This window comes from Pinus tabuliformis, chromosome 6 (genome assembly GCF_031772625.1).
Source record: "Pinus tabuliformis cultivar Carrire ecotype Pingquan chromosome 6, CPIR1, whole genome shotgun sequence".
NCBI classification, from domain to species: Eukaryota; Viridiplantae; Streptophyta; class Pinopsida; order Pinales; family Pinaceae; genus Pinus; species Pinus tabuliformis.
The window spans coordinates 1,357,340,563-1,357,484,741 of NC_142292.1; the positions used below are offsets into that span (position 1 = coordinate 1,357,340,563).

The following is a 144,179-nucleotide window of genomic DNA, read 5'->3' on the forward strand; positions in this document are numbered from 1 at the left end:
CTCAACCTCAACCAAACCCCAATAATAGGAATCCTCAAAATGCTTATGTGATGGAAGGTCAACCACTTATGGAAGGTCAACCATTCCCTACCTATATGGTTGTCCCTCTCAATGAGGTCCAACTCAGATCAGGTAGAATCTTAGACCAACCTTCTACAAGTACTCAACAACCAAGCATTTCTGAGGAAGAATCTCTCAAAGCCAATAAAGGTTCTGAAGTATCCCTTCAAAACCCAAGCATTAAAGAAAAAGAAAAAGAATCAATTCCCTTAGTAGAGCAACCTACATCTTCAACTATTCCTCCTTTTCCTGAAAGATTGCAAATTGATAAAGGAGTGGAGAAGCAGATTTGGTTGCCTGACTATAGCTTTCTAGATGAATTAAAAAATGTCTGTATCAAGATCCCCTTGTTAACAGCCATTAAGGAGATTCCCATTCTAGCAAAGACAATAAAGGAGATGAGTTTGAAAAAAACAATAAAAAGAACCAGAGACACAAAAAGGATACATCTAGTTGGAAAAATTGCAGACATTATGATGGGTAAAATTACCATGCAAAAATATGTAGATCCCGGTAGCCCTATTGTTAAAACTCATATTAATGGGGTTGAAATCCCAAATACTTTGATTGACTTAGGAGCCGCTATCAACATTATGAGTAGACAGACCATGGATCAGTTAAAACTTCCTAATCTTCTCTTTACACCTACTTTGCTGCAACTTGCAGACAGATCAATCATTAAACCTGATGGTGTATTGGAAGACATTCCAGTCTCACTAGACTCTTGGGAGTATCCAGTTGATTTTATGATTTTAACTCCCAAGAACAATCTAGGAGGACATCCTCTTATTTTAGGAAGACCTTGGCTGGCCACAGCTGATGCTTTCATAAGTTGTAGGTCGGGAGACATGTATATATCAGATGGTAATTCTACCAAGAAATTCAACTTGTATCCTCCCGCAAAGGCAATAACAGAAATAGGAGAAGATGAGTGGATTAATGATGAGGAAACTCTTCAACCTGTTCTAACCATCTCTGAAATCAGTGAGGACAGTCAAATTCTAAATACATTAGAAAATTTTGAGGCACCTTTAGAATATGACTCTTCACAATTCCAGTTAGATGCAGATATTGAATATCTCTCCTCTAGACAAATGTCTCTCTTCTCAATGGAAGAGTTTGGTAGTTCTTCAGTTGAAATCTTTCCAGGAAAAACATTAAACATTAACAAAAACTTGGAAAGACTACAACAAGAAGAATTAACTAAACTGTTGCAAAAACATTCCACTGCCTTTGCATGGGAATATACCGACATGAAAGGAATCGACCCTAAGACTTGTATTCATCATATTTACATTGAAGAAAACAGCAGACCTATTAGGCAGCCACAAAGACGGATGAATCCAAATCTTAGGGAAATTGTGAAAGAAGAACTTCAGAAATTGCTCAAGGTAAACTTCATTTACCCCATTTCAGATAGCCAATGGGTTTCTCCCTTGGTTATAGTACCCAAAAAGAATGGTAAATGGAGAGTTTGCATTGACTATCGAGAATTGAACAAGGCAACCTTAAAGGATCATTTTCCTCTACCTTTTATTGATCAGGTATTAGACACTTTAGCAGGTAAAAAGTATTTCTCATTCTTGGATGGTTTTAGTGGTTACAATCAGATTCAGGTAGCACCTGAAGATCAAGACAAAACCACCTTTACTTGTCCTTGGGGGACTTTTGCCTATCGAGTACTCCCTTTTGGTTTATGCAATGCACCAGCCACATTTCAAAGGGCTGTACTAGGAATTTTCTCAGATCTGATTCATGATTGTGTAGAGGTTTACATGGACGATTTCACAGTCTATGGTAATACATTTGAAGAAGCTTTGGCAAATTTGGAAAAAGTACTGGTAAGATGTAAGGAAACAAATCTTTCTTTAAGTCATGAAAAGTGTTTTATGATGTTTACTGAAGGGATTGTTTTAGGACATCATATTTCAGGAGATGGAATCAAAGTTGATAGATCTAAAGTAGAAGTCATCTCTAAGTTACCTGTTCCAAATTGCCAAAGAGATGTTAGAAGTTTTCTTGGGTTTACTGGTTACTACAGAAGATTTATTGAAAACTTCACGAAGATAGCATCCCCTCTTTTCAAATTACTTACCAAAGATTGTGAATTTAAGTGTGATCCTGAATGTCAATCTGCCTTTGAAGCTTTAAAATCTAGAATATCTGAAGCACCCATTTTAAGGGGTCCAAATTGGAAACTCCCTTTCCACATTTCTACTGATGCTTCAGATACAGCTTTAGGAGCTGTTTTGGGACAAAAGGATTTGATCCCTTATGCCATTTATTACACGAGTAAGAATTTGACTCCTACTGAGTTAAATTATACTGTTACTGAAAAGGAGTTTCTAGCCGTTGTTCATGCTATAAACAAGTTTAGACACTATATAACCGGCTATGAAACCTTTGTCCACACTGATCACTCTGCCATTAGATACCTCATGAACAAACCAGTCACTAATGGTAGAGTTACAAGATGGCTTTTGCTTTTACAAGAATTCAACATAACTGTGTTAGATCGACCAGGTAAGCAGAACACAGTAGCTGACTTCTTGTCTAGAATCCAAAACACTAATGAGGACTCTCCGGTAGAGGACAAATTTCCAGATGAGTATTTGTTTGCAGTAACTACCAAAACCCCTTGGTATGCTGATATTGCTAATTATTTAGTTACTGGAAAATTACCTTTACATTTATTTCCTAATGAGAAAAGGAAAATCATTCAGGATAGTTCACTTTATTCTTGGATCTCTAATGAATTGTTCAGAACAGGGCCAGATTTGATGATCAGAAGATGTGTACGAGAGGATGAGATGCCTGACATCCTTAAAGCATGTCATGACGAACCTTGTGGCGGACATTTTTCTGATAAGAGGACTGCCTATAAAATCCTTTCATCAGGATATTATTGGCCTTCTCTCTTTAAGGATGCAAAGCAATATGTTAAAAGGTGTGACAGTTGTCAGAGAACTGGGAGACCAACTCTTTCAAATGAAATGCCACTACAGCCACAGGTATGCATCGAACCTTTCGAGAAATGGGCTCTAGATTTTGTTGGACCAATTAATCCGCCATCCAAGCAAAATAGATATATACTGGTTTGTACTGATTATGTTACCAAGTGGGTAGAAGCTATAGCATTAACTTCTGCTACTGAAAATTCAGTTGTTCAATTTCTTTTCAAGGATATTTTCACTCGTTTTGGTGTCCCAAGAGAGATTGTAACAGATCAGGGAAGCCAGTTTACATCAAGGATGGTGGAAAAGCTGATGGAGGAATATAAGATTAAGCATAGAACATCTACTCCATACCATCCGCAAGCGAATGGTCAAGTAGAATCTACAAATAAAGTTCTTGAAAGCATCATCACAAAGACTGTTCATCTTCATAGAAGAGATTGGGCAGAAAGGCTTCCTGAAGCCTTATGGGCCTATAGAACTACATGGAGGAACACTACAGGACATTCTCCCTATGAACTTGTTTATGGGAAGGAAGTCCTGTTCCCCATTGAGTTCCAAATCAAGACCTTCAAGATAGCAGTTCAATTGGGGATGAGCTTAACAGAAGCCCAGAAGCACAGAATGGACCAGTTAAATGAACTAGATGAAATGAGACAAGATGCAATTCTAAGAACCGATCTAGTTCAGCACCAAAGAAGCAAATGGCATGATCGACATATCAAAGAAAAGAAGTTTCAAAAGGGTGATTGGGCACTATTGTTTGATTCAAAATTTAAAGACTTCAAAGGAAAATTTCAAACTCATTGGCTTGGGCCATATGAGATTGATGAAGTCTTTAGCAATGGAGCAGTTAGAGTGAAGACTATTGATGAACTTCAAACTCCCTTTATTGTGAATGGCCACCGGTTAAAAGTCTACCACAAGCCACTCTCAAGAGAGGAGTTTGTTAAGTTATTCCAAGGCGATTCTGAAATGAGGCTGGTGGAGAAGAATTCTTCTCCTCCATCAGCCTAATCTCTGTTTCAATTTCAATTCCAAAAAAAAAAAAAAAAAAAAAAAAAAAAAAAAAAAAAAAATGAATAAATGTATGAACCTGAAAACCAATCTCTGATTGGCAGTCTCATGCAGAAAACATAAGGTGAAAATCAGGATCACCTGACACCTCATGTTTTCCAAAAAAAAATTCTCTCTCTTTCATTTCCATTCCATTTATTTCATCTCACCATTTTCTTTCATCTTACCATCTTCACTTCACCTCACTGCTTTTCACTCATTCATTCATTCATTCATTCCATTTCACTTCATTAATAAAGTTTTTTTTTAGGCAACTAAAGTATTTTATGCAGCTAGAAGACTTCATTACAGTTTCTGCAGCCATTTGACAATCCTGCAGCCGATTAGCTTTCCTGCAGCCTTCTGTATCTGCACAAGAAACACAGTTTGTCTGAAGAAAATATTTACAGTTCAAAATCATCAAAGACAAGGAGAAAAGATCATGTGCTAGCAATAAAGTTAACAAAAGGTTAGTAAATCATCAGAAGCCAAATCGAATGTGATCCGAGGTATGTTCAAAACTCTAAACCTATGGTTGTTTCATTATGCGAACTTTCTGGGTTATGTTTTGTTGGCCACTAAACGTAATGATTACCCATTGTCTTTTTCCCATGCGACTACAAATCTCCGAATCCTCCACGTCTACCAGCTCATAATAACCACGATTTTTGAAATTACATGTGGCTGTTTCGGTCATTAAGGTCTTATACCCTAATGACGTAACCTACCGCATTACGTCTCTCAGCTCTCGTTCCGCAGCCATGTGTCACTCCACATCCGAAATTGGAGAATGTAGCCGTTCCGTTCGTCATTTCAAAACCCTCTATGTTCATAACACCCTATTCCTCGCCATTATCTCCCTTGTTCCGTTTTCACTCACTACGATTACCTCCATAAACCATCCTCTGTTTTCCCTCTGCCGTATAGCCGTAAACCTGTAATACAGTCGTATTACGACTGTTAGCCACTGTTTTTTACCGTGTCCACGCTAATTCCACCGCTTAACTCTAAATTCAAGCCGTGAATTCCCGGTGTCTGAGACTGTTTATGCACCGTATACCCTCTGTTCCACAGAGTCTGAACAGAGACCGAGAAGTTACTGTGTGAAGTTACGGAGTTACTGTGTAAGGTCACCATCAAATTTGTGTTTAAACAAAGCTGAAGAGTCGATGGGAAAGCTTCTGAGGGCTGAACCGGAAGGTTCGAAATTCTTGGAGGCATATCCACAGGTTGAGGAGGCACTACAAAGAGCCAATTGGTTACAATGTATCAGAAAGTTTAAGGGCTACCATAAGGAAGTAACCAAAGCCTTTGCAAGATCGTTTATGGATAAGGACAGCCAGGCAAAGGTGGGAGATTTAACAGTTACAGTCAGCGAAGGAAGCATAGCAAGGGCTACCTCTCTTCCACAAACCGGTGAACGTTGGTTCAAAAACCGGGCAGTCCAGGATCAACAATGGAAGCGGATTTTTAAAAACCCAGGTATGGACACAAGTGTTTTTACCAAAGGCATTCCAATTTCCCATGTTAAAGAAGAATGGAAAATTCTATTGTTATTAGTACAAAAGTTTTTCACCTGTGAAGGGAGATTTGGAGTGTTGTATGTCTATCATGGTAAAATTATGCTGCAGTTCCAAGGAGAGCATGATATAAACCTTCCTTATTTCCTATTTCAAAGCCTTAGGAAAATGTGTTCCATGGCTCAACGAAATCCACGAAATGTAGAAGCTTACCTCTGTCACCATGGTCTTGTAAAGTTATTGATAGAAGAACAGTTAAAAGAAAAACGAGACACATGGGAAAAATTCCTTGTAAGGAATCATTTTGCAGAGCCTGGAGAGTCTTCTATACCTAGAAAGAGCAGAAAGAAGAGAAGGGAAAGTATCTCTGAGACTGATGTCTTCGAAGGACAAACTGTAGAAGAAATAGAAGTCCATCATCCTGAGCCTGAGATTGAACCCACTGAAGACAGTGCTCAAGAGGTCATCTCGGAAACCCTCGCTGAACTTGCTAAGGAAGCTGCCAAAAAGAAAAGAGAGGACAAAAAGAAACAAAAACAAGATAAGGGGAAATCCATAGTCCGAGAAACTGACCAGACCCCAGAGCATTCTAGTGGTGAAGAAAGAGATAACCAGCCTTTAGCACAGAGGATAACTAAACTCCATGAGAAAATTGCCCTCTCTGAGAAAGTAAAAGCTCAAAAACCAAAGGAAAAGGCACAAAAAGAAACACATAGTGCTACCACTGTAAGAAGGAGTAGTAGATTGCAGAATAAAAGGAAAACCACGAGGACACTCTTCGTTGATCTTAGCACACCTGAGAAGGGTGCTACACAAGCAGACCTTGAGGATAGTCCATCATCACGTGAGGCAGCTACTCCTCCAAGAGAAGACAGTCCGTTTCAGCCGGAGTTTACAACTGAAATTGAGCATGAATATAGTCCAAGGAGGTCACCAATTGTTGACCCAGTTCAACAAGAGGTGTACAACTATTATGAGACATTGGAGCAAAACACTGCTGGCCCAAGTAATGTCATACCTCATGAACAGCAAATAGATTTACTTAGACAAGAAATCTATGAACTGGAAGTGCTGAACCGTCACATTAAACAGAGAAATGAAGAAATGAAGCAGCAAGCTGATATTGCCAAGGCAATCCAAGATAATACCTATCTTCACATGAGCATGTGGCAGAAGAAACATAACAGACTCAAGAAGAGATGCAGAAGGCTGAACAGAGCCTTAATTAATTTGAAATTCAGATGCATGTTCAAGAGGCCAAAGGTTAATGTTTCTACACAAAGGAAGAGAAGGAGGTTGGATGTCCTAGCTGAGGCATCCCAGCAGATGGACTGAATTGTGTTTTCATTGCATGAGGACATGCAATACCCTCGGAGTGGGGGTATGTAGAACCTCTATTTTACACCCATTTGTCTACCATTTTCCTCCACTTTTCCTTATCTTTCCTTCACTTTTGCCTCATTTCCACCATAAAACCTCTCAGATCATTACATTCAGTGTCAATAAGCATGATCAAGCAAGTTTTGCTAATGGATGACTATTTGTTTAGTTTTTGACTTACTTGCAGGAATCCCGCAGCTATCTGATGATCCCGCAGCTATCTGAAGATCCTGCAGCCTTTTTGTTAAATACTATGATCCACGTGTCGGTTTGCTAGATGGGCCACATGGGCACTCAGGTATCAGTATGGTCGAGGTTCCTATCCTATTGTTCCAACCTTCCACGTCACTTTCATCCATGGTCAAAGCTGGTTTAACCACGGTCAACTCAAAGTGGTTTAACGGTGTTTGAAAGCTATTTGGTCACGTCATCTCCAATGGTGATTTGTCCAGGTTCTAAAGACGGCAGGGGACGCAATCCAACAGGGATTTATTATCTATGATGACAGGAACCACCAAACTCGTCCACGCAACCGTGATGTGTCCAAGGACCATTAATACGCATACTGTTTTATTGTTTTTCTGTTAAATAGTTGTACGCGTAGGATAACTTAGAAGCTCCTATAAATTGATGCGTCTGCATACGCTCAAAGAACTTTTTTTTAGTTGTATTTTGCGGCACTCGTGTTGAATTTAGAAGCGTTTGTGAACTCTGTTTTCTAGTGCTATTCCAGCACTCTGTTTGTAAACTTTTTGCAAATGGAGAAATCAATATAGCACTGTTTTGAAGTTTCCAGATCTTTGAGTTCTCTTGTGGCTGAATGAACAGAGGGCCCCTGCTCATCTCAGCCTTTGTAAAGTATTTCATGTGCAGCATTTCATTATTTTCTCATTTGTTTCCTTAAGCATGTATAGTTTTATTTACTTGTTTTCCTTTATTTTCAGCTGATCAGTGTTATTTCTTTGCAGGTTTCTTTTAGCCCGGGATTTATTTTCATATGTGTTGTGTTTGCTTTACAGCTAATGGTATTTGAAGTTGACAATTCAAGTGCTGCCTTTGTCTTTATAGTTAGTTTTTAATCTTATTTCTCAAAGAGCTGTTAACATACATGAATGATCTTCATCATAAACTACTATCTTTTAAGATCAAAATATCACTAACTTGCAGCTTGTTTGGGTGCTTTTTGGACTGTTCTTAAGCTACTTTCTTTCCTTACTTTACACAGTACATGTGCTTTGAAGTATTGAGTTAGAAAGAGTAAATCATTACCACTAGTCTTTAAAGTAAAAGTTTTGATTTTAAAGTGTTTCCTAGACTATTTCCTCACTACTTTCTAATCATGCTTCCCATAGTACATATGGCTGAAGTAGAGTATTAGGAATAGCAAATTATTATCATTAGTCTTTCAAGCATATTTTTCTCACTTTTATAATTCCACTTAAGCTACTTTCTTTCCGTGCTTTACACAGTACATGTGCTTTGAGGCATTGAGTTAGGGAGAGATAATCTTCATTCTTGGGTTTTAAAAGTGACTCTCTTTTTCCTTTTATTAGCAGCAACTTGAACGGTGTCTAGTGCCATTGGTAGTGGTCATTTGCTTTCAAGTTTATTTCAAGTCATTTCAATTTCATTAATTCATTCCAAGCATTTCCTTTCAAGCAAATAGTTAGAAATCACTCAACACACACTTCCACTCATTTAGAATTCACTCTACACACACACCATCACTCACTTGTGTATAAATTCTCATTCCATCTAGGAACATAATTAAACCGCAACAACACCCCCCAACGATAAGAAAAACTCTAAGAGGATACTTAAGTACATATAGTACACCTTCACTTCATCAGCTTACGAGCCCCGGGTTGACAATAAATACTAGCAATTTAGATAACACTAAATTGACTAAACAGGATGATCCTCCTCGACCCCGATTTCCCCGCATCTTCACCATTTTGAAATGTTCAATTATTTTTTCCATATGCAAGACTTATTAACGCTACTTAGGATTTTTGTGAATTCTTACTTGGCTTACGCATGTTTTGCAAAAGGATAGGTGTAAGTTTTTCTTTTGATATGTTCATAAACAAGTGTTACTAATACTGAGCAATTCATCATGGATCTACTAAATGCTCTCCCATCACTGGCTAAGAAATCTTGTGACATACTACTAGCCATCCTCAAATATCTTCAGATATGTGTAACCAATCATCCTAAATCCATCTTATATATTTTGAGCATTCACATATATACTAAATTACCATTTTTTATTTTATTTTATTTTTCACATTATTATAACTAGGCATCTTTTCAAATCCCATCAATAATGCTAGATTGTCATTTATATTATATATATATATATATTATCCTTGTGTTTTCAAAGTAAGTGTTTAATGGCCTCAATCAACTCAGCATTGTCATTATTGTTAGGTATTTACTATCTCATTGATATATATAGAATGGCTAGTGCTACATGTTTTAATATTTCAATATTATATATTGTCTTAAAGGAGGTTCTAATGTGCTAATCAATTGGTGTTCACCTTTGACACTTTAATGTGCAGATGTTGGATTTCTGTTTTGTAAACATATGCAAATTAGTACTATGAAAATATCTAATGTAACTCTATTGTGTCTCTAAGTTTATCTAAAAAGAAGTTAAGAAATATGCATGGCATCAATAATATTTATTTGTATTAATGCTAATCTCAATTTTTAAGAAATAATCTCAATTTTATTAAAGAGACTTAACTCTATAGGAAATTATAACCTTCTTGTATACATAGATAGGTCATCTTTGTTAAGAAAGTCAATAATTTTTGTATCTAAAGGTTCTGTCACAACTTGCATAAATTTTGGTGGGCACTAACCTCAGTAAACTCCTATGTAAATTTATGTAGTGAATTGTGTAATTTATGGTGGGCAGTAACTCTTGGTAAACATATTTCAACTATTTAATTCTCATTGGTGCATCAGTTTATCATTTTGAACATGATTAATTTAAAAGTCAAGGAAAGTCAGTGAAAATGAGATGTTAACATAAAACCTAAATTAAAGTGGTGCTCTAAAAATAGAATGTCACTTTTTTTTTCAAACATGGGTTTTCAAAGATAACCTTAGTATCACATGGGATTTATTAAATTAGTGAAAAGTTGTGTTTAAAACTTGAATTTACATGAGTATGACACAAGGTCTACTCTTCTCTGCTAAAGAGATAGAACTGCAAATGGGATGTGGCAATGAAAGCTTCATCAATGGGGTTGATTCTAGCTATTGTGGATACCATGGGACGCTTCATTTGATAGCTTCAGTGATAATCAATAAGGGATATTGGGTTCTATTTGATAGCTTCCCTATAATCAATTAGGGATATTGCCAATCTGGTGGATACTATTCCAGATTTATAATTGCCCATTTTAATTTTGGAAATTTTGGAGTAAGACATTAAACAACATTTGATTAGCTAAGAACTTGTCTATCTAAGGACTCCAATAAATTAATAAACTTATTTGAGATATAATTTAGTTTTCTTGAGATATTATGATGTGTTTGCTAGCTTTATAATTTAATCTTATTACAAACCTTAGTTGCAAAAAGGTTTTCCACTTTAAAAATAGAAATCGTTTCCTTTTCCACTTTAAAAATAGACACTGTTTCCTTCATGGAGGCACATCGTGGCAAATTTAAGTGCAAAAATTCATCCCCTATTTTTATCCTTCACATTGAATCTCTCCCATCTATTGCTCAACGAATTTCAATTTGATGAACTTCATCATTCTATCCATTTTCCAATATGGTCCTTTTCCACTTTTAAAATAGAAATCATTTCCTTTTCCACTTTAAAAATAGACACGGTTTCCTTCATGGAGGCACATCGTGGCAAATTGAAGTGCAAAAATTCATCCCCTATTTTTATCCTTCACATTGAATCTCTCCCATCTATTGCTCAACGAATTTCAATTTGATGAACTTCACCATTGTATCCATTTTCCAATATGGAGGAAATAGATAATTTCCAATATGGAAGAGATGATAATATGGATGAAATCAAATTTATTCATTAATATATCTTCTTTGAACTATTAAAAGAAATAATTATCATGAAAACTATTGCATGATTGACTAAAAAAATGGCAACGGTCGAAAAAACTAAAAAAAAACCAAAATTAGTTTTATGGGAAAGGAATTAATCAGTTTTTTTGTTTTTGTTTTTGTGCTTATTAGGTGGAATTAGGCATGAGCCATGTTTTTCTTATAGTGCAGTGGAACATCTTCAAATCCTTGAGGCAACAGAAAATATTATTATCTTTAACGATTTGCGAGCAGTCTCTAATATATGAAGTTATAACTGTATTTATACTAGCTGTACACACCTTTTTTTCCCTATCAGCTACACATGATATGGACTCTTTATGAGTCTCTGAAGACTAATAAATATTTTACCAAGATTAAAAACTCCTCATTCATTTTCTACGATTAGTGATGTTAAAAAGTCCAGCCGCCATAAGAAATTAAATATTTTATGAAGGTAAAAAACTCCTCATTCAAAGCCGCCATAAGAAATTAAATATTTTATTAAGGTAAAAATATCCTCATTCATTTTCTATGACCACTGTTGTTAAAAGGTAAACTAACGTTAAGAAACTGATTTTAAAAAGTAAAGTAATTGTTATAAATTTGCAAAATAAGGCGACGAAAAGATAATTTATTTTTTGTTTTCCAGGAAGGTAGATTTCAGTCATATGTTAAAGGCATTTAGTGTAATGATCTGTTTTATGAATTTTATCTATAGATTAATTTTATTAACAACGTGCTAGGGGACAGAGGGTTCTCAATCCAGAGGTACATTTCATAAACGTCGTGCCACGAGATCACCTATTCACAATTCTTTAAATGTGAGTCACTGAGAGACTAATGTCACTGGTGCGAAGCTCAATTCATTGACAATGATTTAGGTGTCGATGAGTTTGTGAAAGCTAACCGAACATGGCAGCATATGTGGGAAGCTACTGTTATATGAAGGAATATTTTTGTGTTAAGTAATATGTATAAAGATTTTTGTGTTAAGTAATATGTGTGAAGACTGACTAACAATTTTATATTCAACCATCAGAGAGTGGACACAAGATAAGATTTGCAGGTCTATTTTTAGTCCTCAACTTTGAACAGGTAATAAGGAGTGTTATTACCAACCAATTTCTCACTTAAGTTACTTTCAAAGTTCTCAACACATTTCCAGACTCTGAATCTAAATTACTGAGTTATGGGATCATCCTAGATCACATATTGGTTGTTGGTACCATCTCACTTTTCTAGATGAGATATTAGAAGTTTTGACAAAAAAATTGTGAGACTTACAAACTGCCACTAGTACAAACGTGGGTTCTATGCAAACATTCAAGTCTCTTAGTTAATGAGAACTTGAATAAAAGGAGTTGTAAAACCTAAAATAAAAGCACAGGACGAATATGCTTGTCAACTTAGGATATATATATATATATATATATATATATATATGGTGTTTTTCTTATAAGTGGTGCTTATAGGTGGGTTTCATGGCCCATATTTTGAACCTAGGCTCTGATACCATATGTGAGGATCCATCCTAGGGTCTTTTAACTAAGACTAAATTTATTTAATTTAAACACGATGAGAAGGGAAATAGCCTATTTATAACTCAACATTTATTTGATGATAATATACAATTAAAATTTATTTACAACATATTAAACAAGTAAGAATTTCATGGCAACAATTTACATGAGTAATCCATAAATGGAAGAACACATGTTTCAATAACTTGGTTGAGATGTTCCTGACTCTGTTGGGATGCTCCTCTCAGCTACTCGATTGAATTTACCTCCCAGCCAACTAGGAATGATTTTCTAGCTCAAGGAACCTCCATAGGTTACCTAGCTCTCCGAACCCAAGTCCAACCAGTTGTAGTGTGTCCATGTTAAACCAACACTCTCCAATAGATCCAAGTTTGTATTCTCTCATTTATCTCTCCATTCTCTCCCTTCTGTTTCTCCACATCCACCCCCCAAAAACAAAATCCTCCAAAACCAAAAACTAAGACCAAGGATCTCCCCCTCTCCTCTCATCCTCCTTCCCCTTTTATGTGTCTTTCTCCCATCCACCTCAACCACCTATCATTAATATGATGAGTACCCTCTCATCTTTTCATTTTAGTATCATTGACTTTTCTTACCATATCTTATTCAAGTAAATTTGAGAAGACATTTTGGGAATGAAATATGAATATTTAAATTTAGAATTAAATTGGAGATTACCATACCTTCTCAAAAGTAGATTTGAGAAGATATCTTGGGATATGGATATTTAATTAAGAATTAAATTGGAGAAGACCATATCTTCTCAAAATTTGAGAAGACACATTGGGATCTGGGTATTTTATTTGGAAATAAATTGGAAAATATCATATCTTCTCAAAAGTAGATTTGAGAAGACACCTTGGGATATGGGTATTTAATTTGGAAATAAATTAGAGGAGACCATATCTATCCAAAATTAAATTTGATAAGACAACTTGGAAATTGAATAATAACAATAATAGAAGTCATATCAGTAAAATAAAATTACAGTTTCACAATGTATGTATATACCAATATTTCTTAATAATTATAAGTAAATATTTTCATGTTAATTAAGCATTAATAAAAAATAACATGATAATATCAATTAGGGCATTACACTTTCTCCACATAATATAACGTTATTGCATTAAAAAAAATAGATTTGATTAAGGAACTAAAGAAACATAAAATCCATACAATCCATTAAAAAAAAGAAGTTTTACAATCCTTTATTAAAAAAAGAGAAATCTCCTACTTTATAATCACTAATATCCTTAATTTGTTTTACAATGTTTTTATTAAAAAGTAGACGTCTCTTACTTTACAACCACTAATATCACTGTGAGAATAGTGAGGTGCTCCACAATATGGTATGGGGAGATGTTTTCTCCTCATAAAAAAATCATTATATTTTCTTCTTAAAAAAATATGCATTGTGAGGATCCTATTATAAATCTTCCCTAAATTATGAGACCCAAATCATTATAATTTCTTCATAAAAAATATGCAACCCAATAAGCAATTGATGAAACTTCATTCAAATTTCTCAGTACATAACATAACATTATAATACATGCTCATTTTTTACTATTTATAAATCTCAATTTAAAATAAATTTAATTTTGAAATTATTCATTAAATTTAAACATAACATAAAATTATAGTATAAAAAAATTACATGCTAATTTTTTTTAAGCATTTATAAACCTCAATTGAAAATAAATTTAATTTTTAAATTATTCATTAAATATAAATTTTAAATTATTTATTAAAAGTCCGGTTGTTATCATGTAGTTTTATAGCATCCGAATATAAATTTAAAGAGAAATTAAATACATAGAATCTGACTAAATTGATCCTAAAGGGGGAGTGAAAAATCATGCAACCTAACCTAAAAGAGGTAGGTGAAATGTATTGCAACCAAAATCGAAATCTGAAAACTAGAACGATTTTATGAATGATAGCATTCCACGGCTGTATTGGATGTCAAACTCACGTGCGGAAAATATACTTTTAACATCTGAGGTTAATTGCACCTGGTCGATTCTAGCTGGTCTATATTGTCCGCCAACTACTGTTACAGCTCTAGAATGACATGAGAGGTAACAGAATGAGAACAATTCACTTCAGAATTTTTATGCTTGACTGGTTCCAGTCTAAGAAGAAAATAATCAAATTTAAAAAAGAAAGGACAAGAGAATTTACATGCAAGACAGTCAGGAGCCATTATAAGGATAGTTTGTGAAGCAGGTGATTAGACAATAAAAATTGGAAGAATGGATTCTGAAAACATGGCGCAGGAAAAGAAGAACATGGATTGTGCAAATGTAGCAGCAGAAGGAATGCATTTTGTATTGGTTCATGGAGCTATGCATGGAGCGTGGTGCTGGTATAAGATTGTGGAACTTCTTGAGAAAGATGGTCACAGGGTGTCAGCACTCGATCTGATGAGCGCTGGTATAAATCCGGTTACAGCTGATTCCATCACGTCGATTGATGAATATGATCAGCCTCTTATGCACTTCCTAGCCAATCTCCCACAGACAGAAAAGGTGCTTGCATTAATTCCGGTTATAAATTCATACTGACTGTTGAATTCATTTTCATGTTTTCTATGGTCATTAATGTAGTTAAGAGGAGATTATGCTTGAACTCAATGTACATGTCCTCTTTGGAGTGCTTCAGCGGGTTGACTGACAAATAAAAGGGTACCCTTCCAGATCAATATCTAGATAAAATGAGATGTCCAGCGTAAAGGCATCAAGGTTTTCTTCTGAATTCCCTTCCTGCACAACATTTTGGTAAAATTTATTTTTAAGATTTTAGCAAAGTTCATAGGCACTGAAACATCCTAGATATTGACCGCCAAAAAGGTGCAGTAGTTGAAAGATGGTCCTGGAGACTGTCTTTGCCGTTATACCACTTGCTCAAGTGCAGCCACACCATACTTTGAAATGATGCTTTGCCCAATGCTGATCATGCCTGGCTCTATACTTCTACTGAGCTTTGGCCAGCTGTCCCTGCACCTTCGGATGGATCTACCCAATTCTCTCAAGAAATTTGTTTTTGTTATCTACCTCTGATTCCTCTGAATCCTTAATTGCTTGCTGCTGGTCAAGCACAAGATAAAATGGAGCCTGCAGAAGATATCCCATACAAGTCCCAAAGGGTGACATGTTGGTAGATGAATGCACTGCCCTGTTTTAACAATGCTGAATATATGCGAAACTTTCGTCCCATGTCTTAGGATTTTTTGATGGTATCCCCAGAACAAATGCACCAAAGTCCTATTCACCACTTCAGTCTCTCCATCGGTTTGTGAGTGAAGGGCTGTTGACCTCTGTAACTCAATGTCCATCTGATTCCACAATATGGTTCATAAGTTACTCAAAAATCGAGTTTTTGTTTGACACAATTGATTTTCGTAAACCAGAGTGAACCTACACAAGAGTAAACTTGTGCCACTTCTTGATCTGATGTTGTCTTGCATGGGAGTTGTTGACCACTACGTGTCAACTTCTCATAGCAGTGCACCCCCTTTTCTTCGCAAAAGGGATAGCACTTGATTGACGTGTCTGTGCCATTCGACAGTCATCGTCGACTTGATCAATTTATGTTGTAAACTCAGTCTGCATGTGTGAATTGTAAATAATCTTAGCGGAGTTGAGTCATGTATGTAAATTGCCTAGATGGACCTAATTTTCTAGTGATAATCTACGTTCCGAAAGGTTTTTTTGTCTCACCGATCCATGATCGGCAAAATTTTCCTTCAACCTAACCCCAAAGCCAGAATGAATTTTGTCATTAGAATCTTAAACGAATCCTAGTGTGTTGATCTGCTAGATTATATTTGGTCGCAGAACTGGGTGGTCTATGAGGGTTTATGTCAAATGGGTTTTCCCCTTTGAGATGTAACATTGTAAAAGTCATGATGTAAAGTATCTTGAGGGTTAGAAAATGTTTTAATCCCCTCATAAGTCCTAAGTCCCAAGTCCTAGGTGATTTTTCCAAAGGCTAAGTTCGAGGATCCAAAAATAAAAATTAAAAAAAAAATTAATTAATTAAAAAGTAGATAAAAATAATAATAAAATAATAATAAAATTTAAAAAATTTAAAAATAATTAAAAAATAAAAAATAAAATTTAAAAAAAATAAAATAATAATAAGTCAAATTTTTGAGTAAATAAATGCAGAATTGTAATTTTTTAATATATTAAAATGTATTTAAAAATTCGACGAATGAGATTAAAAGAAAGCTTGATCCTCATCGACGGTCGAGATTAGTTTGACATGGATCACTCGAACTAGTTGTTGGGAATTTTTTCTTTAAATAGGGTGCTAGGGGTCATTTGAGATCAGATTAGATCTGAGAGTCTGGTGCTAAAGAAAGCTCTCTTGTAGTCATTTTTTGTGCAATAAAGAAAGACTTTGGGGTTAAAAATCTTGCTGGTGTTACTCTTCTAAAAGTGTTGTAAGATGATTTGTGTTTCTGTATAATTTTATTTTCAGCCATTGATTTTAGCTTGATGAAGATTGATCTAGGCACAGGTATCTTGTCTGATCTCTGGGGTTTGAATGATAGTGTAGATCTTAAAATATAGTGGCAGGTATCTCCATTTGATCTGGATTCCACTATTGTTTTCTCCCTCTATGTTAATGGTTGATTTTAAGCTGTGCAGGAAATCTTTTTTTTAGATTACCGGGCGTTAGAGGAAGTTCTCGGCTGAACCAACCAACTCCCGGATTGTGTTTTCTGAAAGAGCCCAGCCAGTTTTTGATCCCGAGCTTATCATTTGATTTTTTTTTTTATGAATGCATGAAGGGTTTTTCTGAAGCATCTCACATTAAATTAAAATTCTGAAAATATTTATGTGGCATAACGAGAAATCTGGCTATTTTAGAGCCTGCAGTTTGTGAATATTGTAATTATTTAGTTAGGGTTTTCAATTTCGTTTCTTGCACATATTATTTTTGGGTTTTCTTTTCTTTTGCAGGTTGCAGGTACAGGTTTTGAGAAATATTTCAGGGTTTCATTCAGACAATCTGGAGCAGCTGATTCAAAATTTTATTAAGATTCCTGGAAAATATTTAGAGGTTCTGGTGGAAGTTCTGCAGATTGACTGCCTGGTTTCTTCTGAGCAAGAAGATTTCGATTTTGTTTCGATTTTTTTTTTTTGTGATCTGGGTTCGAATTTTAAAATCTGGAAAATTCCTAAGTTACTTCCTGCTGCTTCTTCCAAACAGTTATCGAATCCTGCAGTCATCTTCACGCTCTCCATTCTGCTGCTTGCAAATCCATATCCCTTACGCTGTTCACCCAAACACTGCATAAACCAAAAAAAAAAAACCAACTGCGTCCAGCCTCAGTCATCTCTCCTCACGCTGTCAATCCTTTGCCCATCCGCGTGCTACATATTGCCTATCTGCTGCTCTTTCTTTTACATCACCCTCATTGTTGTTACCTGTCCACCGCATGATATTCAACTGCCTTTCTCCTAGCGTATCAGTCCCTGTGTCCCCCATCATTTTCCCAGCAAACCTGCATACAGCGTAAACCTGTAAGAGCCTGCAAACAGAAAGGAAATAACAAGGAGTCTTTCAATCGCCCTCACGCAGTCATCTTCGCTCAGCTTTCCTCAAACCTGCAGATCCGTTTACTGTCGGCTTCCAAGCTTCTGCAGCATTCTTTGCCTGGCTGCTCTCTTCGAATCCTGCCGTCACCAATCGTTCTTCAAACCTGCGCAGCAAACGACAAGCAAAAAAGGGAAAAATCGAAATTTGTTTTGCGTGGTTTAGGGTAGATCTTTTGTATCAATGCGTTAGGATAAGAGATCTGAAATTCCGTTTCATTCTTTTTTTTTTTGATAGTTTTGATTTCAAGTTTATAAAAACAGAAAAGAAAGAAGAAAAACGTAAAAGAAAATTTTCGATTTTCATTCTACGTTGTCTAAGTTTTAGGCATTACGATTTCGTTTTATTTTAGGTTCTATATGTATATATATCTCCAGGCTTAAGCTTCACGTAAAAAAGGAAATCATTAAAAGTCTTTTCTTTTTTTAGATCATATTTTGCTTTCATTAGTTTACTTTAGTTTTAATAATTTTCAAGTTTTATTTTTGCTTAGTTCTTTTTTTTTTGTTTTATTTTAAATCATAAAAAATAATAAAATAAAAAAGTTCTTATAATTTAGATTCTGGTTTAGGTTTTTAGGATTTAGACTTTTCTAAATTTAATTTTAATTTTGTTTAAAGTTAGAATTATAAAAAATAAAAATCATTAAAAAAAATAATAAAAATAATAAAAAAGAAATTTGAATTTTTTTTGTTTTGTTCAATGCTATTAGGCGTTAGCTCTTTTCAGTCTTAGACTTCTTTAAGTTTAGATTTAATTTTGGTTTAAAGTTAGATTTTAATAATAAAAAAATTCATAAAAAAAAATAATAATAAAAGGTTCTGTTAATTTAGTTTAGATTTTAATATTATTTAGATTTTTTGATTTAAAAGTTTCATTTAGTTTTAAATTTTGTTTTATTTGAAAAATATAAAAATATTTTGAAAAAGCTTCACAAAAAATTGAAAATTTCATTTGTGGTATTTATGTTCTATTTCTCTATAGCTAAATGCATTTAAATGTTTATTTACAAGTTGGCTCTATGAAAGTGGTCGCTGGTCAACATTTAAATTTTATGATCATTTAAAGCATTTATTTTTTCTTGAAGTTTAATTGCGGGATCACCGTTAAGGCGTTGTGCATTTGTTGAAAATCTTACATCGCTTGGGTTATTTGATGATAAATGATTGTTCTACATGGTTTATATTTCTGCAATATTCAATAAATAATCATTTAATCATCAGCTTCTTAAGGCACTGGTCTATTAACTTAATAAAATCAAATAAGTGCTTGTTTTCCCTCGTGTCTCCTAATCCAACTGGTCCTCAGTTGGTCATCCATTGTCCCATAGGGTCTACCCCCTTAGCCGCGGGAGACAGGCTTAAACGGAGAGATCGAGAATCAGGGTGACAGCCCCCGGTCTGAGCGTTGTCGTGACAATCTGTGCGACAACAGGAGTACAACCGACATTTTGTTAAATTTGTCCGCTACCAAAAACAAATAATCATGTTCTTGACATGTTTTGAACAAACTACCTATGAAATCCATAGATACACTTTCCCAAGGCCGACTAGGCACTAGCAAGGGCATATACAGTCATAGCTTACAGTTACTTGGTTTGCTGGTGCAACACAGTTTACAATCTCTGATGCACTTTGCAACATCGTTTTGCAATTTGGGTCAACATACATACCCTTCAAAATTAGAGACCGTTTGGCTTACACCAAAAGGACCAGCTATTTTTAAGATGCTGGCTTTACATATCAGACACATTCTAGTATCTCCTTGTGGGATGCACAATATTCCCATTCGATATAACAATCCATTCTGAAGATGGAAATCAGAATTAATTCGGAAGTCCCTCCCTGTTCACACTCCTGGTAAACTTCCTTGAATTCAGCATTCTCAAAATATAGTTCTTCGTAATCTTCAGGAGTAAATGGTTACAATCGCAAGATTGTGCTTTCTGCTGTCAACTTGGGGGCTGGTGGTCTGGACAACATGCCAGCAATTTGATTTGTTATCCCCTTCTTGTATTTGATTAGAAGGTCAAATCGTTGCAGAAAGCCCATCCTCTTGAAATGGAAAGACCACTTTCTTTTTCTTTGAGTCTGCAAGTGCTGCAATGGTTGATGATCCATATAGGTCATGACCTCTTTTCCCAATAGTTAGTGCTTATATTTCTTCACAGTTTTGACCAATGTGCTTCCATTTCATCCTTGTCATAAGTTGGAGAGTTCAATAGTGCCCCAGAAAATAACTGAAAATGTTAAGTATGCTGGTTTCTCCTTGCATATATACTGCCCCCAAAGCATACCCTGAGACATCCGTTTGAATTTGAAAAAGTGATTGCAGGTTGGGCAATGCTAGCACTGGAACTCTGCTAATTTTCCTCTTCAACTCCTCGAAGGCATTGTTCTTGTTCCTTGCCCTGTGAGAAGGGCTTATTGCCAGATGTCACAGCTTTAAGAAGTGCAGAACTTTTGGAGAAGTATGCTATAAATTTTCATGAATATTGATTAGCTCCAACAAAACTTTGAACCTCTGTGACTTATTGGGTCTAGGCTACTCTAGTATTACCTTAATCTTAGCAGAATAAATTCTCAATTCGCTATCACTCACAACAAATCCAATATAGTTCAAATGATGCTGAGAAAATTCACACTTCTTCAAGTTTAGAAGCAATACATTCTTTGCAGCATTTCAAACACTTGCTTTAGGTGCTGAATATGCTCTTCCCATCTCTCACTGAAAAGAAGGATATCATCGAAATATATAATCATGAAAGAATCTATAAATGGATGGAGGGTTTCATTCATGAGTCTCATAAAGATCGTTAGAACATGGCAGTGTCCAAATAGTAAAACCAGCCCCTCATACATTCCTTGCTTGGTTTTGAATGTGGTTTTCGATATATCTTATTCTTTCATCCACGCCTTATGGTATCTAGAACTAAGATCCAGCTTAGCAAAATATTTTGGATTTTGTGGTTGATCAAGCAGGTTATCAATCCTCGAAAGTAGACAGTGATTCATGATCATTACATGGTTAAGTGCTCAATAGTCATTGCACATAAGCCAAGTCACATCTTTCTTGGAATCCAACACATGGTGCTTCACAACGGGAAGCATAGTCTTATGACTCCTTGGTAAGAATTTCTCGGATTTGTCTCTTGAATTTCTCTTATTCCAACAAGGATTGTCTGTACAACCAATTTGTGGCAGTGGTGACTTCAACAATCATTGAATCTCATGTTCCACCCCACATTTTGGCAGTAACCCCTTGGGCTATTGGAACACTTGAACTAATTTATTAAATTGTCCCACTGCTTCCTCTGCCTCTTAGTACAGCTTGCACCTAATGTATTTGCTTCTAGACCCATCCCATCAACTTTGGGTTTGAAGTTTAAACACCAACATCACATACTTTCTACCAACATTAGTCGGCCTCTTTGCTTGGTTGGTTGTTACAATAGAGATCTTTTTCTTTCTTCTGTAGGCATTGATGAGAATGGTCTTCCATTCCAGACCAATCTATATTTATGACCACTTATGAGAAAAATAGCATCCATGTCCACAACTACAACTAGGGGCTACCAAAACACAACTTCGCACATGTCTAATCAAACATCACTTCCACGTCATCCATAAAGCACTCATTGATGTAAATATGATCTTACATTTTGCAATTTAGTGTCTTTATGTAGTCAACCAGATGGATAAGGCTTTGGATGGCTAGAGGTCTTCAATCCTAGCCTCTGAACTGAGGTTTCTAAGCTTAAATTCTTCGAATCTTTTGAGTTCTAGAAGCAAACAAAGCACTGACTTTTATATTTTAGATTTCAATTTAATGTGGAAGGACTTTTTAGATTCTTCTCCGCCATGTTTTGTTCCACCATTGTTGTTGTTGTCCTGCACTATGGATCGTGTTACTGATTCGATTAGCAAGGTTGCAAAGGTTCATGCAAGCTGCTAGGACTGAAACACACAGGGTAAGGGCCTACTGCATCTTGGCCAAAACTCTCGCTCTTTAGGCCCAAATTCCTCCTAAAAGGGCTAAGGGGGGGTTCTCAATTGATAACTCAACCAACTCTAAGTAAGACTAGTGCATAGGGTTGAGAGGAGATGGAGGAGTTAACTTTTGGGGTTGTTTTGCTGTTTTTGTGTGTGAATATGTAGTAGAAAACTAGAACAACAAGAAAAGATACACCAATTGATGTTAAATATAGTGTATATGTTACTCAAAAACGACGTGGAGAAAATATTCTAGCCAGTTATGATGTTGTTTTCCGGTTTAGATTGTTGGTTAGGGGGTTTACAGAGAAAATTAGCTTGCTGTTTTGTTAAATCAGACTGTATTAACTGTAGTGAACAAGAGGGACAACAACCTACTTCACTTAATTTGACCACCCAAAAAGTGCCAAAGCACGCCTAGATTATAGATCTAGGGGTGGGAAGGTTAGAGGATGAGAGATAAGCTTTATGATACCAATTTCCAATCTATAACAGCAGAAAATAGCGGTTTCCATCAAGTTGGAAATTGTATTTCTGTAGATATGGGATCAAACCCTGTGGGAAAAGTGCCTAGAAATTCGTCAGATCTAAGATAGACTTTAAAGTTTAAATATAGATGAAAAATAGATATTTTGGACTCAAACAAATAAATCAACAATTTAAAACTAATATAGAGATAATAAACAAGGTTTCTAATAGTTACTTTCTTTGTTGGGAGTTGGAAACCTTGATATTTGATGCATATTTTGTATGTTACAGACAACAAATAGCCCAGATCTACCCTCAAAACACTAGATACAAAGTGCAAAATATGTACAATAATAGAAAAAACCCAATGCATTTAACATTGAATTAGATTCTACATTATTTTTAATTTTCCCAAGGTACAAATTTGTTGTCTATGATAGAACAATGTAAAAATCAGCATGTAAAAATTCATAATCTAAAGCAGAAATAAAAGTTTTGAGATTTTTAAAAATATAATGGTTGTTGCAAATTATAATATGTACCAAAGTAAAAGTACCTCACTTGTTGAGATTGGAAACATGTGCCTCCTTAAGTCAATATTGCACTATGTTAGGAAAGTAGACTTGGTTTACAGGAAAAATTGCTTCCACTCATGGCTTAACAAATCTTTTACCTTTGAGACCCAACTAGGAGAGGCTCCTTGATGTAGAATTCTCTGGCCTTCAGTCTGAGTGAGAAATGGAGTACAAACCCCCTCATAGTTGAAGCTTTTTCATGGAATGGCCCAACAACCTATCTTACAGCAATCCACCTGCAAATAAGAAAGCAAAGTGGGGTACCCCCTTGTTCGCCTTCTACATGTGACTAGTTAGTCCTTCAATGGATCAACTTGTTAGTCTCTGTGTGATCTTACTTATTAGAGAATTTGTTAGATTTAAGAATGGATACAACAATTAATCAAGAAAGAAAGAGCTACTAAAAGCCATCTGACACAATGAACAAAAAAATTTTAAGACATGTTCGCAAAATGAGAGTTCTTTAGTGATGACGCTTATATCACAAGGAAACAACAACATTTGCTAGAGGGGAGGCTAGCATTTTATAAAATCTTTTTAGTGGCTATATAGCAGCTAGCTAATGGCTAGTTGGACTCCTCTTCTAGAAATTTATTTTCTTGTTGTTTTCCACTATCCTAGGTTTAAAAAGCATCACTTACTTCCCTAAACGACTATGTAGACCCCCCAAATACTTGAGGGATATACTTTGGTTATTGGGAGATATACCCATCATATTTTTCATTTTTCTAAACTTAATGGTGTACTCTTACACACTTTGCCTTTGTTTGTGCTTAAAGTGATATCAATGGATCCACTAGTCCTCTATATACCAAATAGGGTAGAACATGGACTTGATGAGGGTTTTAAACACCTCCTACTTAAGCCTGCCACCATGTAGCTTTGCCACTAGGGTAGGGCATGGCTTTCCAATTGTAGTCAGGCAACTGAAATATTTTTCTCTTCTCCTATGTTATGGAATCATAAACACTAAAATAAAATTCAAACTATTGCAACCAATGATTCAACTTAACAATGTTACTCTCACCTTGGTAGAGCTTGAGGTCCATTTTCACTTCAAATTTCAATTAAGGATTTGAAGAAGTGATGACAATGGCTTTGTCTATTTTTTGGTTCCTTTTCTAGGTATTCATTATCTTTTGATTTCTTGTCTGATCCACTTTTAAGTTAGAGCCACCAGCCTCCCCAAAAGATCCAACTCTGCTATCTAGAGTAGTAGAGCCAACATAAGGAGGGACATGTTGAGAGAGATATAAATGAATTGTTTTTCCAACTTCGAAAATCTCTCCTTTGCCTCATCTCAAGGGTTGTTACTACTAGACTTGTTTATGGGTAACAACCATGGGAGACATCGAGTAGGTATCAAGATTTAGGAATCCTCATTGTAGCTATGACTTACTATCTCCCAAACTTTCACTTCAAATGCTACTAAGTCCTTTAACAAAGTGCAACCTAGGGAAACTTGGGAAGATTGCCCATTGTCACCTCAACAATTCTTCCTCTCTCTTTAGGTCATTTCCTTTTCGATACAAGGGGGAACCCTAGAAAATATTTTTCTATGAAGCTTTCTTTAGAATAAAATGGATCGTGGAATTTACCAAGACTAGTGCCTATTAAATTGGGTTATGGAGTCGAGAGTGACGAACAAGAGGGTTTGAATATGATGAAAATTCTTTGTTAGGCTCTTCATAGTACACTATAGTCAACCACATGGATCTTCTTCAATATACAAAAGACTAATGGAGGATCCTTTCAAAGGCACATCTCATAACAAGTGCGAAACAAGCAAGTAATAAAGTGCAACCATGAACAAGAAAGGGACAACAATGGCTTATCAATATGTAGACATGACAATAGAAATAACAATATAATGAACAAAAATTACAGCAAGCGATATGGAGGATGAAACCTCAACCATGAAATCCTATTATTGGAGCAAAATTGCCCTTCTTCAAAGATTACAAAATAAGCATGTAAGAGTAGTTTCTAGCTATCAAATAGACACATGAAAGTACAAAAAAGATGAAAATCTAAACTTGAACCTGTCTTTCTTCCAATCCAACCAAAGATATCCAACTAAGTTCTTGGTGGGGAATTCCCAATCTCCCAACCATTGCTTTAGCAAATGGAAATTCTCCTCTATTTATATCTTTCACGCCAAACCCTAATCAAAAAAATAATTAAAAAAAGAGTGGTAGAAATCCTAGAGTTAGGGTGCTCCTCATAGAGTAGCTTTTAGAGTTTGATTTAGGTACAAATTGACATGTGTCAACTTCTCCTTGTGATTACTCCTCAAAATATGTCAATAACATGTCTTGCATAATGTGTGACACCTTATAAATGTTAGTTTTTGTAGCATCAGATGTGTTCTAGCCTTGAAATTTTGTGGAGACGCTAGAATACATGAGACCTCCAAAACCCAAAAATTGTTTTTGGAAATTCTGCTTAGAAGTGTCTCAATTAGATTATTAGTCAATTTTTAAATATTTCCTAAGTCTAAACTTAGGGAATATGATTAATTAATCAATATTAATTGAGATAAGGTGAAAATCATCCAGAAACTCACTTGGATCAATCCAGAAATGATCCTAGCCATTGATTAAGTTTTAATCTTGGTCGTTGGTGCTCCAACAATGGATTATAAAAGGAAGTTGATGTGGTGATGGAGAGATCATCCATTACAGATACTCAGTGGCCCAGGTAGTTCAATTTTCTCAGTAACAGCAGCTCAGCAAAAAAGATAGTACTAGAGGGTGAGTAGCAGGTGGAAGAGGAGAGCAACAACATTCCGGGAGGAAGATTTCCAGTTCCTGGAGGAGTCGAAGGAAGGAAGGCTGAAATCTTTAGAGGGCTAGTGTAGGCTCTGCACGGAGGTTGATGCAGGGAGCTCAACGCAGAGGTTTGGGAAGCTATTTTGGAGGCAGAAAATAGTTGTGGGGTGAGAAGAAATACTCACAATATTTTTCCCAGTATTTTCTTGAGATTAGATTGCTAGTTGGGCATCTAAATCATTGTACTCAGAATTGTTGTTGAATACTAATAATAAAACCCTCATTTTCCGCACTGGTTTTCCCAAGTTGGGTTTTTTCTGGGGACAATTGTCCAAAAATAATTGTGTCGAAATTATTGTGTGTGCTAGAATATCTCAGTTTCTAGTGTTTTATTTTCCGCAATATTTTTTATGGTGAAAATTGCAGTTGTGATTTTATTCATTATTTGTCGTAGCAAATAAACTGCATAATTAATTTTTGAGTTAGAAGAATAATTTCCAGTAGCTACAATAGATAAAATTTCACATGGTATCAGAACAAAAGTGATCAGCCTGGAAGCTCAATAGCGAATAGGAAAATTTCGCTGCTCAGAGGGAGCAGCAGGCTAGAATTTTTAGAGGCAGCGCAGTCCATTGATAGGCAGGCCGAGTTACTAAGGTAACAATTCAATTTTCAGTTGAAGGGTGGCAGGAAAATTGAATTTCCCAAATTAGCGATTCCAACAGTCAGAGGGAGCAGTTGTAGCTCAGATTTTCGCTGAGCAGAAACCGGTTGGACGCAGAGGGTTTTGCTGCAGACTACAGAAGAAGAATCCACGTCAGGTGGAAAAGAGGAATAGCACACTAAATTTTTCAAGTATAGCCATGGACAGAAATAACATTCAGGAGACTTCAGATTTGTCTTCCAGATTGGAAGACGAATTTTCTTGCTTAGCAGGATCAACTTCATAGAAAGTCTGGTATATAGACAGTGGAGCATCAACTCACATGACAGGGGTTAGAGAATATTTCTCTAGCTACAAAGAGGAGTATATGGACTTCCAAATTACTATGGGAAACAAAATGAAATGTACTCCAGTAGGGAGAGGTACCATAGGTTTTTAGGGGGAATCAGGAGTAAGAACTAGCGCTACAGATGTATTGCATTGTTAGTTTTTAGCATCGGATGTATTCTAGCCACGAGATTTTGTGGAGAGGTTAGGATACATGTGTTCTCCAATACCCATAAATTGTTTCTAGAAATTCCACCTAGAGACGACTTAATTAGATTTATTAGTCAGGTTTTAATATTTCCTAACTCTAAACTTAGGAAATATGATTAATTAATTGATTCATGGTGAGAATGTTCTAGAAAAGTACATGGATCGATTTCTAGTTAATCCTATTCATCGATTAAGATTTAATCGTGGTCATTGAAGTCTCAACAGAGGATTATAAGAAGAAGTCGACGGGGCTTGGAGAAGACACACCAAATCAGTTGAGAATTCGATTTTGCTGGGAAATTGATCCCCAGAGTAGCAACATTCCGTTGCTGAAGGTGATTCAGTGAGATCGAAGTAGTGATTGAGGGGCAGAGATAGTGAGGCCAGAGGAAGATTTTCTAGTTCTGGCGAGTACATTGCAGAGAGGTAGTGATTGCCACATAGAGGTAGCGCAGAGCCCTCTTGGGGAGATTTCTATTTTGCTGGGGAGAAGGAGAAATTCTGAGCCAGAAGCTGGACAGAGGATACAGAGGCAAAGGGTATTAGTTTCCCAGACAACAACTGACGAGACAGCGAGACGAGACGCAATGCGATCTTGTGGGACGCAGTAACTGCGTAGGCTGACACAGTGACTACACAGAGGGAGCAAGGAGAAACTCAATTTGAGCTGAGGTCAGTGTTGGATCACCTGTGGAGTGAGAAATTTTTCTCACTAGTGATTATTGCTAGTTATTTCTCTGTTTTGATTGCTAGTTTAAGCATCCATAGATTGTACTCATATTTTCACTACTGCATAATATCAAAACCCTCAACTGTTGCATCAGTTTTCCCAAGTTGGGTTTTTCCGGGGACTTAGTCCAAAAATAACGTTGTCATATTGTGTGTGTGCATCTATTTCTTCCAGCATTTTTATTCCTTCCACAGTATTTCTTTTGTGAAGGTTGCAGTGTATTTGTTTCGATATTTTCCGTAGCACACAACAAATAATTTTTTGCGCTGAGAAGCGCTCTACAACCCAGTATATGAGGGAGATGTTGTCATGTTATGTAATGTTACATTAAAAAATATTAAAAAAATATGAGGGAGATGTTGTCACGTAACGTTACATTACAAAAAAAATATTAAAAAAGATATGAGGGAGACGTTGTCACGTAACGTAACGTTACATTAAAACAAAAATATGAGTGAGATGTTGTCACCTAACATAACGTTACATTAAAACAAAAATGTAAGGGAGATGTTGTCACATAACATAACATTACATTAAAAAAACAAAATATATATCTATATATATATGTGTGTGTATATGTCGGCTAACATATATTGTATATAGATATGTGTAACGTTATTATATATGTGTTGGCTAATATATATTGTATATGCTGAAGATATGTGTAACGTTATTTTAAAATAAAAAGAAAACGATATATATACAATTAAAAAGAGATCGATTAGCTTATTCATGGAATAACAAAGAAAATCAGTTAAAGGAAGTGGAGGATTCAATTGGGCATATCCTGTAATAATAACGAGGTAAATTTCGTTCCCATATCCTGAAACAATAACGAGGTAAATTTCGTTCCCATATCCTGAAATAATAACGAGGTAAATTTCGTGGCGCATATCCTATGTAAATTTCATGGCATTGTTTTAGGTTGTGATTTCTGTAATAATAATAATCAGGGAAATTTATATTTCGTTGCGTTCAGGTTTTCGGTAGTGTGATTTTTGTTTAATTTTAAAATTATTTACTTAGGTTGTGACTTCTCTAATAATAATAATCAGATAAATTTATATTTCGTTGCATTCGGTTGTGTCATTTTTGTTTAATTTTAAAATTATTTACTTTTTACTATGCCAGTTATGCAATTATAAATATTATTTAAAATGCGTAGTTTTTTGTGCTTTCTTTAGTTTTCTTTTGTTAGAAGTGAACAAATTATAAACTATTCCAGCCCAAGTATATTTCATATAGAGTTTATTGTATTATACGCAAGTTTTTTAATCATGAATATTTACCATGAATATTATTAAGTTGTAAGTAGGTTTTTTTACAATACCATGGGCCAATACCCACAAGAGAAAGATAGAGAGGGAGAGTAGGGAAGAAAATTATAATACAATGGGCTACTACCATGGGCCATCTAGATTTTGGATTATTATGTTATGGATCTAGGCTTTTAATTGTTACAATACCATGGCTTATCAATGCCACATGCCCAAAAAAGTAACTTATTACTTTTGAGGTATATCTAAACCCTCCATCCTCACGACGACTAACAATATTTTCATAAAGATTAAAAAAGAGTTAAGTATATTTCATAAAGGTTTTATTATATTATATATTATAATAATAATATATAATATAATAAATAATTATGTTTTTAATTTTAAAATTTAAAATAGTTTTTAGTTAATTTTTTTTAAATAAATTTAAAAGTGAAGGAATTATAAATTCTTTTCATAAAGAGTTTATTATATTATATATTATAATAATATATAATATAGCAAATAATTGTATTTTAAATTTTAAAATTTGAATTAGTTTTAGTTAATTTCTTTTCAAATAAATTTAAATTTTACATTTTAAAATTCAAACTTATAATGTAAGTGGCCCTTCTTTTTTCATTATATAGAAATAAGTATATTCATATTATATTTGTATATATATATATATTTTGTCCAAAGGAAAAATCGTAATCTTTCATTATTTTTGAAAAATTACATATAGTAGATGCTTTGTATACAAGTCAAAAATATATACATTCATGTCCATTTCAAAAATGGTGTTAAGTAATAAACATATCCACCACGCAGGACGATAGCATGATAGTGTCTGAAATAGAAAACCATAACTGAGATATCTACAATATAGATTCACCACACAGGGCGATAGCATAATAGATAGTTTGAAAATAAAAACATACTATGATATATACAATGAATAATATTATGTCTGGATATGTCCCAAAAATATTTAGGGCCTATCTGCCCTATGATATGCCTGATCAATATAAGGCCTATGGTAGTATTGGTACTGGTTTGTACCCCTTTGCTCCTGAATCATCCACTGGCCTCTGGGTAGTAGCGTGGCCTCCTTGGAAAGCCTATCAGCGCTTTTGTTATGTTCCCTGTAAATGTGATGACATGAGATGGAGTTAAACTGAGATTTGAATATGACCACTTCATCCAAAATATTTCTAAGAGTGTGTGCATGGCAGGAAGTGATGTTATTGAACCAATTTATAATGATTTTTGAGTCTCCATAAATCTGTAGATTGATGCAGTCATGGCCTAGTGAGAAATGCAGTAAATGTCGGAGGGTGATTAATTCAGCATAATTGTTTGTCCCTCCTCCAAGTCCCAGCTTGACCTTGAAATGATGATGATCAGATAGATACAATAGGAAACCTCCCCCACACCCATGTTCCTGTGCAGCACCATCAAAGTATGCCCAGGGGATAGATTTATCAATGGGATCAGGTGCAAGTGGTCGTCGAGGAAGAGGCACTGTGAAATCAGGCAGTTCATGGTAGGCGGAGATGATCTTAGCAGAAATAATCTGCCATCTAGCAACACCATCCTCAAAGATAATTCTGTTCTGGGTCAGCCAGATAGACCAACATATAAGCAAAGGGAGGCAAAGCAGTTTTGATCCGTGATGCGCAGTATACCAGTTTCTCCAGGCATGATTTAAGTTTTCCCCATCCCATCTGCCAGCAAATTGGATTGATGTAGAGATGGATTGCCAAAGGCTTACAGTAGAACCACATTTTAGAAAAAGGTGTTCAATCGTTTCTGAGGCTTGCTTACAAAGGACACACTAGTGCGGTCCATATATGGCACGATGGGTTAAATATTCCCCAGTGGCAACTTTTTTACTAAGCACACACCAGAAAAAGAGCCTGGTTCTCGGTGGAGTTTTATATATATATATGTGTGTGTGTATTTGTATTTTTTTCTATGATAATTATAGAAAGAATTTTTCCCATAACAATATGTATTTGTTGTTGTTGAGATATTTTTTTTAGTTTTTGGAAAATTAATTTATTACATTGATTTCAGTGAATACTATTGGATTGTATTAGTTTAAGTGAGATTGAATCAATTGATTGCATTGATTTCAGTGAATACTCTTATAGTCATTAGTTAAATCATTTTTTAATTAACTATTTGCATTAATTAACTTAGAAGTTAATAATATCTATTGGAAATATTCATGATTAAAAATCTTATCATATTGTAAATATTAAGTTTTTATTGGCTTATTAATTAAATTTATAGATGGAACACATCTATATTAATTGTTACAAATATATCGATTACATAAAATATAATATTACAATATTATAAGTTACCGAATATTTTATTACAACCAATTATGTTTTTTATTAATTTATATACTTTTTTAAATACAATACAATGGGATCATATTTAAGAAAGAGAGTGAGATGGAAGGGGGAATAGAGTGTAAGAGAGAGACATATAGGCGAGAGACACGTGAGAGAGAGAGAAATGAAGAGAGAGAGGAGGGAGGGAGAGAGATGGATTTGGAGGGGGAAAGAGAGGGAGTGACAAGGGAGAGATGAAGATGGAATGAGGGAGAGAGGAGACTAGGGAAGAGAGAGAAAAGGAGCGGACAAAGATAGGGAAAGAAGGGGAAGAGAGAGACAGGGAGACACAGATATGGAGGGGGGAGAGAGGTGGAGAGAGAGAAGTGACAGAGTTGGAGGGTGGAGAGAGAGTGTGTGTATGATGGGGGCAGAGGGGGAGAGAGAGAGGGGGAGAGAGAGATGGAGTTGGAAGGGGAAGAAAGACATATATATATATATATATATAGAGAGAGAGAGAGAGAGAGAGAGAGAGATTGTGTATGTTTAAGGGGTGAGAAGGAGAGCCAAGGGGAGATAGAGATATAGATGGGGTAGGGGAGAGGGTAGAAGAGAGAGAGAGGGAGGGAGGAAGAGGGAGAGAGAGAGAGAGATGGAAAGGAAGAGGGGGAGATAGATGTGGGGAAAGAAAGAGAGCGTGACATATGTTTAGGGGGTTGAGATAGAGAGACAAATAAGGAGAGATGGAGGGAGGTATAAATATAGATAACAGTGCGAGAGAGGAAAGAAGAGAAAGATAGAGAAACTTAGGGAGAGGCAAATAGAATGAGACGGGGGAGAGGGAGGGGAAGAGAGAGAAGGAGAGGGGGAGGGAAGTAGACACAGAATGGAAGGTGGAGAGAGAGGGAAGAAGAAAGAGTCTCACAAAGACAAATACATACATAGAAGTTAGATCTAGAAAGTCATAAATATTTTAGATTTTCACTAAAACAGATTTATTGATTTCAATGTAATTGTTGATTTTTAATCCTATTTGATCACATGCACTATATGCATTGATTTTAGTGTAGATTTCGACTTATAATTCTATTTAATACCTTACATTAGATGCATTGATTTCAGTGTCAATGTTGATTTCTACTCCTATTTGATTGCTTACACAGGATGCATTGGTTTCAGTGTAGATATTGATTTCTAATCCTATTTGATCGTTTGCACTAGATGCATTGATTTCAGTGTAGATGTCGATTTCTAATCATATTTAATACCTTACACTAGAAGAATTGATTTCAGCGTAGATGTTGATTTGTACTCATTTGGTTTCTTGCATTAGCTGCATTGGTTTCAATGTAGATATTGTTTTCTAATCCTATTTGATTGCTTGCACTAGATGCATTGATTCCAGTGTAGATGTTGATTTCTAATCTTATTTGATTGTTTCTACTAGATGCATTGATTTTAGTGTAGATGTTGATTTCTGATTTGATGCAACAAGATGTATGATGTACATTAATTTAAAAGTAATTAGATTAATAGTGTGCATTGATTTTAGTGTAAGCACATCTCTACCTCCTCCATATATATCTCTATCTCCCATCATCTCTCCTTCTTTATCTCTCTATCTCAACCCCTAAACATACACACTCTCTCTCCATAGCTATCTATCTCTCTCTCCCTCTCTCCCTTTCCCCTACCTCTCTCTCTCTTTTCCCCTTATCTCTCTCTCTAACATTTCTCTCTCCATATATATATATATCTCTCTTCCTCCCTCCCTGTCTTTTCCTCTCTCTTCTTCCCTCTCCCCCCCATCTATATCTCTATCTCCCCTTGTCTCTCCTTCTCACCCCCAAAACATACACACTCTCTCTCAGTGTAAGGACATAAAAATTATTCAACCATAAGTACAATACTTGAATTTTCATCCTAAATAAAATGTTTGCTTACCCCAAATGTTTGCTTCTTGAAACTATAAACTATTTATAATTGGGTACATTCTTATTATTCCCATTTTCCATCATTCAACATTGTTAATTACTTTGCATTCAAACGCGGTAATAGAAAATAACTACCATTGAAAATTATTTGTGGTTTAACACTCCATAAGCCACAATGATTGAATTTCAAGAAAACTACTATTAATATTGGAGAGCAACAGAGACAAGGTATGTTTTTTTTACTACAGTATCTCGAGTTAAATATTTGAATGGTCTATGGTTCCAACTACTCTTTTCATATGATCGATATGAGGAAAAGGAGAAACTAATAGGTGAGGAAATGGAAAAACTAATAGGTGTGACAATAGGAACAATAGAAGAAAATAGTTTCAGATTAGTATTCACATTTTATATCTATCAAAATTGTTACATTGACACTTTGCACTCAAAATTTGTATTTCATCATTTTTCATCATTCAAGTTACCAACAGTCTATCTCATCTCAACAAACTGAGGTAACTAAGCAAATTTTAAATTAAATTGACCAAATTAATCTTAGACATATTTAGCATATTTAAAATGATCAAAATAATTATATGTTTAGCAACAAACTCAAGTAACTAAGAAAATTTTAAATTAAATTGACCAAATTAATCTTGGACATATCTAGCATATTTAAAATGATCAAAATAATTAGATGTTCAACAAATTTTGTATGACCGCACATGACTGAATCCAGCCTAGATCCATCTTAACACCGGATCTATCAAGCGCCGATAGGGATCAAATCTCTCGAGGTGCAAATCTTTCCTCAAATTTTGCACTCAAAAAATAGGTTTGCACCTCGAGAGATTTGATCCCTCTCGGCGCTTGATAGATCTGGTGTTAAGATGGATCTAGGCTGGTTTAATTAAATTAACAAATAGAAGAAATAACATCAGTTGTTGTAATAAGATTTGCGGTTAGCTGAGTTTTCACATGGTATCGGAGCACAGATGATTAGTTGGAGAGCTCAATAGCGAAAGAAGAGGGAGTTTCCCTATTCATTGAGGAGTAGCAGTTCGAAACCCCAGAGGCAGCGCAGTCACCTTGGCCAAGAGGTCGAATTCTTCAGGAGAAATTGATTTTTCTGAGAGAGGGACAGAAAAATTTGATCTCTCTAGATCGAGGGTTTGCAGACGCAGAGGGAGCAACCAATATTATTCACAGAGCAGATCTCCAGCTGGACGCAGTAGTTTTGCAACAGTTTGCTAGAGCAGATCTAGCGTCAAGTGGAAGAAGAGCACACACAATAGAGGGAAAATTTCTCTCAGGGGATCTCAAGTTTTAGAGATCTAATTTTTCTAGTTGCAGATTGGCAGTAGTTGTGAGCAGATCTTCTCACTCCAAAAGGAAGTACGAGTAGCAAATCCAACAACCGAGCAACGGGAAAGAGGGAGATTTTCGAGTTTATTTTCTCCAGTTTTGAGTCTCACAGATTTTGCAGCCTTGCAGGGATGACCGTACGAGATTTTCAGATGAGGTCGTATGAGTTAGCTAGAATGTAGATATGGGCCGCAGATCGACTTCCAGTTGCCGGAGGTAGATACCGGAGGAAGTGCAAGTTGTCTAGTGCGCATTGCAAAGAAAGGAAGGGTTCCAACCAGGGACTAGGCTCGATAGGAGATAGTGGGGCACCAAATCCATGTGGAGGAGGAGTATGAGACTCTAGTGTGCCATATGGGAAGGGTCCAATGCAGTTGCAACAAGAAGATCAGTTCCAGATTGTTGCAGCATGACCATCACCTTTGTTACAGGAGCCCATAGTATCATAATAGCAGATATAGTGTCAACAGGAGCTGTCAATCGTTTAGATGGAAGTTGTAGATCTAGTTGCAGTCAGTAACCGGGAGACAGTTGCAGAGCTAGATGCAATGACACAGGCAGTGCGAATTGCCTAGTTGCAGGATGCAGGTGCAGTTCCAGCCAGAAGATTCCCAGTGCAGAGCTACGCAATCCAGTTTCCAGTATAGAAGGACAGTGCGAGTTTCCAAGAGGGAGCAGAGAGATTTCCCATAGGGAGATCGAGACTTAGGGGGAGTCTAGTTTCAGAGGGAGCAGCCCTATGGAAGCTAGTACTTCAGGATCTGAGGATATCAAACTCATTATTGCAGTAGTTGTAGCAGCAGTGCAGAAGCATCAGCCGAGCAGTATCAACAACAATATGAGTAGATCAGATTTCACCATGTTTGCTGACTTACCCCCAGGAGTCAAATGGGGTGACTTGGTATTGTAGCCTTAGAGTGCTACAGATGGGCAGGATTCTTGAGGAGGTCCACCTCTTGAATCAGAACCTTGCTACGGGAGCCCACAATATTTCAATAGCAGGATGGATCAGTGGCAGTCGATGCAATTAGATGCCAGAGTGATATATGCAGAGTCTAGTTGCATGTCAGATGCTGGGGAGTGCAGTGCAGAGTTGGCAGCAGTGCAGAGTCAGTAGCAGCGCAGATGCCTCAGTGACAACGCAGATACTAACAACACTTAGAGACTTGGGTGACAGATGCATCATACTGATCACAATTGATTCAGTATTTAGGATGCTTTTCAGTTACAGATGTTGTAGTTGCAGCAACAGTAGATGGCGAGGGAGTTGTAGTGTAGATGCAGTGTTGGCAGCAATTTTGCAGAGTCAACAACAGTACAGATGCAACGTATATCAGAGTGGCGCAGTGGTTGATGGGCAGTAGCAGCTAGACATCAGTAACATGACAGGAGATTATGCAGAGATAGGGTGTTGTTTTAGTGGGTTGCACCACTAGAACACACTTCTCACTAAGAGGGAGTGTTAGTTTTTGTAGCATCGAATGTGTTCTAGCCACGAGATTTGGTGCAGAGGCTAGAATACATATATTCTCCAATACCAAAAAATCGTTTATGGAAATTCCACCTAGAGACTACTTAATTAGATTTATTAGTTAGTTTTTAATATTTCCTAAGTCTAAACTTAGGAAATATGATTAATTATTCAGAATTAATTAAGTCATGGTGAGAATGTTCTAGAAAAGTACATGATCGATTTCTAGTTAATCCTAGAAATCGATTAAGATTTAATTGTGGTCGTTGAAGTCTCAACGAAGGATTATAAGAAGAAGTCGATGGGGCTTGGAGAAGACACACTAAATCAGTTGAGCATTAGGTTTTGCTGGGAAATCGATCTCCTGAGTAACAACATTTAGTTTTCGGAGGTGATTCAGTGACATCGAAGTAGTGAGAGAGGGGCAGAGAAGGTGAGGCCGAAGGAAGCTTTTCTAGTTCCGACGAGTACATTGCATAGAGGCAGTAATTTCCACAGAGAAGCAGTGCAGAGCCCTCTTGGGGAGATTTCCGTTTTGCTGGGGAGAAGGAGAAATTCTGAGCCAGAAGTTGGGCAAAGGGTCCAGAGGCAAAGGGTATCAGTTTCCCAAACAACAACTGATGAGACAGCGAGACGAGACACAGTGCGATCTTGTGGGACGCAGTAACTGTGTAGGCTGACGCAGTGACTACACAGAGGGAGCAAGGAGAAACTCAATTCGAGCTAAGGTCAGTGTTGGATTGCCTATGGAGTGAGAAATTTTTCTCACTAGTTATTATTGCTAGTTATTTCTCTGTTTGGATTGCTAGTTTAAGCATCCATAGATTGTACTCAGATTTTCATTACTGCATAATATCAAAACCCTCAGCTGCTGCACCGGTTATCTCGAGTTGGGTTTTTTAGGGGACTTAGTCCAAAAATAATAGTGTCATATTGTGTGTGCATCTATTTCTTCCAACATTTTTATTCCTTCAGCAATATTTGTTTTGTGAAGGTTGCAGTGCATTTGTTTCGATATTTATCGTAGCACACAGGAAATAATTTTTTTAATTAAATTAAAAAATAGAAGAAATAACATCAGTTGTTGCAATAGGATTCGAGGTTAGCCAATTTTTCACATGCATGTGCCAGGATTAGGTATGAACTTGATTTCAATATCCCAGTTACAGGATAAGTGGTATGATATTCACTTCGTGGGGAAGAAAGTGTATGTCAAACACCTGAGCTGGAAAAAGGTAAGATAGATTGGATTTCGAAGTAACAGGTTGTACTGGTTACAAATCAATTCTCCAATGGAACTGATAGGTAGTGACAGTAGTAGTGGGAAGGAGCTGAATGAGTTATGGCACAAGGGAATGGGACATCTACACCATGGAGCACTCATGATGCTCAAAGAAATGGTAACAGGGGTTCCTAAACTTGGCACTGAACACGATGATGTGTGCAGTGGATGCGTACTTGGAAAGTAGGCTAAGGCAACATTTCCAAGAAGTGACAACATAGTTGATGGCGTGTTAGGACTTATACACTCACATATTTGCAGCCTAATGTCCACTAGAGATCTCAGTGGTGCCGAATATTTCGTCACCTTTATTGATGATCATTCCAAGAAAACTTGGATCTACTTCTTGAAGACCAAGGATGAGGTCTTCGATCGTTTCAGAGAGTTTAAAGCTCTCGTGGAGAATGCGACAGGGAAGAAGATCAAGGTGCTTCGCTCAGATAATGGTGGAGAATATATTGATAAAGACTTCACAGATTTCTGTGCAAAGGAAGGCATCAAGAGAGAATGGAAAACTCCATATAATCCACAACAGAATGGTGTAGCAGAGTGGAAAAACAGAACCATTGTTGGAGTTGCAAAGACTATGTTATATGACTAGGATCTACCCAGATTTCTGTGGGCCGAATAATGTAACACAACAGTGTATATTCAGAACAAGATTCCTCATAGAGAATTGGGGAAGAAAATGCCAAAAGGAGTCTTCACAGGGAGGAAGCCAGAAGTTAGCCACCTCATAATTTTTGGCAGGGTTTCTTGTTGTCACGTTCCAGATGATAAAAGGACCAAACTAGATCAGATTGCAGAGAAGGGGCTTTTCAGTGGGTACAGTGAAACCTCAAAGGCATTCAAAATCTACATTCCTAGCAATAGGAAGATAGTAGTAAGGCGAGACGTGAAGTTCATGGAGGACCGAGCCTTTAGGAGGTCTCGTGAGATGCCTATAGGTGATCAGACTCAGTTAGCAGACGTTCCTTTAGTCGAACAACAGGGGCAACCATAGGGGCAACTAGTGGGACAAGTAGGAGGACAGTCACAAGGGTCAAGTGCTGTGACCAACACTAGTTTTTCCTCAGGTGCAGGAAATCTGGGGACCTTTCAGTAGATGGAGCAGCAGAGATAGGATGAGGAGGAGCTCTCAGAGCCTCCCACGATTAGTGGTCGAGCCAACAAAGAAGTTTGTCAGACATTAAGAGATGCAAAAGATTTTATTGGAACTCCTATGACGAGCAAGAGACATCGCAGACAACCTGACAGGTACCAAGCATCGGTAGCTCAGGTTGCAGAAACTTCTAGCTTTCAGGAGGCCGCACAACACCAGGTGTGGGTTGGTGCCATGGTAGAAGAGTATAGCTCTATCATGACGAATGATGTTTTGGAGGTAGTGCCAAGGCCAGAAGATAGATCAGTTGTAGGTTCGAGATGGATCTATAAGATCAAATATGCGGCAGACGACAGTGTGGAAAAGTACAAGGCTAGGTTCGTGGCAAAGGGGTATGCACAAAAGGAATGGATAGACTATGAAGAGACCTTCGCCCCAGTTTCTAGATACACTTCTATCCGGTCATTTATATCTCTAGTAGCTTAGATGGGATGGCAGATTCACTAGATGGACGTCAAGATGGCCTTCTTGAACGGAGTGATAAAGGAAGAAGTGTACATAGAACAACCAGAGGGCTTTGAGACTCAAAAGAGGCACACACATGTGTGAAAATTGAAGAAAGCTTTATACAGAGTCAAGCAGGCTCCCACGACATAGTATGGTAGAATTGACACCTACTTGCAGCAGATGGGGTTTGTCAAGAGTGACGCAGATCCCAACCCTTACTATTTGATGGTAGAGGATAAGCCTCTCATTTTAGTTTTGTATGTGGATGATCTCTTTTTGACAAGATCATCAGGGCTCATAGAGGATTGCAAGAGGAACCTGGCAAGAGAATTTGACATGAAGGATTTGGGGTTGATGCACTATTTCCTAGGAAGTGTGGCAGAAGGATGGGGAGATCTTCCTTGCGCAAGGAAGATACACTACAGATATTCTAAAGAGGTTCAAAATGAAGGATTGTAGACCCATGTCTACGCCCATGATTACCAACTAGAAGAATATAGACACATTAGATGACAAGGATGTCGACCCCACCTTGTATAGACAACTCATTGGGTCTCTCATGTATCTGGTCAACACTAGGCTAGATATCTGCTTCGCAGTCAATACCTTTAGTCAGTTCATCCTAGAATCGAAAAGGGTACATTGGGCAGTAGCGAGGCATATTCTGAGGTATATTTGCGGCACAATTGAGTATGGGTTGAAACATACTCGAGGAGATGGCGTTATACTTTGTGGGAACACAGATGCAGATTGGGCAGGCAGTTCAGTGGACAGGAAAAGTACCTTCGAGTACTACTTTTTTTGGATCAGGGATGGTTTCTTGGTGTAGCAGGAAGCAGAAGTTAGTAGCACTGAGCTCTACATAAGCAGAGTATATGGCAGCTATCACAGCTACGTGTGAAGCTATATGGCTTCGGAAGCTGCTAGTAAGCCTGTTCAGGAAAAGGATGGAGGCGACCAGTCTCAATTGTGATAATTAGAGTTGCATAAAGCTATCTAGAATCCAGTTTTTCATGACAGGTCGAAGCACATCGATATTCGATGTCACTTTATGAGAGATTGTGTACAACGTGGAGCAGTGCAGTTACAGTATGTTCCTACAGAAGAGCAGGTTGCAGATATACTCACGAAAGCTCTAGGGAGAGCTAAGTTCATCTATTTTAGAGAACAGATAGGTATGGTGGAGAAACCATTTTAGTAGCAAGGACAGGCTCTTTTGGATGCTCTTCAATTGTAGGTGTTGCAGTTGCAGCAGTAACAGATGGAGAGGGAGTTACAGTGTAGATGCAGTGTTGGCAGCAGTTCAGTAGGATTATCATCAACATAGATGCAACATATATCAGAGTTGCACAGTGGTTGGTGGGAAATATGACTAGACATCAACAACATGGAAGGAGGTGATGCAGAAATAGGGTGTGCAACAACACTAGAGCACATTCCTCGCTAAGAGGGAGTGTTAATTTTTGTAGCATTGGATGTGTTCTAGCCTTGAAATTTTGTGGAGAGGCTAGAATACATGAGATCTCCAAAACCCAGAAATCGTTTCTGGAAATTCTGCCTAGAAGTGTCTCAATTAGATTATTAGCCGATTTTTAAATATTTCCTAAGTCTAAACTTAGGGAATATGGTTAATTAATCAATATTAATTGAGATAAGGTGAGAATCATCTAGAAACTTACTCGGATCGATCCAGAAATGATCCTAACCATTGATTAAGTTTTAATCTTGGTTGTTGGTGCTCCAACAATGGATTATAAAAGGAAGCCGATGTGGTGATGGAGAGATCATCCAATGCAGATACTCAATTGCCTACGCAGTTCGATTTTCTCAGTAGCGGAAACTTAGCAGAGAAGATAGGGCCAAAGGATGAGTGGCAAGTGGAAGACGAGAGAAACAACATTCCGGGAGGAAGATTTCCAGTTCCCAGAGGAGTCGAAGGAAGGAAGGCCAAAATCTTCAGAGGGCTAGTGTAGGCTCTGCGTGGAGGTATTTATAAATAATAATTTATTAATATATAAAATTGTATAAGATGATATGAATGTTACATTGAGGCCCTACTTTTATACCTAAGCAGGTGACCTTTCATGATTAGGCACGTCTTTTAGACATGCCTTTTCACTTAACTTAATGACTATTTAACATAATCAATTTTTGATTATTTAATATTTACATTTATTTATTTGTTATGAATTATATTCATAACATAGCCTCTTCCTTCGGAAGCTTTGTCCTCAAAGCTATATTGCTCACAATTGTCTTTGTTGTTGTCGTCTCGGCATATGGAAGGTGGAAGGTCTTCGTCACTGGTGGCTCGCTAGTAATTCTATTTTGAGTCCAAGGTTTTTTTTTTTTTTTTAAATATTGATTTTTTTTAATTACTGATTGATTTTTTTTTTAACCCTATTTTTTTAATATAATTTAATTAATTAAAATATATTAATTAATTAATTAAATTATAATTAAATAATATATCCGTTATATAATTATATACATAACTATAATCTATATATTATATAAATTAAATTGAATTAAATTAACTAAATGCCGGTTCGAAAAAACATGTTGACCGACACGCAGAAGCGGAGAGGTCGTTGGATGGTTTGATAGCTGGTTGACCTTCGAGCAGGGGCCACATCGTTTGACAGTGGAGACGACACATTTTTTAATAGTGCGGAACAGTGTGGTGTCCGCACAGTAAGTTGCCAACCAAAAGTCATGTCCACCCTTTCTGATACCAATTGCCGAGGCAAACATGGACAATGGTGGACAGAGGGATGGGGGTAGACAAGGAAACGATGATTCGTGGATAGCGACGTCAAGGACAACGCAGTGGACAATAGGCCGAAAGGGGTGTCGAGGAGTGTAGGAGGTGCAGTGGCAGGTTTGGCAGATATATTTTAATGACTTTCGGGGCAGTGGGACGACATTCTCTGCCGAGAACGTGGTGCCTGGCATCGTGGCTTGATCGATCCACCAAACAGCCACCACTTTGACGAGACCACGGAATGGATCACCACTTTGGAAGTCGCTCACACAATACGAGAGACTTTGCAAAGGCAAATCCTCTGGTATCTCTATATCTACCTCTACAAGGCATAAAACACCAAAAGGGTATGCCTGGACTGTATCTACACGCTGAATTAAAGGATCGTGCTTTATAACCAAGTCAGTCATTTTTTGTAGCATTCCAGGAGGTGTTGTTTGTCCAACCAAAGATGCGGCATTTTCAAGAACAGTTGTAGACCAATTAATTATAGTATAATGAGCAAGAGCAATTGCTCCAGCCAAGTCAATCCACCAGAAGAATTTATCGCCAAGAACAGCTACAACTAAACCAACTACATTGGTGACAAGATCAAAATAGTGATCCTTTGCATAAGCTCGGACTATCTCACTTTTAGAGGTTTTACAGTACAACCAAAGAGCTAATTTTACTCCATTGGCGAACAACATAATGATATATATCCATTCTAGCTGTGAGTGTGACATCTTAATAGAACCTTTATCTTGAATCAACTTCCTAACAACTTCAATCCGCACCTGGAATCCTAGAGTTTCCATTATGGCAGCAAATACAATAATCCGAATAGGTTGTACCGTAGTTTCCCAATTGGATACCTGTAGATGTTTATATTCTTCACTAACAGATGTGTGAACCATAGAATCCCTCCTGCCATCAGATCTAACAAGGATTCCAGTGTTGATGCTGCAATAGCTATGGATCCACTTCTAACCATTGCATAAATCTTAAAAGCCAACAAAACTACATTGGAAAAATTGGATAAATTCAATATGATATTCACTACAGATTCATGTTGTAATTCCTGATTGTGTTCAATACGTTTTATTGCCATGCTTATGCATAATTTAGTAGGCAAGTCAAGCACAACTGCATGAACCTCTGTTTGGGATCCTGCAAGCTCTATGAACTCAAGCCACTGCTCTTTAGTAAAATTGCAGCGATCAATGGTAACACTTTCACTGTCACAAGAGAATAAGTGCAGTTGATCTGGTAGTAGGTGAGGGAATAGTTGTTCCTTTATCTCATCTACTGGCTGAAGTGTTCCACTTGCCAAAACAACAGTGTGGGCTTGATCTACCATCTCTGCAGAAAGCTTCTTTGCATCAAGCATAAAAAACTTAAGGAATCCTTCTTTATGTTCCTCTAGACTAGCTGTGGTTGTCTTTGAAACAATAATTCTTCCATCATTGTCAGCATTTGTTAATGCAAGAAGAAAATCTGCCAACGTGTGAAAACTAGATAGTGCGTTGCTTTCCACTCCAACATTCCAACCTACAGTATGCTGAGATTGCAAAAGTTCACCCTCTGGAAGAAGATGTTTCTCCACATAGCTGCTTAGCTTATGAATGATATTGCTTTCTTTCATGTAACGCTGCAACTTAACCAAGTTGATATTGTCAATATCAAGTGAAAATAGGAACTCATTAATAGTCATAACTACATCATTTCTTGTCTTATTTTGTGCCTCGATGGCACAGTTATGTGCTTCTCTGACCATTCTATACCGCTCTTCTTTAGCATTTTGCAAAGCCTAAGCATTCCTTGCATTCTCAGATATGGTAGTGGTTGTGGAATCATGCAGTGGAATAGATACCACATCATTGCTGTCAGTAACTGGCACCACCTTAATTCGACCAGATTCAGGCTCTTTCAGTTCCACTTTTTGAATGTAGACAACCATAGCAGAAACACTCACATCACCCTCACCGCCTTCAAATCTCAGACCGTTGGTTTCTTCATGAAGAAGAAAGGATTGGTTTGTATCTGCAGTCTCATGCAGTTAGCTTGAAACTTCTACATCTTCCTCATTGTTATAATATTGTTCATCTTCTTGTTTCTCAAGGTAATCCTCATCTGCATCATCTTCATTTGGATTATTATCTTGATCTACAGAATCTTCATCGACATCATTTTCCTTTCGACATGCTTTAACTTCTGCATATGATTTTTCTAAACGCTGAAATGCTTCTTGAATTTTACTAAACTGCTCAACGCAATCAGGACGTGAACATAATGGCACATTGTGTTGCGAACAACATTCAAAGACCCGCATGATTATATCATGTGCCATGGCTCTGATACCACTGAAGCATAAAATCTATGGCTGAAGCACAAAAACTGATAGCTTGAAAACTTAATATGTTAAAATACACACAGATATTTATAAATAATAATTTATTAATATATAAAATTGTATAAGATGATATGAATGTTACAATGAGGCCCTGCTTTTATACCTAAGCAGGTGATCTTTCATGATTAGGCATGTCTTTTAGACATGCCTTTTCACTTAACTTAATGACTATTTAAGATAATCAATATTTAATTATTTAATATTTACATTTATTTATTTTATTTATTTGTTATGAATTATATTCATAACGGAAGATTTCCAGTTCCCAGAGGAGTCGAAGGAAGGAAAGCTGAAATCTTCATAGGGCCAGTATAGGCTTTGCACAGAGGGTGACGTAGGGAGCTCAACATGGAGGATGGGGAAGCTATTTCAGAGGCAAAAAATAGTTGTGGGGTGAGAGAAAATACTCACAATATTTTTGCCAGTATTTTCGTTAGATTAGATTGCCAATTGGGCATCTAAATCATTGTACCCAGAATTGTTGCTGAATATTAATAATAAAACCCTCATCTGTTGCACTGGTTTTCCCAAGGTGGGTTTTTCTGGGGACAATTGTCCAAGAATAACTGTGTCGAAATTATTGTGTGTGCTAGAATTTCTTAGTTTCCAATATTTTATTTTCCGCAGTATTTTTTATGGTGAAAATTGCAGAAACCCTCATTTGTTGCACTGGTTTTCCCAAGGTGGGTTTTTCCGGGGACAATTGTCCAAAAATAATTGTTTCGAAATTATTGTGTGTGCTAGAATTTCTCAGTTTCCAGTATTTTATTTTCCGCAGTATTTTTTATGGTGAAAATTGCGGCTCTAATTTTATTCGTTATTTTCCATAGCAAATAAACTGCATAATTAATTTTAGAGTTAGAAGAATAATTTCCAATAGCTGCAATAGATAAAATTTCACAATAAATACCCTTTAACATGTTTTAAAGGACTTCTTGAAGAGGGCATCCCTTATTTAGAGGGTAACTTCATGATCTAGCAAAAAAAGGTCTTTCTCACCCTTAGAGTGGTGCACTTCCCATCAAATGATTTCTTTGTTTCTAGACAAATGCTTCTAGTGCCACGTGAAACCTTTCTAAAGAGCGTTCTCCTCCTTTGGCCTCTTTCCTTGCCACATGTCATGATTTGGATCTCCTCTATTGTCGAGTGTTTATCTTTTATTCTCTTTACTTCCCGCATGTCATGCTACAAGCCTTGTTTATCCCATATGGTTCCATTAGTAATGCATTGGACATCTCCTATGGTAGGGAATTCATCTTCTCAGGTTCCCTTCTTGCTCACACCATCCATCCATGTGGTCTCGGGCCTTGGGTTCAAGCTATGAATAGGTTGTTCCATTGATGATGCATCAAATGACAATGTAGGCCATGTAGGCCATGTAGCCATAACTCCAACTATGGATCGAATGTGCCTAAATGGAACCTTTCGGTGAAATATGCCTCTGGAAAAGCTCCATCAAACCAAAAATACCCTCTACACCTTTGTTCTTACCCCGAATGAAGAGTGGTGATTAGGCAAGATAGAATAAGGTGCATGGCCTCCAAATATCTTCTCATAACTTGTAACTACCACTAAATTCCAAGGATCTTCAATTGTGCTTGGTGAGAGAAGAAGTCACATGAAAATGCAAAATAAGACATGCATTTTCAAGCAAGAACAATCTAGCATATGGGCCTTTCACTCCTTTGTGATATGTAAGAGAAATCTAGAATCTCTGCATGATGTACCTACAAGGTGAATCAAAGAGAAGGATGTCCATGACGAGATGGATCAAAAAACTTCAAATCTCTGTTACATGCTACATAATGTTTTCAATCCCAAATTTATTACAAAAGACTTGAGAATGTTCATCTAACTACTCATTTTCAAGGCGCTCTATAGATTAGGCATGAGCTCAAAATGATGAAGAACAAATAGCATAAATGAAACCTATTGCTTGTGAACATTGATCTTATTCTTCCTAGCCTACTCTATGATAGAAAGCTGCAATGACAAGTGAAATAAAAGAACCAACGCAACCATTATATCACCTCAACAAAAACGGGAGATCTTCCCTTGTGTTTGTTAATAAACCGAAACAGGGGTACCTTAAACATCTTGTAAGGATATGCTGGATCCTCTCTCACTGTGTGGTTGAAAACTGAAATTAACTCTTTATGATGGAGGAAGGCATCAAGATCACACCATTGTTGATGTGCGCTGCTACATGCCTGCTCTATCCAATGTTGGAAAGAGCTGAAAATGTCACCTCTGGTACATGACCTGGACAGCCCATCATCCATGAATCATTCTCATGCACTAGAAGATGCCTCTTCAAATGCTTGAATAACTGGCTACCTTTGCTGCCATGTATATCATCCACCCAAGGCTTAAAAAATAAGGATTTAGAAGGTGTCTTTAAGGTAAACCTGAAAATATTTTGCTGCCATCTTTCACTTCCATCTACCAAATCTCTATATGATGCATGCCATAAATGGTCAAATATGGAAAAACAAATCAGCTCATGATATAGGGCTTGAATCTCTCTTTTGGAAGGCTGAAAAATGTTGCCATACATCAAATATTGTGCATGCTGCTCTCCCAAATGTATTGCAGGCCCCAAAACACAACCCTTGCTGATTTTTGTACATATAAAGGGTATGAGCTGGAGATTTCAATGGATGGAAATTTTTTTCATGTGCCATAATCTCCTGATGACCCTTCACCCCATGAAGCAACAAATTCTGCTTCCCTATTGAAATTGTATGAATGTTGACAAAATAGAAGCAAATGCACCACATACACTGACATCGTTTAACTGTCCAAAACCAAGGAAAACAAAATCTGAATTGTTCTCTTCAAGCATTATCTAATTTCTCTCAAGGTTGATCAGGAAAGGGAATTGCAAATTTTTGTTTTCCACCACCAAGCTTTCACTATCCATGTCATAGATGGCATCTTCATGATCAAACCAACAATCAACATTCCGTATACATGTTTAAATCAAGCCAAGATTGCTTATGTTATCATAATCTTGGCTGTCATTCTCTTTATCACGAGATAATGGAAGTTCTTGAAATTTCTACATCCTACAAGGGATTGACTACATGATCCATCCCTTTCAACTCTTCAAAAAATTCCTCATCATGTTCAGAACTTTGAAAAGGAAATTCGCCATAACTTACGAAATGTTTGTCCTCCTTGGAAACAATGATTGTTGTTGGAGTGTCCTCCTCATGCTTCTTCTAAAACAAGACAGGATGCTTAGTCTTCCATAGAATCTTCGCTATCAATATCTTCCTGAGATGCTGCAACAAGGTCTTCGGGAACTGAATTAAACTTCTTTTCATTTGTATCTAAAATCTCGTGTACAAGTGGTCAATGCAGTGAAAGAGAAAATTGGTCATCTAAACGATCCTCATGAACTCATTTCCAAGCTCCTTACGACCTGACTAGCCATATTTTCCTTTGATAAAATAGACAAAGGACATTGATGCCTCATACTTGTTGTCGTTCAGATTGTACAGGCACGGTGCGACGACTCAGGGCAGGGGTTATCGCTCTGATCCCCACCCACTCTGTTCTAGTTGTCTCCCAACAGCAGGCTATGGGGGGTATTCCCTATGGAAGATGGAAATGAAAGACAAGTTGGCACTGACGAGTCCGGGAGACATGATTGAATGGCCTAGCCACTTGGTTGTTTTAGCAAGCTTTTAGAGATTATATTAAATTACTTATGAGACTGGTGCCTTATGGAGTCAACTTACTTGTTTTATATCAATTAAGGACCAAGTAACTGGATGAAAAAACATTGCTCGAATGATTAACTATCCTATATGCTATGCAAATCCTAAGACTTAGATGTGATGCAAGGATCTTGGTTACTTTTAATTAGATGCGTATTCTAATTGTATCCTTTCTCTTAACTATTTTGAAGCTAGTCTCTAGAGTAGGTTGTGAAAAAGAGGCCAAGGGGAAGCAAGCAAAGGCTTGATTAACGATACCTCCCCTTAGGTACTAACCACCAGGTGCCTCCGGCGCTGCAAACACTGTGGCTCTGACGTCTACAAGGTCGCCATGTTAACCACTAAAGAGGTGCTAAGCTCCTGAAGCTAGGTGAGAAAGGTGTTCCTATCTTTCTATCAACCAAGCTTATGCTTGGAGGTAAGTTATTAATGCAAGAGTAGTCTTAAGATGAGATGCAAGATGAATGAGTGATTCCTAAGTACTTCGTTATGATTTACTTCAAATTAAGATACCAAGTACTTGACAATGTTTAGAAAAAGTAATCTCAACCACAAGTCAAGTGTTTAAGTTCAACAGTGCCAACAAGAGATACCAAGAAATGATGATAATGGTACACTCAGATTAGTTAGCCAATGAGACAATACAAAGTGCCAATGATAATTATCCAAAAAAGACAATAAGAATGTAAATGTTTTTAGCCAATAACTCTCAACAATTAGTCTCTTCAAGATATGCAATTAGATTCACCAATCTTCAAGTTTAAGAAGACTTAGACCACGATTCTTAGATTCTCAATTAGCCAAGATTGCAAATTGCTCAAGTGACATTCAATGATATTATTTAAATACAATTGGGACAAAACACTTTAATGCCAATTAGATCTCAAGAGACAATTGATATAACAGATCTCCAGAGACAATTGATATAACACAAGATGCCGAAGTAACTTAAATAATTCAATGAGATTTAATTGGATTATGAGGTTAAGTGCTTTAGGGAGTGAGCCTACTATGTGCACAAGTTGAAAAATTTTGAACTCAAAATAACCCACAAGTGTTAGTACTCTTCTTAGCAATAATTATCAAATCATTTAGCAACTTAAATGCCTTCAATTATGAGCAATAGGGCATGAGCAAGTGAAAGCACTTATGTCATGTACGTTCCAATTAGATTCAAATGAGCAGTAAGTAAACTCTATGACAGCAGTAGACAAATTATGAGAGCAGTGAGCTAACAGTGAGTAAACTTATGCCAAATGTGTCATTTAATGAGCAATAAACCTTTAGGACAGCAGTGAGTAACCTTTAGTTTAGAGCACTTTTAGATACAAAATGAGATGCCAAATGCAAGTGATAGGAACCAAATACCAAACCACTTTTAAACTCACCAAATTCTCAAAGTATTTAGGCCTTCTAAAGATGCAACTGCACTGTTTTACTTCAGATTTTAAAATGCAGTCCCAGAAAACATGACAGTCATCAATTCTTCATGAAATCAAACCCAAAATAGATGTCCAACTGATGCATTGAATTCCTTAATGTGTTAATCAATTTGACGAATTATTTTTAGGGCATTTTTATCGCTGTTATGAAAAGATAAGACTGCTGAAATAAACAGTGAGGGTTTGAGGGTTGGAAGAGACAAACAAATGGGGCTCAAGGCCTTGGAGATGAATGGAATCCTTGCCCACAATTTCTACAATGTCTGGGACATCTGAAACCACAACATTTAGTCCAAATTTGTTGCAAACACCAAGGTATTAACCCAGAATTCGAATGATTACCAAACAGAGATGAATGAGGGCAAGAAGAGGTCAAGATGGGGCAACGCTAGGCCTAATGGGCTAGCATTAGGGCAGCAGAGGGAAAAAGGAGGCAACAACTCAGGAGAAGAGGCAATGCAGAGCCTAATAGGCCTGCAGTTTGGGTCAAAAGGCCAACAAGGGCTTGAGGGAGGCTCCAAGAGCCACGGCAAGGGTGAGAGAAACAGGCCAAGAGGGAGGGAGGCTGAGCGGAGGACAATAAAGGCCTTGTCAGGCTTGTGGCAAAGGGATAAAAGCCCTAAGGGCTTGACGGCAGGGGTAAGGAGAGATGCGAAGGGGAAGCGAACGAAAAGGAGGCCTTAAGGTCCACGTCCAAGCCTAAAAGGCCTTAAAGAGCCCACGACTAGGCAAGGAAAGGCAGTCCGAGGCCTTTAGAGGCCTGAGGCTATCCTTGGATGGTCAAGAAAGTTTGATGTCAAAGGGAAAAGGGGCTCACGACCAAGCCTAGGAGGGAAAATGAGGAAGACGATGGGCCTAGAGGCCCTAAAAAAATTGAAACCCTCGCCAAAAATGTGAATTTGCTTCAGATATTTAGTTTCACTGCAAAATTCCTTGTTGCTAACCCTGCAAAAAATTCTAGAGACTAGATTTTACCCTCAAGGGCCTAGATATAGCTCTAACCGCAGCAAATCTTTTTCAAATGGCTTGGATCTTACCTGCACAAATGAAAAATAAAATACCCAAACCCGAATATATACAAAATTTGAAAATAAAACCCCAAACCCCAATTGGCTGCAAAACAAGGGTTAGAAAAATTATTCTACAAGAATTCATTTACAAAATTAATTTACAAGATATATACAAATATACAATGCTTGAAAGATTTTTTGAAAAAATATTTTTTATAACAATGATAATGGCTTGATGTATTTCGAAAGATAGATATTTATTATTAACCACAGTCTTAGCGAAGTAAGAAAGTCACATAAATTTCCCAAAGTCCAAACAAGGTCAGCCTTGCCCACAGTTTGTGCTTGGAGCGCAAGGGCCGAGGAACTTGCAAACTCTATATATTTCCTTCAAAAAAAACTCGTTAGACATTTGGTGAATCAGATCACCTAAGATAGACCCAAAATCTACCAATAGAATGTTCTTATCCCCATCTAATGAATAACAAGCTTATTAAAACTTCAAGCACAATATAGGAATGGCACATACCCAACACATACCACAAATCAATGAGACAAAGATACCATGAGCTGTACCCCAAAGTCTTTTATTATGAATTTCAAACGTTCCCAGCAGAACAGTGGCTTCACACCAGCTTTACATAATTTTACATCAGCCAAAGATGACAATAGAAGCTCAAGAACCTTCTATTCATAGATAAATCCCTTCAAGTGGAAATAGTGGCTAATTGGCTTGATCCCCATCAAAGTAATATTGACTGTCGATAAATATTTGATCATCTTTTAATCTCTGCCGTCGAAAATATTTATTTTTTAGGATTTTTCGAGTTTCTCATTAAAACCATTTTTTATTAGTCCAAAAATAATTATTTTGAGCTAATTTCCTCAAAAAATTGACTTTGACATAACCACCAAGGTCCAAGGGCGTAATTTTTCATAAAAACCTATTTTTGCCTTCGTGGGGGACCTCCAAAAATTAACTTATTTTTGACAAATGAATTTTTTGGTCATTTTCCACTTGGAGAAATTAATTTCTCTAGATTTTATTTTTTGACTCTAAATTAATTAATTTTCTGGCCTAGGATTTAATTTTATTTTGCCAGAAAAAGTAATTAATTGACACTTGAGAGGATCAATTATTTTTCTACCCTCAAATTCTTCAACCATGGTATCTGATTGCGAGGGACCATGCACTAAAATATTTTTACGTCAGATATTACAATAATTCAACCCTCAAAGGGGGAATACCCATTCATTATAGATCCTCAAATAATTTCCCAATTTTGTGACACAATATGATCTAGTAGACCAAGTGATTTGCTAAGTAACCTGACATATGGATTCGGGATTCATCAGATACGGGGATTTGAGTGTTGGATTCAGACACGTTGACCCCCTGGAACAAGACACGTTCGGATACGTTATATATTATTTTATTAAATATATATATATATATATATATATATACTAAAAATTAGACGTTTCTTACACAAATTCTCATTAATGATACAAATTCATTGATTTCAAACATAGATCTTCATCTAGATGTAAGTTTTACTATTTAAAAAGTAAGTTAGTAACGTTATAGCATGCATGGTACATACAAAATTCAAATACATGTCACATAAATGATAAATCAATGAATCATAAATTCTAAATTCATAAATGATAAATCATAATACATATTCAATTCATCAATGATCCAATAGGAGAAAGACAAGATAGTAAGATAAAGACACTGACAGCTATAGTTTTCTCATTAAGTCATCAAAATCAAAATGTGTTACATAGGTAGTGCAATGCCAATGGAAAATAGAAATAGAAAATACAAAACAACTACAAGTATACAAGCCTCAAGGCAGTAGGTAGCCCATGACTCATGAGTCATCAATCCTCATAGTCATCATCAAAATCAGCATCACTGTCCTCATCATCATGGTCACCACTGCTCTCCTCTGCATCCTCCTCCTCCCCTATATCCAAAGTCGTCTCTGCATTTGCTGGTGTGGAGGATGACCCCTCTATAGTATCACCATCATCAAATCTAACAGGCTCTAGCACTAGATCATTGAGATCCATGTTGACCAATGCTAACTCAACACTGCTGTCCAAACCCATATCATCAAGAAAGACATCCCACATCTTTGTCTTTCCTTTCAACCACTCTTCCCTCTGCCTGTAAATAAGATGAAGGTTGGTGTGCACATACACCATTGTCTCTGCCCTAAACTGCTCAAGCCTGCTCTTCTTAACACTATACAAATTCCCATATGTGCTCCAATTCCTCTTGCAACAAGAGGATAAAGTCACCTGAGAGAGGAGCCTCATGGCTAATTGCTGTAGAGGAGGGCTTGTTGCCCCATGATTTTCCCACCAAGAATAGGGCCTCTTAGCCCCCCTATCTCTAATCACATCATATCCTGCAAATCGACCAATGCCAGTGGAAAACTCTGCAAAGGCATCCTCCACCTCCCTCAATCTCTTCAACATGATGAATGAAGAGGCAAACTGTGTATCCGCAATATTCAACAATGATAGATTGTTGTACTCCTTGTAGATAGTGAGGGAATTTGTATGATTTTGTACAAAGTTACGGATATGCTATGCATCCTCAATAATGTTACGAATCTAAAGCACATCAGAAGCAACGGATTTCAGTGCTGAGTTCAATGAATGGACAATGCAAAGTGTCCAAAACACTTGTGGATATTTAGCTTCCACAATCATGCCAGCAACCTTGCAAACAGGTGCATTATCTGTAATGATTTGCACACAAGAATCAACACCTACATCCTCAATAAATTTAATAAACAACTCACCCATATATTGTGCATCCTTGTATTCTCCAAGTGTATCCACTGCTTTCAAGAAAACTGGACCATTCAAGGAAGACACCATGAAGTTGATGAGTGGGTGTCATGCTGGATTTGTCCATCCATCAGAAACAATGTTAACCTCAGATGTTGGCCATGATGCTTTAATAGCCTCAAGCATTTTTGCACCTCTTTTTTTTCCTTCATCAACAATGTAGTTCGAAGCTTCTTTGAACCAGGAGGCACATGCCATGATGGAGCCCTGTGAGTTAGAGCTCGGCACATCTCAATAAATAGAGGTGAGCGTGCAACATTAAAGGATATGAAGTTTTGATAGAAAAAAGGCAATGGTGAGATCAAGCTCTTCCCGTTTCTCTTTTTGAAAAATCTTGTCCATTGGACCAAGTGAAATTGCCTTTCTTTTTGCTGCTTGTCCCCCACTATAACTCTCAAATGGAAATTTTTTGCTGCCTTTCCTCAAAAATGGAAGGGGACCATCTTTCTTGGTTTTTTTTTTAAATTTTGCAGCCACATTTGCCATACCAACAGTGAACTATTTTTCCATTTCTTCCTCTTTTGTAAAGGAACTTGTGTACAAGCTCCAACTCCATAACCTGGTAAAGCCAACAAATGGCCTTTCACATGAAAATATGTGCTTGTGAAAATACTGTGGCAAAAGTTGCATCTCCAATTCACATTGCCTCCTTCCTTCACCTTGTTGCTTGGCCCATCCTCTCTTGTGACATATTTCGACAAGGGATATTTCTCAATGTTACCTTTAGGAGGAAGTCTTCCCTCAACATTACTTGCAACAGACTTTGATGAAATTGGGGGAGGAGGGGCATCTCCAATGGGGACATTCTTCCCCTTCCTTTGCCCCCTACCTGCTGCCTTTGATTGAGCCATGAATATTGTAAAAAAATAAACATAACATGCATAAATTTGTAAAAGAAATGCATATACAAACTGCTGTAATACAAATGCAAAAATATAGAGAGGAAATGCACTTACCTGATGCTTGAATCTCCTTGAAAACGCTCCAAACCCTTGGCTCCTTGCTCCAAACTCCTCACAAAAAACCCACAACTCAACTATTGCAAAAGAAATGACAACAAATGATGAAAAAAGAGTCATTTCCACCCTTTATTGGTCGCGTGTGTCCCGGATTTCCAGATTTGTGTCCAAATTTCAGGACACGATCCAGATTTGATCGTGTCCCAATCGGAAACGACGTGTCACGAAGTCCAGACATGATTTAGGTCGAATCGTATCGGGTTCGACAGATTCGGACATTTGGCCCTCTAAGAGCGAATCCGGTTTTAGAGGTGATTTGTAATAAAATAATTTAGCCAAATAGTTTAAATTATTCCCAAATCACTGTTACAATAGACTCGACTAAGAATAGTAGGACTCACCTAAGACTTTGACAACAAATTCCACCCTAGCTTTGGGATTTAAGCTGGACGGAAAAAACTCTTTCGATTAACCGTGTTTAGAAACATAGATAATCGGCGAGGTTAAAATAATAAAAACCTCCTAGGATGAATATTCATCACCAAAATCATAGGCTCACCTAGATTGTTACATAATTAGACGGTTGTACTAGCATCATTTACATTAAAATTTGCAGAATTTGGGTTTACAATGACATGACAGATAGTTGGCTGATGATTCTGACTTTGAAATTTTTTGTCTAACCGCTTCCTTGGACTTGTAACAAAATGTGTGCAACAATACTTATCATTGATTTTAGCCAAGAATGCATGAGAGGTTACTCTGATACGAAAGCATTAGTTCTTCTATTGTCTTTCTCCTTTTATGGCCCTCATCACACATGGCATCAACCTCATGTGGCTGATCAACTAGATCTTCAACCTATCATTTTTCTTCATAACTATGTTTCCAACACTCATGAAATGCGTTGATTCAACCTACAAATGAAGATATTCCTTGTGGACCACACTAGTTAAACCATTCATTTGCATCATCTTCCAAGGTAAGTACAAACCTTTTCATCATAGTATCCTCATTGACAATATTGAGATCTGAATTTAAGTTCAATAGAAGATATCACATGTAGTTTAACTAAATTAAAGTTTCCATGGAACTTTGAATCTTCCAATATTGGATATGGGAGCTCATTTGGTCATCCTAGGAAAATCAAGAATTCTAAAGGAGAAAATCATTCAATTTCCAATTTTTCTTGGAATGATGCCATATTTCTTCATTTCCAAATATTCAACATGAAAAATAGATAAGAAATTTTAAGACATATCACTGTCATACCTCTTCCATATTAGTGGAGTTGTTAGGTGAATCTTCAAATGCCTTCAAACTGCACTAGATGTCCTCACTTCTACAAACATCATGCCACTTCAAAATCTTCTGAAATAGGGATTCTTTCTTTCATGGGGTCACCAAATGAGAAAAATATTCACATGAACATCCTCATGAAATTTGTAGCCAATCTAATCTCAAGAACTAGAATTTGTCCCTGGCCACAACACAAATTTATTAACACCCAAGCCTACACTTCAAATTTAACAGTCCTTTAATTTAATACAACCCTGGGGTCACTTAAGAAGATTGTCCAATGTCACCACAACAATACTTCCTCACACTTTAGGTTGGGTTGTTTCCAATACATGGGGAGGAATTCTACAAAAGATCGTTTTACAATGTTTTCTTCAAAATAAAATGGTTGGTGGAATTTACTAAGACCAATGCCTATCAAATTGGGTTATGGAGTCATGACCAACAAACAAGAAGGTTTCAAAAATGGTGAAAATGTGTAGGGAAAATATTAACAATATGCTCTAACTAACCACATGGATCTTTTTCAATATGCAAAAGATTAAAGGAAGTCCCTTTCAAAGATGCATCTCACAACAAGTACAAAACAACTAAGTAATTACGTGTAACCATGAATAAGACAGGGAAAACATTGGTCTATCAATATGGATAAATGGCGACAAAAATGTCAATGAAATGAAAATTGATTATAGCAAAGATATAGGGAGGGTGAAACCTTCACCCTAACGTCTTCTTATTGGAGAAAAATTGTGCTTCTTTAAAGATTACAATATTAGCTTGTAAAAGTAATATCCAACCATCGAATAAACCATGAAAATATGAGAATTATGTAAACCATAACTTGAACTTGTCTTTCTGCCAATCCTCCCTAATATATTCAACTAAAAAAGAGTTAGAAACCCTACAGTTAGGAAGCTCCCTTTAGAGTAGCTTTTAGGGTTTAAATTAATAATAAATTAACATGTCTCAAATTCTCCTTGAAGTTGTAATTCCTTGTAAAGACCCTTTAATATGCTTTACATGCTTTTTTGACCATACAAATGCTTGTAGTGGCACATAGCACCTTTTGATAAAGGGAATTTCTTTTTTGGCCTCTTTCCTTGCAGCATGTCACGCTCCAAGCCTCCTCCAATACAGGGTGTTTCTCCTTTAATCTATTTCCTTGCCACATAGCATGCTCTAGGCCTTGTTTGATCCCTACCTCACCATAAGTCATGCCTTGAACATATCTAGTGGTAGGGTGTTCATCTTCAAAGGTTCTCTTCTTGCTCACACCATGCATCCATGTGGTCCTAGGCCTTAGGTTCAAGCGATGAATAGGGCACTCCATCAATGATGCAATAAATGTTAATGCGTGTGGTGTAGCCATAACTCCAAATACAGTTCCAATATGCCTAAATGGAACCTCCCGGTGACATACGCCTCTAAAAAAACCTGTGGATGATGAGTGGTGCCAAGGAAAGATAAAAAAAGGTGCATGACCACCAAATCTCTCGTGATTTATAACTGCTACTAAACTTTGAGGATCTTCTATTGTGCTTGTCAATAGAAGAAATCACACGAAAATGCAAAACAAATATGTGCATTTCAAGTGGAAATAGTGCCCCAAGAAATGGAGAAAGCAATGGGATGGTGGTTAGAAAGAGTGACTCCTCTCAAGACTTTCACTAGTCTACCTTTTTCTACCATTGAAGAAAAAAGTTTTTTTCTCTAGAAGCTTGGCTTTGATAGAGTGCTTCATTTCTCACACAAAGCCAACTCTAAAATTATACCAAGTGAATCATAACTCTAATGAATCAATTCTTTGATACTTGTTGGGGTTATAGAGGCCCACTTTGGTATTAAGTCCATTTCAAGATGTACACTCCCTATGAGGCATGCTAACAGGATTAACCCCAATTTTATCTTCTTAGGAGTTGGACCTCCATGTTATTAAAATATCCACATATAAGCCAATCTTCATGTAGGATGAATTTTTCTAGATAACCCCATAACATATCTATTTCTTCAACTACATTAGGCGCATATAGGTTAGAAGGGCCAAGAACCCTACATCATGATTGAGAATCACCTACACCACTTGACTAGATAGGTCTACACTGAAAATTTGATCAATTATGCATGTAGTAAGTTTAGACAAGATAAGAGTATCCATCCTCCCACACCCCTCTTCATGCATGGTATGAACACAACAATACCACACCAAGTGTAATGTAAGGCCATGCTCAACATAAAACCAATCAGCTTTATTTCTTGAAAACAAAAGCCATCCAAGGACTAATTTTGAAACCAACAAAGGAATTCTACAAACCATGGACTTCCTAAATGAGTTGTAAGACCCCGTACATGATCATGATATAACTTTCATTGAGAACCATCTACAAATGCATCGATATCCTTACCATCTCTACTAATTAATGTTAATTTTCCTTGAAAACTCTGCAACTACTTAGATGAATAATTGAAAAAAAGGCAACCAATTCTAAAACCAAATTTACTTTCACCAAGATATAGAGTTTCTTAATTGATAAGCAGCAGAATATAAACACAGAGATAAAAGCACATGCACACACTTATCTTCTCAAGAAGCCCAATAGGTAAAACCTGCTTGCTTGATGTGCCTATTTTTATCTTGGAGCAATTGAATCTATTACAAAGCAATCTGTCTCTCATGAGAAATCGTTATGCTTTACTCACAAATCTCAACTGATAGAATTGATCTTGGTTGGCCTTGCTCCTACTTGATCTTGACCCTCTAGCACACAATTCTTCCTTTGTTGCCTCCTTGACTTACTTTGCAAACCTTGCTCTCTTCTCCTTGATCTTGCACATTTGCGACTTCCTATTTAGGACACAATTCCCGTGGTCCACAATCAAGTCTCTCTCACACTATCTCGTGAGCTCTGTCTTGTCAAATCCTTCGTGCACAAAACAATGTATAATCCTTGTGCCTTCATTATTCTTTTATAGATTCAATCCATGCTAAATTATGCTAGTCCAAATATAAAACCCGAGCTTTGATAGTGAGTTAACTGAGAGTGTTACTCACTCTCCTTCTAATCATCACTGGAGTTGTTAACTTGTTCTCTCTCCAATCAACACTGGAGATCTAACTCGCTTTTCCTTCAATCAAGACTGAAGACCCAACTTGTTATAACTAAACTCGATCTACCAACCAATCCTGTAGTCAAACTGATGAAGACTTCCATTTAACTGAAGTCCAACTCTATGCATGAACTCATGATGATTATTCCCATAAATTGGAAATTAACTCACTACAACCGAAGTCTATCTCCTGAGGACAACTCAAGGTCTTCACTAGCTAAGGCACAAGCCAAAATACCTTTCTTGCTACATTTTCAACACTCCCTCTTAGCGGGAAAGGTACTTCTGGAAGAACCTCGTCCACCTGGATTTGTCTTCAAAACCACCAAATTATCCACTGTTGCAGTTGTTCCCTCTGAACTAGAAGACTTCCATGCTTTTTTTTGCAGAATCTGATCTAAAGACGTATTCTTTTCAACCATGCTCCTGACTCTAGTTGGAATTTAACACATCCAACCCACTTCATTGCATGCATGGTACTAGCTCCTCTAAACACACTACAGTGTGAGCCTGTCTCTGAAACACTATTGAACACTGACCTCATCCCCGTCATTTGACTGGACACTCTACTGTCCACTAGCCACTATCCTATGCTAAGTCCTTTTAGCATGGTTGTGAGTTTGTCTCGGTCCTTTGAGATGCCCACAAATTTTGTTGCCAATCCCCTAATTAGTATAGTCTCCCTCTCTCCCTCTAAGGGCTAACCTTTGCCAATCTTGTCGACTGTTGGTACTGTCCTTTGTACCTGTTGTTGGCTACAACCAGTGCAGCCAACAACTGTTGGCCCATGCTTGTCATCTCAGATCCCCTATCTAGCGACTCCTACACAATAACATTGGCTGCAACTCATTGCTGGCTACTACACCCACAAACGTGGGCACCAAATCCTCGCTCAACTTGGATTGTGCCCATTTATTGACTATGCTACCATATGACCTATATGGCATCACATCTACATTCGTGATATCTTGGCGATTGGTCGACACTCTACCTGACAGACTTTGATAGCTCTATTGTTGCCAACCTTGTATGTCTCATTGTTTTTACTCTACAAGCCAGTGCAGTGATTTCTACTAGTTGTTGGTCCTTGTTGGCCTTGTTGACTGAGAGTCTTGTCTTCTCCACATTCAACCCCTATTGGATGCCTTAATCTGTAGCCCTTTGTAGACGTTGCACTTTCTCCAGCTCCCGACTACCTCTGGGCTGCTTACTCTGGCCGACCAAAAAATATCAGCCCCTTATCTCCCCATGATTGATTGGGCAACTGGTCTGCTCCGTCCACGTCCTGTGAGCTCACCAACAACCTTTGCACCAAGTCTAGCAACTGACGGTTCTCCGTTCGACTTCAATTACCTGCACTAGTCAAAACTCGGCCCTGTTGTGCATCCTTATCGGCCAATATCCTGCAACAATGTTCCTCATCCCAAGCGTCCTATCCTGCACTGGTTATGTTGTTTTCCTATTGGCCGATTCTCTCTGTCGCAACATTCCTTGTTGCCTATCAATTTTCGGTATGTCTATGCCTCAATCGATCCCTGTGCATTGATCAGTCATGTTGACTGGCGGTTGGCCTATCAACCCCAACCTTTTTTGCCTGTTGTTGTGGTTGAGTGCTCTTTTGTGGCTTGTTGACCATCATAACCTCTACGCGGTCTCTCAGACAATGTTTTTCGAATGACTCAGTGTTCTCGGCAGCTGGTCGAACTGCTGTCTCGGCATTCTCAGCACTCTTGCCCCGCTCTATGATTTTTTGGTCAATTGTTTCTCTGCGTCGTTGAACTGTGTTGTCTGTTGTTGGGTATTGCAACTGTGATGGCAGGTTGGTTGGCTGCCAATTACCTAATGGCAGTTGCTCCAGTGGCTAGTGGTTGGATGCCCGACCGTCGACCACCAAGCCCTTTATCTTTCTCTTTTTTCTTTAAAAAAGGGGCACTTTTTTTGCTTTTTTTTTTAATTGATTGTTTTTTCGACCCAAAAAAGACGCTCGTAAAAAAAACTTCTCTCCAAACTCTAGTGCAAGTCTTCTTCTTGATTTATACTCTTCATTGACTGGTGAATCTATTGCTGGTCTTTATGTTGATCTTTGCTTTGATACCATGTTAAATTTCCATGAAAACTCTACAACAACCTAGATGAATAACTGAAAATAAGGCAACCAATCCTGAAACCAAATCTACTTTCACCAAGATACAAAGTTTCTTAACTTATAAGCGACGAAATATAAACATAGAGATAAAATCACACGCACACACTTATTTTCTCAGGAAAACCAAGAGGGAAAACTTGTTTGCTTGATGTGGCTATTTTATTGATTGCCTTGGAGCAATTGAACCTATTACAAAGCAATCCGTCTCTCTTGAGAAAGCATTATGCTTCACTCATAAATATTAGTTGATATAATTGATCTTGGTTGGCCTTGATCCTACTTGATCTCAGCCTCTAGCACACAATTCTTCCTTTGTTGCCTTCTTGACTTGCTCTACAAAGCCTGCTCTCTTCTCCTTGGTCTTGCACACTTGTGACTTCCTACTCCTTAGGACACAAGCTCTATGCACAGTCAATCTCATATTTCCTAGCGCACTTGGGCTCCTATTTTTTAGGACACAATTCATGAGTTCCACAATCAAGGATCTCTTACACTAACTCATGAGCTCAGTCTTGTCACAATCCTTCATGCACAAAACAATTAATAATCCTTGTGCCTTTGTCGTTCTTTTATAAATTCGATCCATGTTAAATTAGGCTAGTTCAAATATAGAATTCGAGCTTTGATAGTGAGTTAACTGAGAGTGTTACTCACTCTCCTTCCAATCATCACTAGAGTTGTTAACTTGTGCTCTCTCCAATCAACACTGGAGATCTAACTTGCTCTTCCTTCAATCAAGACTGAAGACCCAACTCGTTCTAACTGAACTTGATCTACCAACCAATCCTGTAGTCAAACTGATGAAGACTTCCACTTAACTGAAGCTCCAACTCTACGCATGAACTCATGATGATTATTCCCATAAACTGGAAATTAACTCACCACAACTAAAGTCTATCTCCCGAGCAAAGTTACTTGGGAGGGGGGAGTGCGGAGCAACATTTTCAAAAGCTCCCGGGTCGGGAGCAAATTTTTATATAACATATATTTTTATATATTTTGATGCATATATGTCAAGTTTCAACAAAAGCATGCAGAATGATGAACTAGAAATAAAAAGCATAAAAACATGGATTAAACCATATAACATCAATGATCTAGAAGTTATAATCTTCATCAACCACATCCACAAGTTAGTAACATACAACATATTAAGTCTCATGATTCATCAATCTTAAAGTTTCAAGCTTTCAAAATTCAATATATAACATTTATCATCATTGATCACTAAAGTTGTACTTGTAACCATTACCATTACCAAGTAACCAAACTATAACAAAGAATATCTAACATGAAATGAAATGTTTCAACTTTCACAAAGCATCATATTCATAATTCATTACCAATGAGTTATAATTGCCAACTTCAAACTTAAATTGTCATATATTATTTACAAAAAATATTATAATAAATATGAAAGAGTCAACAGTTATAAAAACTACTAGAAACTAGAAAAGACAAGTAAATCTATTATCTACTACTTCCTTTGGCTCTTGCCACGAGAAATGTCTAATTTCTGAGAAGCTCGTGGTGGTCTACTAGGAGTCTCCTCCCGCATAGTCAGACGACCATGTCCAAAACCAGAACTAGAAGGCACATGACCTCCATGTGAGGACGTAGATGGAGGTGGCGACTGAAAAGGAAAAGCTTGTGGAACTCGAGCACTACTACTGGATGATGGGGGTGGCATGGTTGTTGTTGTTGCTTCATCATCATCTTTCAAAAGTTTTGTTTCCAATTCTTCTAGATGTATAGGTCCATCCTCTAAATTATCTTCCAATGGGTTGTTGCCCTGACTCCCATGTCATATATGATGCATCAGCACGAGCCCACTCACAATAATGTGTCAACAAACTCAAGTTGTAGTGCATAAAAACCAAGTACTTTGCCCAGTTTTCATTGAGGTAGTTTCTTCTCACATTATGGATGAAGCTATAGGTGCTCACACACCTCTCCGCAGAAGAAGTATTTACAACCAGTGAAAGCACATTTTTTCTAATTTTGCGAAAAGTCCATGTCCCACCATGTGACAACATCCAATCTGTTCCCATCTTCCATTGCATGCAAAGAACTAAACACTACAGTCACTAGTGAAGTATTTTCCTAATTCTTCACGCAATCTAGCACACTCCTCCTTGTCAGGGACCAACTTGTTTAATGTTGTTATATACCCATTTTGTACCTCTAGATCTATATGGGGTTTTCCCCTAACCACACCCCTAGGTGCAGGTTTTCCCAACCAAGATGGAAAGTAGTATTTTGGCATAAGGATAAATGCCAAGGCATGTAGTGGAACATTAAGTTTATCCCACCATGCACACAGAAAATTGTAAATAATATCATACAAGTTGTGATCTTTTGGCTAAATAATATCTTTTATTTGCCCCAACATGTTATCCATTTTCTCATAAACTTCCCCAATTGTTGGTGAATCTGTATCTGCAAAATGAATCATGTTATAAATGAGCTTGGTGTATTGCAAAACTTTCTTCACACGTCCTCAAAATAGACCGTCAAGAGCGGTCTCCTCCACCTCCGCAAAACCTTCCCTGTCAAGTGCAGTTGGATCCCTATCCTTTAATACCTGCCAGTGTTGACTTGATACCATTGTAGCCAAAGACTCTCTTACCTTCAAAAGGTGCCTGAAGGTGAGGTAATAGCTAGCAAATCTAGTCTTTCCAAGCTTCAACAACTCCAACCTTGAGTGACTGCGGAAAATCCCATGGGTATTGCTATGATTGGTAATAAATTTTATCATTCTCTTGCCTCTCTTGTACAAATCACCAATCCATCTGTATTGAGGTTCTTTGTTCTTAATAATATCATGCATCAAAAGGTTCATTGTGTGAACCAAACACCCAGACCAAAATATGTTGGGGTATTTATCCTCAATGATTGCTCCCACTACCTTACAATTAGAAGCATTATCAGTGATGACTTGGATGACATTGTATGGCCCAATACATTCAATTGTTTGAAGTAGTGGTTCTACAATGTTGATGGTGGTCTTGAACTTTTCTGATTAATCATGTACTGAAAGGACGACTGCACCACTAGCAAACACACCAAGAACACTTATCAATGGCTCTCCTTTTACATTTGTCCAACCATCAGATACAATGCATACTCGATAGTCATTCCAAGAATTTGTCAATTTACACAAAGCATGTGTTATTTTGGCTTTTTCATTATTAAGTCCCATGGTTCTAGCCCTATCATACCCAGGGCTCTTGTATCCTTTAGGGGCATCATTGATGGCGCCAACCATTTCATGCCAATAAGGTGAGCGAAGAGCATTGAATGGTATCCCACATGCATAGATAAATCGGACAATTTTTGCATCCACATCATCCCTACACCCTTGATCAAGGAAATATGATAAGGTTCTACGCTTTAAAACGATGTTTGTGCCTGTGCCTCCATATCCATTGCCATGGATGGATGCTGGTGGAGTTCTTAGTCTATGTGATTGTTGGCTAGTGGTGTCATGTTCAAAGTCACTCTTTGATCTTTTAGATTTGTATTGGCCTTCCACCTTTTCCCTTATGTATTTGGCTCTTTGTTGTTGTGACACACTTCCACAAGTTTTGATTCCTATTTGTTTATTTACATCCCATGCCATTTTCCCACAGAGATGCTTTTTGGCACGGGTGTATGACCCTATGAAAGTGATTTTGAATGGAGGCATGTAAATTTAGTGGTTCCACCCCATTTCTTTCCTGAAAGCCTAGTAACATATTTCCATAAGGGGGTTTGGCCTACTTTGGTTTTTTCCTCTCTGTTATGAATATAATTCATATAGAAATAATAATACATATAAATATAAATATAATAATAAATAATAAGTAATTAACTAATGGTTAGTTAGTTAGTAATGAAAAGGCATGTCTTAGAGACATGACCATTCGTGGAAGAGCATTGGCCTAGGGTATATAAGCAAGCCCTCATTTTCAATTGTAATCATCCTACATTCATTCTTTTATACAATACACAATTTACAATTACTGTCCTATGATGGATGTCTTTGTCTTCGAAGTATTTTAAATATTTCCGTTGCATATACGACTTTTGGTCATTACATTGGTATCAGAGCCATGTTTGATCCCGACTTTTGGCCATCAAACTTCGTCAACATTGTTGTCGTCAAAATTCAAGCATTTCACTACAAACTCGAAGGTTCTCCATTCCGCCAATTTCGTTGCTAGGCCTTTGGCCATATATATATATATAATTGAAAACATAAAAAAAATTATATAAAAGGGCAGCGACTCACCCCGACTCCACTACCACCATCGTCGAAGTTCCACACAGCCACCACAACAGTGATGGATGCCAACTATCTTTGCCACGACATTGGATGGGCCCACTGCCTCCCCCGCCGTCTACAGCAACCGCCACCCCACTTGAGCAGCCGCTTTCCAAGTTGTCTGCAACCTATCCACGTCTTCTACTAGAGTGTTGCACACCATTGGTTGCCATCACAGGGAACGTGCCCATCACAAGCAATGCCTTCGCCACCTCCACGACACCGTGTCCCTGCCGTTGTAGTCTTGACACCCTTCGTTGCATGATATTAACCTTCCATCCCCCAACCGACCACATCCATCCTTCGTCTTTTCACCTAGCCACCGAATCCACCTGTAGTCCACTGTGCATAAAAAACAAACCTCCATTGATGCCCCCACATACAGTTTATCTGCCATCAACGTAGCTTCCCCAGTCGCCTCCGTTGAACAAACAGAGTGGTCGTTGTTCTGGCAACCATCGAGCCTTATCGCCATTTCTGTCAACCACCTATCCTTTGCAACATTGCCAATGTTAGGTCCCTATAATACTAGTGATTCCTTCATTACTATTGTCATTGTAGCCCTTATTGTTATTGTTGTGCCCGTATTGTCCCCATATTTTTATTATTGTGCCCCATAGAAGCCCACTATTGTTATTGTTGTGCTCTTATATTATTATTGTTATGTCGACTTTGATTATATTGTGACCCCTTGGACTCCTATATAGAAAGTAGGTTTTGTCATTTGTATCATCCAAGAATTGTTCATTTGTGTAATGTAAAGGAGGTTGCCTTCTCGAAGAGGCTGATTTTGAAGGTGTTGATCTATATTTTCTTCTATTTTGTGCGCTGGTTGCATAACGTTTGGTATCAGAGCTTTGGATTCTAGGTTTCGCTGCTCCAAACAGGTCATCGCGGAATTTTCGCTATAACTTTGTTTTTGCGACGTTTCAGAAGCAAAAAAAAAAACCCATTTGAGCCGAAATCTAGCTGAACCACGGGTCCGAATTTCAGATCTTGGCTTGCTATATTTTTGGAGATATGATCCAAGGAAGTTAGGGATTTTGTAGGATCCCGAATTATATATCAAACAGGGGACCTGGGGAAAATAGTCATAACTTTCTTTCTGAGTATCAGATTGAAATTTCATAAGAAGTTACAAAAATAGGAAGGCTTGTAGTTTTCTGTTTATTGGTTTCAGGTCCTAAGATCGAAACAGTGACGTGGGATTTCGTACAAGTTCGCTCTACTGAACCAGTCTATAATCAGGTCATCGTGGGAGATTTGGCATAACTCTTCGTTGGAGAATCCAATCTTGATTAGACTTGTGGGGTTAGAAAGAGGACACAGAGGGCTACCGCAGGATGCAATTTCAGACCTTGGAGATCAGAAATTACAGAGGTACAATAGATTCAATATCGAGCTCCTACAAAGTGAAAAAAAGTGTGTAGGTTTTTTTAAATTTTGCATAAGTTTAGTTTGAAAAATTAGTTTGAAGGAATTCAAAGAACATAGTGAAGCATTATTGTCATTAAGTGATGCCCCGAAGAAAGAAAATTTGAACACCTAGTAAGCAACCTGAAATCTCTAGCATGACTCATGAAGAAGAGGAAGAAATGCAACATGATATATCAAAATTACGAGACCATGTGCAACAAATTTCACTCTCACAGAAAGTAACAGAAGTTAAGATGGATGGTTTAAAGAAAGGTGTGGAAGGTAAGATAGATGGTATGAAAGATTACTTTGAATATTTGAAGAAAGACATGGAAGGTTTGAAGGAAGGTTTGACAAAGTTGCTACAAGAAAGGCTTCCTAATGGTGAAAAGGTAGTAGAGGAAACTCATGATGAAAACAAAAGAAATGTTAATCATGATTTCATAGACTCTAACATTGGAACAAAGACCCACCACGTTCCAAAGATCGATATGAGGAAGTTCGATAGCAAGGATCCCGTAACATGGATACTACAGATGGAACAATATTTCGATCTCCATAATGTGCAAAAACACAGAAAAGGGATGCATTGCAACTTTATATTTGGAACCAAATCAGTTTGTATGGTATCGATGGCTTTGCTCTCGTAAAAAAATTGTCACTTGGGCAATTTTTACGGAATAAATGATAGCACATTATGAGGATACAAAAAACAACACATTTTTTAGCCAATTGATAAATCTCAAACAAAAGGGTTTAATGCTCGAGCACATTGAGGACTTCCAAAAATTGAATATAAAGGTAAAAGATATTCTAGAGGAGCATAGGATTGATGTGTTCATAGGGAATTTAAAGGATAACATCCAACATGAGGTTCGCCTTTGGGAACTTGATTCATTGGAGAAGGCATTCAAGTTGGCAAGAAAAATGGAAAGCAAAATTATGGAAACAAGGAAGCCTACCACTCACAACTATAAAGATGGAAGTGTTGTTGCTCCTAGCCTTCCACAACCTACAAGGTTGACACCACAACAATTGGAAGAAAAAAGAAAAAAAGGGCTTTGTTACAGTTGTGATAGCAAATACACTAAAGGTCATAAGTGTGCTGAGATAGATTATGAAGAGGAGGAAGAAAATGAACAGGAAACGTCAAAAGAAGAGGATATACACTAGGCCTAAACCCTAGAGAAAGAATAAATGAATCCGACCATATCTTGTAATGCATTGGCCAGAATTACCACTCTTCAAACTATCAAGATAGAAGGACATATCAAGAAGAAAAAGGTAATAGTGTTGATTGATTTGGGTAGTACCCATAATTTTATTCATTGTAAGATAGCCAAGGAATTGAATTGCTTCCTATATCCAGCACCAGAGTGTCAAGTGATGGTTGCAAGTGGAGGAACCATAAATTGCTTTGGTAAGTGCCATAATATCAAGCTATCCATGGGAGAATATGTATTGAATAGCCCAATGTTTTCCATTCCAATGGGTGGTGCTAATGTTGTACCAGGAGCCCAATGGCTACAATCCTCAGGTACAATAGCTTTTAATTTTCAAGAACTTTTCATGAAATTTTATTTGGAAGGAAAGGAAGCTGAATTCAGGGGTATTGCAGGGAAACCAGGAAACATAATCAGCTCTAACAGAATGACAAAGCTTCTAAAGAAAGAACAATGAGGCGTAATTGCACAATTATGTTCGTTAGAGGTTCCCACATCGAAATTATCTATTTCTTCAGATCTCCAAAAAGTCTTGGACAATCATTCCAAGGTATTTGAGACTCCCAAAGGCCTCCCACCTATTCGTGATCATGATCATGCTATTAATTTGATTCCAGGAAGTGTTCCTCCAAACATCAAGGCTTACAGATATCCCTATGCCCAAAAGAGTGAAATTGAATGTATGGTTGCAGAAATGCTAGAGGCTGGTATAATTCAAACTAGTCAAAGTTCTTTCTTAGCTCCAGTAGTATTGGTGCACAAGAAGGATGAGTCATGGAGCATGTGTCCGGATTATAGGGAGCTCAACAAGCTCACTATGAAAGATAAATTTCCCATTCCTGTCAATGATGAATTATTAGATGAATTACATGGATCAATTTACTTCACCAAGTTGGATTTCCGTTTAGGATATCATCAAATCAGAATGAACACTAAAGACATTCCGAAAACAGCATTTAGAACTCATGATGGTCATTATGAATTTTTGGTCATGCCTTTTGGCCTTACCAATGCACCTTCTACATTTCAAGGTTTGATGAATTCCATTTTCAAACCCTTGTTTAGAAAATTTGTGTTAGTATTTTTTGATGATATACTAATCTACAACAAGTCTTGGAAGGATCATGTTCAACATGCTGACAGGGTGTTCAAACTATTGGAGGAGAAACAATTATATGCAAAAAGCTCCAAATGTTTCTTTGGAGTACAAGAGGTGGAATATCTGGGTCATATTGTATCTCATGAAGGTGTTAAGGTAGACCCTAGCAAAATTAAAGCCATTAAGGAATGGAAAATCCCCACATCCATAAAGCATCTACGAGGATTTCTCGGGTTGACAGGGTATTATCGCAAGTTTGTTAAGAATTATTGGAGAATAGCAGTGCCTCTAATGACATTATTGAAGAAAGATGCATTTTCATGGACTTCAAAAGCAACAAAAACCTTTGAACATCTTAAAGAGGCAATGTGCCAAGCACCAGTCTTAGCTACGCCGGACTTCACAAAAACCTTTATTGTGGAATTTGATGCCTCAGGAAATGGAATTGGTGCTGTTTTAATGCAAGAAGGTGTTGTTTTAATGCAAGAAGAAAGACCCATTTCTTTCGAAGGTCGTCCAATCAAAGGAAAGTATTTACAAAGCTATTTATGAGAAGGAAATGTTGGCAATACTACATGCACTTAAGAAATGGCGACCCTGCCTAATGGGAAGATACTTCAAGGTAAAAACGGATCATGATAGTCTTAAATATTTTTTAGAACAAAGATTATCTTAAGAAGAGCAACGAAAATGGGTCATAAAGATGTTGGGTTATGACTTTGAAATCATCTACAAAAAAGGGAAGCAAAATGTTGTGGCAGATGCACTCTCAAGAAAGGATGAGGATGTCGAAGAATTGCTTTGTGCCATTTCTATTATTCAACTAGATTGGATAAACGAAGCAAGAGATGAATGGAAGAATGACGAAGAAGTGTGGGCACTTATTCAAACGTTACAACAAGATCCCAATACATCTGATACATTTAGAGGGAAAAATGATTCGTTATGGTACAAAGATTGCTTATATCTATGTAAGAATTCCCAACTCAAACAAAACATTCTTATGGAATTGCACACTTTTCCCTTAGGAGGGCACTCACGATTTTTAAAAACTTACTATAGGGTTAAGAAGGAGTTTTTTTGGGTTGGTCTTAAATCATATATTCAAAAGTTTGTGGCGGAATGTTTGGTTTGCCAACAAAATAAACTTGAAACAATTAAGACCCCAGGTCTATTACAACCTTTATCCATTCCAAGCCAACATTGGGAGGAGGTTTCAATGGATTTTATCACAGGTTTACCCAAGTTCAAAGGAAAGAGTGTTATCATGGTGGTAGTTGAGAGACTTACCAAGTATGCACACTTTTGTGCATTATCACATCCATTTAAAGAAAGTACAGTTTCTACTGCATTTATGGAAACAATTCAAAAGCTACATGGAAACCCAAAGATTATTGTAAGCGACAGAGATCCCATTTTCACTGGAAATTTTTAGACATAATTGTTTTTTTGTCTTGGTACTCAGTTAGCTCAAAGCTCATCCTATCATCCTCAATCTGATGGGCAAACTAAGGTAGTAAATAAATGTTTGGAAGGATATCTTCATTGCTTTGTATATGATAAACAAACACAATGGGTCAAATGGTTCCCTCTGGTTGAATGGTAGTATAACACTTCCTTCCATACTACAGCGAAAATGACCCCATTTATGGCACTTTATGGATATCATCCGTCGTCCATCACATCATATTTAAGAGAAAATTCTAAGGTTCAAGCAGTGGAAGATCACATCGAGCATCAACAACAGGTTCTCTGTTGATTTTAGGTATGTTCTATGCTTAGAGCAATTTATTTCAATTTTCACGGTTAGCTCCATATCTTTTCCAGATTAGCAATCACATCAGCATTAAAGTAAACTGCAGATAGAACATGAACATAAATCGTAGAAGACTAGCCAAGACAAGAGGACACAAGATGTGGCGCTAGCCAAGGACAAAACCCAATGTGGAGAAACCCTTGATCGATTCTTCTTATATGTTCTTCAATAGTTCAGCAGAGAGAGAGAGAGATAGTACGTTTACAACAGAAGTCAACACTTTGACTTATCTAGATAAGAGCATAGATCATCTCTAAGAAGATGATACATGAGATTAGTTGAAGACATGCTGCTTCAACTAATTCTCCAAGGTGATTCCTTCACCTATTGTTGTGCTGCATTTCGTCATCATGTTGCACCTCACCACACTGCACCATGCTGCACCCATCATCACTATGCTGCATCTCATCACGCTTCATTAATCATGACTGTACCCATCACTGTACTGCATTATGTGCCATTGCTGCACCATGTTGCCATCCTGACCTATGTGTTGGCTGCACCTTGCTTGCTTGTTGTCCCTTGCTTGCTTGTTGTCCCTAGCATGCTTGTTGTCCTTAGCATGCTTGTTGTTGCATGCTAGTTGTCCCTTGCATGCTAGCTATAACATTGCATGCTTGGTATATTTGCTGCTAAGTACCATACAACTGTCCCAATGTTTGTTATCTATCTCTTGCATGCTACTCTCCTTCGGAGACAGATGCTCCGACTGTTTCGCAGTTCCGATTTTTTCGGCAGTTCTGGCTTTTCCCACAGTTCTGGCTTTTTCGGCATTTCCGGCTTTTCCCGCTGTTCTGGAAGTTCCGGCTTTTCCGGCATTTCCGGCATTTCTGGCTTTTCCGGCTGTTCTGGCAGTTCTGACTTTTCTAGCATTTCTGGCTTTTCCGGCATTTTCGGCTTTTTCGACATTTCCGGCAGTTCCGGCTTTTCCGGCTTTTCTGACAGTTCCGTCTTTTCCGGCAGTTCCGGCTTTTTCAGTTTTCTGGTAGTTTCGACTTTTCCGGCATTTCCGGTAGTTTCGGATTTTCCGGCTTTTTCAGCAGTTCCGGCTTTTCCAACAGTTCCAGATTTTCCAGCTTTTTTGGCAGTTCCAGCTTTTCCGACTTTTCCAGCAGTTTCGGCTTTTCTGGTAGTTTCGGCTTTTCCGACAGTTCCGGCTCTTTCTACAGTTCCGGCTTTTCTGGCTTTTTCGGCAGTTCCGGCTTTTCCTGCAGTTCTGGAAGTTCCGGCTTTTCCGGCAGTTCCGGATTTTCCGGCTTTTCCGGCAGTTTCGGTTTTTCCGGCTTTTCCAGTAGTTCCGGCTTTTTCGGCAGTTTCGGCTTTTCCGGCTTTCTGCCCTCTGGATCAGGGCAGCGTTATTCCTTAGGATCTCTCTTCCTACTAAAACCCAAAGACAAGTAGAGAGAGGAAAAGATCCCAAGTGTGTTGAAATGACTTGAAGGCCACCTCTATTTATACTAAAATGTTGAGCACATGTGGGGTTTATTTGGTTGCTGGCCGACCTTGATGAATTGTCTTATAACGCAAATAAATTCATAACTCCATGAATACTTATTAGAATCGAATGATCTTTAGATCAATCCTACACCTCTCGATGAGAGGGATCCAAGAAAAATATCAGCTGCCATAAATAGGATGACTCACATGGAGTTTGGCCATAGTTGCCAATTTTAACATTCTCCAACTCTTAAAGGATAACCTAACTTTGGTGTGGAATAGATTGAAACAACAGGTAGATCAACATCGCAGTGAAAGAAGTTTTGATGTAGGTGATTGGGTATTCCTACGGCTACAACCATATAACAAATGTCCCTCAAGCAAGCTAAGAAGGATAATAAATTATCACCAAAGTATTATGGTCCGTACAAGGTGTTGCAAAATATTGGTACTATGGCATACAAATTGGAGCTTCCTGCAGCTCCCGAGTGCACCTAGTTTTCCATGTTTCATGCTTAAAGAAGGTTATAGGTGACAAACTCCCAGTTCAAACAATATTGCTGGAACTTGACGAGGAAGGAAAAATCATATTGGAACCAGAAACAGTCACAGAAACAAGAACTCGACAGCTACGAAAAAGATGAATTTCGGAGCATCTCATCAAGTGGAAGAACTTACCTGTTGAAGGTTCCACATGGGAGGATGAGAATTTTATACAAAAGCATCCAGAACTACTCAAGCGTTGAGGACAACACTTTTTTGAAGGAGAGGGGCATGTTAGGTCCCTATAATACTAGTGATTCCCCCATTAATATTGTCATTGTAGCCATTATTGTTATTGTTGTGCCCCTATTGTCCCCATATTGTTATTATTGTGCCCCATAGAAGCTCACTATTGTTATTGTTGTGCCCTTATATTATTATTGTTATGTCGACTTTGATTATATTGTGACCCCTTAGACTTCTATATATAGAAAGGAGGTTTTGTCATTTGTATCATCCATGAATTGTTCATTTGTATAATGTAAAGGAGGTTGTCCCCTCAAAGAGGTTGATTTTGAAGGGATTGATCTATCTTTTCTTCTATTTTGTGAGCTGGTTGCATAACAACCAATATTGACCACAACCAGCAACCGCCTTGCAATTGTTTGATAGCTGGTCGAAACCTTGCCGTCCGCTGACTTCCATTGCCCTGTCGTCTTGTTGCCGTTTTCCATTGGTCCGACCACCAACAGACGTCCCTCTAATCCGCGGGTCCATCAAACCCATTCGTTGGGTCAACACTTCATTACAGCCATGTACATTCCCTCAATCCGTTTCATTACTAATAACTATATTATCATTATTATATAGTTATCATTGTTATATAGTTATATATTAACTATATAATTAATTAATTAATAATAAAAAGAAGATAATGATTATTTTAAAAAATAAAATTACTTAATTAAAAAAATAAAAAGAAGAAGAAATAAAAATTAGAAAAAGGAAGGTAAATAAAGAAAAAATATTTAGAGGTACAAATTCATAAAAAAAAGGTTCATAATTAAATAAAAAGAGAAGGAAGGAAGAACATATCAGTGTCGCTAACGAAAAATTATCGACAAACAAAAATGGAGCCTAATTCGAAAATGATGAAGGAAGGACGATTTTCCTATAAAGGTCTATCAGTTATGGATCACGGATTAATTACATTAAAAGGAAGTATCCAAGGAAAATAAATTAATATCACTATCAGCACAAGCAACGATAAAAATTACATCAACATTAATTTGGCAAATCAACTATTAATTCTAGAGCCAAGCATTGGTGAAAGGAAAAATATTTTTGGCCAAAAAGAGTATAAAATTAGTGATTTACAAGTGACAGTAGATCATTATGAGTACATATCTCAATTTCATGTTGTAACTATGAATAATAGAAAGATTGACATCATTCTCGGTCAACCTTGGTTTAAGGATTTGGGTACATTCATGTTAAACATAGAGAAACAAATTTTGACGTTTCCTTATAAGGGGAAGATGGTCACATTTCGAGACATAAAAAGTAAATCAAAATCAATAACATTTTTAGTAGAAGACTTTAAGGATATTTCAGGATTGATGTTTCAAAATAATAATAAAAACTATATCAAAGAAGTAAAAAGAGCTTGATGAAGTCATCTGTAGTAAAGACAAAGAAATTTCGCACCTCAGAGATTACAATGAAAAGCTACTTGAACAAGTTAAGAAAGCTAAAGCCACAAAGAAGGAACTCAAGAAACGTTTATTGGAACAAGAAGAAAAAGAATTACGTTTAAAGAGTCTTAACCAAACATTATTAGAACAAATCAAAAGTTTAAAAGATGATGAGGCTACTAAAAATAAAGTCAACAATTTAAAAAAGGATGAACTTGTATGTCTAAGAAATTATAATCAAACCCTACATACGCAAATAAAAAAACTTAAAAATGACAAGAAATCACTAAAAGACAAGTTAGAACAACTTCAAAGTGAAGTATTGAAGTCGTCAGTCGTTTTAGTCCAAGTTGAAGATAAAGGAATAAATACTCATCTAGTCAATATCACAAGTAAGGAAGAAGAGGAATCTAGAGAAGTTAAAACATATGCAGAAGTTGCAGTTCAAACGATGGACATTCCAACTGATGATTCAGTCGCCAACTCAATAAACATAGCTCCTGAAGAAAATAAGGAATCAACCACTAATATGATAAGGGAAAGCCAAACCAAAAGAGCTATGTATCGGCATCTGAATCACAAGAGAAGACTTTCCAATCAAGCCACGTAACAGTATCACTCAGAAAATAAACAACAAATTTATGTTCCTAGGAATAATGAAGTTTGTAGAATCCAATCATACGATAACTATTCACCACACATCTCCAAAGATCAGAAGATTCCCCAAAAGATTAATCTAGGATGGTCTGATCCGTTCTCAGTACGACAATTTTGTCTATCGCTCAGAGTATCATATCGTCTTGTATCAACGAAGATGAAAGTTCAGAGACGAGAAGATGTTCTCAGTAAGCTTTGAGGACAAAGCTTCTTGAAGGGAGAGGCAATGTTATGAATATAATTCATATAGAAATAAATATAAATATAATAATAAGTAATTAACTAATGGTTAGTTAGTTAGTAATGAAAAGGCATGTATTAGAGACATGACCGTTTGTGGAAGGGCAGCTGCCTAGGGTATATAAGCATGCCCTCATTCTCAATTATAATCATCCTACATTCATTCTTTTACACAATACACAATTTACAATTACTGTCCTACGATGGATGTCTTTGTCTTCGAAGTATTTTAAATATTTTCGCTGCATATATGACTTTTGGTCATTACATTCTCATCATCTCCACTCCCATTATGCTCCTCCTCCTCTTCCTCTTGGTACTCCTCCTCTCCAGGGTTTTCAAATCCACCACTACCCACTTCTTCATTCTCTTCATGACTCCTTCTACTCCTCAACATCATCTTAACAAAAAAGGGAACCAACATCAAGAGAATGCCAAGCCATATAGCCATGATGTTTGGTTGAGTTATAGTTTCTTGCCTACAATAAAATGAGGGAGAAAAAGGAATGGGAAAGAGAGAAGAGAACGTATTTCATTCAACAATGAACATATAAAAAACACAAATGCTATTGCTTCATGGAAAAATAAAAAAGAATGGAATTAGAGTCTACACCTTACCTTTTTGGCTCTCCAATGGTGCCTTCAATCCCAAGCTCCAATCTCCCTTGCAAACTCCTCAAGCAACCCTCTCAATCTTCCTCTCACTCACCTCCTCAACTCAAGCTCCAAAAGCCCTCTCTTTCTGTCTCAATATGCAAATGATACATTGTGGGAGGGGAGAAGCCCTTTTATTTCTTTTGGCCCCTCCCTTCCCTCCAAAAAAAATAAAAAAATTGGGTGCATGATATTCCACGGGGAGTGAACAGGAGTCGTCAGGGAGCGATTGCTCCCTACCACTCCCGCTTTCGCTCCCAGAAAGGCAGGGAGTGCAAATTTTTTTAGAGAGAGCGTTGTAATGTTCCAAACTAGGAAACATAGTGTTATGCACAACAAACAATTTAAACAACACCATAAAATTGAAACAATTAAAACAACGCCATAAAATTGAAACATTCAGTGTACACCCATAAAAAGTCCAAGAATAACCAACAGCTGAGCCATTTTATTATAATCTGGGAGGAAAGTACAATAATGCAAAAGTGGTGCACCTGGGCTTACCTCAATGGCAAGCTACAAGCACCAGGTGATGAATACTAGAAAGCCCAATGACTGCCATAACCAGCTCCTCCAGAAAACTGCAATATTGCTCCAAAATTACACTGTTGCTTGACTTCACCCTGTGATTTTCCCACTCTAGAGTGCCTATAAAATTCTATAAAATTAGGAGCGTACTCCCTTCCAAAAACCCAAAAAGTTTCCCTTGGTTCCAACCTTCAAAAATTGACCCTTCAGAGCTTGGCCCTCCTCCACATACGAATTCGTTGTTGTGACTGCTCCTATCAATCTATGCACTCCCAACTCTAGCAACCCTCCTCAAATGGCCCTCCAAATGATCTCCTAGATCCCCAGCTCCAAAATCCCCAGGATAATGTTGCCCCAACGAATTTCACTCCAATGACTACGCATCCCCTGCGTTGTTGTTACTCCCCCTATTTTGCGCTGTTGTTACTCTCCCTGTTCCGCATTGCTGCTACTATCCCTGCTGCTGTTACTCAGCCTCCTTGTTGTTCCTTAGCCTCCTGCGGCTCCTTTCACTGCGGCTGTAACTCGGTTTTGCACCTCTATTACTCTCCCCGCTCTGCGCTAATGCTACTCTCCCTGTTGTTGGAACTCAACCCCTTGTTGTTACTTAGCCTCCTGCTGCAGTACTTGACCCTCTTGCTTATACTTTCCTGTTGCTGTAACTCGGCCCTTCCACTGCTCCTTTTCCTACGGTTGTAACTCAACTTCGTAGTTGTTACTTCCCCTTGCTGTTGTAACTCAAACTTGCTGCTGTTGCAACTTGACTCACTGCGGCTGGTCTCCAAAATAATTTAGGAAGGGACATGACAATCCTCCCCTTCCAAATGTTGCTTGTCCCCAAGCAACTTCAGTGTTGGACGCTCAAGTATGTGCTTGCCCTCCCAAGTAGCATTCTCTACCGACAAGCTCCTCCAATGCACCAAAAATTGTTGGTCCTGAAGCAATGCCTAAACGAGCATCCTCTCTAACTACTGCCCCCACTATCACTGCAACATGTTCCAGGGTCCCAGATGTGCCACTGAATCGTCCCTGACCTCAGCATTGTCTTGATATGAAAGAATCCTTCAATACTAGGATTCGAGGCCATCCTGTCCTACACAAAGCTCCCCTCGCTCCACTCACTATCCTACCCGGTGCAAGTACCAGAAGTCCCCTGCTCCATCAGTGCCTTGCTAAAGCCTAATGGTAGATCTGTGTGATCCCCCCTGTCGTCACAGATGCATCCCTAAAGGTTATTGAGCTGTGAAGAGTTGTGATGCCCCAGTTCCCTGCTAGTCCCAGAGTGGTGCCGCCATGTTGATGTTGCGATACTTTGACTATGTCATGTTCCCCGTCGTGCGCAGACAGTATCCTCCTCTCCTAGAACTTGATGGTGGAATACTGAAAGAGGCGAGACACATCCTGCCTGGGCATCTTCATTGTGCCAGGGCCTACCCATCCAAATCTAACTCCAAACCTGTGCAACAACAGAGAATGTTGGCCTCCCCATATGATGAAACCCTGAGCGAACTATATCACTCTATTCCACGACTCTGCTCATCACGAGTGATCTATTGATCAACTGAATCCCTGCATCCCATAGTCAGACCTGCTGTGGCATAGTCCTGACAACTAATGGAATCCCTATGGCCCGCATCTCTAGTCCCCGCATGCCCCACATATATAGTCTCCATACATCATGAACTAATATGAGGCATGCTAAATTGTCCTATGCCTGCCACTATGTAGCACTGATGACCACTGGAAACCACGTGTACCAAATAGCCACCCCCTGAATGCAACCAATAGATGGGTATCTGATACGTGCAATCGACTCAGTGTATGCGGTCCATCTTGCTCCTGCCAATCATTGCCACTGGTTCGGCTACTCGCCCCCTGGAGAATGTGTCGATACAATGTCGGGAACCCGGATACATACTGGACAACTGTCTCAGACGAACATGGTATCCTCTGCTCATGCATGGTCCAGACATGCCCTGTGGAAAGAGTGAAACATGTCTCCCCTGTGACCAGCTCCACAGGCATAGGATCAATGATGAATGATATGCCATCCCTGTTGGTGATCACCTCATCCCTCGACCTGTGGTTGTCAACTCGCGCATCAACTCGATTCCCTCGCCGAGAAGTCTCCCTTCTATCGCACCCAGTGTCATCCAAATATCTTGGGTGAGCTCCCCGTCCCATGTTACTTGTGCCTAGAGTGTCAAAGGACAACAACCAGATCGCTCGTTCCTGTCAGTGATGTAGAAGAGCATCAGGGGTGTGAGTCCTCGCGGATACCATCAAGTATACTCATCTGTGTCCCCATTGATCCTGGGTGAACTACACCCAAAGGTATGCCTGATATCTCTGTCCATGGATGTTCATGGAGGAAACACTCCAAGACCTCGCTGTGCAGCACCATACGCCCCTGCATACCACTGATCATCCCAGTACTCATGGACATGCCACTGTACACCGCGGCCTACCCCTGTACATTGCTGGATACCCTCAGCTACAACTATGCCATCCTGTACTGTCCTGCTTCCCGCTTGTGTCACTGCACCTGTCACTCCCCGCATGTACTCAATGCGATGTGAGGCACTCCCACTCCACAACGCAGTCCAACATACTACAACACACCACCATGCATCTCCATGCCCACCTGTAGACCACTGCTCAACGCTAGATGCTCCCACACATCCTTGGATGTGATGGCCTAGAGCTATGTCTCTATGTGTCAGGCCACACCTGATCAGTATCATCACCTCCACCATCGCATCACTATCCCCGCCGATGAATGGATCTTCTCTCCAAATCCCCCTTGAGGGATCCGAGAAGTGACTCTCCCTATGTGTCAGCAGTGATGCCACCACTGCTCTGCTCCTCTGCATCCTCTGTGCCCCACACAAAAGTGAAGAGTCCCCAACTCCATACAAGGCACCGTTTGGTGGCCTGCCAATGCCACCTCCTCCGACAAACTCCTGCCAGAGTATGTTGATCACCCAATGATCCCGTGTACAAATGCCATACCAAGAAAACCAAAAGAGTCTGTCCATAAATTGGTTGGCCATTGGTGTTGACCGAGACTCCCCTAGCGAATGTGCACGCTCAACTGCTAGGTCAACTGCACCATCCCGGTTGTAGTCAACCGACATACCTGGGAAATGATAGGTAGTCCCACCCGGAACCCAATGCCAATCTACGCTGTCGGTATCCCCAGTGCCTGGAAGCTCCTGCTGAGCTCCACCTGGGTCCACTACCATCTCGATAGTCCACTCCATTGGGTACCAACTCAGAATCTCTCGCCATCCAACCCCAAGAGAGGGACTGAATGCATGAAATCTAGCATATAGAACAACCCCCACATGCGAATGCCGCGCCCTGTGCGACTCAAGTCGTGCCATTTCGCTATCCTAGTCAACACATGAAATCGGACTAGGTATCTCTCTCCCTCTTTGTCCAATGGGCAAAGGTAACCTAACAGTGTTGTCAGCCCCGTCTATGTATGCACGAGGAGAGCTACTCTCACGCTCCAACGTGCACTCTAGCCGCACTAGTAGGGAATCCAGTTTCTCCCCAACGTGAGTCAATTTGGCTGTGGACTCGGCACACACTGCTCTCATGCCCTCCAACTCCTTGTTCTGTTGCAGAATGGCCTCTCGTACTGTCGTGGCCTTCTTTCTCAACACTAGAAGGCTAGCCCGGTACTGATGAAACTGTGGAGGGCGACTATCCCCTGTAAACTAGGTCACCGCTCTGGACCCCTCTGTCTCTTCTGGTACCTCCTCAATGACAAGCAACTCATCAACCTGTTGTGGGCGACCATCGTCTAGAAACTAGGTCATAGCACCGGGTACCTCATCAACTGTTAGCATCTCGTCGATAGGTGGCACCCCCTCAGCAGATGGCTCTATGTGTGTAGGCTCTATCCTCCCCACCAAGGTGCCAGCTGGGGTTATCAAAGAGGTCTCTAATAAAGGTGACTCTTGCCCCACACTGGGTATATCAATGTGCTCCTCACCATCTTGTGGGCTCTCAACATCCTGCTCAACCTTCTCCTCAGGCTCCTGATAACTAAAGCCAGGTCTCCACCGGCAAAAGCGCCCCCTGGTCTCACCCTCTAATCGTCTTTGTCCTGCCTGCTCCTTCTCAGGAGATCGGGTGCCCTGATCTAGTCGAATTCCCCCAAATGATGTAGATGGTTGCACCCCCACAACCTGCCCACCTCTAACGTCTTCGTTGTGAGGGTGAGGATGGGTTTGGTCGGTCACCCTCCTCAATTGGGCCAACCTCTCATCATCCCAATGAATTCTACCCTAGAGTTTCTGCATACTGTGTTTCCCTTGAGCCATGGGTTTGTCTCTGGTTTCCCCCGTCACCGTGCACTCATACCCAAAGCTTCCATGATCTTATAGCTAGTTTCCCACAGCTGGGCCAGGATCATGTTGTGATACCACTGTTATGTTCTAAACTAGGAAACATAGTGCTATGCAAATCAAACAATTAAAACAACACCATAAAATTGAAACTTCAGTGTACACCCATAAGAAGTCCAGGAATAACCAACAACTCAGGAATTTTATTATAATTTGGGAGGAAAGTACAATAATGTGGAAGTGGTGCACCTGGGCTTGCCTCAATGGAAAGCTACAAGCACTAGGTGATGAATACCAGAAAGCCCAACGACTTCCATAACCAGCTCCTCCAGAAAACTGCGCTGCTGCTCCAAAATTGCACTGCTACTTGACTTCGCCCCGTGATTTTCCCACTCCAGAGTGTCCAGAAAATTCTATAAAATTAGGAGCGTACTCCCTGCCAAAAACTAAGTAATACTCAGAAAGGGTTTCCCTTGGTTCCAACCTTCAAAAATTGACCCTTCACAGCTTGGCTCTCCTCCACATACGAATTTTGTTGTTGTGACTGATCCTGTCAATCTCTGCACTCCCAACTCCAGCAACCCTCCTCAAATGGCCCTCCAAATGATCTCCCAGCTCCCCAGCTCCAAAATCCCCGGGATAATGTTGCCCCAATGAATTTCACTCCAATGACTGTGCAACCCTTACGCTTTTGTTACTCTCCCTATTCTACATCGTTGCTACTCTCCCTGTTTTGCGTCGCTGCTACTCTCCCTGCTGTTGTAACTCAACCTCCTTGTTGTTCCTTAGCCTCCTGCTGCTCCTTTCACTACGGTTGTAACTCGGTTTTGCGCTGTTGTTACTCTCCCTGCTCCGCATTACTACTACTCTCCCTGTAGTTGGAACTCAACCCCTTGATGTTACTCAGCCTCCTGCTGCAGTACTTGACCCTCCTGCTTATACTTTCCTGTTGTTGTAACTTGGCCTCGTAGTTGTTACTTCCCCTTGCTACTGTAACTCGACTCGCTGTTGTTGCAACTCGACTCACTGCGGCTGGTACGATTTGGAATGAAGTAGAACTCCCTCCTAGGGCTAGCACTCGAAGTCCACCAAAGCAAGGTTTGAGATCTCTGCTCGAAGGCACTTGTGTGCTAAACAATACAGTAACCCGGCTAAACAACTCGAGCAACTAAGATCGGGTTCAATATCTCAAAAGCTAAGATATCCAAATGAGGAGAGCTACCTTCCTTATATAGATTTCGTGGAGCACTTTTCCCTCTATCGTGGGTCCTTCACCTAACCATCGATTTCCCCTCTATGCAAATCGAACTAGGGAATGCATATTCCCCTAGTATGGGTGGCCCCCGCATATACTTAACCACATCGAAAGAACTTCTAATAAGTCTAGCCTCTTAATAAAATCGAATGGGCTCCCATAACCTCCAAAATTGGCCCCAAAATGTAGAAATTAATACTGCTCCAAAATAATTTAGGAAGGGACATGACACGTGCTTTGGGAGTGGATTTGGGGGGGTGGGGGTTCGCTCCCCTGCAGCCCTACTCCTAAGGACAACTCAAGGTCTTCATTGGCTAAGGCACAAGGCAAAAGACCTTGCTTGCTACATTTTCAACACATAATGCTTGTAACTAAGAGTTACATAATTGTTTTTTCCAATGCTAGTGTGACACACCCATTAAGAGTACTTTTCTTAAGTCTTCTTTGATCATCTTCATCTTCAATAATGGCCTACCTTTCCAACCTTGTAGGAGGAGACTAGGCCTTATGGCTACTCCCTTTTGGAAAGAAGCAACCAAGGAGAAGCTAGTGGGTTCCTTACTATGGCTAGGTAAACTAAATTGGAGGGCATTGATGTAGAATTGGCCATGTGGTTACTAAAAGGCTTGGGAGCCACATTGCCCTTATTTCTTTTGTTAACCACTTAATCTACTCTCCACATTCTACGAAGGGCGAACCGTTTGGGGTCTAAGATATATGGGTAGAAGATAAGGGGATATCATATGAGTCAACATTAGACAACATGAGGCAATATATAATCCCACGGTCTAGGCGCTAGTGGCAAAAACATGTACTTAACAGATTTTTAGACCTAACAATTTTATGAATGACCGTAACGTCAACCTAGAGGAAATTTTTTTCTTTCAGGTCTCAAGATAGTTTGAACCTAATGCAGACACACTTTTGAGAGCGAGGGTTAAAATACTATTAGGTCTCGTGGAAAATGAGTTGCTCAAAGGAAGCCAATATGTGCTCGATAAAATGCCAATATTACAAAGAGAGGCTTGGGAGTTCAACATTGATAGGGCAATGTAATCAAATAGACTTGTCAACCTAAAAGTTCTTTTACCACTCAGAAAATACCACTAGGGTATTGCGATACATCCAGGGACCACACATGACCACCTGAATGACATGTTTTTCCTGTTTGAAAGAGAATTGGAAAAATCCCTTTCTTAGGGTCTGAGTGCTCATGCATATCAAGATGTATGGCTCCCAATCATCTTTAACCTAGGCCTTAATAATGGATTTGGGGGTCTCTACCTACAAATAATGCAACTAAGTTCAAGACTTCAAAGTTTATACCATCACAATCCACAACATATTCATTAACAAGAATGTCAACCAAAATTTTATGAATCTCGTTAACTCATGGCAAACTTTTGAAACAAACTTGTGATGGACCTTTCATGGCACCATTTCCAACAGGAAATCCTTGCAATGAATGTAAAGTGATGTTAGGAAATAGGGCAACCATTTTGCACCCGCAATCCTTATCACAACTGAACTAGGACCTACAGGCCAAATCACAGCTGTAAAAGGCTAAAGCTATCAAATCTAGCCATAACACTAATTTGATGGCTAGTAACTATGCTGGGACATTCAGTCTTGCAAAATAGAAAATGCAAACTCACTTAGGGTAAAACCTCCAATGCATCATATTTTGTCTACCATCAGTGAGCTTCAACTTTAAATCAAAGATATCTTGTGCAGATATGGAGCTTCAGTAAGAAAATATTCAGGTCTGCAATCATCATGTGAAAAGCTGTTGTGTATTGTTTTCCTCCCTTCTATGCTAGAAGTTTTTATGCCATTACAGAGTTTATTTTGCAGCATAAGAGGTATGAAAGTGACTCTTTTCTCCTCCAAAAGACCCTTAATTTCATATCTGGATTATATTATGTACTTGGACTGTTTATTTAAATAGAAAGCTATATCTTACTTCACAAAATCTGATGTTATGTGATGAATCAAGAAAAGAACAAGAGTACTATTGCATCTTTATGAGCTTATTAAGCTGGCTGGAATTTGAATTTGCAGCACTATTATAACAAAGGAGGACTGCTACTTTGTGCATCTTTATTGGTTGAATATTGTATATTATCAATCTTCCAAGTCTCGGAGTGTTTTGACTCCATTGCCCAAGGATTAGGCACTAATCTACTTGAATCCACCACCATATATCCATTGCATATAAAAAACTCTTAGATTGCTATATCTGATTTTCTTTTAAGGGTTAGTAAGTAATGATTTAGCATTCTCAATTCTCATTTAGGGAAATCCCCCTTATGCTAGAGGAGAGCTGGCCTAAAATGAAGGAAAGTCCTACTGAGGTCACAGTGGGTAGGACTTCTAAGAAGTCGTCAAGTTTGCATCTTTGTCACAGATTTCAATATTTTACAGGCGCAGATTTACCACTTTTTAAATTCAGCATCCTTCTCTTCTCAGATCTGAAAATCAGACAAGAAATAATTACGGAAATAATCAGCAGGATCTTTCTTATGTCTGGCTTCCTTCCTTTTAATCTTAGGCTAGGATTGCTTGCTTCTATGTAATACAGGTAGTTGCCATTGCACTCACTATGCCATCTATTATATCGTACTCTTTTCAGTTCCCTGGATCAATTCTGGCCTTTAATAAATAAATACATAAAAATTGCAATGTGCTTCAGGGTTGTATGGAGCAAATTCTCCTTGATTTCTTTCAACTTCCTTCATGATCAGAGTCAATATCTCTTGGAATTTTTCCCTTCCAGATTTTCTTTCTTTTGAGGCTTTTGGTCTTCTTCCTATTGCGACATTTCCCGTTGCTTGTCCAATATGGCTAACATGAAAATGGAGAACATGTCAGCCAATTGATCCATTCTGTTTTCCAGAGTAAATATTGCTTCTTTCTAACAAACTGAGCTTTAAATTCAGTGTCCTCTTCTTCTCTGGTATAAAATCAGATATGGATACAGTTTTTCTGAGCCTTCTTTTCCTACTGGATGCTGGATCATACAGGGCACTTTCTCCTTGACCTCTTTTAACTCCCTTTTTGCTTAGAGTCATGTAATTTTGCATGAAGACCTCTCATAGTAACAGGATTGACTACCAAATTGATCTGTAATTTCAGGGCATGAGAAGCAATGCTTTCTCACTACAGCTGGCTGAGTCAGTTCACAGCAACCCAATTAGAAGGATAGACTTTGCAATGCTACTTTGCTTGGAATGTAACAAGCATTAAACGGATTAGAGCATGAAAGACACAGTTCTGTTACAGATCAGGGCTACTCTACATAGAGTACATCTTCCAGCCTACATTTCCAGACTAACAATGACTAACAATGGGGTGAGACCCACAAGAAACACTAAAGGCCATGCACTCTTTCAATGATTAGTATATATTCCATGTTATATATCAATCATTGGTTGTGTGCATGATGCATAGTCTTGCTGAGACCCACTACTGTTTCTCTGTGTACAGGGAAAGATGACAGAGTACCTCCTTTATGCAGTTTCAGTCTTGCTTTTGCTCACAGCTATCTTTTGGTTTGTGCCCATGCACTATATATAAACGTTTCTCCCACCCAAATTAATAAAACACCCCACTTTCATTGGTGAAACATTGCAAGTAAAAAAAATGATGATTTAAAAGAAATATGAGTGTTTTTAATTAATAATTTTAGTATATTAGCATAGATATCTTCCCAACCAAATTATGCAGATCTTACCAGTGTGATCTAAACTAATGCATACCTCACGAATCTGTTTTCTTGTCAAGCTGATTTAAGGGAAACTGAGATAGAGCTCAACACTCAGCATCAAATCCGTTGTCTGCACCTCTTTAATCTTCTGTTTCAGATTTCCCTCCTTGTTCTGTTTCATTTCCTGCCCTGTGTTGAGTTGTTTAGGGTCTGTTTTGTAGAGTTGGGTTTTATTTGCAGGTCTCTGCTTTCTTTAACAAGATTGACAGCAGATTGGAAGCTCAGAGAGTCCAGATCTGCCTCAAGTACTCTTAAACCAGCTTGACACTAGAACAGATTGGTGAAGTATGCATCAGTTTAGAGCAAATTGGTTAAATTTGTGTCATTTGCTACCTCACTTTTCTACTTCTCAGATGCAATTATCAGAATATTTAAAGCTCAATGTGATAAAATACTAAATAGCAAAGATGTTAACTATGATAAACTGGATGATCGAACCCATTCATATCTTTATATCAATATATCAGATGGCAAACTACTATTAAAGCATATTATAATTTTATTTAAAAAGTTAACGTGAAAACTCCACCTGTCATCATATTATTTGGTTTTTGGGTTTAACGATTAAGAACAGTAGTCTGATCAGGTAGCAATCTTCCTTTTGCTATCAAATCCTGCAGCCCAAGAAAGTCGTATTTGATTGATCCAGAACTCCGATCGACTTTTTTGAGCATCAGGATTGATTTAGGATTCCGACATACATAGAACTTTATTCATGGTTGAACTTGATCATGTCCGTAAATATAGTTAGATTATCTTTAAAAATGGCCTGAAAATGAGGTATGTTTGCAACCAAATTAGTTTGTTCTCTCTTTAAAATGAGAGATAGGGTATGTCAACCTTGATAAACTAAAAAGTCAAATCCATATATAAACAATGGAGTCTTTTTTTTTTTCTTAAAGGCGGAAAAATCTATCAAACTCAGTTGTCAAACCAACAGTGAGGACAGCCATCTCTGGCTGCTATTCGCGAATGTCCGTAGACGCATCACTGTTATAAAAGAAAACCACGCCACCTGAAATAACCCGCTGGTGGTCCGTAAAGGAGCAGGCTTTCACTCCTGCCAGATGCCTCTGGGTCTTGGGCCGTTAACCTGTTTCCTTACGTCCGAGGAAGACGAGCTCTTAGCCAAGCAGAAGCAGTTTTAAGACATACTCCAGGCCCAATAAACAATGGAGTCTTATAACTCAATTAAAGACTAATTAAATTGAAACCTTGAATTAAATTATTATTATATTTAAAAAATTAATAATTACTATTATTAGTCGATCAAAAGATTAATGTAGAATTCTCTCAGAATAACATCTATTCCGATTAAAATGGTCATTAATGTTTAAAAATAACCAGAAACAAATCTCAATTTAAGTTGATCTGATGAACAGCCTTCAACCGCTGAAATATTCTTCAGCTATAACGCGCTTCTAGATGTATGGAGTTTTTCACCTCTCTTGTAATTCATGGCATCATTTGGTAAATAGGCATTGGTTGGATCCCTGGAATGTTCTGGAATGTTCTAGTACTGCGTTTCTGTGATGCGTCTAAGAGGGATTGTTTAGGTAATCGAAATCAATAATTGTGTACCATGTTTAACACAAATGGCCTTGTATACATACAACTTCAACCTCTAATTACCTATTAAACCTCTGTTTAGATGGGTTTGAGTTACTTCCATTTTAATGCCTTGGTGTTATCACTCTAAAAAACCCAAGGTTAGGATATTACAACGAAATCGAAACTATAGAGAGCACACTCTGAAATTGAAATGATGAAGAGAAAATCACACTGAAATTGAAACGACGGTGAGCAAAATTGTATTTTGTTGCATTAATAATTTTGATTTTGTAAACTAACCTGAGACTTCCATCCTCTTTATTCATGATTTTTTTTTCCTGATTGCGACGGAGAGCTCAGGTAGTATTAGTGGGTCACAGCATGGGAGGCATTAGCATAGCCCGTGCATCTGAAGAATTCCCGCATCTCATTGCGGTAGCAGTGTATGTCACCGCTTATATGTTTCGGGGTGGAGAATCCAAGCAGCGAGAACAGGAAATGGTAAGGATTTATGAAAATTCAAGGATGGAAACTTATTTTAGAGTTTAGAAATCTCGTTGAATTTTACTACTCTTTTATTTGCCAACCAGGTATATTTTAAATTTCTAACCATTTTATATTATATAGTTTCTATAAAAGTCTAGCCATTTTTAAAACCCTGAATTTTTCCCTACTTACACAGATATAATTAATAAAACAGTACGATTGATTGGCTCTGTAGCTGGAGGTGAACAGCGACACTGCTAAGCTGACGGAATTTAACTTTAGTAATGGCATTCTAGAACCTCCGACATCTGAACTGGTGCTTAAAAAGTTTCAGAAGGATCGCTTCTACGGTACAACCTCGACAGTGGTAAGTGCATTAGTTATCATAATATTATTTATCGATTAATTCCTTGAGAGGAATAGTACTAAATATAATTTAATGTTGACAGGATGCCACTCTGGCTTCTCTGTTACTCCGACCATTTCCATCGATGGCAAGGATGAACGTGAGTGTGGAGACCACAGAAGAGCGCTATGGAGTTGTTCCAAGAATTTTTATCAAAACTACAAAAGATAACGCGATCTCTCTTGCCGAGCAAGAAGAGCTCATAGCCAATTCGCCACCGCAGAAGGTTTACAGTCTTCCCACAGACCACAGTCCATTCCTCTCTGCACCGGAGAAGCTGCATAGCCTGCTATTGGAGATCGCCCATATTGCATAGATATTTAATTTGGCTACCAAGTTTTAATTATTACTTTATCTTTACTTTGTCCTCAAGACTTGACATGGAATATTAAATTTTACTTTTTCATCAAATCTTTCATATGGAATATTAAAAAACTGGAAAGCCTGAACATATTTTATTATTTGATTAATGAATAATTAAGAGTTAAAGTATTTTTTTTTGTTAAGTTTGGTAGGACTCTCTTATTTTCGATTTTACATGTCCATTATTCACCCCGCAATGGGGAGAGTAGTACAAGATTCGAACCCAAGATCTCCGGTGCGGTGAGACTTCATTCCACAGCGATTGTCACTTAAGCTACCTGAGGCGGACAAAAGTTAAAGTATTTTGACAAGAACTGAAATAAACAATTGTTAACCTCTTGAGAAAGTTAAAAGTGATTACTCATTCGTCTCCTCAAAAGAGCAAGTCAAGAAAGACCTAGGGGCTGGAGAAAAAAAAAGATCAGATAGATGAAGGGAGCAGGGCAATGCTACCCAGAATTCCCTGAGCTGGGTAGAATAAACCAGTGGGAAAACCTTGAGTACAGTTTGAGAGGTATGTGACTTGGGGCTGCACTGTGAGTCCTGATGCCTAAGATACCTCACTGCAGTAGACTCATTTTACTGTTTGGAGGAGGATGAGCTTGGGGAAGACTCTGGACGTAATTGCCAAACTCACGGCTGGGCGGTAAGACCTTCCTGAAAAAGAAAAATAACTACATAATTACAAGGCATTAAACAGAGAAATAATCAAACCTTTGACTTAGTGATCATTAAAGAAAATGATTCTATAGTGATTGATGGATAAAAACCAGGGTTGTGCTTTGCTAGTTAAACTGAAACTGTCTGTTCTATATTTTAAGCTAGTAAGAAGTAGCCTACATATCTAACCAGAGATTTATTAGTGGTCTGAATGTAGAACAACTTATGTATTTAAGCAGAGAATTAAGCTATATCTAAAATAGAGAATTGTTCTTGTTACACAGAGAAATAGAACGCAATTATCTATAAATATCTAGACAGAGAATTGTTAACAATATGTTCAACCGAGAATAGCCTAAATGCTAAGACATAGTATTGTTAATATTATGAAAATGCATTGGCCTTCTGTACGTTGTACACTTTTATAAAACAAATGATAACTTTAAGTGACATCCCGAGATGACTCTTTCCTAATAGTTATAAACTGGAGAATTAAAATTATATATAAGGAAACTGTCAAATACTAAGAACACAACTAATTCTTCAAAATTTATTAACTGTAGAGAGAACACTCATTATCAAATGCAAGGGCTCGAAGTAATACTCGGTCGATTCTAGAAAGGAAAATGAGTTAACACAGTCCATAAATATATTCATAACTTAATCAAACGGAAACAGTAAATCCATGTACAAGCTCTGTAGAGTCCATTGAAAACGAAACGACAAGCTTTGATATCGGAAGCCAAACAAAAATTAAAGGAGCTCTAAACCATGGAAAGTTAAGTGCATTTATCGACATTGTATTCAAACCCTCGAAATACTTTCAAACCAAAATTACAGACCTTTCGAAAATAAACTAAAGTCAAACCCTCGGCAAGGCCAAAACTACATATGTTTATGTCGTGGAGAATTTGGAACAACTCGGTTTGTCGAGTACCCAAAACCCTTTTTAAACAAAGTATTAAATACAAACTATGGCCGACTTGTAGCCTCTGCCTAAATACACGCTTTCACCCAGAAAATCCAAGATAACATCCAGTGGAGAGATTACAAGCATAGCCACCATATGCACGAAAACATTTGAGAAAGACAAACCATCGTAGGGTTCGGCAATGAGACCAACCTGGAAACAAGAAGGCGGTAACCATGAGTAATGAGGAAGCATTTGAGCTCAGCACGACGACAAGTGAATGGTTTCAGAAAAGTTTGATACATGTAAATGCACAGCGAGTGAGATTAAAAAAAAACCCTTAACACTGAACTTAAATTAGTACTCAGAGGAATTGCAAGATACTTGAGACAAGGCAATACTGGAATGTCGAAGGCCGCCTACGCTAGAAACCCATGTATCAAGTTAAAAATTGCTTGAATCAGGGAAGATGGAAAAACCTAAAGCAAACCTTGTCATAACTATTATTACCTCCTTGAGGCTGATAACCTCCAAATTCATCTTCATCTGGATAGGGAAGCCAGCGGAAATGTGCATCCCCTGCATAGTGGACTGAATGAGCAGAGTAACTTGTCTAGGTACCTTCGAAATAGAGTTGGAAACTGGAAGCAAGTACCCAAATCAAGGAGGAAAGAAAAAGTTGCAGGGTACCTGCAGAATAGGGTTTGGTGCAACTCTCCATCGAGATAGGAATGGGCAGACAAAAACCCTCCCTGTTGCAGTGAAGGCTTGTTCCGGTTGCAGAGTAGAAAACCAAAGAAATTACACAACACAAATGAAACCACTTGTGGCAGGATGTTGAGGGAGCAGTTACGACGTTAAACCCTAGGCGCCGAGGACCGTCGGATCATTAAACCCAGATCAGAGGGAGCAAGCCAAGCCAGGTGTCTCGAGCTACCAGATCCTTCTGGCGTCGGATACCGTGACATTAAACATATGAGTAGCATGTGTTATGTGTTGTACTACCGACTTTATTTCCCTTAAAAATGACATTAAAGCTATAGTGTGGAGAATGTCGAGTTCGGTTATAACTTCAATGCATATACGAAAATATATTTAAAGGTTGATACATATCATCGCATGGTAAGATTGTTAACTATTATCATATGGTAAGTTTGATATATATTATTGCATGGTAAAGGTTTGGGATTTGTAAAGTTTTTTTTTAGGTTAATATTTGTTGTTGTTATATGTGTTACAAGTGGTATCAGAGCGTTAGGTTCATACACTAAGGCTTCTGGGATATATGTATAAACAACTATGTAAATGTGAATGTGAACACATAAATCAGCACCAAGGAGCAGAATGTAGAGGGGTCCCAGACCATCGAACCAGTCATAAGCAACTTATGTAGGGGCCAATCCTGACATATGGATACAACTGGGAGAGGAATCTCGACAAGCCAAAGCTGCTCTACTCGAAACTGTTCAACAATTATGTGTTGAGATGATAAACTTGAGGACAAATAATGAACAATTGTGGCAAGAGCAAGAGAGAATCCTTAAAAGTTTGTCTGACCAACAGAATCAACGGGGACCAGACCCTAGTGCTGGTAATGGGGAGAAAACCACAATTTCCATCAAGGGGAAGATAATGCAGAGTCGGGAGAAAGACATGAGGAAGATGAAGAAGGACGTTCTGATAATGTTTCCGACCAGTGGAAAACAAAAAGACAGAAATTGGAATTACAAGGGGAATTCAAAAAGATAAAACCATCACTCTTTGAAGGAGAATCTGAAGAAGCAACGGAAGCATGGTTAATTGACATGAGTAAATACTTTCAGATTTATGACTACAATGATAAACTTAAGGCACGACTGGCAGTTTATCAATTAAGGGGTAAGGCCACCCTTTGGTGGGAGGAAGTCAAAACTGTGAGAAAATTTGACGAAGAGCAAGTTACATGGAAAGAATTTCAAAAGAATTTTAAGGATAAATACTTAATTGAGCATTATTATGATGAAAAAGCAAAGGAGTTCCATGATTTAAGGTTGGGAGCCTTGACGATGGATGAATATGTGAAATGATTTACCTCCCTATTACGGTATGTACCGTATATGCAAGAAGAAAGACCAAGATTCAACGTTTTATTAGTAGCCTACCCAACTTTATGAAGGAAAAGTTGGAATTTGATTACCCAAGAACAATGGATGATGCGGTGTGAAAAGCCTGTATTTGTTATCAACAAATGAAACAGAAGAGTGAGAGATCAAAAGGAGGATTGGGTCGGAGGGGGAGAAATTTACCCCCAAACAGACAGACAAAAGCTACCAATGGAAGGAATGTACAACAAAGACCCTTCAGTAAATTTCCAGCAAGAAATCAGTCAAAGGTCCCAGCATCCACTGAAAATAGATAGTCGGAGGGGATTAATAAACCTGTTAATGATCAGCATCAGAAACAATCCCTGCAATGTTGGGGATGTGGAGAACCCCATTATTACAAAAATTTCCCGCATAGGGCCATAACATAACAACTTTCAAACATGCAAGAAACTTCCATGGTTGGGGAGTTGGCAAGGAGTATGCCCAGAATTAATGTTGCACTTGACGACCATCAAGCAGAGTACCAACCCACCATGATTGAGTGTGAATGTATGATCGCTAATCAATCTGTCTCTATTTTGTTTGATTCGGGTGCTAGCTTAAGCTATATTATTCCTAAGGTTGTAGAGAGATGCCAACTACAAAGCAATAAGTTTCAAAAACCTTGGTTAGTTCAATTAGCCACAGGGGCAAAGAGAAGGGTAATTGAAAAAACCGAGAGTTGTTATAGAAAATCTGTGATAGATTAACCCGGTAATGCAATATAAATCAAAGCAGAATACTATAACCTACTTCTACTATCAATTTACGGAAGCTTAAAGATCGAGATGAAAAATATAACCAGAAGAAGAAGAATCAATGGCACAATACACATGAAAATACTTTGGGGAAAGTCTCAGATAAAAACCCCACACTATTGTATTATCATACATGGTGGAAATACATAGGAATTATACAAAGCCTTAGCTGTCACAGCGAGCCAGCTCTCAGTACAATCCTCACAGATGCTCACAGGAAATCTTGGCTTCTCTCCAACCTTCCTCTCTGCCCTCCAAGCTCTTATTTCCTTGTGCTGTTCCTTGTGGATGATTAGCCTATTACCAAGTGGAAAAACAACCTTCAAAACTGCGCAATCCTCAAGGATGAATCCTTGATTGCATGCATGAGTTTTCTCCATGGAGAAAACACATGCAACTGATAGTACGTTGTCCTTGAACATTAATCTCAACTGGTTCTTTCTCAGAATAGACATGCATGAGTTTCTGATGAGGGAATCTTCAGTTAACTGGAGTAGCACTAGTTGAGTGCATTAATGCATCAACTAACTGTTAACTCACTATTAGTTTCTCAAACAGTTTGGAACTAATTTAACTGGACTTAGCTCAGTAAACTGAATTAACTAATTACAACTCAAATATAACTCAATCTTATCTCTTTAATTTAAGGGATAACTCTTGCATGACTTCAGAAAGACTTCTAACTTGAATTTCTCCAACTAATTAATTTAAAATAAATTAATTAATTATTTCCAAGTAGCGGTTAAGACTAAATTCGATTTTAATTCACAATTTAATTCAAGGACAAATTAAATTGGAATATTCTTGTTGCCATATTTCAACACTCCCTCTCAACAAGAAAGGGATTCTCTGCCACTCCAATCATGTCTCTATGGAACTCGAATTTACACTTTGACAGTGCATTTGTCAAAATGTCAAAATCTTGCTCCTCTGTTGAAATATACTGCAGCAACATGATCCTCCTCGCTACACAGTCTCTGAGATGATGATACCGGATGTCGATGTGCTTAGACCTATTATGAAATATTGGATTCTTAGAGAGTTTGATACAACTCTGATTATCACAATAGATCACAGTTGGATCCATCCTCTGATCAAACAAACCAACTAGGATTTTCCGCATCCAAATGGCCTCACATGTTGCCTGACTTGCAGCCATGTATTTTGCCTCTGCCGAGCTGAGTGCAACCGACCTCTGTTTCCTGTTGTACCAAGAAACTGCCGCTGACCCAAGGTTGAAAATCCCTCCTAATGTGCTCTTCCGATCTGATGGAATCCCTGCCCAATCTGCATCAGTGAAGCCCTGTAGCTTCACTCCCTCTGTCCGTCTGTACCATAATCCATACTAAGATGTGCCTCTGAGGTATCTCAATACATGCTTTTCCGCCTTCCAAAACATCTTGGTAGGCTGAACCATCGCTTGACTCAGCTGGTTCACCGCATAGCACAAATATGGTTGTGTGTTCATTAAGTACATCAGTGAACCCACAAGCTGCCTGTATATAGTAGCCTCTACCACTTCTCTTGAAGTAGCAACTTCCTTCCTCCAGTTACCTGTTAGAGGAGTTTGCACGGGCTTGCACTTCTCCATGTGGAATCTCCTGAGTATCTCGTTGGCATACTTGCCCTGAGACATAAACAACTCCCCATCCTTCTGCCACACTTCCATGCCAAAGAAGTAATGCATGAGACCCATGTCTTTCATCTCGAATTCCCTTGCAAGGTCCTCCTTGTAAGACACGATCAATTGATCATCACTAGTAAATATGAGATTATCAACATAAAATACGTTGATCAACAGCTTACCTTTCACGACGATGTGGTACAGGTTCGCATCCGCTTCACTCTTTGTGAAGTCCAACCCGGTGAAGTAGTTGTCTATCCTGGTGTACCAAGCATGAGGTGCTTGCTTCAGCCTGTACAACGCTCTCTTGAGTCGGCACACATGCGACTCATGATCGAAGGTCTCAAAACCTTCTGGCTTCTCTATGTACACCTCTTCCTCAATCTGGCCATTGAGGAATGCAGTCTTCACATCCATCTGATGGATCTTCCAACCCATCTGTGCTAATAGTGCCAACATAGATTTGATAGATGAGTACCTTGTGACAGGAGCAAAAGTCTCATCATAGTCAATCCCCTCGACCTGTGAAAAGCCACGGGCAACAAATCTTGCCTTATGCTTCTCCACACTACCATCAACAACTTGCTTTACCTTGTAAAGCCAACGAGAACTCACAACTAACTTGTTCTCTGGTCTTGGAACCACGTCCCAAACACTGTTACGAACTATGGAGTCATACTCCTCCACCATAGCATCAACCCAAATCAGCTGCTGCACTACTTCCTCAAAGGAAGATGGCTCGGTCTCAACACATTCCCCAACAAGGGCCATGTATCTAGTGTACCTCTCAGGTGACTTCCTCTCTCTACGCTAAGAAGATGGTGCTCCCACATTCTCTCTCACATCCTCCAACAATCTGTCAGCTTTTCTTGTGCGCTTCCGTCCATCTCTGGAAGACTCTACTTGAGTGGATGTCTCCACTCCTGGAACCTCTGCATGCAGTTGCTCCACATCAGTCTGAGGCTCCTCCTCCTTAGGAACCAACAGTTCCTCCACAGCCTGTAGTTGGAGCTCCCTCTCAAGGGAAACTCGCATGGCCTTCTGCTCATCAAACTTGAGATCTTTGCGAACCATTGTCCTTCGACTGGTAGGCAAGTACACCCGATAGTTGTGAGGTGTATCAGTGTACCCCACAAATATCCCCAAATCTGCTGTTGGCTCAAGCTTCTTCTGTGCATCCTTTGTCACATGGCAATATACCGATGAGCCAAAGATCCTGAAGTGACCCACATCTGGTCTCTTACCAGAGAAAGCTTCCTCTGGTGTCTTCATCCCAAGTATGCGATGCGGGCTTCTATTCTGCAAATAGACCACTGTGTTGCATGCCTCAGCCCACAAGTGAAGTGGTAGGCCTTGGTCATGTAGCATTGCCCATGTTGCCCCTACAATAGTTCTATTCTTCCTCTCGGCCACCCCATTCTGCTGTGGGTTATGAGGTGCTGTCAATTCTCATTTAATTCATTCCATTGCACATAAGTCCTTAAACTCTTGAGAGACATATTCTCCACCATTGCCGCTTCTCAAGGCCTTGATCTTCTTCCCTTACTCTTTCTCGACCAAAGCTTTGAACTCACAAAACTTTGTGAAAGTTTGGTCCTTCTTCTGCATGAAATAAATCCAGCATTTACGAGAATAGTCATCAATGAAAATCACATAATAGCTTTGCTTCGCTGTGGATGCTGTTGAGAATGGTCCACACAAATCAGTATGAACTCGCTCTAAGATAGCCTTTGCTCGACTGTCTCGATCATGAAAAGAAGACTTGGTTTACTTTCCCAAGGTACAACCTTTGCATGTGTCAACTTGCTCAAGTTTACCTTTGGGAAATCCTATAGATATCTGCTGCATTATCTTCAAAGCCCCATGATGCAAATGGCCCAACCGCATGTGCCACAACTCGCCAATGTCTTGGCTTTGCACCAATTCTGCTTTTGTACTCAATGCTGCACAATCATCTACCTTTAGTTTATAGAGATTCTTCACCCGAATCCTATCCTCTTGGTCTGACCCGTGGCTATGTGTCTTAGGAACGCCTTTCCTTTACTGAAGACAACATCGTAGCCTTTGTTCTCCAACATCGCGACCGATACCAAGTTCTTCTTCAGTCCAGGCACATACATCACATTTGTCAAGGTGAGAGTAGCTCGATGCTCCCTCTGAAAAGCAACTGTGCCCACTCCTGAAACACGATACCTTCCTTCGTCACCCATCTCTATGCGCATCTTGAGGTCTTTCTCCTCCAAGGCACTGAATAAATTGTTATCACTGGTCATGTGGAATGAGGCTCCACTATCAAGATACCAGACACAACCCATCATCAATGACACCATGCATGCGATGACGGTAAAGTCCATTTCGAACTGAGAGGCTAATGTTTCACCTTCCGATCCTTTCGAGGATCCCTTCTTGGACTTCTTCGATGGGCAATTAGTCACATAATGTCCCATCTTGTGACAATTAAAGCATCTTACTTTAGATCACCCTTCTTCCCTCCATGAGAAGAATTCGATTTGAAATGGGAAGCCTTCCCTTTCCCTTTCCTTGCCTTACTTGCTAAGGCCAGATTTTCTTCATCATCATTCTTGGATGAAGAACCATCTCGTGTGCTCCTCCTGATCTCCTCTTGCATAAAATCCAACCACAGTCGTTCCTAATCCGACAGTTTCTCCCGTCCATTCACAGAGTCTTGGTAGCAATTCCAACTCTTTGGAAGGCCAAGGAGAGTGAGGCTCACCATATCATCATCGACATTAGTTATTCCTACACTGCCAAGCTCATCTCTGTAGGTGGTGAGGTTGTTCAGATATGTGGAAACAGTATCGCCCTTCTTCATCTTGATTTTTCGAAGCTTATCCTTGAGTGCCAATTTCCTTTGGTCGCCACTGTTCTGGTAGAGGTCCTTCAATGTTTTCCACATTGAAAATGGAGTATCCTTCCCATTGAGACGAGACAATATGGTCTCGAAATCCCTTTAGGATGATCTGTTTCGCCTTTGCCACACACTTCTTCCACTCAGCCAACTCTTGTGCATTAGTTGAAGATGGCTTTGGGATTTCTTGATCAATGAATTCTTTCAAGCCATTGTCTTCTAATACAACCTCCATTCTATCTTTCCATGCTATGTAATTCGAGCTACCTTCCAAGGCATATTCGAGTCTCAAGCCATAGAACGCTATTGGCCAACCTTGAAGTATGATATGAATTCGATTTGCATTTGTAACCCCGAACTTCAAACTTCGAATTCTCTTCTCAGTATACTATTCACAGCTCTGATATCATGCAGAAAAATCTGTGATAGGTTACCTGATAATGCAATATAAATCAAAGCAGAATACTATAACCTACTTCTACTATCAATTTGCAGAAGCTTAAAGATCAAGCTAAACAATATAACCAGAAGAAGAACCAATGACACAATACACATGAAAATACTTTGGGGGAAGTCTCAAATAAAAACCCCACATTATCGTATTATCATACATGGTGGAAATACATAGGAATTATACAAAGCCTTAGCTCTCACAGCTAGCCATGTCTCAGTACAATCCTCATAGATGCTTACAAGCAATCTTGGCTTCTCTTCACCCTTCCTCTCTGCCCTCCAAGCTCCTATTTCCTTGCGTTGTTCCTTGTGGATGATTAGCCTATTACCAAGTGGAAAAACAACCTTCAAAACTGCGCAATCTTCAATGATGAATCCTTGATTGCATGCATGAGTTTTCTCCATGAGAAAACACATGCAACTGATAGTATGTTGTCCTTGAACATTAATCTCAACTGGTTCTTTCTCAGAATAGATATGCATGAGTTTCTGATGAGGGAATCTTCAGTTAACTGGAGTAGCACTAGTTGAGTGCATTAATGCATCAACTAACTATTAACTCACTATTAGTTTCTCAAACAGTTTGGAACTAATTTAACTGGACTTAGCTCAGTAAATTGAGTTAACTAATTACAACTCAAATATAATTCAATCTTATCTTCTTAATTTAAGGGATAACTCTTGCATGACTTCAGAAAGACTTCTAACTTGAATTTCTCCAACTAATTAATTTAAAATAAATAAATTAATTATTTCCAAGTAGTTGTTAAGACTAAATTCGATCTTAATTCACAATTTAATTCAAAGACAAATTAAATTGAAATATTCTTGTTTCCATATTTCAAGAGTTGTCCTGTAACTATTTCGGGACAACCGATTTATGTTGATCTAAATATACTCCCTTTGGGTTTGTACAATGTACTGGTAGGGATGGATTGGTTGGAAAGACGTTGGTCCTTAGTTGATTGCAAGGAAAAATTTGTTTGTTACCTTACTGAGTCGGGGAAAAGAAAGGAAATACAAGGAATCAAGAAAAATATTAAGTTGTGTCCTATTATTGCTAGCTAGCTAGGGAAATGCATTAAGAAGGGTTGTGAGATTTATGGTGTCCAAGTAGGATACACAAATTCCAAGAGTAAAATGACCTCCTTGGAAAATATTCTTGTCATTCAATATCTTGTTGATGTTTTTCCAGAATCCATTCCTGGATTACCACCTAAATGTGATATTGATTTCATAATTGACTAGTCTCTGGAGCAGCTCCTGTTTCCAGAACTCCTTATCGCATGAGCATACCTGAGTTAACAGAACTCAAAATGCAGCTTCAGGAACTGCTTGATAAATGTTACATTTTCCCTAGTGTGTCCCCCTGGGGAGCCCCTGTACTGTTTGTACGGAAAAAGGACGGAACTTTGAGGCTATGCATTGATTATCGTCAGTTGAATAAACTGACTATAAAAAATAAATACCCTTTACCACGTATTGACGATTTATTTGATCAAGTGCAAGGAGCTAGTGTGTTCTAAAAAATTGATCTAAGGTCCGGCTACCATCAAATAAGGATAAAGGAAGAAGATATTTGTAAAACTGTGTTTTGAACTTGTTCTAGTCATTACGAGTTTGTAGTATTACCTTTTGGCCTTACCAATGCCCCAATTACTTTTATGAGTCCAATGCACGTTATTTTCTAGCTATACTTAGATAAGTTTGTGCTGATTTTTATTGACGACATATTAATTTACTCTTAAGAATCAGGTGGTGCATGAAAAGCATGTGAAAATAATGTTTCAGACTCTGTAGGACAATCAATTATATGGTAAATATAGCAAGTGTGACTTCTACAAAACCTAGATACAATATCTGGGCCATGTCATATCAGTAGAAGGTATAGCAGTGGATCTGGAAAAGATTAAAACTATTATGGAATGGGCCACTCGAAGAATGTTGATGATATTAGATCATTATTGGGCTTAGTCGGTTACTACCGTCAATTCATTGAAGGATTCTCAAAAATTGTCTTTCCTATGACCTCGTTACAGAAAAAGGGGTGAACTTTCTAATGGACAGCTGAATTGCAACAAAGCTTTGAATGATTAAAACAATTACTTACTACTGCACCCGTATTGAAAGTGGCAGACCTAGAAAAATCTTTTGTGGTTTGTACAAATGCAAGTAAGGAAGGTGTTGGCGAAGTATTGACGCAAGAAGGGAAAGTTATAGCTTATGAATCTCGCAAATTGAAAGAAAATGAGTAGCGATATTTTGCCTACGATATTGAATTAACGACAATAGTACATGCGCTTAAAATGTGGCAACACTACTTATTGGGAAAGAAATTTATGTTATTAACAGATCATAGTAGTCTTACAAATTTCTTTAACCAATCTAGCTTAAACACCTGATAGGCCAGATGGACAACATTTTTGAGTGAATTTGACTTTGAAATGAAGCACCTTAAGGGAAAGGAAAATCGAGTAGCTGACGCATTAAGCAGAAAATTGCATTATATTTATGAAGTGCAATTCAGCCAGGTACGATCAAACCTCCCTGATATAATTAAGGAAGCATCCCTTAAGGACCCAGAGTATGCCTTCCTTTGGTAGCAGGAAATTGAGGCCCAAAGGAAAGGGGAAAAATCTGAATATGGTATAAATATGGATAAAATGCTAACTTTCAGAAACTGAATTTATGTTCCTAATCAAAATTCTGTCAAACAATTAATATTGGATGAATTTCACAGAAAACCTTATGCTGCCCACCCAGGGTACCAGAAACTACTTTCCGCCATTAGGAAAGGTTATTTCTGGTTAGGTTTAAGAAAATATATCACCGAGTACCTATCTAAATGTTTGGAGTGTCAGTTGGTGAAGGCGGAGCATCAGCACCCCGCTGGACTACTGCAACCGTTGCCCATTCCTGAGTGGAAATGAGAGAGAATTACTTTGGACTTCATCACCAGTTTACCTTGCACCAAGAAGCAGCATGACTCAATTATGGTGGTGGTTGACAAGCTAAGAAAAACCGCTCATTTCATACCGGTAAAATCCACTTACAAAACTGTTGAAATTGCAGACATATTTATGAGGGAAATTTTCCGATTGCACGGAATACCCAAGGTGGTAATTTCTGACAGGGATGTAAAATTTACATCCAATTTTTGGAAAACACTCTTTTTTGGATTGGGTACCCATATTCAATTTAGTACCGCTTACTATCTGTAGACGGATGGTCAAACAGAGCGAGTGAATCAAATTCTAGAGGATATGTTAAGAATGTTTGTGATGCAACAACCGCATAAGTGGGAATATTACCTCCATTTAGTGGAGTTTTCTTATAATAATAGATACCACGAGTCATTGGGCATGAGCCCCTTTGAGGTGTTGTATGGAAGAAAGTGTAGGGTGCCCATAGATTGGAATAGTCTTGTCAATAAACTAACATTGGGTCCTGATATGTTAGTCGAGATGGAAGAGACAGTTAAGAAAATCCGTCAGAATCTAAAAGCTGCCCAGGATAGACAAAAGGTTTATGTAGATAAAAGAAGAACATATAAATAATTCCAGGTAGGGGATCATGTGTACTTGAGATTAAAGCCTCAAAAGCACTTTGCGATGGAGGGGTTGTGCTAAGTTACCACCCCGATATTGTGGACCTTTTCATGTTTTGGAATGGATTGGACCTGTAGCATACAAACTTGCATTACCAAGCCATATCCGGGTCCACAATTTTTTCCATGTCTCCCTGTTAAAAAAATATGTGTACAACCCTCAGCATATAATTAATTGGGAAAATGTACAGGTAATAAGTTAATAGAACAAATAATATATAATTTGTTGTTTTGAAAAGTTTCTCACAGCAGGTTGTAAAATGTGCAAGTCAAACTGAAAGGAGAGTTTCTGGCAGAACCTCTTCGTATTCTTGATCGTAAAGAAACCACCTTGCGGAAATGAGCTATCACCCAAGTTAAAGTGTAATGGAAGCACTTTGGCCTGGAAGAGGCCACTTGAGAAGAAGAGGAGTTTATGCGGAAAGCTTATCCGGTGTTATTTTCATAAATTAGGAAGAACACCAGGGACGATGTTCTTCACAAGGGGGGAAGATGTAACACCCCACATTGAATAGACATTTAATTTGGCTACCATGTTTTACTTATTACTTTATCTTTTTACTTTGTCATCAAATACTTGACATGGAATATTAATGAACTATCGCTAGAAGGCTAGAACGTATTTTACTATTTGATTAATGAATAATTAAGAATTAAAGTATTTTGACAAGAACAGAAAGAAACAATTGTTAACCTTTTGAGACAGTTAAAAGTGGTTACTCATCTGTCTCCTCAAAAGAGGAATTTAAGAAAGGCATGGGAGCTGGTGAAAGAAAAAAAGATCAGATGGGTGAAGGGAGCAGAGAAATTCTACCCAGAATCCCTTGCGCTGGGTGGAATAAACTAGTGGAAAACAATTGAGTACAGTCCGAGAGGTATGTGACTTGAGGTTGGACTGTGAGTCCTAATGCCCAAGATACCTGATTGCAACAGAATCATTTTACTGTTTGGAGGAGGAAGAGCTCGAGGGAGAGTCTGGACATAATTTCCAGACTCACCGCTACGTGGTGAGACCTTCCTGACAAAGAAAAAGAACTACATAACTACAAGGCAGTGAACAGATAAGTAATCAAACCCTTGACTTAGTGATCATTAAATAAAATGATTCTATAGTGATTGATGGATAAAATCCAGGATTGTGCTTTGCTAGTTAAACCGAAACTATCTATGGTATATTTTAAGCTAGTAAGAAGTAGCCTACATATCTAACCAGAGATTCATTAGTTGTTTGAATGTAGAACAACTTATGTATTTAAGCAGAGAATTAAGCTAAATCTAAAATAGAGATCTGTCCGTGTTACACAGAGAAACAGAAAGCAGTTATCTATAAATATTTAGACAGAGAATTGTTAACAATATGTTCCATATGTTCAATATGTTCAACCGAGAATAGCCTAAATGTTGAGACATAACATCATTAATATTATGCAAATGCATTGGCCTTTTGTATGATGTACACTTTTATAAAACAGATGATAACTTTAAGTGACAACCTGACATAACTCTTTTAAACCGGAGAATTAAAATTACATATAAGGAAATTGTCAAATACTAAGAACACAACTAATTCTTCTAAATTTATTAATTGTAGAGAGAACACTCATTATTAAATGCAAGGGCTCGAAGTAATACTCGGTCGATTCCAAAAATAAATAAATAAAATTAACATAGTCCATAAATATATTCATAACTTAGTCAAATGGAAACAATAAATCCATGTACAGGCTCTGTAGAGTCCATTGAAAACGAAATGACAAGCTTCGATATCAAAAGTCGAACAAAAATTCAAGGAGCTCTAAACCATGGAAAGTTAAGTGCATTTATCAACACTGTATTAAAACCCTCAAAATACTTTCAAACCAAAATTATAGAGCTTTCGAAAATAAACTAAAGTCAAACCGTCGGCAAGGCCAAAACCACATGTTTATGCCATGGAGAATTTGGAACAAATTGGTTCGTCGAGTACCCAAAACCCTTTTAAAACAAAGTATCAAATACAAACGATGGTCGGCTTGTAGCCTTTGCCTAAATACATGCTTTCACTCAGAAAAGCTAGGATAACATCCAGTGGAGAGATTACAAGCATAGCCACCATATGCATGAAAACATTTGAGAAATACAAACCGCCATAGGGTTCGGCAATGAGACCAACCTGGAAACAAGAAGGCGGTAACCATGAGTAATGAGGAATCATTTGAGCCCAGCACGACCACAAGTGAATGGTTTCGGAAAAGTTTGATACCTGTAATGCATAGAGAGTGAGATTAAAATAAAAACCCTTAACACTGAACTTAAATTAGTACTTAGAGGAACTACAAGATACCTGAGACAAGGCAGTACTGGAATGTCGAAGGCCGCTTGCGCTAGAAACCCATGTATCAAGTTAACAGTTGCTCGAATCAAGGAAGATGGAAAAACCTAAAGCAAACCCTGTCATAACTGTTATTACCTCCTCGAGGTCGATAACCTCCAAATTCATCTTCATCTGGACGGGTAAGCCAGCGGAAACGTGCATCCCTTGCACAGTGGACCGAATGAGCAGAGTAACCTGTCTGGGTACTTTCAAAATATAGTTGGAAACTGAAAGCAAGTACCCAAATCAAGGAGGAAATAAAAAGTTTAGGGTACCTGCAGGATAGGGTTTGGCGCAGCTCTCCATCGAGATAGGAATGGGTAGACAAAAACCCTCCCTGTTGTAGTGAAGGCTTGTTCTGGTTGTACAACAGAGAACCAGAGAAATTACACAACACAAATGAAACCACTTGTGGCAGGATGTTGAGGGAGCGGTTACGACGTTAAACCCTTGGCGCCAAGGACCGTTGGATCGCCAAACACAAATCGGAGGGAGCAAGCCAAGCCAGGTGTCCCGAGCTACCAGATCCTTCTGGCATCGGACACCATGACATTAAACATATGAGTAGCATGTGTTATGTGATGTACTGTCGACTTTATTTCCCTTAAAAATGACATTAAAACTATAGTGTGGAGAATGTTAGGTCTGGTTATAACTTCAATTCATAAACGAAAATATATTTAAAGGTTGATACATATTGTTGCATGATAATATTGTTAATTATTATCATATGGTAAGTTTGATATATGTTATCGCATGGTAAAGGTTTGGGATTTGTAAAGGATTTTTTTTTAGGTTAATATTTGTTGTTGTTATATGTGTTACAGTGTGGGTGTAAAGCATGATCAAAACTCTCTTTCTTAAATAAATATTTCTCACTCCCCTTTCTACAAAGATTCAGTGATGAGGAAAAAATAGTATTCACACTCCCTTTGTACAACGATTCAGTTTTGAGGGAAAATGGCCATATATTTTAAAATTGAGAATTTTGACAGTTGGCATCACTTTAGGCAATAATATTCTAGGGTAATTTAGTCTTTATTATAAAAGTTAGAAGTTAGTATATGAGGAAAAAAATAAAAAAAATGAAATAAGGTAAAAAAAAATATGGACACAATGGTTAAAACACACTCACATGAAATGGTTTGTGCCTAGTTGAGCTTTATAAATCCATTACTGTAGTTTTTCACATAAAATAATCGTAATATGTTTAAACAAGTGTTACATAGTAGCTAGTACCGGTTGTTTAGCTTAATTACACTAAAATATAATAAAGGCAAAGATTCCATCACAAAAATAAAACAACTAATAAAATATTGTATTATTTACTACCATCACCAAAAGATAAGAAATATGATTAACTAATATTGTTTATGATAACATATATACCCCTTAATATATATATATGTGTGTGTGTGTGTTCTTATATATATATATATATATATAATATTTTATAATTAAATTTATTAAAATATATTTTTAATATAATAATAAGTCATCTTAAATTGAAAATATGGAGAAAAATTATAGTTTATGAAAATGGAAATAATAGAGAAAGAGCAATAATCAAAATAAAAAAGTTAAATAAAAAATAAATAAAATGAAAAACAAAATTAGTAACTAATAGAAATGGAAGTTACTAAACAACCTATAAAAAGATCTCAACCAATTACCATATCTAATACCATAAAACAAACTAAAAAGCACATAAAATGTTAAGATATATTATATATGTTAAAAATTTTAATAAATATTATTAATTATTAAATTATATTTTTTGAAAAATATATAAAATTAATTAAAAATAAAATATTTCCATTTCACATAGAAGAAAATAATCAGTAATTGCCATAATGAGTCATTTGGAATATATATATATATATATGAATGATAAGAAAGTAAAATATTGGTTATATGAAAAAAATATTTATAATATTATGATTAAATCATAAGAAAATCAATATTAGTGATATGTGCAAAATATAAGCAAGGGCCCATGTTATTGCATAAAAGTTATCATAGTTATATTTAGGTAATTGTAAAAAAAATGTCACAACTATTGAATAACGAAATGCTATTAAATGGTAATTATGTACCATTTTTAGTAGAGAACCAAAAAAACTATATAAAAATGAGTTTTCATGCATCCTTGTGACTTAACCATTTGAGTTTTGGGTGATTCACATGGTTGTTCCTTTTATAGCCATGTAAATCCATCCAACTTGAAATGAATGCATGAACTCCTATCACAGGTACTCTAAAGTTAGCATACTAAAGAGCCTATACCTCCATAATAATTGAAGGTTAGAATTGAGCATAATTTTGGTGTTGATGTCAAAAGAGCATATGCATGGTGTGCCAAGTTCAGGGGGAGTCTCATGGTTGTGCAGTCTTTAGTAGAGAACCATCATAGGAGCAAGTCAATTAAAAATGCTAAAATATTATAACTATGAGGGTTAGATGACCCAAGATTTGAAGGAATTTTTCCCTCAGGGGATCAGCTCAGATTCTCCTGGAAATTACATAGTTGGATTGTGCTCAAAAAGGGATTTCTAATGGTATGTAGAAGTCCAAAAAAGGTCTCCAAGATCAAAAGATATGGTTGGTCAAAGTTAGCAATCAAACTTGGTGATTTGGCCACGAGGGCCCTGTTGCCTAGTAAGCACATAGGTGGCACTCGATGGACAGGTGGCAACATGGGATAAGCTCAGGAGGTATAATGCGTGGGTCCTGCCTGAGACACATCACCTAGGAAGTTTTCCCGCAGGAGTTTCAAGTGTAGCATAGGTAAAAAGAGTTAGGGAGACATGCACTAGGTGAGATGGCACAAAGATGTACAATAGGTGCAAAGGAAAACCAATCAAAAACTCAAGAGAGATGGCGTGAGAGGTCCCACTAGGGACACATCACCCCAGATATTTGACCCTCGAAGACCCAAAAAGAGTTAAAGGCCAAATGTCTTGGGATAGGGAGCTAGGAGGACATGGCTAAGTGACGAGATTGAGAGATGCGTGATGATTGGCAGAAGGAGGACCCCATAAATAACTCATCTTAGAGGTTATTCCTTGGAAGATTCAAAGGGTGCTTAACAAGAAAGTTATGCATAGACGAATCTGGGGAGGCAGGGATATTTCTAGTAGTTACAACACGAAATGTCCATAATGCGAAAGACTTTAACAAAGAAATTTCATGAAAAACCAAGGCCCGAGACCCCCTCTCATTCGTACTGGTGACATAACACAATGCCACATGGTGCATTTTAATTGGATGATGGATATAGGTGGATGCACAAGTAGCAACACTAGTGGTAGATGACATAAGAATCTTATAGGCCCGGGATGACGTTAGCATGATGTAAGACATGGACACATGGCAGTCTAGGATTGTGACACATGACATGTAGTTTTGGCACTTTCGAGTACCCAAGTGAGCTGAAAATGGATGAGACATGGAACCACTCAGATCTTAACACATGCTAGTTGGTACAGGTGGAAGACATGTTAGCTACCTAGCAAGGACACATCATCTTAGAAGAATGGCCCCAGAAGATTTGGAAAGCGCACAAGCTAAAACACCTAGGGAGGTAGTTTCAGGACATGGTGGCATCCAGGTGGTGAAGACACACCATCCCAGTTATTTTGTGATTGGTCCATGTGTGCGGTGCGAGGTCCCACAAGGACACATCATCTCGGACCTTGGAAGGCCAGACACCCTCGCAGTTTCTAAGTGACCTACAAGTGTTTTCTTTGGGATGATGAGGCATCAAGAGGATGTGGCAGACGACAAATCACCTCAAAAGTTATCATATTGGTACAACTCGGCCCCAAAATACACATCACCCTAGAGGTCACTCCCCAGGAGTTTTCATTGTGGCATAGTTCAAAATGTCTGAGGTGACTAGGCACCAAGACATGGTGGCAAGAACTACGCTGGCCCAATAGTGCTATGTGGCAATACACACATTTAAGGAGGTTCATGGATTGAAACAAAGGTTGGAGAAGGGGACCCACCAGGACACATAACCTTGGAAGTCTTACCCTAAAATTTTTTGAGGGCGCACCATTGCAAATCGTCAGGGTAACAAATCCTGGGGACGAAGAAGTTGGAAACATTTTAAGGTTTTGTTAGTTTACAAAAGGGCATCGAGGCGCCAGGTTTGTGATGTTCTCATGCGCAATGTGACCAAGGGGTTGTCATGGCAAACATTGTTAATTACAAAATTTATATCCCTTTGGGCTTATTGCTTCGACGTATGGGCATAAGTAATGTGGTCATATGTTTCAAAGGGATGTGTGTTTAGAAGGCTTGAACAGGTCGACAACTATCTTAGCCCATGCACTATTTTTGACATTTATGCCATTTTTGGAGGTGCACTAGAGTTGGAACAACTTTTTTAAAACCTGTAAATGCTAGAAATGTCTCAGAGATTAAGTCCAGAGCATCAAGATGGTCATGACACTTAGTCACTCACATAAAGGAATTAAGACCGATGGCACAACAATGATTGAATGTGATGATCACAATTCATGGAGTAGGTGGTTTTCATTGCACCAACATGGGCCTCCACATTTAGTTGTATAGGTGATTGTGAAAGAGAGCCATTTTGTGTAATTAAGTCCTCTGATATCGTGTTTCATTGTTTCTCCTCTGAGTGCTTTTATGTAATTAATGTATGTTCTTGAACTATGTGAATGAGTTAATGCAATGGAACAAAATTAAGGGAACATTGTGGAACAAAATTAAGTTAGAGGATCTGACACAATATTGTTGTGAGGAGAGAAGTGAGCTATGCTATGTGAGAGAGAATGTTCCTATCCAGTAGAGCACACTGAGAGCAGAATGTGTTCATTGTTTTTGGGACGAGGTAAGTGTGTGTGTGTGTGTGTTGTGAAATGTTGTCATTGAAGTGTTGAGCTAATGTTGAAGTGGTGAAGAACATAGAGTGCAGCAGAGCTGAGTGTGCAAAGGAGTTGTAAGAGACAATAGACCAAGTTCTTTATGCCTTTTTGTAATAAAGATATGCCATTTTTCTTGTTTTGAAGTTGTATGAAAAATAGGACAATTGGTTGAAGTTGATTGTGGCTTGCATTTATAAGAGGTTGGAGCCTCTTGGCAATTTATGGCTTGCTAATTTGAAGGGGGATGGAGCCTCCTGTGAGTGGGTGCTCACAAGAAAATTGATGTAATTTAGTAGGAACTCGGATTACATCATAATAACAAATAGATTAGTTTCCCTTTTCGGTTTCCACCTTAAATATTTGTGTCCATGTGTATGTTGCTCATATTGATGATGTGCGTTCATGTGAATGATTTACATTGTTGCTTATGTATTTAGTTTTGAATTATCACATGAGTGATTTCTAAGTTAAGGGAGAAAATAAGAATTTGGATAGATTGTTGAAATTAGCATTAATTACTAATTCACACCCCCCCGCATTAATTCCTTATTCCAAACATTAGTATCAGAGCCTAGTTCCTTCAGGAACAATTTAACCACTAGAAGGTAGATCTATAAGGAATCATGACTAGACAAGAGAATTAGGATGCTTATTCAAGTAAGATATCAATCTTTGATGGGACAAACTATGTTTTTTGGAAATTTAGGAGGGAGGTCTATCTCATGTCACTAGGGGTAGATGTTTGTAGCTCTGTATTAGTTGATTATGTTCTCCCAACAACCCCTCCTACAAATGCAGATGGTAAAAAGATCTATAGAAACAATTCAAAGTACAAGAGTGCCATTCTCTTTGGTCTCGGTCAATCTAAACAAGTAAAGGTAATGCAATATAAGTCAGCCAAGGAAGTGTGGAACAAACTTAATATGATTCATGAAGGAGATGAGAAAGTTAAGCAAGCCAAGCTTCAAACCTTCAGAATGAGATTTGAGAGCTTAAGGATGAATGAAGAAGAAAGCATAGCAGAATATTTCCTTAGAGTTGATGAAGTAACAAACATGATTATAGGACTTGGTGAAGATCTCAAAGAGGAAGTAGTTATTCAAATGTTTTGAGATATTTGCCTATGACATTCAATGCCAACATATTATCCATTGAGGAGATGACAAACTTGAAGAATCTCATAATGGACCAGCTACATGGAACCCTCACAACCTATGAGATGAGAGTAGGAAAAGAGAAGACTGAACCAAAGGAGGCATCATTCAAAGTGTATAAGAAGACTAAAGAGCACAAAGATTACCAAGAATGTTCTAGTTGTGAATCTCATCAAGATATGGCGCATTCTGCAAAAAAGTTAAAATGTGGTTCAAGTAAGTATAAGGGCAAGCTACCCTTCAAATTCTTTGATTGTGGAAGAGTTGGGAATTTTGTCTCCAAGTGTCGTTATAAATAAAATCCAAAAAAGGATAAATATCAAAATCCAAAATACAAAGCTAAAAATTATCAGAAGAATAAATCCTTCAAGAAGAAGGGCTTTACTCTAAAGAAGATAGTTCTACATCAGAAACAAACAATGAAGATTCTTCAAAAGGTGAGCCTAATGAATGCTCACTCATGGAATTTGAGGATGAATTCAAATCCAAGAATGACTAATAACTTGAGGAAGAATAATAAGGAGTAGTGGATCTCGAAGGGGAGCTCACTAGTGCTCTTGATGAGATAAAGAAGGCCATAAAGAAGAACAAGCAACTAAAAGAGAAACTATTGTGAGATGAAGAAGGTATGTACAAATTTGATAATGAGGAGTTTGTTTATCAAAGAGAAAAAATTGAAGAAGCCATTAAAAGAAAAGACATCCTAGCACTTCAATTGGAATAAAAACAAAAGACATGTCAAAAACTTGCGGATGAGAATAGACTCTTGAAACTAGAGTTGAGGAGATGATTTCAAAAACATGTAAAGGAGAAATTTTGTCCCTAAAAGTCAAGTTGGAGGAAGAAAAAGAAAGGAGGAGGTCCTAATGATTCGATCCTCAAATGGGAAGAGAATTGTCATAGCTTTAAAGAAGAAATCATATCTTTGAGAACATATCTTAAGAAGTCTAAAACTGAGAAGGATTTGGACAAAAAACTTGTTGAAGGGACAAAGAAATTAAATCACATTTTGAGAAATAAAAGGTCCCCAACAAATAAGATAGGTCTAGGATACACTGAATCAAAAAATATTTTAAAGAAAAGACACGTTTCAGGTCCGCAAGATTCGAAGGCCCCCAAATCTTTGCAGAAGTATTACAAGGAAGAGTCAATGAAGATAAACCAAAAACAAGTTAGAGAAGTACTCAACGTTGGAGCAAGAATGCTAACTTCTCAAATATTCCTCCACACAAAGATGTAAATTAGTCAACAAGACAACAAAGGTACAAGAAACTAGCTCAAGCTCGTCAATTTTTAAATATCAAGTACCCAAAGTTGTTTTATGGACATTGCTATAAATGTCATATATTTGGACATAAAGCCATTAATTGCAGAATTGTTAAAGTTGAAAGAGATGAAAATATCATATATAGAAATTATCAAAATTCTAGAGCTTGAAATTCATTATTCGAGAATAGGAATCCTTTCTCTCCCTTGATGGATGAAATTGAATGCTTCAAGTGTAATAATTTTGGTCACAAGGAAAGTGAGTGCAAAATTAGGTTTGAGTACCCTTCCAAACCACAATACACTAAGAAACCAACATTCCCTAGGAACAAGAAGAGTTGGAAGTAGAATACTAAGAAAAATGAGGAATGTGGACTTGCTTTGTCTGCACATGATCAAGAAAACATATGGTATGTGGATAGTGGCTTCTCTAAACACATGACTGGGGACAAAAGTAAATTATTGTTTCTGAAAGAAAAAGTATAAAGGGAATAATGTCACCTTTGGAAATAATTCTCCAACAAAAATTAAGGGGAAAGGCATAATCAGTCTCGATGAGAAGACCAAGTCCCAAAATGTGTTGCATTTGGAAGGTCTCAATTTTCTCAGTGTAAGTCAAGTTTGTGATAATGGCTACAATGTGACTTTTCAATCTAAAGATTGTGAGGTTCGAAAAGTAGAGAATGGGAAACTTGTGGGAAAGTTAGTTAAAACTCACAATAATGTGTATGTGTTTGATGATTCCAGAGTAAGCTACTGCTTGAGTAAGATAAATCAAACTTGGTTGTGGCATAGAAGACTTGCTCATATAATTTTTCATAGCCTAATAAATATTAACAAAAAAAAAATTAGATAGAGGATTTCCAATATTGTCAAAGACTAAAGCCTGATAGCTAAATATACAAGTCTTTTAAGTTTGGCAAGCAGACAATGACTTAGTTTAAGATGAAGGAATTCTCAACCTCTAAACCTCTGGAGATGGTTCACACTAATATATGTGGTCCTACAAGAACAAATAGCCCAAGAGTATAAAGGTACTTAATTTTATTTATTAATAATTTTACCAAGCCCACTTTGATATTTTTGTTGAAAAAAATCATAAGCTTTGAAAAACTTCAAGATATTTAAAGCTTAGGTTGAAAATGACAAAGATATTAAGATTAAATTCTTATTATCATGCAAAGGAGAAGAATTCACCTCAAGAGAGTTTGAATAACTTTATGAATAACATGGCATGAGGAGGCAATACACGGTGGCCAAAACACCACAACAGAATGGAGTAGTAGAGAGAAAGAATATAACAATTCAGGAGATGGACAAAGCAATGATGGATGAAGGGGAGGTTCCACACACCTTCTTGGGAGAAGCAACATAAGAAACTATCTATATAGAAAACATGACATAACTCAAGCCTTACAGTGATAAGACACCTTATGATTTGTGGAAAGGGAGACCAACTTTAGTGAAACACTTCAAGGTATTCGATAGAAAATGTTATATCAAGAGAAATAATAAAGATATTGGAAAATTCAACCCTCAAGTTAATGAAGGTATATTTATTGGGTATTCATCCAAGAGTAAAGGCTACAAGTGCTTCAACAAGAGGAAAAAAAGGGTTGAAGATTGCATTGATATTGTAGTGGATGAAATGCTACCACGTTTAGAGCCATCTAGAGAATGAGAACTCGGGTGAAGAAGAAAATTCAGTTTCCAGATTCTCAGATCAAAAAGAAGAAAAAGTAGAAGAAGAATACGAAGAAGGAGATGTAATACATAGGCAGAAAATTCCCTCTAGGTATGAGTAGAAATAACACCCAGAAATCAAATTATAGGTGAGTGTAGACTTGGTATTCAAACTAGAAGGACATTCCTTGGCAGTCCAAGCTGCACTAATCTTGCCCTACTATCAAAAATTGAAATCAAAATTCTTAGTCAGGAAAGTGAAGACAAGTTCTAAGTGAAGGAAATGAATGAAGAATTTGACTAAATTGAGAAGAATGACACTTGGGAGCTTGTCCCTAGACCCAAAGACAAAAACATTATAGGCACCAAATGGGTCTTTAAGAACAAGCTAAATGAGGAAGGACAAGTGATAAGGGACAAAGAAAGATAAGTTTGTAAAGGATATGCACATATATAAGGAATAAATTTTGAAGAGACCTTTGCACCTGTAGCAAGATTGGAAGGCATCAAAATGTTTCTTTCTTTTTCCAGCCATAAGAATCTCAAATTATATCGAATGAATGTGAAATCAACCTTTCTTAATGGATATTTAGAAGAGGAAGTGTATACAAAATAGCCAAAAGGGTTCATTCTCTCATAAAACAAGGATTATGTTTGCTGACTGAAAAAAGGCTTTGTATGGGCTCGTTGTCGCTTTAAATTCATCAAGCTTTTCATCCTTAAAATATCCTAGAGCTTGTGTTTCACATGCTATCCTCATCCATTTACCTTAGGGACTACCCCCGTTGACTTGTCTAGGAGAGAGTCTAAACGGAGTGAGTAAGGATTAGAGTGACACCCCTTACTCTAAGCATTGTCACGGTGCCTAGACACTTTGTGCAACAACAGTGCTCAAACAAGTCCCTAGAGCTTGGTATGCCAGATTGGACAAATATCTTCAGCAATAAGGTTTCAAAAGAGGGACTATAGATAGTATTTTGTATGTGAATTCTAAGGATGATCATTGGTTAATTGTTGTGGTTTATGTACATAATATCATCTTTGGAAGCAATTTGAAACTAATGGGACACTAATTTGTTGAGTTTATGCAGAAAAAATTTGTGACGTTATGATAGGAGAACTATCCTTTTTCCTCGCGTTGGAAATTACTTAATCTAAAAATGGCATATTCATCTCTCAATCCAAGTATTTAAGAGAAACACTGAAGAAATTTGGGATGGAAGAATGGAAGCCAGTTAGTACCCCCATGGTTACTAGTTGTAAGCTATGTAAAGAAGATGAAGCCTCTGTTGTGAATCTGACAAGCTACAAACAAATGATTGGAATCTTGTTGTATCTCACTACCTAAAGACCAAACATAATGTAAGCAGTGGGCCTTTTATCCATATTTCAAGCCAGCCCTAGAGAAATCTATGATAATGTTGTAAAAATGATTTTCAAATACTTGCAAGGCACTGCATTGGTTTATGGTATGCCATAGGAAAATACTTTAAATTAAAATATTACAATAATTTTGATTGGGAAGGAAAACTTGATGATAGGAAAAACCCCTCTAGAACAACAATCTTTTTGGAAGATTGTCTCGTGTCTTGGGCCAGCAAGAAACAAGACTCAATATCGTTATCTATGGCTGAAGCTGAGTACATTGCTACAACCAATTGATGCACACAAATTCTTTGGATGAAGTAGACCTTAAAGGACATGAAGGTAAATTTGAATGATTCAATTCCAATCATATGTGACAATATGAGTGTTATCAACATCTCTACGAACCCTATCATGCATTCAAATACCAAGAATATCCCAATTAAGTTTCATTTTTTAAGAGAACATGTTGTTACTAATGTTTTTCAACTTGAATATGTGGCTACTAATGAGCAACTTCAAAATATATTCATAAAGCCTCTGGCATGAGATTCCTTTGAGTATCTCAAGAAACAAATTGGAGTGGTTACTCCCACAACCAAATGTCTCCTTTTGAATGAGTTTTGGGAATTACTCAGCTTGTTGGTTCAAATAAATGTTGTGCTGCAAAGTTTTAGGGGGATGTTTTTTCATTTTGTGCATCCTTTGCCATTAATGTGAAAGTGGAAGAAGAAATTTCTAAGTGGAATGATGATTGTAAACATTAGGGTGAGTGCAAAGATGGAGAGAACCCTGCTTGGTTTCAGGGGGAGTTGCTACAACATGGTTTGTAAATGTTTCTTTCAGTGCCAAAAGGGGATATTGTTGAGCATAATGTTGGCATTGATGTCAAAAGAACAGTTGCATGGCGTGTCAAGTTCAAGGGGAGTCTTATGGTTATTGTAGCCTTTAGTACAAAACCATTGTAGTAGCCGGTCAATTAAAGAAGATAAAATATTATAACTATGATGGTTGGATCGCCCAACCTTTAAAGATATTTTTTCCTTAGGATATAAACTCAAATGCTATTGGAAATGGCATTGTTGGATTGTAATAGAAAATAGCTTTCTAATAGTATGAGAAAGTCCAAAAATAGCCTTCAGGATCGAAAGATATGACTGGTAAAAGTTAGAAGGCCAAAAGCCAAACTTAGTGATTTGGCCATGAGAGCCCTGTATTCTAGGCAACACACAGGTGGTAATTGATGGACAGGTAGGAGCATGGGATAATCTCAGGGGGTATAGTGTGTGAGTCTTTCCTGGGACATGCCACCCAAGAAGTTCTTCCTTGGGAGTTTCAATTGTAGCGTAGGTAAAAAGAGCAAGGGAGATGGGTGTGGGGTGAGATGGCACAAAGGTGTACAACATGCCCAAAGGTAGACCAATCAGAAGCTCATGAGAGATGGCACGGGAGGTCCCACTAAGGACACATCATCTCGAAGGTTTGACCCCGAAAGACCCAAAAGGAGCGGAAGGCCAAGCATTCGGAGACAAGGAGTCGAGAGGATGTGGTTGAATGATGAGGTTGAGAGATGTGAATTGATTGGCGGAGGGAGGGCCCCACAAACAACTAATCCCAAACATTCTTGCCCGATAGATTCAAAGGGTGCTCCATAAGAGGGTTTTGAGGAGAGGGTACATTTCCAGAAATTATAACATTAAATGTTCATCATGCCAAAAACTTTAATGAAAAAATTTCATGAAAAAACAAGGCCTAAGATCCCCCTTTCCTTTGTACTAGTGACACGACACAAGGCCACAAGGAACATTCAAATTGGATGACAGAGACAGGTAGATGCATAGGTAGAAACAATGATGGCAGGTGACATAAGCAACTCATAGGCACGGGATGATGTTAGCATGACATAAGACATTGACACGTGGCAGTCTAGGACCACAACACATGGAATGAAGTTTTGACACTTTCGAGTACCCAAGTGGGTTGAAAATGGATGACACATGGCACCACTCAGAGCTTGAAATGTGGCATTTGCTACAGGTGGCATACATGTTAGTGTACTAGCATGGATACATCAACCCAGAAGAATAGCCATGGAATATTTAGAAGGCGCAAAGGCTAATACTGGAGGAGGTATTTTTGGGACACTATGGTATTTAGGCGGTGAAGAAACATCCCAACTATTTTGTGATCGATCTGTGTATGTGGTGTGAGGTCCTAGAGGGTCACATCATCTCGAACCCTGGAAGGCCAGAAACCTTGACATTTTCTAAGTGATCTGCAAGTGTTTTCTCCAAGTTGATGAGGCATCGGGAGGATGTGGCTGATGACAGATCACCTTGGAAGTTATCCTATTGGTACAACTCGAATCCATAGTACACATCACCCTAGAGTTTAATCCCCGGGAGTTTTCGTTGTGGCACAGTTCAAAATGTTTGAGGTGACTAGGCACTGGAACATGGTGGTAAGAACAAGGCTAACCCAATAGTGTTATGTGGCAATACACGCATTACCAGGAGGCCCATGGATTGGTGCAAAGTTTGGAGAAGGGTACCCACCAAGACACATAACCCCAGACAATTTTGAGGGCACATAATTGCAAATCATCGGGCCAATGGAATCAGGGGACTAAGAAGTTGGAAACATTTGACGATTTTGTTAGTTGACAAAAAGGTGCCCATGAGCTAATTTTGTGGTGTTCTCATGTGTAATGTGACCAAGGGGATGTCACAACAAACACAATTCATTATGGAAGTTACAACCCTTTGGGCTTATTTCTAGGAGTTGCGGGCATAAGCATTGTAGTCATATGTTTCAAAGGGATGTGTGTTTAAAAGACTTGAACAAGTCGGCAACTATCTTAGCCCGTGCACTATTTTTGGTAGTTATGCATTTATGGAGGTGCAATAAAGTTGGAACAACTCTACTAAAACCTGAAACACTAGAATTGTCTCAGAGACTAATTGTAGAGAATCAAGATAGTCATGGCACTCAATCACTCACACAAAGGAATTAATACCAATATCACAACACTTATTGAATGTGTTGATCATAGTTAATGGAATAGGTGGTTTTCATTGCACTAACATGGGCCTCCTCATCTAGTTTTACAGGTGACTGTGAAAGAGAGCCCTTCTGTGTAATTAAGTCCTCTGATATCATGTTGCATTGTTTCTTCTCTGAGTGCTCTGATGTAATTAATGTGTGTTCTTGAACTATGTGAATGAGCTAATGCAGAGGAAAAAAATTGAGGGAACATTGAGTTACAGGATATGACACAATATTATTGTGAGGAGAGAAGTGAGTTATGGTCTATGAGAGAGAGTGTGTCTATCTAGAAGACTAGTTTGAGAGTAGAATGTGTTGACTATTTGTGGAATGAGTTATGTGGGTATGTGTAAGTTGTATGTGTTGTGAGTTGTTGTCATTGAAGTGTTGAGCTAATGCGAAAGTGGTGAATAATAGACAATGCAACAGCTCTGGGTGTGCAAAGGAGGAGTTGTAATAGAGAACAAACTAAGTTCTTTGTGCCTTTTTACAATTATAAAGGTAGGCCACTGTTTTTCTTTTGAAAATTGTATGAAAAATATGACAGTTGGCCGAAGCAGGATATGGCCTGCATTTATAAGAGGTTGGAGCCTCTTGGAAAGTTTCGACTTGCTAATTTGAAGGGGGTTGGAGCCTCCTGTGAGTGGGTGCTCACAAACAATTTGATGTAATTAAGTAGGAACTCAAATTACATCATAATAACAAATAAATTGGTGGTTTTTCTCTTTTGGATTTCCATGTTAAATCTTTGTGTTCATATGTGTATGTTTCTCATATTGATGATTTGTGTTCATGTAAATGATTTACATTGTTGCTTATGTATTTAACTGTGAATACTCACATGAGTGATTTCCAAGTTGAAAGAGAAAATAAGAATTGGGATAGATTGTTGAAATTAGCATTAATTACTAATCTCCCCCCCACCCCTCCTACCCTTCACAATAATTCCTTATTCCAACAGTTAGTACTTTGGTGGTTTTGTGTCTCTTCAAGATATGGAAAACCACAATCCAATATGCACCATTTGCACTTGGAACTGTGCTATTTGAGCTTGAAGCTTGCCTATAAATTGAAGGCTATGCAACACCATTTGAGTAGGAAGACATTCAAGGTTATGTTGCTTGATGATTCTTGAGAGCCACTATCTTGAGCTATCACCTTATACAATCATGACCACAAGATTGTATTAGGTCTCTTCATTGGAGAGCCTAAACACACTTCTTCATTTTATTAGAGACGGTGAGTTTCATTGAAGTAAAAAAAACACTCCCAAAGAGAGTAGGAATGCCCATAAGCTCAAATCATTATCTATGGTGCAAATTATTAGTTATTTCCATTGATATATGAATATTCTTGTTTCATTTTTATGTATTTTATGCAACTTTCATGGTTCTTGTTTATTTTATTTGTTTGTTTATATATTGTAAGAATGTTCATTGCTTGGACTAACATCTTAGCCATGAGTATTATATAGCTTAAATCGTGACTAAAAAAATGCATTTTAGCTCATCATTGCGATTAAAAGGTCCAAATAAATTGATGAATTCTTTGGGTTGTCTAACTCATGATTTATCATTTCTAGGTTGTTGGAGCCTCTCTTCTAATTTGGATTGTCTTTTCAGTCCTAAATCCATCCCATCTAGGGCCTAAAAAAATTTCAACTATTCAATTAAGTAGAATTATCTTTTTGTCATTATGTAACTTGGATATATGTTTCTTTGGAAATCACAGAAGTTTTGTGACTGCACCATCTACCATCCATGAGACTTGTATAAATATTTGCCCCACAAAATTCACCTCATGTATGGTTCATTTTGTAAGATTTTCAATTTCAATTTAAAATTAGGTGGTAGGTTTTATTTTTATGTGCTTTGTAAGCCGCATATATCTATCTTTACTTTCAACAATGTTACCAACTTAATGAGAACTTTATCGAGCTCTCGTTTTTTGGAGATCGCATCAAATCATAGTTTTCAATTTTGATTTTGAAGAGTGGTGATGCAACATCACCATTTTGTCATTTCAAGGTTGAAATTCCAATATTTTTCAACCAATGCATCAAAAAGAAAATATCATGATTAGTAAAGACGTGAAAAACCACGTTGAAGTGCAAAAGTGGTGATATACCATGACCCCCTTTTTTGGGTTAAACTTCAAACATTTTTTGATCATGGCAATAAAGATCAAATATCATGATTACGAAAAACATGAAAAACACACTGAAATGCAAAAGTGATGATGCAATATCACCCTTTAAATTCAAACAATTTTCAACTATGGGATTAAAGACCAAATATCATGACTAAGAAAACATCTAAAAATCAACACTTAAAATTTTTCTTCTTCTTTTTTTAAGTGTTTTACAAATTTGTCTGTTTATTTTATTACCTTTGGGGTAAAAACTATGACTTAATTAACATTACAACCTTGACCATTGGTACCATCGAAAAAAAAGAAGAAAAATATAAATCCGACTATAAATAAAAGTGACATTACATAATTTTTGTTTAATTATTATTTTTTTAATAATTTATGTTAAAATAAATTAACAAATAGTTGTAAATATATATAATTTTTTAAAGAGTAACAATAAGTAAAACAAAGGTTAAAAATTACCTTTTATTCTTGAAAAAACTGCAAAACACATATTTTTTTTATTTAATGAAAAAAACATTAAAATACAAAGTGTTTAAAAATAAATTATAACCTTAAAAACTCAAAAATATTAAGAAAACACCTTGAAAATTAAAATTAATTAAAAAAAATCACTACAAACTAATAACACACTGAAAAAGATCATTTATAATTATAATAAAAATAAAAATAGAAACACTAGAAACTATTAATTTAAAATTAAAATAAAATAATTTTAGCATACTATATATATAATAAATAAAAATTGAAATAATTTTAAAAAAATATTAATATAATTTTAAAATTAATAATAAAGTTAAAATTTAAATTATATATATATATATATATTAAGCAAAAGATCTTTGTATTAAAAAAGTGGTACATAAATTACAGACTTCTGAGTTTTAGAGCTCAACAAAAACCAACCATGGGCATGGGTTTGACGCTGAGAGAGAAGATATTGTAGGCAAGTGTGAGGAGGCCTATACTCCCACAGGAGAAACTAGAGAACTTCCTAATAGTTACTAGAAACAAAATAAACAAAAACATAACTAGAGATAATAACAAAGAGAACTTAGAGCCGTAGAACAAAAAGACATTAAAGCCACAAAAGAGGTTACCTTGATGAACAAGCAAAGCCCAACTATCACTCTAAGGGGTCCTCCTAGACCACGAGGCATGGCTTGTAATAATCTAGGTCATTTGGAATAGGAAACCCCATGGAAGATGGCTGGTTAGAGGATGAAAACTCAAATTTCTAATAGAGAGGAGTGTCACCTTAACCATTGACCTATTTTCCTTTGTTATTAAAGGGTCCCAAACTAGTTGAGGCATGATTCGCTTCACCGCAGGACTGACATTGACTAGGCAAGGGGTTGTGAGGCTTGTCATGGTGAGCTTCAGTGTGCTATGGAGAGAGCGAGGGCAAGCCATCCATGGTTTTAGTAGAGGGAGACACACAACCCTGCAGTAGCATGCCCAAGAGGTTAGCAATGCAATGGTAGACAACGTTTGCATGGTGTAGATGAAATTCCATGTCGAGGACATTTCCTTCCAGAACAATGGTGACATCTTCCCAGTCCTTGTAATGGCGGCTAAGGAGGTTGCACAAAGCCTAAAGGTGGTCACCCATGATCCTGAGCTCCCAAGATTCTGCGTTGGCCACCATTTGACGATAGCGATGAGGGATGTTGCAATCAAAGTGTTTGTCCCCTTGCCCATGCTAGGGAGAGAGGGGAGGTCTACCTCTTCCTCGGCCACCTCTGCTGGCTTGCCCACATTCCTGCACCATGATTTCTATGGGATAAAATGCAATTCCCTAGATTTGTAACTTGTCTCCACCTTCAAGTACTAGAGGAAATTGGTGGCTATTACGATGGGCACCAAGAATTTTAACATTATTTTCATCTCACCAGACAACAGGGTGATTGAACTTGTGCTTAATGTGCATTAAATGTAGGAGGAGGGTGGACTTGACCCCATCTCCTTGCTTTGAACCCAAAACACTGTAAAAGGTGTGCCAGTGATGTCGTTGGAAATACATAACCTTTGATATATGTGTTGGATGCATGAAGGCAATGAGTGTTATGGGATGGTTGTATGACACCCAGATTCGAGGGTAAATTATAAAAAAATATAGAATAAAATTTAATTTAAAATAAAAAATAAAAAACAACTCATGATTTGTTTCTTTTGTTTTTTATTTAATTATTATTTTTACTAAATTTTTTTATTTACTTATCTTAAAATTTTTATGGTTTTTTTATTTTCTATTTTTCGTTTTTTTCTTGTGAATCAAAATTTTCTATTCATTCAAAGAGTACATCTTCTTATGTGATTTTCCAATAGCTAGTTGGCATAATTCTTACTAGATTTATTAGTCAACCAATGCATACCGAGGTACATATCAAAATGGAAAAATGACAATGGTTTACATACACTAACTGGAAAAAAAAATGCCTAAACACCCATAAAACCAAAAGACAACCAATTAACATCACACATCATTAGAATTTACTGAGGTAGGATGGTTTGGACCTGAGCCAAGGGATGGCGAGGGCTTGAATTCATAGGGAACTTATCCCTCTGTTATCACAAAAAAAAATCATTTTTGTAATTTTTATAAAATGCTGACAACTACGTTGTCAACATTTAAGGTTGTAATAAATAGGTTAATACTCCTAGGAGTGTTTCGGGACCCGATATGGTTGGAAAGCGAATATCACTAACAATGAGGATAGCGCTATTTTCTCATTTTTCTGACAGGTCAATTGTCAGCGATTAAGTTATTTTTTAAATATTTAAAGTGTTGACTATACTGACCATGTCAGCGTCGGTATTTTGAGTGCAGGTGTCTATGTTATGATTGAAAGGTAAAGTGAGAATTTGATCATGCTTACCTTATGTAATGATTAAAGGTGTTATGTAATCAATTTCATGTAATTATTGATCATGATTCACAGTTGTGATCAAAGGTGATGTCAAGTTTAACTTGACACATGTGGGTTCACCATATCTTGTCCCTCATATCCTGTAAGAAGTTATATTGGTAAGTTATCTGAGTTCTCTTCTTGGCAATTGAATCTATTTCCACTGCGGACACAACATCAAATCCCGTGGATAGAACCTTCCAGAAGGAAAAGAGGCAGACCCCAAATTATCAACAGGATGAATAAGACTCAAACTCAAGTTCCTATTCAGACTCCCATCATTTATGAAAACTCAGAAGCCTCATCTGCCTTAGTTTCCCCAAAAACTCCCAAGGTCTATCAAAGGAAGAGTACTTAGCTTCACAAACTAGAGCCTGCATCATTGAGAAGCCCAGACGCTGACATTGGCTACACTACTTTTTCAACTTTACCCTCACAGAACATCCCTGCACACACAACTATTTCTGGAGATTTAAAGGGCAAGAAGCCAATAATCGAGGAAAGGGAACCAACACATGAGATTCTCAAACCAGGTAATAGGCACAATAGGCCAACAAACAAGTTATGATATAAAATCAATCTTAGAAGCAACCAGAGTTATCTAAACAAGTCATTGACATAGATGATGTGCCTCTGAAAGACTTAATCATCAATGAGAAACCTGCAAAGTCTAAGAAAAGGTCTATAGAGTCTGAGAATAAGCCTGCAAGCCCTAATAAGAAAGGAAATAAACAGGTGCCAAAGCAAAGCCCATGGAGACTAGAAAGAACAAGAAGTAGAGATTAGACAAGTTGGATGTTTACTTTAAGCTGCTAGTACGCTCAACTAATATGCCAGGGTATCAGAAGCATTTTTGTCCACTTGTTTAAATCAAAAACTTAGTTTTTGATTTCGTTGAAAGTCGACCTGCCACTTTTGTATGTAGTATGAAAGTCAGGAGAGCTGACAATGCTCTTGTTAGCGTTTTTGAAAAGCTTGACAGTGTGTCTGTCAACTATTTTGAACAAACTATGCATACTGATTAGTAAACAAAACCTATAGGAAAATGTTGACAGCATGCTTGTCAGCGATTTTTTCTAAAATGAAACAAAGACGCTGACCTCCTTATTGTCAGCAATATTCGAAAGGATTGACCTCCCAGTTGTCAGTTATATCTCAGATCAGAAAATCAGTAATGTTGATGACCTGCCTATCAGCTGTTTTTCCATAAAATCGCAGAATAACAGAAGAAATACAAGGGTAGTGTTGATGAAGTAGATAGAGGGACCTGTTTTATTAAAACAATGATGATAATCTACAGAGGGACCTATTCTATTTTCTAGCTAGACAGTTGACCAAATCACTTTATTTTTTCCTAGATTTTACATATTTGTCTATAATTTTCTAGTATTCGTTAGATATTTTCTAAGTTAATATTTTTCATGCATGAACTTAAAGGATATTTTAAAATATATCAGTATTGTAATTATGAGGATTCTATTATTTTTCAAACTGTTATGTGAAACTCTATAAAGACAGTTTATGAATAATGAAATAGGGTTGGAAATCACTTGAAAATTTACTTGTAGTCTGGATATGTTTGAGCAATCTTAAATGTATTTGGAGTGTTTGATGAGAAACTAATACAAAAATCATGTGTTTCATTTCCCTGTCAGTATTTCTTTGTTATTAATTGTCTCTTCCATGTCTGAAATGTTAGTTTAATGAGTTTGGATTTCATTTGATGCTCCTCTCTTAAATTATCAGTCATTAAATACTTGTTGTTCTGAGCTCTTATAAGCTTTGTTTTCTCTTAGTTCATCTTTCTTCGAAATCTCCAAAATAGTAAAAGGACGTGTTACTCCCATGCTTTGTGAATTTTTATCATTAGATATATGATTTCATTTGGTTGATAGATTGAATCCATGCCCAATGGTAGGTTTTGAGGATCATCCAACCATATTATACCTAAACCCAAATTTGGCCACCTGATCTCAATTGCGAAAACCTTCTACTATAGTGAACATAGAGTAGTTGAGTTTTACGAAGAGATCCCCCTACGGGTTGAAGGGCCAGCTTTCAACCTAAAAGTGGTTTGAGTTTACCTTAGGGTTTCTCCCAGTAGCCAAGGTTTTCTCTAATTGATAACATTTTGGCTTCGTTTTCAGGGAACAAAAATCATATTTTTCCCCTGACGATTTTATTATTAAAGATCATATCTCCAAGAGCAAACAAAGATTTGTGTATCAGCGTGGTTGCAAGTAGGTTTATTTGGTGACTCCACCTTATCATCTAAAGGGTTCTTATTGTCGGAGTTATGGCTCATACAAGTGTCTATACTCGGAGGAATCCTGATTTGAATCTGCCACCATTTCTGTCGAGTCTGGAAAAGTTGTTCAAAAAGAAAATTGCTAAGAAATCGGGTAAGATTATAGAACGATATAATTCATTACCTATGAAGATTGAAGCTATTGAAGATTTTCAATTTGATGAAAAGTTTGAAAAATACATGTTTAGATCTAAATCTGAAAGTTATCTTTCAGATACTTTTTTAGATTCGACAGTTTTCAAACCTGCTGTTAATGATCCTTTTATCCCAGAAATAGAATCGTTACCACAATATCAAGAAATCTTGTCCCATTTTTAGGATTTAGAACATAGAATTCAAGAACTTCAAGCTTTTGCAGCTAGAGCTGTAAATTTTCCATATTGTATTCCTGTATTCTCAGTTACAAATACACCTCCATTTTCTACCAGATCTCATAGTCTTGATCCATCAGCTTCTGTCAAAAGGCCTTTGTTCCCTTTTACATATGCTTTCCAAATTCCTATTGTAACTACACCTAGCATAATCGTTGCTAGATATGCTCCTTTGAACCTTCAAGGTCGTTGCATGATCTCCCTGCAAACTATGGACAACGTCTTATTCATTTTGATGGTACGGGGTATTATACAACTCATCAACATGTAAACAAGCCCAACAATTTCCTAGAGCTGGAGGAAGTTGACCATGAAGATGTAAAGATCAGAGTGTTCACGCAAAGCCTCTTAGGTGAGCTAAAGAAATGGTTATAATCTTTACCCGTAACCAGTATTAATCATTTTTAGCAGTTTGAATAGAGTTTTCTTGCCAGATGGGATGTCAAGAAAAACCCCTTACATATCTTAGTCAATTATAATGCACTCAAGAGAAACCCAGAGGAATCAGTACAAGAATTCACAATCAAATTCAATAACATTTATAATTCTATTCGAGCTGAAGTTAAGCCTCCTCCTGGTTTAGCATTATTACATTTTCCAGAATTTTTTGATGTTGAGTTAGGCTATCAGCTAAGAGAAAGGAACCACGCTACTCTAGAACAAATGCAGAGAAACACAATTGGAGTAGAAGCCAATTTGTTGGAAAAGAAGGAAAAGATGAAAGCTTAAAGACAAGTAGGATTCAAAGAGTCATCTTCATCCCCTGATGTTATGCTAAAAACTATGGAGAAACTGGTGGACAAATTGACTCCTTCCTAAGGTGGGAATCAACCTCAAGTTTGAAATCAAAATTTCAGGAGACCTCAGGTGCTTAGAATCGCCCTAGAGAGCAGAAATATCCTGAAGAACAACAACCCTCTGTTCAACCTCCATTTCCAAAAGAATTGGTTGATGAAGATATCAATGATGACGATGATCAGTAGATTCAGTGCTTGGATGACAAAGAAATCCAAGTTTTTTCTACCAAAGAAGAACATGACCAGTCTGTTGGATGCTCGAGAGTAAAGGACAATGTGCATCTCTGTGACTCAATACAATATCAACAAGGATACAATAATGCAGTGGCATATTTTCAAAGACAGTATAACCTTAGAGGCCAGAATGTTCCCATTAAAACTCCACCATCGAAAACAACAGTTGAACAACAAGCTAAGCCGAGAAAATAGGTCTAAAAAGATCGGAGGAGCCAAAGAAGGACAAACCAGAGGAGCCAAAGAAGGATAACCTGAAGGAACCAAGGAAGGACACTAAAGATGCTAATAAAACATCATCAATTTTCAATCTGGAAATGAAAATCAGTGAGTTAAAAGTTTCCATTCCTTTTGCTGAGCTTTTAAGAAATGAACAATATAGGAAAATGATTTCTTTTATGATTAAAAGTTCATAAAATGGTCAACGCAATATAATCTCTCAAGACTCCTTGAACTTGGATGATGATGCCCCAAAATTTGTATTTGGTCCACACGTCACAAGTGTAAATGATGACGTACCCCCATTTTATGTAAGGCTAAATGTGCATGACTTGATCCTTCATAATGTCATGTTAGATTATGGAGCCTCACATGATCTCATGCCCAAATCGGTCATGGACCATCTAGGACTCCAAATTACTAGACCCTATAAGGATTTGTTTCGTTTGATTCGAGAAAAGTAAAACGCCTAGGTATTATTAAAGATTTAGTTGTTACTCTAGATTAAATTCCTGCCATAAGTGTTTTGATGGATATAGTAGTAGCTGAAATCCTTGCCAGATTTCACATGTTGTTGTCTTGGTCTTGGGAAACAAGATTGGGAGGAACTTTACTGATGGACATGTACTATGCCTCTATATCATTGTTTGGCGAAGTGAAGAGAGTGTACCAGGAAGTTTAAATGACTTATATGGTGAGTAGAAAAATGCATCCAGACAACCATCCAATATATGCAGTAGATACAAAGCTAGGGTCACAAATATTTTTCAATGGTGACTATTTTGAGGTGAAACATTAACAACAAATGAAACTGAGTCTCAGTAAGAACAGTCTCAAATTTTTTCCAGAGAAATATGGAAGCTGTAATTTGATGGGTCCACATGTGAGAAAGGTTCGAGAGCAGGTGTATGGATTATGCCACCTGGTTGTGTAGCTCAGTTTCATTCTTTTAAACTTCGGTTTGATTGCACAAACAATATAGCGGAGTATGAAGCTCTTGTTATTGGATTAAATTTGTTACGAGAGCAGAAAGAACAAAAAATTCACATTTTTGGAGATTCAGAACTAGTTGTGAATCAAGTTAATTTTTGTTTTCAAACTAAGCATCCAAGGACGAGGGCTTATATAAATGAAGTATGGGATTTGTTTTCAAATTTCTTTTCTGAGAATGAAATTACATTAATATCAAGGGAGAAGAATGGGATTGCAGATGCCCTAGCTAAAGATGCGAGCACTTATAGAGCTATGTTATATTCAAATGAAAGGTATGAAATAAATATCAAATACCGACCTTCAATTCCTAACAATACAAAGCATTGGTAGGTTTTTGAGGATGATCAAAAGATTTCTGGAGCGAACGGACGAATTTCTCAGCACCCCAATAGAAAAACGTGGAGAGGAAATTATAGAAAATAATTATGAAAGAAGTTTTTTGAATGTTGTAGCAAGACAGGAGATCATTCAACTTGTTAATAATTTGATCCCTAGAGGTCTAATACCTTTAGAAAGGTTGTCCGATTCTAATTATGTTGTTGTGAAGCCAAGGATTCTGCCAAGTGAAGGAGAGATGGAGGATTACAACTTGGGCACCGAATGTGAGCCAAAAATAGTAAAAGTTTCTAACACTTTGAAGGAAGAACAAAAAACATAGTATGTAGATTTATTAAGGGAATTTGCTGATATATTCGCCTGGAGGTATGAATATTTGAAAATTTATGACCAGTCCATCATCAAACATACCATACCTTTGAAGGAAAATGAAAAACGTTTCAAACAAAAGCTAAGGAGGATAAATCCTAAGTTGTTGCCCCTCATTGAGAAAGAAGTAAAAAGGTTGCTAGTTGCAAAGGTTATCATTCTGCTTAGATTTTCTAATTGGGTAGCTAATCTAGTGCCAATAAGGAAGAAAATTGGGGAAATTGACCTGTGTAGATTTCCGAAATTTAAAAAAGGTTTCACTGAAATACAACTACCCTTTGCCAAGAATGGATCACATTCTGCAGAAGGTAGTGGGTGTAGAAAGAATTTCTATGTTAGATGGGTTTTCAGGATATAATCAAATCCTGGTAGACCCAAAGGATCAAGATAAGACCACATTCACTACACCTTGGGGAATTTTCATGTACTCTAAGATGCCATTTGGACTCATGAAGGCAGGAGCTACTTTTCAGAGCGCCATGGAAATCACCCTTGCCGACGAAAGAGATAAATTTGTAGTGATTTATCTAGATGATATTACAACCTTTTCAAAGTCAGAAGCAGTCCACCTAAAACACCTTAGGACAATTTTCAACAAATGCAGAAAGTTTGGAGTTTCTCTTAATCCAAAGAAATCCCATTTTTCCATGAGAGAGGGAAAGATATTGGGACATATAGTGTCAAAGGATGGTATCAAAATAGACCCCAGCAGAGTGACAAAAATTCAACAAATTGAGCAGCCAAGGAACAAGAAAGAGGTCCAATCTTTCTTAGGTAAAGTGAATTTTCTGCGTCGTTTCATTCTGAATTTTGCAGAAATTTTAAAGCTAATAACATGGATGCTTAAGAAAGGAAATGAAATAAAATAGTCTGAGTAGGAAAAAACTTCTTTCGACGACATCAAGAGAGAACTAAGTCAAGCACTCGTACTCATCAGTCCAACTTTTTCAAAAATTTTCATGTTCTTTTCTTTTGCCTCTGAACACACTAATTTTGGCGTATTACTTCAAAAGAATGAAGCACATGAAGAACAACCTATCTCCTTTTTTAACAGAGCATTGAGGGATGTTGAACTAAAATACAACATTTTAGACAAACAGGTATATGCTTTGATCAACGCTCTTAAATTTTTTAGATTTTTAATTTTACATTCTCATATCATTGCATATGTCCCAGATGTCGCAATTAAAAGTATTTTAATACAGCCTGGTAATGACAGATGAAGAGGAACGTGGATTGCCAAAAATGTTGGAGTTCGACTTGGAAATTATACCAACCAAGTTGATTAAAGGAAAAGGTATTGCCAAGCTTATGACTGAAACAAACCTTGATGTTGTTGGTATAAATTTTGTTTTTGAATTATCACATTTGTCATATAAACAACCAATAATTAGAGCTAAAGATGGTTTAAAAGAAAGCCCATGGTATGCTAAAATTGTTTATATTGTGCAAAATTTACAAGTACCACCAGTGATTGATAAAACACGGGCTAGGTATTTAAGATTAAAGTCTATCAAATATTGTCTTTTAGATGGCTATCTATATTGGAAAGATCCTCAAATGATTTTGTTGAACTACTTGTTAGAAGAGGAAGCTAAAAAAATAAGCAAGGAGTTTCATGAAGGGGCATGTGGGGGATATCATTATTGGAAGACCACAGTAGATAAAATTCTGAGGGTTGGATTTTGCTAGCCTACTTTGTTTTTGGACACTAGGAAAGAGGTAGATGGTTGTCACAAATGCCAGTTGTTCGAGGGAAAATCAAAACTAATGTCATTACCCTTGAAACCAATCTCTGTGGAGGCATCGTTTCAGCAGTGGGGTCTTGATTTCATAGGTGATATCTATCCGGAATCATCAGCAAAACATAAATGATCCTGACAGGGACCGATAATTTCAAAAAATGGATTGAGTCACTTCCAAGTAGGTAGGCTATTGACCTTTTAGTGATTCAGTTCTTGGAAAATACCTTGTCTAGATTTGGTTGTCCAAGGAGAAGAATAACTGATACTGCACAATTTTTCAAGTCTAAAAAATTGGTGAAATTCTGTCAATATTATCATATTACACAACCATTCTACAACCTATTAACCCCAAGGTAATTGACTTGCAGAATATTCAAATAAGATTCTAGTAAGAATCATTAAGATAGTGTTAGAAGACAACAAAAAGGCATGGCACACAAAACTTAAGTTCGCCCTGTTGGAAGACAGAGTGAGTACCAAAAGGTCAATCAATACTTCCCCTTTTCAGTTAGTATATGGTATTGATGCTTTGTTTCCAGTTTCAATTGGGATACTTGTCATGAAATATTTGCAAGAGTTGGGAGAAGAACCAAATAAGTTGAAGAAAAGAATAAATCAGCTAATTGAAGTACAGGAGGTTAGAGAGAGGGTGTATGAAAAATCTCAGCAAGTGCAAGATCAGATCAAGAAAGTTTTTGACAGAATAATGAAAGAAGATGATTTCAAATGTCAAGACTTGGTTCTAAAATGGGATGCATGCATTGAGGATAAAGGAAAGCACGGAAAATTTGAGAACCTTTGGAAGGGACCATAAAGAATTGCAACATTCCGAGGTAAAAAGAGTTTCATCCTAGAAGGTCCACAAGGCAAGGATTTACTTGGAGGTCCAGTAAATGGATGGTTTCTAAAACATTATATTTCCTGAAAGCTAAATAATTTTAATTTTTCATTGTAAATATCCATATGTTTTCAAAGTATCTTGTAGGTGTGGATGAATTTTCTTGAAGGACTTGAAGCCCAAAGTGAAGGCCCTGAGGTCCTGCTGATATTCATCAGGAATAAAGTTTTCCTTTTAGAAAAGTAGTAGTATTTTATTTTCAAGTTCAAAGTCTGTAAAATCATCTATTTAAGATGAGGTCTTTTTCTCGAAACATTTTATTTTCAGTTAAATTTTGCAATGGATGAGGCAACTGATCTATGGGGAAGTTCTTGATGTCATCATTGATTGACAGCATCCCCGTGGAGCCAGCAGTTATCATAGAAATTTTTTTATAAAAGGATGACATTTGTTTTGTTAGCATTTAAGGTTGTAATAAATAGGTTAATACTCCTAGCAGTGTTTTGGGACCCGATATGGTTGGAAATCGAATATAGCTGACAACGAGGATAACACTATTTGTCATTTTTCTGATAGGGCAATTGTCAGCAATTAAGTTATTTTTTTAATATTTAAAGTGCTAATTGCACTGACCACGTCAGCGTCGGTACTTTTGAGCACAGGTGTCTTTGTTATTATCGAAAGGGTAAAGTACGAATTTGATCGTGCTTACCTTATGTAATGATTAAAGGTGCTATGTAATCAATTTCATGTAATTATTGATCATGATTCACATTCGTGATCAAACGTGATGTTAAGTTTAACTTGACGCATGTGGGCTCACCATAGCTTGCACCCCATATCCTGTAAGCAGTTATATTGGTAGGTTAATCGAGTTCTCCACTTTGCAATTGAAGTTATTTCCACTGCAGGGACATAACATGGAATCACGTGGATAAAACCTACCAAGAGGAAAAGAGGTAGACCCAAAACTATCAGGAGGTTGAATAAGACTCAGACTCAAGTTCCTGTTCAGACTCCTATAATGTATGAAAAATCAGAAGCCCCATCTACCTCAGTTTCCCCAAAAACTCTAAAGGTCTATCAAAGGAAGAGTGGTCGACTTCACAAACTAGAGCCTACATCGTTGAGAAACCCAGAAGCTGACAATGGCTCCACTACTTTTTCAACTTTACCCAGAGAAAACCCCTACAGAAACAAATATTCATGAAGATTTAAAGGGCAAGAAGCCAATAACTGAGGTAAGGCAATCAACACCAGAGATTCTCAGATCGAGTAATAGGCGCACTAGGCCAAGAAACAAGCTACATTATAAAATCAAGCTTAGAAGCAACCCAGAGTTAGCTAAACAAGTCATTGACATAGATGATGTGCCTCTGAAAGAATTACTAATCAATGAGAAACCTGCAAAGTCTAAGAAAAGGTATATAGAGTCCGAGAATAAGACTGCAAGCCTTAATAAGAAAGGAAATAAACAGGTTTCCAAAGAAAATCCCATGGAGACTAGAAATAACAAGAAGCAGAGATTAGACAAGTTGGATGTGTTACTCAAAGATGCCAGTACCCTCAACTAATATGCCAAGGTATAAGAACCATTTTTGTCCACTTGTTTAAATAAAAAACTCAGTTCTTTGATTTCGTTGACAGTCGACCTACCAGTTTTGTATCTAGTATGAAAGTTGAGAGAGATGACAATGCCCTTGTCAGCGTTTTTGAAAATCTTGACAGTATGTCTGTTAGCGATTTTGAACAAACTATGCATACTGATTAGTAAATGAAACCTATAGGAAAATTTCTATAGCATGCATGTTAGCGATTTTTTCTAAAATAAAACAGAGATGATGACATCTCTATTGTCAACGATATTTGAAAGGATTGACCTCCTGATTGTCAGCTACATCTTAGATAAGAAAATCAGTAATGTCGACAACCTGCTAGTCAGCGATTTTTCCAGAAATCATAGAATAGAAAAGGACATCCAGGGGTAGTGTTAATGAAGTAGACAGAGGGACCTATTTTGTTGAAACAATGATGATAATCTACAGAGGGACCTGTTCTATTTTCCAGCTAGACAGTTGACCAGATCACTTTATTTTTGCCTAGATTTTAGTAGATTTGCCTACAATTTTCTAGGATTCATTAGATATTTTCTAAGTTTATCTTTTTCATGCATGAAATTAAAGGATATTTTAAAATATCTCAGTATTGTAATTATGAGGATTCTATTATTTTGCAAACTATTATGTGAAACTCTATAAAGACAGTTTATGAATAATGAAACAGGGTTGGAAATCATTTGAAAAATTACTTGTAGTCTGGATATGTTTGAGCAATCTTAAATGTATTTGCAGTGTTTGATGAGAAACTAGTATAAAACTCATGTGTTTCTGGGTTGAAGGGCCAGCTTTCAACCTAAAAGTGGTTTGAGGATGCCTTAGGGTTTCTCCCTATAGCCAAGGTTTTCTTTAAGTGATAAAAACCTCCATGTGAGTCAGTTGAGTTTCCAACTCATCAAGATGCTCCTAGATGTGTCGTTGTCCTCCCAACATGATGACCAATATGCCATGCATCTCGCATAAGTTTTTCTAAATATGGTAAATGAAATCAAGAGTTTTATTGTGATCATTTTATCGTTCTTGATTGAACTACTATAGATAACTACTCATATGCTGAATGTCACTAGCAATAAATTTCGGTAAGGAGGAAATCCCGACTAAGGGAAATAATGAAGAAAGTGATGGGTCCACAATCTCTCCCTAACTCTACTTCGGTGGCTGTTGTGACCCAGGACACCCTCACCTCTCTACCTATGCACATCCAACCACACTAAGGATGCATGTTCAATGCTCGCCTTAAATCTTCACGTTCCACAATGGAGGTGTTGCCAGTACACCAGCTAATCCAAGCAACCGGCTTGGAGTTCCCTTCTGTCTCTTTGGGGGTTTCCATCACCCACTTTCTCCTCTGCCAAATCCACTTGCCCAAGAGGCCCTCGAAATCTACCATAGAAACCAACCAAAACTACCAAAGAGTGATGACTATGTCACAAAAAGTTTTTCCTTTAAATTGTAGAGAGTCTAGAAACCAACAGATACTTGATTGCTCATACCCAAAAAACCCTCCTGGAAATGGTTCCTCGCCTTTAAACTAAACACAAGATTGTCCAAATTCCTTAAAGAAAACAGAGAAGGCGAGCCAAAAGGAACCTTACTAAACAACACTCCAACCCACCAATGGTAGTTGAACTAGAAAAAACAACACATAATTAACTATCACAAAACACACTACTAGACTTATATTTCTATACCCAGTGTGAATTACCCACAGTAGTGTCTTGGTAGATCCCTGAGACTCTAATTCCAAACTAAAGGTAGGCTTCTCTGTAAGATAAATTCCATCGTTTGGCTCGCTTCCAGTTATAAACTTAACCTCGCTTAGGACCTCCTACAGTTAGTGGTTCTTCAGGCCAATTCTTCTCAGAATTCTCCTTTCTGGCCCTGGTATGAGACTGAAGGCCTTCCTCTTGGAGTTCTTCTTAACCCTCGATGCACAAATGAACAAAAAAACACTCAATATCCCTCCCATTATAATCAAATTCCTCATCCATTATCACACCGTCCACCACCTGCTCCTCTGGTACAACATGTTAAGGAATGAGGAGACCAGTGGTAATGCCATTAATGGCCACCCTAAAGTGGCATGGGAGTACTCACCCTCACACATATTTCCCATCTGTTGCGACAAGACCTACTAAATGTTAAGCATGATGGCAGGGTGGCGAATTGCTACCCCAATCCCCAAATTTCTCTTATTTGCCACCCTCATCAAGGATTTTTTTTTTCAATTTTTTAATTAAATATGCATTATTATTTATTTCTTTTTTAAAATTTTTTAATATATATTTCTATTTTTAAGTTGTTTTCCCTTTTAATTATTTTCTCCTATATATATATATATATATATAATTTTTTTTTTCTTTCTTTCTAATTTTTAATTAATTTAATTTTAAACTCTTCTCTCATTACATATATATAGTTTATTGTTATTATTATGTCACTGCTTGTGCAGTGACATCTATGATCAATGGAATTGTATTATTTTGTCTGTATTGTTGAAATTTTATCAATTTTATATATTTAACATTATACTTTTTCTGTAAATTTTTGGGTGACGTCAGCCCACCGCAACATCCTCGGCTACGAGTTTTGAGGGTGGATGTCATCCTGGCATGTATGATGCACGGGGCCGATGAAACAGTACCCATGATTTCTTTCGATCAAAGAGTACTTTCTTGTGCTGAAACCATTGACGATGTTAAAAATAGAAAGTTTGGGCAACCCGTGTCGAGAAGACAAATCAAAAATGCCCCCTAGGCACTCGATGAAGTGAAAAGCATGTAGACATTCTCTGTTAATGAGAAGCCTGGATTTTCCAATGGGCACGATTTGCTGGCTAAATTGTGGCGTTGATAGATTACACCATTTATGAATGGCATGGGACTTAAATGCTCGGGCATTTGGTGTGCATACCCTAGTGGATCTAGTTTGGATGGATGTTAAATTCTTGGATCACACCATTTTCTTTGAGCTCTAGTGTTGTATACTTGGATTTGAGAGTGTTGGTAGACAATTTATTAACACATTATTAATAAGGGCATTCCAAATCAGTCCTAGCCTCAATAACTTTTAGTGGAGTGTCTCTTTTGTGTTCAAAGGTTCTGCGTTATTTTTTTTCTTGGTGTTGTGGTCCTCATTGAAGATAAAATTGTCGTTCAGGGGAAGAAGATTGCTAGATTCTGCCAACGAAAATGTGGTTAGTTTCCTTTGTCTCCATGACCATGAAAATTCATGTTAAATTTGAAAACTTCTAGGTTATGGTTTCACAATATTTTAAAAGAATCGTTGACAATGACTCAAGTTAATTTTTCAGTGAGCATGCTCTCTATGCTTTGGGTTTGTTAAATGTGGATATTAATATTCATACACCTTTTAATATGGATTTGAAATTCATGTTTAATGAGGTTTTCTGAGATCTTCCTGCGAGCAAACTTTGGTTAAATTTGTGATTTTATTTGTTAGCAAAAATTATGCAGTTTGTGGGTAAATATAAAAATAACGAAAAAGTTTTAGTGTTAAATCGAGGTGGACATTTAATTAAGTAAAATGGGGGAAAACATAAATAATCTCATTGCAATGTTGTGGGGTTTCTTTTTGATGCTTTGAACATAATCCTGTAGTAGTAGACTAGTAGAAACTGATCAAAACTAAATCTGAAGTCAGCCCATCTTTCCATTTCCACAAGTCTTGCGAGCAAGGTCTCGACCCCGACTCCATATCATTGACTTTTAAATAACCGGGGGGTCGGAGTTCTATTTGCATAAACATCTATATAGCAAAGAAAATAACCCTGACCTCTGTCGGCCTCGAGGCATAGACACAAGCATGTGTTAATTATTAAAAGAAAAATAAAAAAGAGTTGTTCAGGCTAGATTGCAATGACTTTTAAATGAATTATTTCATGCAAAGTGAAGACTATTGGTTAAATTTAGAGAAGTTAGACAAAGAAGTAAAGTATATTAAAATATTTATGGATTCACGTATCACGAGAAGCAACGAAGCATGCTTGCATGTGAAAATATAAAAAATATTTGTAGCGGAATTATAATTGGCATGTGTGCTTTTAAATGTTCCCACATGTAGAAAACAAGTTAAAATATGGAGTTATATGAAATTGTAAGGTAGAAACTGACCATAACTAATAGAAGTAGACCAATAGAACTGACCAAAATGAAGTCAGAAATTGACACATCTTTCCATTTTCACAAGTGCTTTGAGCAAGGTCTCGATCCCAACTCCATGTCATGGACTTTTAAATAGCCGGGGGGTCATAGTTCTATTGGAAGACAAATAAATAGACTATATTGAACTATTTCAAGATTTTAACTTTCTAAAATTTGTGAAGTCGAAAGTTGACCCATCTTTCCATTTGCACAAGACTTGTCAACAAGGTACCGACCTCGACTCCATATCGTGGTCTTTTATATAGTCGGGGGGTCAGAATTCTATTGATATAAACATCTAGTTGGCAAAGAAAATAACCCCGAACTCAGTCTGGCACGACGCATAGACACAAGCAGGTATTAATTATTTTAAAAAAAATTGTTCATACACAACTAATAGAAATTGATTCAAAATGCAATTTTGTGGGGTGTTTTATTTAATAATAAATATAAAAACTTCATGTTCTCCTATAACGATTACGACAAAAATTTTCAACATTTTAAATTTCTAAAATTTGTGATGTCAGAAGTTGGTCCATCTTTCCATTTCCACAAGACCCATGAGCAAGGTCTCAACCCCGACTCCATATCGTGGTCTTTTAAATAGTTGATAGGGTATGAATTCTATTGGCATAAATATCTAGTTGGTGAAGAAAATAACCATGACCTCAGTTAGGCCCGATGCATAGACACAAACATGCGTTAATTATTAAAAAAAAAAAAACACCTATTCACAAACAAGTAATATAAATTTATTCAAAATGCAATCTTGTAGGGGATTTTGTTTAATAATCAATATAAAAACTCCATGTTTTTCTATAACGTTTAGGACAAGATTTTTCAAGATTTTAAACTTTCTAAAATTTGCGAAGTCGCAAGTTGGCCCATCTTTACATTTCCACAAGACACGTGAGCAAGGGCTTAACCCCGACTCCATATCATGGTATTTTAAATAGTCAGGGGGTCAGAGTTCTATTGGCATAAACATCTAGGTGGCGAAGAAAATAACCCCAACCTCAGTCGGGACCGACACATAGACACAAGTATATGTTAATTATTAAAATAAAAATAAATAACAGTTGTTCGCCCTAGATTACAATGGCTTTTAAATTCATTATTTCATGCAAAATGAAAATTATTAGTCAAATTTAGAGGAAGTAGACAAAGAAATAGTGTATATTCAACCATTTATGGATTGAGGAATCACAAGAAGCAAAGAATTCTCGTGACTGTACCTACAGCCAAGAGAAAAGTTTTAAGAGGGTGTAAATATAGAGTTTGGAGGAAGCAGATTTCTAGATTCTACCAACGAAAATATGGTGAGTTTCCGATGTCTCCAGGGCCGTGAAAATTCATGTTAAATTTGAAAAATGTTAGGTTATGGTTTTGCAATATTTTGAGAGAATTGTTGACGATGACTCAGGTTAATTTTTCAATGAGCATGCTCTCTATGTGTTGGGTTTGTTAATTGTGGATATTAATATTGATACACCTTTTAATTTGGATCTGAAACTCACGTTTGATGAGTTTTTTTGAGATCTCCCTACGAGCAAACTCTGGTTTAATTCGTGATTTTATTTCTTAACAAAAAATTATGGAGTTTGTGGGTAAATATAAAAATAATGCCAAAGTTTCAGTGTTAAATCGAGGTGGACATGTAATTAAGTCAAATGGGAGAAAACATAAATAATCTCAATGCAATGTTGCGGGGTCGAGTTTTGATGCTTTGAATGCAATCCTGTAGAAGTAGACCAGTAGAAATTGAGCACAACTAAGTCAGAAGTCAGCCCATATTTGCATTTCCACAAGTCCTGTGAGCAAGGTCCCAACCCAACTCCATATCATCTACTTTTAAATAGTTGAGGGTTCAGAGTTCTATTGGAATTCAAAATGCAATCTTGTAGGGAATTTTGTTTAATAATAAATATAAAAGCTCCATGTTTCTTTGTAATGTTTATGATTAAAATTTTTAGGAATTTAACTCTCTAAAATTTGCGAAGTCAGAAGTATACCCATCTTTTCATTTTAAGAAGAATCGTGAGCAAGGTGTCGACCCCGACTCCATATCATGGTGTTTTAGATAGTCGGGGGGTCAGAGTTCTATTGGCATAAACATCTAGCTGGTGAAGAAAATAGCTCCGAGCTCAATTGGGCACGACGTATAAGCACAAAGACGTGTTAATTATTAAAACAAAAAAACAAAAAAATAATTGTTCACACACAATTAATAGAAATTTATTCAAAATGCAATTTTGTAGGGTATTTTGTTTAATAATCAATATAAAAAGTCCATGTTTTCCTATAACATTTACAACAAAATTTTTCATTGTTTTAACTTTCTAAAATTTATGATGTCGGAAGTTGACCCATCTTTCCATTTCCACAAGACTCGTGAGCAAGGTCTCGACCCCGAATTCATATGTGGTCTTTTAAATAGTCAGAGAATCAGAGTTTTATTGGCATAAATATCTAGTTGGCGAAGAAAATAATCCTGACCTTATTCAGGCCTGACGCATAGACACAAGGATGTGTTAATTATTAAAAAAACTGAAAAGAAATTGTTCACACACAAGTATTAGTAATTTGTTCAAAATGAAATATTGTAGGGTATTTTGTTTAATAATCAAGATAAAAACACCATGCTTTTCTATAACGTTTACGATGAAAATTTTCAGGATTTTTAAGTTTTTAAAATTTGTGAAGTCAAAGGTCAGCCCATCTTTCCATGTCCACAAAATCGTGAGCAAGGTCCTAACCCCCTTTCCATATCGTGGTATTTTAGATAGTCGGGGGGTCGGAGTTCTATTGGCATAAACATTGAGTTGGTGAAGAAAATAACCCTGACTCCAGTCAGTCCCAACGCATAGACACAAGCATATGTTAATTATTGTAAACAAATAAAAATTTCATGCAAAATGAAAACTATTAGTCAAATTCAAAGGAAGCAAAAAAAGAAATAGAGTATATTCAAATATTTATAGATTGAGGAATCACGAGAAGCAAAGAAGCATTCTTACATGTGAATATATATAAATATTTATAACAGAATTAGAATTGGCATGTCTGGTTATAAATGTTGCCACACGCAGAAGGCAAGTTAAAATATGAATTTGTATGAAATTTCAAAGTAGAAATTGACCACAACTAATTGAAATTGATTCAAAATGAAATCTTGTAGGGAATTTTGTTTAATAATCAATATAAAAACTCCATGTTTTCCTATAATGTTTACGATGAATTTTTTTAGCTTTTTAACTTTCTAAAATTTGTGAAGTCGGAAGTCGACACATCTTTCCATTTCCACAAGTCTCATGGGCAAGGTGTCGAGTGTGACTTCATATCGTGGTCTTTTAAATAGTCAAAGTTCTATTGGCATAAGCATTTAGCTAGCAAAGAAAATAAGCCCAACTTCAGTTGGGTCTAACACATAGACACAAGTATCTATTAATTAAAAAAAAACACAACTTTTTACATTAGGTTGCAATGACTTTTAAATCCATTATTTTGTGAAAAATGAAAACTATTAGTCAAATTTAGATGAATTAGACAAATAAATAGAGTATATTCAACTATTTATGAATTGGGGAAACACAAGAAGTAAAGAAGCATGCTTGCATGTGAAAATATAAAATTACTTATACTGGAATTACAACTGACATGTCTGCTTATAAATGTCCCTGCACATAGAGAACAAGTTAAAATATCAAGTTATATGAAATTGCAATGTAGAAACTGACCAAAACTAATAGAAATTGATTGAAAATGCAATATTGTAGCGAATTTTGTTTAATAATCAACATAAAAACATCATGTTTTCATATAATGTTTAGGATGAAATTTTTTAGCATTTTAGCTTTCTAAGATTTGCGAAGTCGGAAGTCGGCACATCTTGCCATTTCCATAAGACTCGTGAGCTAGGTATTGACCTCGACTCCATATCGTGGTTTAAATAGTCGGGAAATTGCAAGGAACATGCTTGCCTATATTTACATCATTATACACTGACGACATAGGTGGAAACAATGGTTGTCTTGGAAGCGTTTTTATCTGAGGAGATATTTATTGATAAGGGATTTGAATTAAAAATATACAACCAAATTAGTTAAAAATGTATATAAAGTAATTAAACTCTTATATATTTTTTACCTATTTTATCAATTTATATTTAAAATACTCCTTTGTAGTCTATTTAACTTTTGGTTTATATGAAGTTTTTTTTTACTTTGTTTGCCATCTCCTTTTTCTTCTTTCAATAATTTTAAATTGTATAAAGTAATTAAATTGTTAAGTTTTATTAATTTTACTTAAAATTAAGGATGATTGCAAAATCAATTAAAGTTTTAATGTGTATTTTAATTATTTTGACTAGACTTTATAAGAGTAAAAGAGACTTAGTTTAAAACGACATGGATATGAATATAAATTTTATTTCACTTTTAATTTAATTTTATTAAGATATTTTGTAAATTAATTATTTGAAATATTAAATAATTAATTATATTTATAGTTATTCCCCCCCCACACACACACATATATGACTTTTCAATACTGTTATATTCTTTATATTGTTTACACAATGCTAAAATGCTTTATTATTAAATTATAGAATATGTATCTTTTTTATATATAAATAAATAAATTATTATATTAAGTCATTTTATATTTGGTTGTTTAAATTTCATGGAAGTTAAAATTCCTTATTCAACTAGCGATATTAATAGTTTTTTTTGTTACTTATATATTATTATTATTATTATTTAATGGTGTACATTTAGAAACATTTTATTGCCTTTATTAGTGGTTTTGGTAAATCATGATGCTTGATATTCAATGAGGGGAGATTATTAAAAAATGTAATTGATTTAAGCAATAAAAATATAGAATCATATATATAAATCATTAGTATAAATTATTTTATCTAAGTATTTTATGTAAATAGATGATGCGCCAGTTTATTGCCTCCATAATATTTATCCTAGGTCTTTGAAATATATATTTTTAGGGTTACATAAAGTGATGGCTATATTAACTGAGAAATAATTGATTCTGAATTTTCTTCTTATATTATAAAATTGCGATCCTAATGGTTAAGATGTTGTAGACATCTATGCAAGTTTGAATTGCTCTAAATTTTAAAGTGCTAAATACTTTTATCTAGACCAAGCAATATCCAAAAGTTGACATATTTTTTAGAATTTTAAATGGACTTTATTCTTGTCCATCAATTTGGGGTTAACTTATACGTTATTTATTACTAGGTGGTAATCTAAACCTTTTGAAAAAATTGAAGTTATGAAATAATATTAATGTTTTTATGTAGCAATTATGTCCATTTTCTTTTCAAAACAAGTGAAAAGCAATAATGGACACAAGGAAACTAGAAGGAATTAAAGAGCCTTACAACCTTTGCTATTGACAATGGTGGTAATTAATAGCATTTAATGTCTAAACACTTTAAGACAATTATAATTTTTTTCAATTATTTTTAGATACTTACATTTGACTTTTTGGTCAATCGACGTCCGATATGATTGGAAGTATAATGTATAATATGTTTACATTTGAAAATCTTCTACTAATAGAAGTAGTTTTTAGAGCACGTTTTCCTATATTATTTATTGTAGTTGATACTGAAAAGCCTTTAAAGAGAAAACTTATTTAGATTGTTAAATCATTCTTTGAATTGATGATATACTGGGTTCAGGTGATGTCTACTACTTTGGGTGGAGTCTGTTAAAAGGTAGTGCTATGCAATCGTGATTAATTTTGACCCATGGAATGTGCAGTTGTGCAATTACCCAAAATTGTTGCAACAACTTATAAAAGAGGAAGAGACTGATAATCACAAATTGGATTGTGTGAATAAATCATAGAAGAAGAAAAACAATGAGCGCTTTAAATGCAATTTCCATGGAAGGTGGATTAGTTGTAGCTTAAATTGGTGCAAATTTTGGTGTTGTTGCATACAATATCTTTGTTCGAATCCAGAGAACACTGAATGTGTGTCAAAGGCCAACATGCAACATTGTTTTTGTGTGATTTGAATGATAAATTTGTTAATTCACTAACCCTCATGTGACAAAGAATTTTCACAAATTATAATGCTAAAATCATCAAATATTACATGTACCTCTAAATCTCATAGTCATTTCTCCTGTCTATGTCTACTTGGAATCTCTATTCCAAGATGAGCGGCTATAAAAGTTTAAATTATTGCATTTTTAGTCAATTTTGGTGCAATATCTTTCACTCAAATTGACATGTTTACTAAAGTACATGTTCAATTTAATGTAGTTATAATCCTATGATTACATTTGAGCGATGGTTTTTATTTGCAATTTCTTTAGTCATGTGTGACTAGAATGTTATTTGTTATTTATGACATAATAGATAATGCTTTCAATGGCTAGGAAACAGTATGATACAAAACCACATTGGCCACCTTTGGTTGTTGTTATTTGCACAAAATATATTAAAAAAAAAATTACTCCACTAACACTAAATCCAATGTTACTTTGTCTTTGTACACAAGCCTTGTGTACCTTGCATAAATTTATGGTTGCAGTGCTATAAATGCTACTATTAATAATGCAAATAATGCTACTTTTGAAACCATTATGGTTCTCATGTGCTCTCATTCTAAGTATGTCAATCTCTTAATGATCGGTGGTCGATCACGAATACAATTGAACAATGTAGAAGCAATGCATCAAAACAAAGTATATACAATTGATGTGATTAATTTTTTTGTATCATAAATCATAAAAAGACAATTTACATAAACAAATTCTAAAATCATGTATATAGAAAAACTACTAGAATTTTTATGTCAATAATTTACATAGTTATTTGTGCAAAAAAACAACAACATGTAAAGTGTTTTACTAATCAAAACACATACATTTTTTCTTTGGTTCTTTTTGCTACATAGATATATCAATTATTAGTTTTTCTAGTTGTTGCATTTTCCATTAAATTCACGCATTGTTTTTGTCCATGCATTATGTATGGGTTTTGTCCCCCCATATGCACACAGTAGCTATGACACTCACTCCAAATGCTATGATGTGCATATGTCAAAAGACTTCAATGTTCATGTGTTAACCATAAGTATGCTCGATCAATTGCAAGTGCATTCATCTATACCAAGTCTTAAAGAACAAATACTACATTATGTGAAGAACCTAAATACTTTACATTTTATTTCATACCATAATGTCTTTATAATGCAGCAATAAGTTAGAAATTTAGACATGGTGCAATTGATAGCTTTATGGTAATAAACTTTTGAATATATTTATTACTTCAATAAACTTTTGAATATAATTATTATTTAAATAGTTTTATGTTTTTTTTTTTTTTTAATTAAAGTTGTTTACTATAAAAGTTTATATTGTAATTGGTTTTTGAAACTAATTTTTGGATTCTATTTGATTTATACATTTTGAAAAGAATTTACAGAATTTGTCAAATTTTTTTTATGGAATTTTACAAATTAAATATAGTGTTTTGAAATTTGTTAAAATGATAATAACACTTTTATTGGTATTATTTTAAATTTTTATATAAATATATTTAGTTTTAAATTATATTTCGATTGCAAAGAATGCAATCTTCAAAGTTCCATATGTCCACTTCCTCTACTTCTTTGTCACAATGCTAGGTACTCATTTTCAGAGTATTGCCAACCAAAAACCAAAAAAAAATTATTCAC

At 37.2% G+C, this 144,179-nt stretch overlaps 2 protein-coding genes and 1 long non-coding RNA gene across 7 annotated transcripts; 1 reads left to right on the forward strand and 2 right to left on the reverse strand.

Annotated features, from left to right (window-relative positions):
• The first annotated feature begins 14,681 nt into the window (after positions 1-14,681).
• On the forward strand, positions 14,682-88,717 carry LOC149263670 (methylesterase 18-like). Its single transcript, XM_089388287.1, has 4 exons — positions 14,682-15,119; positions 87,751-87,891; positions 88,112-88,243; positions 88,326-88,717. The coding sequence occupies exons 1-4, from the start codon at positions 14,844-14,846 to the stop codon at positions 88,596-88,598; spliced, it is 822 nt and encodes a 273-aa protein (XP_089244413.1). The 5' UTR covers positions 14,682-14,843; the 3' UTR covers positions 88,599-88,717.
• A 1,214-nt stretch (positions 88,718-89,931) lies between these two features.
• On the reverse strand, positions 89,932-91,206 carry LOC149263671 (uncharacterized). Of its 2 annotated transcripts, none has more exons than XR_016249707.1 (3): positions 90,906-91,206; positions 90,726-90,794; positions 89,932-90,428 (listed from the first exon to the last, which is right to left on the reverse strand). It is a non-coding gene; the product is annotated as an uncharacterized LOC149263671 (long non-coding RNA). The 2 variants fall into 2 exon arrangements; XR_016249706.1 differs by having other exon boundaries at positions 90,726-90,806.
• Positions 91,207-103,317: 12,111 nt separating this feature from the next.
• On the reverse strand, positions 103,318-104,572 carry LOC149263672 (uncharacterized). Of its 4 annotated transcripts, none has more exons than XM_089388291.1 (4): positions 104,278-104,572; positions 104,099-104,166; positions 103,973-104,012; positions 103,318-103,801 (listed from the first exon to the last, which is right to left on the reverse strand). In XM_089388291.1, the coding sequence occupies exons 1-4, from the start codon at positions 104,306-104,308 to the stop codon at positions 103,689-103,691; spliced, it is 252 nt and encodes an 83-aa protein (XP_089244417.1). In that variant the 5' UTR covers positions 104,309-104,572; the 3' UTR covers positions 103,318-103,688. The 4 variants fall into 4 exon arrangements, 2 of the variants coding, with proteins under 2 accessions (XP_089244417.1, XP_089244415.1); XM_089388289.1 differs by having other exon boundaries at positions 103,318-103,891; XR_016249709.1 differs by lacking the exon at positions 104,099-104,166 and having other exon boundaries at positions 103,318-103,891; positions 103,973-104,067.
• Positions 104,573-144,179: the final 39,607 nt, after the last annotated feature.

What these genes read in the sequence shown, in the direction of transcription:
- LOC149263670 (XM_089388287.1), top strand. Translation starts at nt 14,844, where the DNA reads ATGGATTCTGAAAACATGGCGCAGGAAAAGAAGAACATGGATTGTGCA. An exon ending in ATCTCCCACAGACAGAAAAG is followed by an intron (nt 15,120 to 87,750) that starts GTGCTTGCATTA and finishes CGGAGAGCTCAG; the next exon opens with GTAGTATTAGTGGGTCACAG. An exon ending in ACGGTACAACCTCGACAGTG is followed by an intron (nt 88,244 to 88,325) that starts GTAAGTGCATTA and finishes TAATGTTGACAG; the next exon opens with GATGCCACTCTGGCTTCTCT.
- LOC149263672 (XM_089388289.1), bottom strand. Translation starts at nt 104,308, where the DNA reads ATGGAGAGCTGCGCCAAACCCTATCCTGCAG. An exon ending in CGCCAAACCCTATCCTGCAG is followed by an intron (nt 104,167 to 104,277) that starts GTACCCTAAACT and finishes CCACTGTGCAAG; the next exon opens with GGATGCACGTTTCCGCTGGC. An exon ending in CCAGTACTGCCTTGTCTCAG is followed by an intron (nt 103,892 to 103,972) that starts GTATCTTGTAGT and finishes TATGCATTACAG; the next exon opens with GTATCAAACTTTTCCGAAAC.